At 35.6% G+C, this 144,179-nt stretch overlaps 10 protein-coding genes and 1 non-coding gene across 13 annotated transcripts; 4 read left to right on the top strand and 7 right to left on the bottom strand.

The window, feature by feature from the left end:
* Positions 1-14,503: 14,503 nt before the first annotated feature.
* Positions 14,504-14,610, top strand: LOC113743123 (small nucleolar RNA R71). Its single transcript, XR_003461008.1, has one exon. It is a non-coding gene; the product is annotated as a small nucleolar RNA R71 (small nucleolar RNA).
* An 8,308-nt stretch (positions 14,611-22,918) lies between these two features.
* On the bottom strand, positions 22,919-25,893 carry LOC113740783 (putative disease resistance RPP13-like protein 3). The gene has a single exon (XM_027268308.2). The coding sequence runs from the start codon at positions 25,640-25,642 to the stop codon at positions 23,078-23,080; it is 2,565 nt and encodes an 854-aa protein (XP_027124109.1). The 5' UTR covers positions 25,643-25,893; the 3' UTR covers positions 22,919-23,077.
* A 7,819-nt stretch (positions 25,894-33,712) lies between these two features.
* LOC140005466 (disease resistance protein RPP8-like) lies at positions 33,713-34,675 on the bottom strand. Its single transcript, XM_072046464.1, has one exon. It carries the CDS (start codon positions 34,673-34,675, stop codon positions 33,713-33,715), a length of 963 nt encoding a protein of 320 aa, XP_071902565.1.
* Positions 34,676-34,788: 113 nt separating this feature from the next.
* On the bottom strand, positions 34,789-36,616 carry LOC113742982 (putative disease resistance RPP13-like protein 3). Its single transcript, XM_027271027.2, has one exon. It carries the CDS (start codon positions 36,404-36,406, stop codon positions 34,910-34,912), a length of 1,497 nt encoding a protein of 498 aa, XP_027126828.1. The 5' UTR covers positions 36,407-36,616; the 3' UTR covers positions 34,789-34,909.
* Positions 36,617-43,298: 6,682 nt separating this feature from the next.
* On the bottom strand, positions 43,299-46,604 carry LOC113740782 (putative disease resistance RPP13-like protein 3). Of its 2 annotated transcripts, XM_072047666.1 has the most exons (2): positions 46,333-46,604; positions 43,299-45,922 (listed from the first exon to the last, which is right to left on the bottom strand). In XM_072047666.1, the coding sequence occupies exon 2, from the start codon at positions 45,876-45,878 to the stop codon at positions 43,362-43,364; it is 2,517 nt and encodes an 838-aa protein (XP_071903767.1). In that variant the 5' UTR covers positions 45,879-45,922; positions 46,333-46,604; the 3' UTR covers positions 43,299-43,361. The 2 variants fall into 2 exon arrangements, with proteins under 2 accessions (XP_071903767.1, XP_027124107.1); XM_027268306.2 differs by lacking the exon at positions 46,333-46,604 and having other exon boundaries at positions 43,299-46,307.
* A 2,177-nt stretch (positions 46,605-48,781) lies between these two features.
* On the top strand, positions 48,782-51,883 carry LOC113740781 (monodehydroascorbate reductase 4, peroxisomal-like). The gene is made up of 3 exons (XM_027268305.1): positions 48,782-49,344; positions 51,583-51,653; positions 51,735-51,883. Exons 1-3 carry the CDS (start codon positions 48,782-48,784, stop codon positions 51,881-51,883), a joined length of 783 nt encoding a protein of 260 aa, XP_027124106.1.
* A 1,050-nt stretch (positions 51,884-52,933) lies between these two features.
* On the bottom strand, positions 52,934-69,251 carry LOC113740780 (probable disease resistance RPP8-like protein 2). Its single transcript, XM_027268304.2, has 2 exons — positions 68,668-69,251; positions 52,934-54,842 (listed from the first exon to the last, which is right to left on the bottom strand). Exons 1-2 carry the CDS (start codon positions 69,249-69,251, stop codon positions 52,934-52,936), a joined length of 2,493 nt encoding a protein of 830 aa, XP_027124105.2.
* Positions 69,252-75,792: 6,541 nt separating this feature from the next.
* On the top strand, positions 75,793-82,800 carry LOC113742831 (RAF-like serine/threonine-protein kinase PRAF). Of its 2 annotated transcripts, none has more exons than XM_027270828.2 (10): positions 75,793-76,115; positions 76,240-79,559; positions 79,653-79,849; positions 79,961-80,032; positions 80,144-80,296; positions 80,380-80,543; positions 80,888-81,035; positions 81,772-81,894; positions 82,107-82,194; positions 82,291-82,800. In XM_027270828.2, the coding sequence occupies exons 2-10, from the start codon at positions 76,391-76,393 to the stop codon at positions 82,503-82,505; spliced, it is 4,329 nt and encodes a 1,442-aa protein (XP_027126629.1). In that variant the 5' UTR covers positions 75,793-76,115; positions 76,240-76,390; the 3' UTR covers positions 82,506-82,800. The 2 variants fall into 2 exon arrangements, with proteins under 2 accessions (XP_027126629.1, XP_027126630.1); XM_027270829.2 differs by having other exon boundaries at positions 75,796-76,115; positions 81,772-81,882.
* A 6,518-nt stretch (positions 82,801-89,318) lies between these two features.
* On the bottom strand, positions 89,319-92,481 carry LOC113740779 (putative disease resistance protein At1g50180). Its single transcript, XM_027268303.2, has one exon. It carries the CDS (start codon positions 92,265-92,267, stop codon positions 89,508-89,510), a length of 2,760 nt encoding a protein of 919 aa, XP_027124104.1. The 5' UTR covers positions 92,268-92,481; the 3' UTR covers positions 89,319-89,507.
* Positions 92,482-98,664: 6,183 nt separating this feature from the next.
* On the bottom strand, positions 98,665-127,659 carry LOC113740778 (putative disease resistance protein At1g50180). The gene is made up of 4 exons (XM_027268302.2): positions 124,943-127,659; positions 104,456-104,769; positions 103,722-104,335; positions 98,665-98,778 (listed from the first exon to the last, which is right to left on the bottom strand). Exons 1-4 carry the CDS (start codon positions 127,657-127,659, stop codon positions 98,665-98,667), a joined length of 3,759 nt encoding a protein of 1,252 aa, XP_027124103.2.
* Positions 127,660-139,340: 11,681 nt separating this feature from the next.
* LOC140005465 (uncharacterized) lies at positions 139,341-140,197 on the top strand. The gene is made up of 2 exons (XM_072046463.1): positions 139,341-139,819; positions 139,918-140,197. The coding sequence occupies exons 1-2, from the start codon at positions 139,341-139,343 to the stop codon at positions 140,195-140,197; spliced, it is 759 nt and encodes a 252-aa protein (XP_071902564.1).
* The last annotated feature ends 3,982 nt before the right edge of the window (positions 140,198-144,179 follow it).

Raw genomic sequence — 144,179 nt, 5'->3', positions numbered from 1 at the left:
TTGAGATTTTTGATAATTTCACTCGGCTCCCCTCGGTTTATAAAATTACACTTATCTCCCTTGATATGGTAAAATACCTATAATGCCCTCCACTTGGTAAATAATTTTAAATTTAAGGCAATAAATTTACAAAACCCAAAAAGAAATCTATTTTTTTGTCTCTTGCCTTTTTCGTTTCTCTCTTTTCTAGTTAATATAACATCTTTTTATTATTTTCAGTTTTGTGGATATTAACAAATTGAAATTACAAAATCAACAGAGGAAACAAATTATGTATCAAACTAGAAGGAAATGAAGAGGCTCGCAGTGGTAGAAAAATAAATAATAAAATTGATGATTGAAATAGGAAGAAGAACTACAGATGTGGAATTTGTCATATTTTGTTTATGGTCAAGAAATTTTTTTATAAAATGTCAATAATTACATAAGAATTTATTTCAATAGAATAGAAATTTTTATTATGCTTTTATTGTGGATGCAAAATTTATTCTCTACTTTTGAGATATTAATATTTTTAGGGCCACAGAAGGATTGTAATGGTGGTTTAAGTCGAATTAGCTTGTTTTAAAAAAAGTATTTTAGCATTAATATCTAATTTTGGGATATAAAATTAGGTGTCAATGGGGTTTATGTCTGTGTTTTTTTTTTTGTATGACAAATATTGATACTGTATATGCTATTTGGGATCTATTGAACGATTTCTTGGTTTTAGAGCTTACGCATAGATAGTTCTTAGGGATTAAGCTTGTTGATTTGTGCAAAGTGTGGATGAAAATAATTGAGTATACTACATTTTACTTTCTTAGTTTTGTACAAAAGGGTAATTTAGAAATTTTGTGAGAAAATCTATCTCATTGGATCTATATTATAATTAAACAGTAAAAGTAGGTGAGGTATGTGTAATTTTAAAACCTAAGGGGTGCTCTATGTAATTGTTGAAAATCTTGGGGAAGGTTTGTGAAATTATCCCTAATAAAATTCAATATATTGCCAGTGCAACATTAATTTGCAGAGTGGCAGTTGGGCATGATTCGAGAGCTGGGTAGTTGTTGAGTTAGTAATAGGGGTAGGTAGCAATTGAATGATGATTTATGAAACGGTAACATTTCACATAGTGATAATTGGGTGGCCACTGGCCATTTGGTCCAGTGGTCATCACCATTAAAGATGATGCTGGAGGTCAGGGGTTCAATCCCTGCCTCCTGACAAATTTGTGGCGGTCTTAATTGACCTTCATCGATGGAGTCTGTACTTACATCGAAGACAAAAAAAAAAAAAAAAGAAGATAATTGGGCATAATTCGAGAAATCCGTCTCCTCTAATTTGTTTAGTCTCTCATGCCAAATCTTATATTAAGATTAACATGGTAGAAAATTCAAGATAAGACAATACAAAAGAGTTTTGTAGGTAATCAACTTGCTCAGGTGTAAGTTTTTTGTAATCAATTGTTGTGTTCTAGCTTTCTGCTGACTTGTAAACACGTTTGCTTCAGTGAACAAAGATTTGTAGAACTGAATTGCAACTTGTTTTACCTTATAATCATCCACCCTCCTGCCATTTGCATCTAGTAAGGGAGTGATTCTATTTCTTGCCTGATGCACTCTCACTTTCCTGTGAAAGAATCTAATATTTCTATCTCCAGCCTGATGCCACATACATCTAGCTTTATCTTTATAAAATGCCTCCTTAACCAACAATAATTCTGAGTATTTGTTCATTGTATTTCTTGCCTGTTGACTAATGTTAATTGATTTTATATCAAAAAAAGTGATTAGTGCTTGTTTTGCATGTTTTTACGTAGTTATTTATGTGTATTTTCATTTAAGTTCGAGTCAAATAACTAGGTTTTTAGTTGGATTTTGCATTTTGTAGTTAAAGTGAGAAAAATTGAATTTTTATAGAACTATGTAGTGAAAACTTCATATTTTATTGGTTTTAATAATTTAATCATCAATTAGAGTGAAGCGAGTAGATGTTTGAATGGTACTTGATGATTTGAAGTGCATTCCAAATTATCGTAACGAATGTAATTGAATAAATCTAATGCACGCAAGGAAAGAAGTACAAAGAACTAAGGGTCTGTTTGGAATTTGAGTTTTTACTCAAGTTTGTCTTATACTAGTTTTTTACCAACTTTAACTACAGTAACCTAGAAGTTTTTACCTACACACTTCAAAATATTCAAAACAAAAAAAAAAAAAATTCCCTTCCCCTTTTCTTCTTCTTCCTCCCCCATCCCAATCCAATAAAAACTTATCAAAGTTTTTAACCTACACACTTCAAAATATCTAATGCACAAAAAACTTCCTCTTTTCTTCTTCTTTCTCCCCGACCCCGACCCCGACCCCGATCCACTACACCTGCATCGCCGGCCACCACCTCCGCCGCTGCTTCCGATGCCGCCCTTCCCCCTCTCTTACCCTCTCCTCCCCCCTTCGACCGATCTGTTGGTGCTCCCCTCTCTTTTCTTTTTCCCTTTTTTTTCTCTCCCTCCCCCTCTCCCCTCTCCTCCCCCTCCCCTCCCCCACTACCCTCCCCCTTCCCCTAGCTGCGATCTGGTCGCGCTACAAGATCGCAATGCGATCTAGTCACGCGACCAGACTGGGCAAAGGGAGAGGGGGAAGGGGAGGAGAGTAGGAAACGGGAGGAGAGGTGGAGAGGGAGATGAGGAAGAGGGAAAGAGAAAAAGTAAAAAAAAATAAAAAAGAAAAAAAGAAAAAACCATGGCTGCAAGTTCTCTGGCATTGGGAGGTAAAAGGGGAGGGTGAAGGGGAGTAGAGGGGGAGAGGGGAGCAGAGAGGGAGAGGGAGAAGAGGGGAAGAGAAAAAGCAAAAAAAAAAAATTTGGACAATGGCAGCTGGTTCTTCAACGTCGAAGGTAGAGGGAAGGGGGAGGGGGAAGGAAGAAGAAGAAGAAGAAGAGAAGAGGAAAGAAAAGAAAAAGGAAAGAAAGAAAAAGAAAAAAAAGTTTTTTAACTTAAAAATTTTTTCCAAAAACTTCTACAGTGCATTAAAGTAAAATTTTAGACAAACTTTCAAAAAATTCAGGTGTCCAACGGGACCTAAGTTAGGCTTAGTTTAACCATCCGTGGATGGATTCAAGAGTGCAAAACTAGATTCAAGCATGGATTGATGGCAGAGAGCAAAAGAATAGCAATGAGCAAGGCAAAACAAGTGATCCGCGGGTTGGACCCGCAACTTCAGTTCGGCGATTGCCTCGTGGGTTTTGAATCTTCTGTCTCCAAATTAGTCTCTATCCCCTCTGTCCCTTCTTTGTACAGCTGTCACGTGTCTCTAACTTTTTGATAACCCAAATTCAAATAAATCGATAATAATTTATTAACAAATTTACTCAAAACCAATTAAAACAGATAACTCAAAACTTTTTTTATTTTTATTTTAACAAAAAAGAGTCTTGTTGGTCATAAAATTAGAAATTAACTAAAAATCTTCTTTATTTTTTACCCCGAATCATCTTTTTAAACTTTTTTAATTTTTATTTTAACAAAAAAGAGTCTTGTTGGTCATAAACGTAGAAATCAACTAAAAATCTTCTTTATTTTTTACCCCAAATCATCTTTTTCTTAAACCCTAACAAGTACTTTAATTGGTTTTAATTACTTTAATTGATTCGAAGCCAAATCTGTCGTGCAGAACCAGCTCACATGTGAATTACTGTGTGAAAAAAGGTAATGAATAGATAAAGCTAATGTACCAGTTATTAACATTTCAGTAGACAAATATTTTAGAAATTCATTCGCCAAAGTTAAAACCATAGAGATATTAAAGGAGTCAATCTTCACCTATAACAATCAAATCAATTTGTAAGATACCGCTTGCAGACTAAGAATCGATTCAGAATACAACCATCTCATTGAGTAACAAACTCAAAAACAGGGCTGCCTGTTTATGATTTCCAGCATTAGCAGCGCCTGAATAAACTAAAGCTATACATGTCGAAAAACTATAAAAATGGTGCCGCTCGAAATTAGACTGAAAATAATAATAACAATAATAATCTGTAGAAAACAATGTTGTTATTTCGAGCCATAAGTTGGCCTATATTGGCTCAAAAAGTCAGCATTCAAGATATTTCCAATACTGCTGTACAGAGTTGGATCTTCAGTCAACTTCGATTTTCTAGTATTGATAGGAAGCATAAATTTTCTAGTGTCAAATGCCGTTAATAACAGTCAATTTTGATTTCTCTACGCCAATTTATTATCAAATTATCCAAGGTTGAGCAAAGCTAACTCTTAGCTCGGATTTGGTCAAATTCCAAAGTTTTCTTGGCATTAATACTTTGAAATCCATTCAATTTCTTGTGTATGTCCATTGACTAAATCTTCAATACTAATATATCGAAGAAAGTGCTAGACCTAAACTGAAGGTCAATTTCACTTTGCACCCTTTAATTGTACCTAAATTCTCGTTTTGATTCTTGAACATTTTAGTACATAAACTATAAAATCTATTCCACTTTAAGTAAAACTTGTCCTATTTTAGTCTCTAAAGCATAAACTCTTGAATTGAATGTTTTGAAAACCAAATCCAACCTAGGCAATTCGACTAGAAAACCAGTTGCTCGAGCCCTTTTCTAGTCAAGAGCTAAAAAACCCTTTTACCTAAAAATCTCTTTCTCTAGTGAGCCCAAAAAAATCAGGCTGTCAGCTTATGGACCCTTGGGCCCAGAATGGGTTTCCAATAGTACTAAAAGGATTTTTTATTTGGTCTACCACACGAATTAGGCCTTTTACCTGTTTACCCGTTTGATTTCTTCGCTTAGCAAGTGCAGTGGAAAATTTTTTTTTTTTTTTTAAATGGTTTTGTTATCCTTGCATTTATGATTTGTCTTCAGTTTCGTACTTGCCCTTCAATTCTTCTATGTTTTACACATTAAGAAAAATAAAGTTATAATCTTGAACAGTGCAATAAATATTATAAATTTATAAACATCTTTAATCGATTTTTATTTTGTTACCTAAATCATTCTAGTGTATATCTCTAATAAGAAGTCACCACTTCACAAATCTCGTCTTCTTAAAGACTAAATTTTGGAAGTCTTCTTGAATAAGTTCCTCATTATAATTAACTTAATTATTTTTGTGAAATTTTTTATTAATGAAAATTTATAGCATAACAAGTCTATCACAGTTAGTTCAACGGTTAGACTAGTAATCCTTGATGTAGTCAATTTTTGATTCAATGAATAGTCTGAATTTTAAAACCTCGCTTGAAAGAGACGAGGATTCTTATTTCTCATATTTTACTCCATTCCCAAGTTACTTCTTGAGATGGAAGATTAGAAGATCAAACTCTCACATATGGCATAACTCATCAATGGAGAATTTGACTTCTGTGATTTGTAATTTCATGAGAAATATCCTCATGTGCCAAATTCTCCTATGGTTGCATGGTTCATATTCTAATAGGACAAAAAATCTCGACACTCTTTAAACTATTGTTCATGTCGACTTTTGATCATCAAATAATTTTTAGTTATGAATTGACCACTAAACTAATTAATCAGTACAATTGTGGCCATTCGTAGATCCTGACTCTTACTCTACAAAATAATCAAAATGCTTAGGTGTATTTTTGTCCATCACTAGGTGTTAATTATATTGGATGAATTCTGGAGTTGGTGAAAATACCACACACGCTGATTTTGAAGAACTACAAAAAATAGGATCTAATGTATTTGGTACTAGAGTTTCGAGTTAATGGTGGATAAAAATACCCTTGGATATTCTGATTATTTTGTAGATTAAGAGCCAAAATCCACAAAATGGCCATGATTGTGATGATTAGTTAGTTTAGTAGCCAATTTATGACAAAAAATTGTTTGATAGTCAAAAGTCGATACGAGTAATAGTTTAATGGGGGGTGAAAGTTTTTGCCCTATTCTAATATGTGGGGGAGGGTCGGGCGCATACCTCCTTAACAAAGACGTATAAAATGGATTAATCTTTCCTACACTGTCAGTGCATATAAAATTTACTCATAATATATTATATACTCTTGACAATTTTGGAGGGAAGGCCAGTAGATATGTCAAATCTTTAACTCGTTTTAAGATTTCTAAAGCCGTGTAACATAGATTTAACTTCCGTTTCTTTCCAAATCTAAGTACTATTTTCATGGGAGACACTTGAAGATGCACAAATTCACCTTGTTGAAACTCAACTTTTTTCTACTTTTTTATAAAATATTTTGAGTTAGCCTAGGTAAGAAAATACTACTATTATCAAGAAAAAGTAAATATTTTGGGTGTTTTATTGAAACTTCTAGGTCCGATATTTTGTTTAATAATATGTAGGTTTTAACTTTGGTTCGATATTGAATCTTTGTTGCAATTATTGTGCTAAATTCATACGAAAATTTTTGGGTTCTACTCTAATTTATTCTTGTGAAGATTTCAAGTGAAATTTTGCTGACTATATGCAGTTATGGCATTATAATGTATTGAAGAAAATTATGAGATTTTAAAAATTGCAACAGTAGTCGCTCAATTGGCTGCAAATTTCACTACTTCACACTTCATACCATTTCATCAAAGATGTTCTTTTCGATCCTATAAATATTGTATTACCTAGATGTATATAAAACTTAGAATTATGAGCTCACTTTAGCAGGCCATTTATCAATTACGGATCATTATGTATGCACAATCGGCCACACATTGTAACCCTTAACTAGTTTTTTCCTTGACTTTTATTAAAGTACCATCACTTACTTGACTTTAATTCGTTTAAGTAAGGAGTGTTGTGCAATCAGGACAGCTGTCACTGCTCCATTTGCCTACCAAACAACTTCTACCTCCAACCTCTCTTCATCTCCCAAGATATCCTTTTGCTTACTCAATAAGAAGACATACTGGAATTGACCTTACTACATGATGCCTCAGCTACTTAATCAGCATTTCCAGGATAGTGCACAATGGTCAAATTACTGCCTTTAAATAATTCTAACTATCTGCATTCTTTCATATATATTTAAGTCTTTTTTTTCTGTAACAAATATCTAAAAACTTTTGTGATTGATAAAAACTTTACATTGTTTCCGATATAATTATCTCCAAATCTTCAATGCGAATACCATGGCTGCCGGTTCCAAGTCACGTGTTAACTTAGTAAACTACTAAAAGATTCCCTAATCACAAAAACTAAGACAAGCTACAACATTTTGCCTTTTTCTAAAATTCATTATTGTTTTTGAAAATAAGGTAGGAGTTCATAAAATTAAAGAGGTGAATTTGGAACAGTATAAACAAAATGAAGTTGATAAATAGGGAAAGAACCAAATAAAAATTTTGAGCATTTTCTCTTAGGATTTCCTAGTTAGATATTTTTTCTCCCATAGAGTTTTTCTATTGAATTTTTTTCTCCTAGAGTTTCTAGCAAGAATTTTCTTTTAGTTTATTTTTTTCGTCAAATCTTAGCTTTTTTAAATCTATTCGTCAAATTTGAAATTTTTAAAACGCATTTTATCAAATGTCACCTTAACAAATGAATTTGAAGTAGTTAAATAGCAAATCTGACAGGCGAAGACATGCATATATATTCCTTGGGCTTAAAGGAATTGATATCATTTGAATAGGTTGGAGATTCATAATATGATATTGTTAATTGAACTCTCAGACTTGTATATATGTAAATTCTTCAAATTTGTTATCTCTATGATATATTTGGTGTATCGTTCATTTGTGTAGATCTTATGAATGAAATTGTGGATCTTCTCCCAAAAAAAAAAGAACAAATCACCACGTAATTACCATAAGGATCATGATTCATGATTTTTAATGTATTGATTTTAAAACTCTCGTTGAGTATAAGTCAAGAAATTAAATCTCTTGACCTTTTTTGAGGCTTTTCCCCTAGTGTAGAGTAGGAGAAAATGTAAAATAAAAATTATCACGTCGACAAAAAAAAAAGGCAAACTTTCCTTATTTTACTAGAATTAGCTTAAGGTGAATAATGCTTATTTTTTTTCTTTTCCTTGTTTGAGTTTTACCCAAAAAGAAGAAAGATGTAGAGTTTTAACTTTTGAAGGGGTATAAGTTCATTTTCCTTCATTTTTTGTTTTCCCTTTTATAAAAAAAAAAAAAAACTTTTTTCAATTTTCTTTTTCTGCATATCTTTCCTTTTTGCTTTTTTTCTCACCAACTCTCCATTTTCATCTCAATTTCCAAAAGTTTCCATTTCCTTAAGTTTCCATTTCCTTTTTCCTAATGACTTTATTTGATATTCTTACTGTTAGATTGTACTAGTGTTGTATTCTTATATAGCTTGAATATTTTTCCTATGGTATATATGGTGCCTGATTTGTAATTTTTTTTATGTTTATTAAAAGTTAAAGAGCAGGAAAAACTATATATATATTTTAATTGTTGCATAAGGGTGGGGAATGCAAGGGTGTGAAGCTGAAAGAGAATTAATTTGGGATTGGGATGGGTTTAATGTGGTTATGTATAGTTATTGTAATTTTTTTTCAGAAGTTGGTGTATGTGTAGAAACCTGGTTTATTTGTATAATAAAATGATGCACTTGAATAAAATTTAAGTGTACAACAAAGGTACATCAAATTAATGTATCGTATACAAGTGCATGAAATCTCAACCAACCGTACCTCACCCTAGATAACTAATAGACAAAATATATATATATATATATATATATATATATATATAATTTTTTTATCTGGGAATGTATGCTCGAATGCATCTAACTAAGCCAAATTTGGGATCTCTTTTTTTATTTGGGAATGTATGCTCGAATGCATCTAACTAAGCCAAATTTGGGATCTCTTTTACATATATATATATATATGTATATATATATAATTTTTTTATATTTTCAGTTTCAGGTGCCTTTTTAGATCTAGAAATTATTTCCTAGGATTTTGTATTCTTTCCTTTGTACTCTCTTTCTATTATAGTAAATCTACTATCTATTTACCCATGAACGTAGGTGAATTTGTGACAGGTGCCGAACCTGTGCAATAATAATTACAAAAAAGTCCTAATTACCACCACAAATAATTATAGAATAAATCCAAGTACTGGAGCAGGGACCCTAGATGTGCAATGGATTACTTGATTCACCCTGTTCCCGAAGAGTTTGCTTGATCCGATATACCAGATTAGTCTATAAGAATATTACTTTTGTGTACAATGGCAAGTAGGGTCGATTCCACAGGGAGCGGGTAGGAAATTATTTCTTTCCAAATTAGTAGAACGGAATTGGGGGATTTTCAATAGGAGGCAAACAAATAAAATAAAAATAAAGCGAACTAAATTCAAAACCAACTCACAAAGCACAATTCACTAAAGATAGCAATTAATAAGATTCCACCCAAAGGATCAACTGCTCAGGCACGGTCCAATTAAATGATCATCGATGCAAAGATATTTCACCCATTCATCACTAGGTTGGTTATAGTTATCAATAAACTCTGACAACCAATTCTTCCTTACCTTTTCGACAGTCAAGGTACGACCATTGACTGCTTCCCTAACCAGATAACAACCCTAGGTACGACCGTAGGAATTTAATTACCCAATTGCATTAAAGCTAGAAGAACCCAACCCTAACCAATAAACACGCTAAGAGGGTTTATTTAAGCTAGATCTTGCGTTTCCCCATCATAAAACCAATTATGGTGGTTGCCACGAGGTGTTAACTAAATGAACAATTACGGATTCTATTTAATTAACGTGGCAGTAGACTATTAAATTAAATCAAATACCCGGCCGTTGATATTCAATTAATAAAATACCCATGAACAATTAATTCAGGAAACGCACGAATAGCAATAAATTGGAAGAAATAATGAAGATTCGATTAGATCTCACAGATATTATGGACCGCGCCCTCGCGTCAACCTTTGGGTAGAGGAGAAAATTAGCCGCTCCTCATCGTGTCAATCCCGCGTGATTTAATTGAAGTCATTCAATTATTCGCCGAAGAATTGGGGAATGGGAATTATTTGCAGTAATAACAGAGAAGGCCTTGCCTTCGTCTTTGTTTCGGAGCCGCAAGTGTACGAACAAAAGCTAACGTAAATTGTGCAGAGTCAAAACAAAAGCTAAGGAGTCAAGGTGTCACAACCGAAAAGTTACAAAAGCCTGCAATTGCCTGACCCTCTCGAAAGGAAAAGCAAAGCTAATCTATATTCGTCTCTGTAATTCCTGCTGAAGAAGAAGACAAAAAGCTAAAAAGGGAAAAGAAAAGCGTCTGGCAAATAGGGCCAAAGAAAAACTAAAGCTAAGGTCTTCCTTTTTATTCTTTATATAGCCGCCGTCAGGAGCTTCTCAAACGTGACCCAATTGATTGAAAACAAAAGCAAAGCTAGCCTTTTTGGAGTTTTTATCCCATGCTTCTCGCGGTTCACGTGGACCGGAGTCCGGCTTTCGGTAATGTCTACCTTTTAAGGCGTGGCCACGCCCTGAAACAAGAAGTCTTCTGGAAATTCACCTCAAGATATCATTTTTAATGCTAACCACCTACAATTCATACAAATATCAAATATGAGTGAAATTCCCTTTCTTAGCACCATGAATAGCCAAAATTAGAACAAGATGACAATGCAAAATGTGCCAAATAACTGCTCTATCAAATCCCCCCACACCTAGACAATGCTTGCCCTCAAGCATTTCGGAGCTCAGAAGTGCAACCGAAAGAGCAAAGGTCATACAATAAGCTATACTAACACAAGCACCTTTGATCCCTGACAGTGTCGCCATAATGAGAACACACCGGACAGGTTGTAATTCAAAGAAAATATATGAATACTAGGAACGCTCAAATCAACATCACAGAATGGCATTACCATAGGCTTGCACATTTATCATATCTCCACCACTCAAAAGTGAACTAAATACACAAATCAAAGGGACTTCATAAGGTTGTAATGGGGTTTAGGTAAAAGCCGGGATAAGAAGGTAAAAATAGGGTGTAGTGTGTCAAGAGAATGTCCGATACTCACCAATAACCACAGTGCTTTACCGGAGGGGTTTCACAAACAAGGCAGTTTTCATTTGCTGTACCCATTGTGCAAGTGCCCATAATTTTTTTCTCTTTCTCTCTTTTTTTTTTTTTTTTTCGAATACTGCTCGCAAGGCTTGGGCACGCCTTGTAGCCCATAGTCCTCTGGTCACGAGGTCTCTTCAGGATTTTTTTTTTTTTCAGGAGAAAGTCCTGTAAGGCGTGGGCACGCCCTGTAAGCCAAAGTCCTCTGGTCAGTGGCCTTTTTCCAATTTCCCCTCCTTTACACAAGGATAGCATCATATAGCTCCTAATCTAACAGCACTTGCAACCCTATTTCTGTTTGCTTTGCACAAATGATGGAATTCAGGCATCCCTTGACAACACAGGGGTAAACAAGAAAGTTTAAAGAGGTCTTGGGTTAACAAACACGGATATCAACCAGAAACGAATGACAAAAGCTCAAATTGGTTCACTATTGGGAGATAAGATGAGGGCTTGATTTTTTAGATAGCTGAAGAGGGTTAAATTCTAAATGCCCTTATCATTTCAAATGCATCCAATTCAACAAAAATGTGGCCTCGACATGTATAAACTAGTAAGTTCTAGAATGCCAATACCATGTGTGATACCCACTCAATCAAACAAAAAAAAAATAGAGCAAACAAGAATAATGTGCTCATATAAGGCTCAAAAGCTCCCAAAAGTTTCAAAAATGGGTCAATTCCAACATATTCAACATTCAACGACATTGCCAAGGCAAAATGAAATGCATAGCTAGTATATCTAACCACATACCCATGCACCTTGATTGAGTTATTCGTCATAGCATACCCATGCACCTTGATTGAGTTATTCGTCATAGCAAAGAACTCAACTAACTACACTTTTTTCCTTTCTTTTTTTTTTTTCTTCATTTTCCTCCTCTTTTTTTTCAATTTTTTTTTTGTGTTTCTCTTTTTTTTTTTGGTTTTAAAAACAAAGCAAAAGGAGATAATAATGGAAATCATCCCCCCACACCTAATACCTACATTGTCCTCAATGTAGAAAAGATGAATGAAGTATAAGGAGAAAAGGAGAGAAACTTCCCTGACCACCGAGAGGGTGCAGTGAGACACTAAGGCGGAGGAGGGTGAGGTGGCTGGAATCCAATGTGAGCAAAGAAAGCTGTCTGATGAGAGAGATAGTGACGGTGGGGAAGGCAGCGACGTGCGATGGATGGCGCGAGGAGGAGAGAGAGAGTTTCTCGCGGCGATGGACAAGGGGGAAATCTTGGACTAAGACAAAACAAAGAAAATTGAAAAAGGGGAAGCTGAAACAATGAAAATTAACAGGACCATACAAGACAAGAAAAGAGAAAGTAGAAAGTGAGATTAGAGAGGGTCCTGGTCAATATTTGACTTTCGTTGGCGCAAAAGCTAGAAGGCATGGGCACGCCTTGGAAGCTATAGTCTTCTGACCATCAATTCTAAAGCTTCATTCCTTAGGCATGACCAACTAGAGTGGACATGTCTAGCTACCAGTTCCCTGCTACAAAAGCAACAAATCACTAAATGACACTAACACTTAACAAAAACTTCAAAAATATAAGAAAATTAAAACAAAAGAAGCCTTGGGTTGCCTCCCAAGCAGCGCCTTCCTTTAATGTCTTTGGCTAGACATAGCACCACTCTTTAGTCTGGATGTAATTGAATTTTCCTTGTAATTGGTGGCCCTCCTCCAGGATCTACATGGCCATTGAGTGCAACTTTTTTCCTAAATTTTCTCTCCATTTTTACCTCATGAATTGCTTTTATCCTATAGGACTTGTTCGCAGCAACCTTGGATTTACCCCTATAAGCAAACTTAGAAAATTCTTGCACAGAGGGATTAGTGGTATACATAGCAAACACAGAATAAGAGTTAACAGGATGTTTCATTGTATCAAAAATATTAAAGTGGACTATTTCTCCATCAAATTCCATTGTGAGAGTACCCTTACTAACATCAATTTTAGTCTGGGCAGTACTCAAAAATGGTCTTCCTAATATAATGGGTGATGGATTTGGGGCACTTCTATCATCCATGTAAAGCACATAAAAATCAGTAGGAAAAATTAATCCATCTACTTGTACTAAAACATCCTCAACTATCCCATCCGGATAAGCACATGTACAATCAGCCAATTGAATTATTATCCCCGTTTCTTTTAAAGGTCCTAAATTTAGGGAATCATAGATTGACTTAGGCATCACATTAATAGAAGCCCCTAAATCTATCATGGCATTTTTGATACTAGAATGACCAATCTTACAGGGGATAGCAAACATACTTGGATCTCCGCATTTGGGTGGGAGTTTCCTTTGAAGTACAACTGATACATTCTCTCCTACCATCACTCTTTCATCACCCCTTAACTTTCTTTTGTTAACGCACAAGTCTTTCAAGAATTTTGCGTACTTGGGTACCTGCTTGATCGCGTCCAATAGGGGGATGTTTACTTGAATTTTGCGGAAGACATCCAGGATTTCTTTTTCCTTTTCTGCCCTCTTTGTCTTTTCCAACCTGCAAGGAAAAGGAGCTATATTAGATTTAATAGGGATCGAAGGAATAGATGTTACCTTAGGCTCTTCGCGAATGTGTCCTTCTTCCTCTATCTTCTTCTCGATCTCGTCTTCACTTTTGCTCTTCAAGTTCGTGACCTTTGACCCCTCTACTTCCTTGCCACTCCTTAATGTCATGGCGCTTACATTTCTGGGGTTTGCCTCAGGTTGCGATGGCAATTTCCCATAGACGTGGGACTCCAGGCGATTAATGGCAGTTGCCATTTGACTCATGCGAGTTTCCATGTCCTTCATGCCCGCCTTGGTATCATGTTGGAACTGAGTAGTGCTCGCGACCAAGGTTCTAGTCTCCTGCTGGAGCTGAGTGGTGGTCGTGACGAGCTGAGTGGTAGTCGTGGCCAAACTCTTGACAATTTCCTCCAAAGAGCTTCCTGAATTGGAGGACGAGGGTTGAGACTTTTGTTGCCACGGTTGCTGGAATCCTGGTGGACGATCAGAAAATGAATTATGTGGCTTATTACCATAACTGAAATTGGGGTGGTCTCGCCAACCCGGATTGTATGTGTTGGAGTATGGATCGTACTGTCTACGAGGCGCGGGCACGCCTCCAGCCATGTTCACTTGTTCAGCCCCATTCTCTTGCAACAGAGGACATGAGTTAGTAGGGTGGCCCATATTTGTGCAGATTCCACAGGCCTTTACTTGGGGCACATTTCCCATAGCTAATTGTCGAACAACGGATGTTAGCTCCGACAACTGTTGCTGAATAGATGTCGTCTCCACCTCATTAACTCTACGGGTAGGGTTACTCTCACGGAAGCCAAACTGTTGAGAATTTTCTGCCATCGACTCAATGAGTAACCATGCTTCCCTTGGTGTTTTGTTTGCTAATGCTCCCCCACTTGCTGCATCAATGATACTCCTGTCGGACGTCTGTAGTCCCTCATAAAAGTATTGGATCAATAGTTATTCACTAATTTGATGCTGTGGGCATCTAGTGCACAACTTATTGAACCTTTCCCAATAATCATATAGGGACTCCCCGGGATACTATTTAATACTACATATTTCTTTTCTTAGACTTGCAGCCCGGGAGGCAGGGAAGAATTTTTCCAAAAATTTCTTCTTAAGTTGGGCCCATGTTATGATACTACCTGCGGGTAGGTAGTATAACCAATCCTTCGCTGCATCCTTGAGGGAAAAAGGGAAGGCTCTCAGTCTAATTTGCTCTTCAGTGACCCAGGAGGTTTCATACTAGAGCAAACCACCTCGAACTCATTGACGTGTTTGTGGGGTTCTTCACCAGAGAGACCATGGAAAGAAGGTAAGAGGTGAATCAACCCCGACTTCAGTTCGAAAGCCGTATTCTCAGCCAAAGTGGGGAATGTGATGCACAAGGGCTGGTGAGTCAGTTCCGGGGCAGCCAGCTCCCTTAATGTTTGGGTGTTGGCCATGCTTATTTCGTTTTCTACTGACTCGTTTGCAATAAATAAGTGCCCTTCTTTTCTTCTCTTGGTCTCTTGCTTCCGCTTACGCGCTGCCTTCTCAACCTCCGCGTCGTATATCAATTCACCTGTGCGAGAAGAACGGGGCATAAACTAGCAAAAATACCAAGAAGAATAGAATAAAATAAAAACTGAATTTGAAAAGAAACAAATAATCCAAACGCCAGCTCCCCGGCAACGGCGCCAAAAATTGACAGGTGCCGAACCTGTGCAATAATAATTACTAAAAAGTCCTAATTACCACCACAAATAATTATAGAATAAATCCAAGTACTGGAGCAGGGACCCTAGGTGTGCAATGGGTTACTTGATTCACCCTGTTCCCGAAGAGTTTGCTTGATCCGATATACCAGATTAGTCTATAAGAATATTACTTTTGTGTACAATGGCAAGTAGGGTCGATTCCACAGGGAGCGGGTAGGAAATTATTTCTTTCCAAATTAGTAGAATGGAATTGGGGGATTTTCAATAGGAGGCAAACAAATAAAATAAAAATAAAGCGAACTAAATTCAAAACCAACTCACAAAGCACAATTCACTAAAGATAGCAATTAATAAGATTCCACCCAAAGGATCAACTGCTCAGGCACGGTCCAATTAAATGATCATCGATGCAAAGATATTTCACCCATTCATCACTAGGTTGGTTATAGTTATCAATAAACTCTGACAACCAATTCTTCCTTACCTTTTCGACAGTCAAGGTACGACCATTGACTGCTTCCCTAACCAGATAACAACCCTAGGTACGACCGTAGGAATTTAATTACCCAATTGCATTAAAGCTAGAAGAACCCAACCCTAACCAATAAACACGCTAAGAGGGTTTATTTAAGCTAGATCTTGCGTTTCCCCATCATAAAACCAATTATGGTGGTTGCCACGAGGTGTTAACTAAATGAACAATTACGGATTCTATTTAATTAACGTGGCAGTAGACTATTAAATTAAATCAAATACCCGGCCGTTGATATTCAATTAATAAAATACCCATGAACAATTAATTCAGGAAACGCACGAATAGCAATAAATTGGAAGAAATAATGAAGATTCGATTAGATCTCACAGATATTATGGACCGCGCCCTCGCGTCAACCTTTGGGTAGAGGAGAAAATTAGCCGCTCCTCATCATGTCAATCCCGCGTGATTTAATTGAAGTCATTCAATTATTCGCCGAAGAATTGGGGAATGGGAATTATTTGCAGTAATAACAGAGAAGGCCTTGCCTTCGTCTTTGTTTCGGAGCCGCAAGTGTACGAACAAAAGCTAACGTAAATTGTGCAGAGTCAAAACAAAAGCTAAGGAGTCAAGGTGTCACAACCGAAAAGTTACAAAAGCCTGCAATTGCCTGACCCTCTCGAAAGGAAAAGCAAAGCTAATCTATATTCGTCTCTATAATTCCTGCCGAAGAAGAAGACAAAAAGCTAAAAAGGGAAAAGAAAAGCGTCTGGCAAATAGGGCCAAAGAAAAACTAAAGCTAAGGTCTTCCTTTTTATTCTTTATATAGCCGCCGTCAGGAGCTTCTCAAACGTGACCCAATTGATTGAAAACAAAAGCAAAGCTAGCCTTTTTGGAGTTTTTATCCCATGCTTCTCGCGGTTCACGTGGACCGGAGTCCGGCTTTCGGTAATGTCTACCTTTTAAGGCGTGGCCACGCCCTGAAACGAGAAGTCTTTTGGAAATTCACCTCAAGATATCATTTTTAATGCTAACCACCTACAATTCATACAAATATCAAATATGAGTGAAATTCCCTTTCTTAGCACCATGAATAGCCAAAATTAGAACAAGATGACAATGCAAAATGTGCTAAATAACTGCTCTATCAATTTGACTGAACTACATAAAATTCTAGGTTTTGTTGTTTGGTTTATTTGATTTGTTATTGTCTTTATTGGGTTGTCAAGAACCATATTACTATCGCTGGTCAATTTTCTGAGACCAGACCTAACACTTTCGCTTACTCAATTAGAATACATATTGAATTGACCTTACTACATGATGCATCAGCTACTTTATTAGCATTACCAAGATAGTACAATTATTGTCTTTAAATAATTCAACTATCAATATTCTTTCATATATATTGAACTCTTTGTTTTGCAACAAATATCTAAAAAATTTTGAGATTGATAAAAACTTCATATTGTTTCCCATATAATTATATCTCCAAATATTCAATGTGAATACCATGACTGCCAATTCCAATCATGTCTTAACTTATAAACTACTAAAAGATTCCCTAATCACAAAAACTAAGACAAGTTAAAATTCATTATTGTTTTTGAAAATAAGGTAGGAGTTCATAAACTTAAAGAGGTGAATTTGGAGCAATATAAATTAAATGAAGTTGATATATAGGGTAAGAACCAAATAAAAATTTTGAGCATTTTCTCTTAGGATTTCCTAGTGAGACATGTTTTCTCCCCTAGAGTTTTTTTATTGAGAGTTTTTTTTCTCCTAGAGTTTCTAGTGAGAATTTTCTTTTAGTTTATATTTTTTATGTCAAATCTTATCTTTTTAAAATCTGTTTGTCAAATTTGAAAATTTTAAGATCTATTTTATCAAATGTCACTTTAACAAATGAGTTTGAAGCAGTTAAATAGCAAATATAAGAGGCGGAGACATGCACATATATTCCTTGGGCTTAAAGGAATTGATATCATTTGAATAGGTTGGAGATTCATAATATGATATTGTTATTTGAACTCTCAGACTTGTATATATGTAAATTCTTCAAATTTGTTATCTCTATGATATATTTGGTGTATCGTTCATTTGTGTAGATCTTATGAATGAAATTGTGGATCTTCTCCCAAAAAAAAAAAAAAGAACAAATCAACTATGACTACCATAAGGATCATGATTCATGATTTTTAATATATTGATTTTAAAACTCTCATTGAGTATAAGTCAAGAAATTAAATCTCTTGACCTTTTTTGAGGCTTTTCCCCTAGTGTAGAGTAGGAGAAAATGTAAAATAAAAATTATCGCGTCCACAAAAAAAAAAGGCAAACTTTCCTTATTTTACTAGAATTAGCTTAAGGTGAATAATGCTTATTTTTTTTCTTTTCCTTGTTCGGGTTTTACCCAAAAAGAAGAAAGATGTAGAGTTTTAACTTTTGAAGGGATATAAGTTCATTTTCCTTCATTTTTTGTTTTCCCCTTTTATAAAAAAAACACTTTTTTCAATTTTCTTTTTCTGCATACCTTTCCTTTTTGCTTTTTCTCTCACCAACTCTCCATTTTCATCTCAATTTCCAAAAGTTTCCATTTCCTTTTTCCTAATGACTTTATTTGATATTCTTACTGTTAGATTGGTGTATGCTTATATAGCTTGAATATTTTTCCTATGGTATATATGGTGCCTGATTTGTAATTTTTTTTTATGTTTATTAAAACTTAAAGAGCAGGAAAAACTATATATATATTTTAATTGTTGCATAAGGGTGGGGAATGCAAGGGTGTGAAGCTGAAACAGAATTAATTTGGGATTGGGATGGGTTTAATGTGGTTATGTATAGTTATTGTAATTTTTTTTTTCAGAAGTTGGTGTATGTGTAGAAACCAAGTTTATTTGTATAATAAAATGATGCACTTGAATGAAATTTAAGTGTACACCAAAGGTACATCAAATTAATGTATCGTATACAAGTGCATGAAATCTCAACCAACCGTACCTCACCCTAGATAACTAATAGACAATATATATATATAATTTTTTATTTGGGAATGTATGCTCGAATGCATCTAATTAAGCTAAATATGGGATCTCTTTATATACACATATATATATATATATATATATATATATATATATATATATATATATATATAAATTTTTAATCTCTTTTATATTTTCAATTTCAGGTGCCTTTTTAGATCTAGAAATTATTTCCTAGGATTTTGTATTCTTTCTTTTGTACTCTCTTTCTATTATAGTAAATCTACTATCCATTTGCCCATGAACGTAGGTGAATTTGACTGAACCACATAAAATTCTAGGTTTTGTTGTTTGGTTTATTTGATTTGTTTTTGTCTTTATTGGGTGGTCAAGAACCATATTACTCTCGCTTGTCAATTTTCTGAGACCAGACCTAACACTTTCGCTTACTCAATTAGAATACATATTGGAATTGACCTTACTACATGATGCATCAGCTACTTTATTAGCATTACCAAGATAGTACAATTATTGTCTTTAAATAATTCAACTATCAACATTCTTTCATATATATTGAACTCTTTGTTTTGCAACAAATATCTAAAAAATTTTGAGATTGATAAAACTTCATATTGTTTCCCATATAATTATATCTCCAAATATTCAATGTGAATACCATGACTGCCAATTCCAATCATGTCTTAACTTATAAACTACTAAAAGATTCCCTAATCACAAAAACTAAGACAAGTTAAAATTCATTATTGTTTTTGAAAATAAGGTAGGAGTTCATAAACTTAAAGAGGTGAATTTGGAACAGTATAAATTAAATGAAGTTGATATATAGGGTAAGAACCAAATAAAAATTTTGAGCATTTTCTCTTAGGATTTCCTAGTGAGACATGTTTTCTCCCCTAGAGTTTTTTTTCTCCTAGAGTTTCTAGTGAGAATTTTCTTTTAGTTTATATTTTTTATGTCAAATCTTAGCTCTTTAAAATCTGTTTGTCAAATTTAAAAATTTTAAGATCTATTTTATCAAATGTCACTTTAACAAATGAGTTTGAAGCAGTTAAATAGCAAATATAAGAGGCGGAGACATGCACATATATATTCTTTGGGCTTAAAGGAATTGATATCATTTGAATAGGTTGGAGATTCATAATATGACACATGCACATATATTCTTTGGGCTTAAAGGAATTGATATCATTTGAATAGGTTGGAGATTCATAATATGATATTGTTATTTGAATTCTCAGATCTTGTATATATGTAAATTCTTCAAATTTGTTATCTCTATGATATATTTGGTGTATCGTTCATTTGTGTAGATCTTATGAACGAAATTGTGAATTTTCTCAAAAAAAAAAAAAAAGAACAAATCAACCATGATTACCATAAGGATCATGATTCATGATTTTTGATGTATTGTATTCACTCAATAAGTCAATTTAAGTTAGTTTCTTGAGACTAACTGCTATTTGTTTCCACCAAGGCTTACTAATAAGGATGCCCTAATCGCGAAAAATAATACTAGTTAAATGGTTTTTCATTCGTCCCTTATTGTTTTCGAAACAAGGTAGAAGTTCATATAATTGTAGAGGGGAATTCGAAATAGAGATTCGAACCCTCTCTCTACGTGTCTATTGTATCCTTAAAACATTAAGAGGTTACTTTTGTTAAGAATAGAAAAATCCTTTTACATGTTTCTATTGTATACTCTAGGATTTTTTTAGTATAATTTTTCTATTTTAATTAAATAAACTTGGGCCCTATTATTCCAAAAGTTAAATTCACATGTTTGTTTGATTTAAAGTTTACAAATTATCATTCTTTCAAGCAGACTTTTCTTGAAACCAATGAACTCTAGAGTAATTAGCCACTGAAAAAAGAGTTAAATCTCTCCTTGAGTATAGGTCAATGGACCAAATCTCTTGGTTTCTTCCCCAAAATTTTTTGAAAAATTCACTAGCGAGTGTAAAGGCTTTCCCCTTAGTATAGAGTAGGAGTAGATGTAGAATAGAAATTATTGTATTAACCAAAACAATAAAAAAGGCAAACATTCCTTACTTTACTGGAATTAGCATAAGGAGAAAATGCTTCTGTTTTTCTTTTTTCTGTTTGGGTTTTACCCAAAAAGAAGAAAGATGTAGAGTTTTTAATTTTCTTTTTATGCATATCTTTCCCTTTTGCTTTTTCTCTCACCGACTCTCCATTTTCACCTCAATTTCCAAAAGTTCTAATTCGTTTTCCTGGAGACTTAATTTCACTCTCGCAATTATGATATATTGATATTTCTACTGTTAAATTGTACTTGTGTTGTATGCTTATATAGCTTGAATATTTTTTCCTATGGTATATACGGTGCATGAGTTGTAATTTTTTTTATGTTTATTAAAACTCAAAGAACAGGAAAAACTATATGTGTTAATTGTTGCATAAGGGCAGGGTATAATATGGGATTGGGATGGGTTTAATGTGGTTATGTTTTGTTATTGTAATTTTTTTCAGAATTTGGTGTACGTGTAGAAACCATCATGTTTATTTGTATAATAAAATGATGTACTTGAATAAAATTTAAGTGTACAACAAAGGTACATCAAATTATGTAACGTATACAAGTGCATGAAATCTCAACCAACGAAGCAAAATAGACAAAAAAAAAAAAATTATACGGTAATGTATGCTCGAATGCACCTAACGAAGCAAAATTTGGACCCGCAAATACGTCCAACAATAAATTCTTGGATACATCTTTCCTACAATATCAGGAACCAAATTGGTTTTACATATGTAATGGATGATATCTGTAAATTCGACCAATTAAATGGAGTTTAGAAAAGTAACATAACTGACTCTTTTGTGTCGATATAGAACTGCAGACACAGAAAGACCTCTATCAGCCATCATGCCAAAGGTAATCCTTCTTGGATACATCCAAAGGTTGTAGCTGCGCAGAAGATGTAAAGAATGCAAAATAAATTGTATAAAAAATTTATTCGGGCCATCATAGAGATGGAGTACGTTACATCAAGAAAGAAGGACGTTGTTGTTACCTGTTTTAAGTTCAAAGTCAGACAGAAAATGTAAAGACAATATGTGGCTTATAAGAGTTGTTGGCCATGATTAATTCATAATTCGTTTTTTGCTTGTAAGAGTTGTTGGCCATGCCTTTTTTACACCAAGATGCAGCCGCAATAATGACCACCATAAATGGCATGCGTAGAATTGCGACTGATTTTTCTGATATTGTATTTCTCATTCATTCCCTCGTCTACAAAAATAGACCTTTTATATTGTATTTTAGGAGTTTGACTATATTAAAATGAATGTATTTTATATTATTGTTTTTAGAGCTGGGCTAACGGTTACTCGTGTGTTAGTCTTTTCTGGCAGTAGTGAAATATTAATTTGAAAAATCATTTAAAAATGAAATATGTATAAGTGTGTCAGTGGATACTATTACAAAAATCCTTGTTCTTAAGGTGATAGATTAATTCTGTTTGCGTACTTTCATGTCGGCCTTTGGTTATATAGTCAATTTCATTGCCAAATGCCAAACTATCAGGATATTCGAGGCCTATTCAAGACATGAACTTTTTTTTTTTAAATTACTACTTGTATTAATATGATATATGCAATGTATTCCCTCCGTCCCATTTTGATAGTCCTGTTTCTTTTTTCACACAGTTTAAGAAAAAGTAGTTAATTTTGTTGAAAAACTAAATTTAGATTGTTATTTTTTTAAAATACCCTCACATTAAATAGAGTACAATTTTATGGGAACTTGAATTGATGGTAAAAAAAGAATCAACTCTCATTAAATGGGGTAAGTTTATAGTAACAACAACCTATATTAAATAAGGGTATTTTAGAAAAATTAAAATATAATTACATTCTTCAATTGGAAAGTGGACTACAATTTGGGACAGACGAAAAAGGAAAACAGGACTATCAAAGTGGGACGGAGGGAGTAAATTGATAGAGAGACAAATCCTATAAGGTGTAGGTATAGGCACTGTTAATTACCCAAAACATCATTAATAACAAAAGAGTCATTCCTTATTTAATGGTGGGACAATTAAAAAAAGCAAGCATTGAAGTGTGAAAAAATGGACTTAAAAAGCTTGTTGGTTGATCTGAATTATATGACGAAAATAAAGAGTGAAATAATGACAAAGCAAGTCATGTTGAATTGGGGAAAACAAAAGTCATGTTGAATTGGAAACATTCTTTTTGTTTATATATTTTGATACAAACTTAAAATAATTTTAGTAATCACTACACTAATATCTTCCATTGTAAAATCGTTCCTTCGGGCACTGGGTACTGTGTCCGCATCAAGCCCACTGATGAAATCTTCTGGCACGTCCACAAGCTCAAGCTTTGTCCACAAGCTCAGGGTCAAGCTCTTCCGGCAACTTCTCTAATGAGAGGCACTTCCTGATTCTCAGGCACCGGAGCCGTGGCAATGCACCTTTCTCCACATTTATTTCATCCAAATCATATAGGCGGCTGAGCTCAAGGAATTTCAATTGGTGAAAGCCATGCCTAGAGATGAATAGCTGTTTTCCCTCGTACGCACATTCCATTTTGAGGAACGACAGCTGTCCCAACTTCTCTAGTGTTGGCATTGGGTCATCCTTGAGACGTGTGAATTTCAAAGACAAGCGAGAGAGATTTGGAGGGAAATCAGGAGGCAGCGTTCTCAAACTCACCCCGGATAGCTTGAGCTCTGTTAAATGATGGAGCTTAGAAAGTCCAGCTAGAGATTGTGGCCACCCTCTTCCTGGATTACGATAAAGGCCTAGCGCCTTTAGGCTTCCAACCTCAGATAAATGCATGCAGAGTTTGTCTATTTCTGACCTGTCATCCACCCAAATCCCCAGTTTCTGAAGACTCATCAAAGTTATCATGTTATTGTGCATAATGTCATCAAAGTGTATGCCTGACAGAGTTCGGAGATTTCTCAATCCTTCAATCTTAAGAGGCACATTACTTCTTACATCACGCGCATATAGATGCCGTAAACTTTCAAGCTTCCAAATGAAATTTGAAACTATCACTGGGAAATATACAGAGTTTGTCCGTATGTCAAGAGTTTGTAGGTATCGCAAGCAACCGACGGAATGAGGGAGTCTTGTAATCCATGTGCGCCGTAAACCGAGGTACCTTAGAAGCCTGATTTCACCAATTTCTTTTGGCAAATAAGCCATCATAACTTTCTCAAGATCTAGTATCCTAAGCTTTCTGAAACTTTTGAAGCTAAGACTAATGTTTTCCCTGTAACCGTGGATATTGAAAAAAAGCAGAGACCGGACAGGAGGGATCGAACACCCAACATAATTTTTATCCCAAGGGAGAATATGAACAGCAAGGTACCTGGATTTGGCTGATATTTCATCATCTCTGATTTCATCGGTGTGAAAAATTTTTTCATCATTTGCCTTTCTGATTGCAAGCTCTCGCAATAAATCATGGACTCTGCAACTTTTGATCCTTTCATCAGTAGTCATTTCCACCACCTGGACCATATTTCTGCTAAAAAGTTGTTCCACATCATATGCTGCAGTTTCCTCCAAATTTTCTGCATCTCTTTTCTGCATTATTCCCTCTGCAACCCACATATGGATCAACTTGCGCACAGAAATCTCGGAGTCTTCTGGAAACAAACCCAAATACAAAAAGCAAAGTTTCAGATTGGGAGGGAGGTCTGCATAACTTAATTCCAGAGTTGCTGATACTCCCCTCTGGCTCCTTGATAGGTATGTGCTGAAGTTGTTGAGAACTTTCTCCCATTCACTCTTCAACTTTTTCTTTGTCAGTAGCAGGCCACCCATAACCGTGATGGCCAATGGTAGACCATCACATCTTTTTGCAATCTCTCTGCCTACTTCTTCCATATCCGAAGGGCACCCAGCATCATCCCCATGGCCTAAGGCCTTTCTGAGGAACAACTGCCAGCTATCTTCCTGCCCCAAAGTTTTCAGAACGTGAGGTTTGCTAAGAGCATCTGCATGTAAGGGAACACCCCGATTGCGACTTGTAAGTAGCAGTCTACTTGATGTATTAACATCAGGAAAGGCCCTAGCAAGACAATCCCACGCTTCTTCCTTCCATACATCATCAAGCACAAGAAGATAACATTTATCTTGTAGATCTTGATAGAGCCTTCGTTCCAAGTCTTGCTCTTCCATCTTTTCCAACATTTCAAGTAGCTTGTTATCCACTGTATTCAATTGCTTTATGATTGATCTCAGCATCTCTTTGTGATCGTAGCTTAAAGAGAGGCAGACCCAAGCACGGCAATTGAATCTTGCCCTGACATCAGCATGGTTATAAACTTTTTTGGCTAGTGTTGTTTTACCAGCACCTCCCATGCCGACAATTGAAACCACACGGCGGTTTTTGTCCTCTTTCAAAAGTTCTGCCACCAGGGATTTTGTCAACTCCTCGAAGCCCACTATATCCTTGTCCTCGCTGAAAGGAGAGGATCGCCGGATCCGTTGCAGCTCTTCGCCATGTGCACTCATTCCTTCTCCAAGATTTTTGATACCATACTTTTCACGGCTAGCAGCTATGTCATTGAGCCTTGTCTGTAAGGACTCAATCTCTTTACCGATCTTGTCGAGGCTCACAATCCGCCGAGGATAACAGGCCAATCTAGTCACAAATCCCTTATCTTTTATGCTTTCAATTTTGCTGGCAAAGATCTCAATGATATCCTCCGCATCGTAGGCCGCAGCTCTGATTTCAGAAACCCAGTTGCGAATCCTCGCATTTTCATCTTGCCTCTGTTCTGCATCTTCCAGGAAACACCGCATCCACTCCAGATCATTTCCAAGTCTTTCAACTTGTCTTCCAACATCTTTCAGGAAAACAGATTTTTTATGCAGCAGATCAACAGTTCTCCCAATGACAAGAGAGATGACAGAGCCAGCCATCTTGGTTAAGCCTAATCTCTGTTGCGTGTTAGGTGCAGCTGTAAAACTCTAATCTTGGTTAAGCCTAATCTCAGAACTCTAATCTCAGAAGGGAGCAATTGCTCCAGTCAAAATGAAAGCTGCTCGATTCAAAGAGTTAATTTAAAAAAAAAAATGCGCAATTGGAGTTAATTAATCTCGATTCACATGGTTGGATTCTCGTGGTTCATTTTCTCTTCCAGTTTTATCCTTAATTCTTCATTGACTTGTACAAGAGCAATTATTCCTGAAAAACAAAGCAGATCGATTCACATGGTAGGCGTGTTTTGGGATGGTGGAACGGAAAGCCGAATTAACTAATTTTTTGTACGCGGACTTGTCTTCAATTAACTAATTTTTGACAGCATATCGACACAACAACCAAATGTGCTGCCAAAACCAAATGAATTCTAGGAATCTTTGGGACAAATTTGTGCTTCCAAAACGACGTAGGAGGAAAATAGAATCACTTTGTCTGATTAATTGGGAATCTAAAAGGTAATAGAATTCGTTAATTAAGAGTTAAAAAAAAACAACCAATTCGAAATTACAATAAATAACCCAAACCACAACACATCAATTGCCTTGCAAAAATTATTCGTTATACATCTTACACTTTAAAAAAGAGAATAATGTGTCTATGCCTTAAAAATCTAAAATTAACTATTGACTAATGCTGTAGCTCATATGCATGTAGCATCTAATAATTGCAAAAGTAACGAAATCAGTCATACAGTAGCTCAGTTTGTTGTGACGTTAGTGCATGATATAGAACAAGATTTCCTAATGAGGCTGATAGACTTAGCACAGAAGGAAATGAGAGCAGTGGTCCCCTTTTTGTAACTAATTCTTATACTATCAAGTGTTAATACTATATATAAAACTGTTAACGTTTGTTGAAAAAAAAAGCTATAGACTACTCTGCGACTAAATACATTAACATTTCTTCCTTAATATGCAAGTGTTCTATATGTGTGAGCAAAGATAATATTATATAAGTATTGATTAATATAAGGTGTATTAAATAATACTTACATGTTATTTAACTACTTTAAAAAATTTGGTAGTCAATTCACAAAGTCTAGCCGATTGCATGCATTATTCATTAAAAGGTATCGTGAAATTGATTGATATTTGGTCACTATGGTGTGCAATGAATTAAGTTTGTAATCAATTAAAAACTTAGATAATTGCTTCGTATTTTATCACTAGATAGCACACGAATTCTATACTTAGCCAAAAAAAAAAAAAAAAAAGAAGTAACCAAGAAAAAGAGAGTTAATTATGTTTGTATCACCAAAATGTGGAAAAAGATTGTATGTTATCTTGTGAAGTTTTCAATCTCTTCACTTTTCATTTTTTTTTCAATGGTTGATGCAATTTCAACAAATTAGTTAAATTATTATTTGGTTGAAAGTATTTAATTGAACCAAAATTTTCAAAATCTATCTTAATCAATACAAATTTAAGAAGCTGTTTCTGCAAAATCTATATATTTGTTAATTAACCGTTTATGTGGTTCCATATTGATATACTTTCATATATTTGCACAAGAATAGAGTTTATTGTTGCTGATAAGAAGTCCACAATTCATCCTACAAGAAAGACTTGGACTTCAAATGTTGAAGAGTTAAAGTTTACATGATAAGGGTGACTTTACATGAAATCTTGTTGAGCCGACATGTAGCAGATGCAATTTTGCTTGGGCTTTCACTGTACTGGAAAAAGGAAAGTTCAGCCCTAGGAAAAATAGAAAGTTCAGCTCTGTGAGTCAGATTTTCAGTAGGTGATCTCTAAATAGCTTGTATTTCATGTTGTTGATAAATTGAGGAAGAAGTAACACTGGCATGCATTACGTTGGTAAATTGAGCCAAGAAGCAATTTTGCCATGCATGTATCAGATGTTTCACTAGAATTATTATTTGTTTTCATATGTTCATTTCTCGTTCAAGAAGGATGGTCTAAGAGGGTAAGGAAACGAAAAAGAAAAAGGAGCTACAGTTTCTCCCAACCTTTATCCACAATCCCAATAAGGAGGTCTAGAAAAGGATTTAAGTTCAATAGCTTTTACTTCCTTGTTTGAAAGCTCCTGAAGAAAGAAGTGCATATATCGATGGCCTCGTTGATGGTGTTGTAAATAGTGTACATGGAGTACTGCTCTTCATAAATTGACACCCCCACGGACCTTTGTTACAGAAATAAGGCCATAATAGCGTAAGGCAGTTTGTTAGCTGTCCAAGGCTAAGGTCTCTTCGATTATTACTGAAGGCAATGGAATTAAACCGAGAATAGGAAGTGGAAGGAATGAGATGCAGTCTTTTTTTTTTTTTAAGTCAGCAATGAAATTGTTATGGCATGACTTTATCATGTGTCTTATGTGTAGAAATGTCGATTAGATACTGAAGAAAGGTTGATAAGGCGGGGCGTGATTGCAGATCAGTGGTGTTTATTGTGGAATGAATTATCATCTCAAAACCAAATCCTGATGCAACCTGGTGAGAAAATTAGCTCTAGGAGCGTGGTCTATCATATCTTGGGATGAGAATAGGCTGAAAACAGGGTTGTAGCAGGATTTTCACTTATGACAAACCAAAGAAAAAGACTAAAAACAGGGTTCTATCTAGAAAGATACTAGAAAGATATAGGGCATAACGTGTTGAGCTTGTCTCAGCCCAATCTGAATCAAGTTTCTAATCGGACTCAATGTGTAGGCTTAAACCATTTTTTCCAACTTGTGAAAAGTTCAGCCCCATGCATTTTTCATTCATAGGGCTGTGGTTTATCATTTCTGGATAAGGGATTTGAATTCGGCTATGGTTGGTCCACTTTTCATAACTTCATTCATCGTTTTGAACAATACTCTTTAGATTTCCACAAAAACAAAAATAAAATTAAATAAACAAATAAATAAAACAATACTCTTTAGATGATTTAACTATGCATACTCTCGGATAAAGTATTTCATTTTAGTATAGAATAGTTCTGTCAAGACTTGGTTCTGCTTCATTTTGTACAATTGTTTAGCCATACTTTTTGTGGTAATCTAGAACGTATAAAAGAATATAATTTTATCTGAGATAGAGCTATTTCAAAAAATTAGAGTATACGTAGCAACTCATTTGTAGTTAAACAAGTGCCCACAACTCTAGCTTTATTTTTAGAATTAATCTTACCTACACTAACAGTATATACTATATACACTATTAACGTTGGATGAATGATAATTATGCAAAATTTGAATTTAAAACTCATCTTGTGATGACAAAGTTTGTCTTTTTTTTTTTTATTATTAATCCTGTGTAGACTCGATGATATTTTCCCTTCAACATATTGTCGTTGTTAAAGATAATGTTCCAATTACGTGGAAAGAAAGCAGTCTGTTGTGGCTGTACTTTGTTGAGTCTTGGACATCCTTGTCGGAAAACCCAGAACACACGTTAAAAGACTTGTAACAGTTTCTTGGGAGAAAAATTAATAAAACGAGTTTGAGACCCAGGGCACGAACTTTATGCTATTAACTGTCGCTATCTTTGTCCTTGCATATGTGCATTAGATGCTGTTATTGTCTCTGTCTACCATTTGATATATATAAATTAAAAAAGTACTTGTAAAATATATTTACGGTAAAAATTTTTCTACGGATAATCACAATCCAAACAAGGTGTCTCACCCACTTTTCCAAAAAAAAAGAAAAAAAAGAAAAGAGTCTTGCCCACTAGTCATCATCCGCATAATGCTCTGAAGTTTAGGCCGAGAAAGTCCAGCATTCACTTTCAGAGAAGACCTAGACTTATTAAACTGGAGACTTGAATTGGTAGAATTATCCCAAATCACCCCAATCTCTCATATATTTTAGAAAATATAAAATTGGTAGAACTAACAGTATTATTTTTCTGGTTTGAATGGGAAGATAATGTGCCTATTTTGTGGAAAGAAACCATTCCATTGTTGAGTTGTTGTAAGTTGCAGGTCTTGGCCGCGTTGGAATTGGAAGCAATTTGAACATGAAAGCATGACATTTTGCCAAAAGATACACTACAATTGACTTGTCAAAATGAAAGCATAAACTTTTGGCCAATTGAACTACCCAAAAACACCAATTGGCTGGACGTGGAAGTTTGGTGGGTCCCCTTAGATTGCTTAGGCCAGTCTTTCCCCTAACTCTCTGAGCGTTTCTAATCTAATTATCTGCCTATCTTTGAAAAAAAAAACTACCCAAAAACAGTCACAAGACTTGTCTCCGTATAAAGACAAAAATTAATTAGTGTGAGATTGCGGTCTTAGTTTGGAGTGTTGATAGGTCTCAAAATCACTTGTTGAAAAATATCAAAGTTATCCTATATTTCGATTTTTATTCTTTTGTTTTAAATTATGAGAAGATTTTAGCAAGTAAATATATAAATAAAGTAAAAATAATAAGGAATGATGGTTAATTTCCTAGCATCAGGTGAACATTTAGGTGAATATAGGACTTCGAATATAGAGTTATATGTGTAGTTTTCTTCTACTCAAGGAAATATCAACCATCCTCAAAGGATAATAGCAATGTAACCATGAGGTTTTAGTTCGACTCTTACACTTTCCTCTATCACTTTACTCCCTGTGGACCGTGAAATCTCCCTTTAACCTTAAAAAAAAAAAAAAAAAAAAGAAAGAAACAGCAAAGAGTAAGATCAGCAGGTATTACTTATGCTTGGAATATTCAATTTTGAGGAAAAATTTGATGAAGTATATATTTGAGACATTCTGCCACTTAATAACTTACAATGTGAAATGAGTTTCAATTAAAATTATATGAAGACTATTTATTGGATTACAATGGTGAAAACATGTTTAAATTAGTTATTATTGCGTATTTAAACAAATTTTATGTGACTGTTCATTTTTTTACTAAATTATATTACTGCTATTTTCTAACACGTACGCTTGATAACGCCTAACTCACACGGAAGATAAGCAACTTGTCCTGCGTCAATTGTCTTAAGAAGTACAACTGTAATATTTTTATTTTTTCAGTTTCGAATAATCTTATGAGGGAATGAAGGAAAGAGGAGGATTTAATGTTAACATGACTAATGTGTTTACTAGTTAAATTGAATTTATGATTCTAAGAGCTTAAAACTCCAATTGTAATGATTCGATGTCTTTTAATCTGTATTGTGTGTGATCGCATATGCATAACAAAATTAGGATCAAAACAAAATGTTTTAGTTACAAAAAAAACAAAAAATTGACAAATTGAAATAATTTATTCAAATACTAGTTATGCATAGTAATATCTATCAACAATTTTTATGGCCTTATAATTAAGATGGGTTACATAATTATCAAACTTTTCAACAGTTATGGCTCTCCTCATCAGAATGAGTTTTAATTAGCTAGAAATCAATGGTAGGTTATGTGGCCATTTCCAGATTCTAATGCGAATCTGGTAAGAAGTTAAACTACAGGGGAATTATTTGTAATTTAACCCATTTATAAAGTGTGGCATATTCCACGAAGCAATTTTTGAAGTATCAAATGGTTTTTTTTTTTATCTATTCTAAATTCATTTCCATGGTACAAGTACACTAGATTTTTGTGTGTGTGGAGAAAAATTTTCCAAGTCTTGGTCCTTCTTTAATGCATGCAGACGAAAAAACCTGCCAAAATATTACGTCATTGAAGCTACACATTTTATCCTCGTAATTTTATAATTTTGATCAACTTCATCTCTAAAATTTTTTGCAAACACATTTCATCCTCATATTTTCATAAAATTGATCAATTCAGGACAATCGAATGATTATTAACCAATTTGAATAGAATATCATCACATGACTAGCATGTCCCTTTAATAATTGTATTGTTAATACCTAATTCGGTTATTTATTAAATTACATAAATAATAATGAGTGTGTTTAGATAAGAGATTTTTTTTTAATTTGTGATATGATGTATGTGAGATAAAAAAATAGATTGGATGATAAGTAGACAATTTGAAAAACATGTATATGATACAACAAAACAAAATTTTCCAAAATAAATAACAATCTAAAAATTTTTTCTTTCACATTAATATTTTTCTCCAATTAGTTGCATTGGGATTGTTTGAAAAATTTTTCCAATTGGCCATAATAGGGCTATTTCTTCTCCATGATGTCGTTTCCTCTCAAACTTTTTATACAATTTGTGATTAAGAAGAGAGTAGCAGTGGCTAAAAATTTCTTATTTTTTAAATAATAAAGTGAATTAAAATTTTTTTTTGAGATTTTTGTTGATCCAACGTTTTTTTGTGCTTTACTAATCGGCATGCTATGGTCAAGTGATGATATTCATTCAAATAACTTGACAATCCATCAATTATTCTTAATTAGTAAAATTTATGAAACTATTAGAATGAAATGTGTATGCATGAAATTATAGGGATGAAATTGGTCAAAATTATAAAATTCTGAGGATGAAATATGTTTTGACTGAAACTTTAGGGATAAAATTGTTCAATACCCTAAACAATGGGGATGAAAAGTGCATTTTGCCCGTAGGTTAAGGGATAAATCCCTTGGCTTCTTCTCAAAATTCCCTGGAAAATTCACTAGCCAGTGTAGAGGCTTTGCCCTTAGTGTAGAGTAGGAGTAGATGTAAAATAGAAATTATTGTATCAATAATAAAAAAAAAAAAGCCCGACTTTCCTTTATTGTAATTAGCTTAAGGTGAATAATGCTTCTTCTTTTTTTTCTTTTTTCTTTTGGTTTTCCCCAAAAAGAAGAAAGATGTAGAGTTTTAACTTTTGAAGGGACATAAGTTCATTTTCCTTCATTTTCTGTTTTCCCATTTTATAAACAACTTTTTTTTAATTTTCCTTTTCTGCATATCTTTCCTTTTTCTTTTTCTCCCACTGACTCCATTTTCATCTCAATTTCCAAAAGTTTCTCTTTCCTTTTCCTGACGACTTAATTCTCTCTAACGAAGCTAAATTTGGACTCGCAAATATGTCCAACAATAAATTCTTGGATACATCTTTCCTACAATATCATCTTTCGCAAATCAGGAACCAAATTGGTTTTAGACACATTCAAAAAAATAACATATGTAATGGATCATACGTGTAAATTCGACCAGTTAAATGGAGTTCGAAAAAGAAAACAATTCATCAAAGTCATTGGAATAACATAACCGACTCTTTTGTGTCGATATAGAATTGCAGACACAGAAACATGGCTGTCAGCCATCATGCCAAAGGTAATCATTCTTGGATACATCCTTATATGCCAAAGGTTGTATCTGCGCAGGAGATCTAAAGAATGCAAAAGAAATTGTATTAAAAATTGTATACATCCTTATAAAATTGTATCCTGATTTTCTGTTATTAAATTTCTCATTCCCTCGTCTACAAAAAATAGACCTTATTTATTATTTTAGGAGTTTGACTATATTAAAATGAATGTATTTTATATTGTTTTTAGAGCTTGGCTAGCGGTTACTCGTGTGTTAGTCTTTTCTGGCAATAGTGAAATATTAATTTGAAAAAAATATGTATAGGTGTGTACATAGATACTGTCACTGGATACCATTACAAAAATCCTTGTTTTTAAGGTGATTGATTAATTCTGTTTGAGTACCTTCACATCGGCCTATGGTTATATAGTCAATTTCATTGCCAAATGCCTCTAGATATTTTTATGGAATTAGACATGAACCTTTTTCTTTTAATTACTACTTGTATTAATATGATATATGCAATGTAAATTGATAGAAAGACAAATCCTATGAGATATAGGTGTAGCCACTGTTAGTTACCCAAAATATCATTAATAACAAAAGAGTCATTCCTTGTTTAATAGTGGGATAATTAAAAAAGCAAGCATTGAAGCGTGAGATTTCAAATAATAAAAAAAAAAAAGCACTTAAAAAGCTTGTCGGTTGGTCTAAATTATGTGACGAAAATAAAAAACTAAAACAATGGTAAAGCAAGTATGTCAAATTGGGGAAACAAAAGTTATGTTGAATCGGAAACATTCTTTTTATTTATATATTTTGATAAAAAAAATTGAAATAATTTTATTAATCACTTCACGACATAGCTTGCATTCTATGCACGAAATACCAATACGGAAATCGTTCCTTCGGCAAGATCCTAGAGTTTAATATTCTGAGGTTAGGGACGCTGGATACCATGTTCGCATCAAGTCTACTGATAAAATTTTCTCGCATGTCCACAAGCTCAAGCGCATCAAGAGTGGGTATGTGACAGTTCTGTAATTTGCGGCAGTTCCCGATTCTCAGGCACCGGAGCTGTGGCAATGCACCTTCCTCCACATTTATTTCATCCAAATCATATAGGGAGTTGAGCTCAAGGAATTTCAATTGGTGAAACCCATGCCTAGAAATGACTAGCTGTGATCCCCCATATGCAACTTTCATTTTGAGGAACGACAGCTGTCCCAACTTCCCTAGTATTGGCATTGGATCATCCTTGAGGAGTGTGTGTTTCAAAGACAAGCGAGAGAGGTTTCGAGGTAAATCAGGAGGCAGCATTCTCAACTCCCCGGATAGCTTAAGCTCTGTTACATGACGGAGCTTAGAAAGTCCAGCTAGAGATAGCCACGGCCTTCTTTCAGTACAATAAAGATGTAACGTCTTCAGACTTCCAACCTTAGATAAATGCATGCAGAGTTTGTCTATCTGTGATCTGTCATCTACTCTAATCCCCAGTTTCTGAAGACTCGTCAAAGTTATCATGTTATTGTGCATAACATCATCAAAGTGCATGCCTGACAGAGTCTGAAGATTCCTCAATCCTTCAATCTTGAGAGGCACATTACTTCCTATGCGATTCGCATATAGATGCCGTAAACTTTCAAGCTTCCAAATGAAATTTGAAACTATCACTTGCTTAATGTTCCGTATGTCAAGAGTTTGTAGGTATCGCAAGCAACCGAAGGAATGAGGGAGCCTTGTAATCGATGTGTCTCTTAAACCGAGGTACCTTAAAAGCCTGACTTCACCAATTTCTTTTGGCAAATTATAACCCATCTCAACATTCTCAAGGTCTAATATCCTAAGCTTTCTAAAACTTTTGAAGCTAAGACTAATTTCTTCCTTGTAACCGTGGATATTGAAAAAAAGTAGAGACCGGAGAGGAGGGGTCGAAGTCCCAAAATAATTTTTATCCCGAGGGAGTATATGAACAGCAAGGTACCTGGATTTGGCTGATATTTTATCATCTCTGGTGTCATGGATCTGAAAAAAATTTTCACCCTCTGCCTTTCAGATTGCCAGCTCTCGCAGTAAATCATGGACTCTGCAACTTTTAATCCTCTCATCAACAGTCATTTCCGCCACTTGGACCATATTTCTGCTAAAAAGTTGTTCCACATCATATGCTGCAGTTTCCTCCAAATTTTCTGCGTATCTTTTCTGCATTATTCCCTCTGCAACCCACATATGGATCAACTTGCGCACAGAAATCACGTAATCTTCGGGAAACAAACCCAAATACAAAAAGCAAAATTTCAGATTGGCAGGAAGATCTGCATAACTTAATTCCAGAATTGCTGATACTCCACTCTGGCTCCTTGATAGGGTTGTGTTGAAGCTGTTGAGAACTTTCTCCCATTCACTCTTCAACCTTTTCTTTGTCAGTAGCAGCCCACCTATAACCGTGATGGCCAGTGGCAGACCACCACATCTCCTTGCAATCTCTCTGCCTACTTCTTCCGAATCTGGAGGACACCCAGCATTATCCCCATGGCCTAAGGCTTTTCTGAGGAACAACTGCCAGCTATCTTCCTGCCCCAAAGTTTTCAGCTCATATGGGATGCTAAGAGCATCTGCGTGTAAGGGAACACCCCTATTGCGACTTGTAAGTAGCAATCTACTTGATGTATTAACATCAGGGAAGGCCCTAGCAAGACAATCCCACGCTTCTTCCTTCCATACATCATCAAGCACCACAAGATAACATTTATCTTGTAGATCTTGATACAGCCTTTGTTCCAAGTCTTGCTCTTCCATCTTTTCCAACACTTCAAGTAGCTCTTTACTTATTGTATTCAATTGCTTTATGATTGATCTCAGCACCTCTTTGTGATCGTAGCTTGAAGAGACGCAGACCCAAGCACGGCAATTGAATCTTGCCCTGACATCAGCATGGTTATAAACTTTTTTGGCTAGAGTTGTCTTACCAGCACCTCCCATGCCAACGATTGAAACCACACGGCGGTTTCTGTCCTCTTTCATAAGCTCTGCCACCAGAAATTTTGTAATCTTCTCGAAGCCCACTATATCCTTGTCCTCGCTGAAAGGAGAGGATCGCCGGATCCGTTGAAGCTCTTCTCCATGTGTAGTGATCCCCTCTCCAAGATTATTGATACCATACTCTTCGCGGCTGTCAGCAATCTCCTTAAGCCTGATCCGCAAGGATTCAATCTCTTTACCTATCCTGTAGAGGTTCACAATTTTCAAGGGATAATACGTCAATTTGGTGATGAGTCCGTTGTCCTTTGTGAAGAACTCAACTTTGCTGGCAAAGATCTCAATGACATCCTCCGCATCGTAGGCAGCAGCTCTGACTAAAGAAACCCAGTTGCGGATCCTGGCATCTTCATCTTGCCTCTGTTCTGCATCCTTCAGGAAACACCGCATCCACTCCAGATCATTTCCAAGTCTTTCAACTTGTCGTTCAACATCTTTCAGGAAAACAGAATTTTTTTTCAGCAGATCAACAATCCTCCCAATGACAAGAGAGATGACAGAGTCAGCCATCTTGGTTAAGCCGGAAGCGAGCTTTGCTTTCAACAAGCTGTTGTTTTAACTGATCTCGGCAGAGAGGTTGGATCCCTGTGGTTCATTTTCTCTTCCAGTTTTATCCTTAATTCATTGACTTGTGCAAGAGCAATTATTTTAGTCAAAAACAAAGCAGTTCCATTCACATGGTGGAATGGAATGGAAGGCCGAGTTGTTTTGGTACGCGGACTTGTGGACAACATATGGATGCACTCCCAATTAACTAATTTTTGAGAACACATGATGGATGCAACAACCAATGTGATGAAAATAGAATCTGTTTTAGTCTGATTAATTAGGAATCTAAAAGATAATAGAATTCGTTAATTAAGACTTAAAAAAAAAAAAAGCAACCAACATGAAATTACAATAAATAACCCAAACCACAACGCATGAATTGCCTTGCAAAAATTATTCATGATGCATATTACACTCTAAAAAAGATAATAATGTGTCCATGCCTTCAAAATCTAAAATTAACTGTTGACTAATACTGTATCTCATATAGCATATAATAATTGCTAAAGTTACTATAGACTACTCTGCGACTAAGGGTCCGTTTGTTTCGGGTGAAAATGTTTTTCAGGAAAATATTTTCCTAATTTTTCGTGTTTGGTTGCATAAAAGTTACTGAAAACATTTTCCTATGTAAAATATTTTCACTCATCTTATGGAAAACAACTTCCCTTCCAAATTTACTGAAGTTGTTTTTCGAAATGTATGCATCCCGCCTATAGTATGTTCCAAATTTACTGAAAATATCTTGTAGTATGTTCTTTTTTTTTTTTTTTTTTTAGTGTAAACAGGAGGACTCGAACCCAAGACCTCTTCCTTACACTCCCCCCTCCCCCCTAGTATATTCAAAATCAAAAAAAAAATCTCATCCTGCTCATCCTATGCTAGTAATTAATTATGTATAATAGGGACATTCTTTTCTAGAGAAACTTTCAGCAGTGAGAGTGCAAGATATATGTCACAATAAGCATTGCAAGTGATTTATATTTGACACTAAATGGCTAGCAATTTGTTTATTGCTTAAGGAGATATTTTTTATTTATATATACATTTTTCCAAGATTTTTTAAAGTTAAACAATGAGATAAATTTTCTTATTTTGCATGGGAAGAAGTATGTAGTTATAATGTGTAGAAAGTAAAGATAGAGATAAAAGTGAAAATATTTCAAAAGTTAAACAAACACCAGAAAAATGAAGTAAGAAAATATTTTCAATAAACTAACCAAACACCTGAAAATGATGAAAGGGAAATGATTTTCATGGAAAATTACTTCCACGAAAAATATTTTCCCAAGGAAAACATTTTACTTCCAACCAAACAGACCCTTGCATTAACTTCTCTTCCTTAATATGCAAGTGTTCCTTAATAAATTAACTACACACTGAAGTCATGACCAACACACTTTTATAGGTCCCACGGTTTTGCATACTACAGTAAAGTCTTGGTAGGCCAAGACAATCTTATATGTGGGAAAAAAACAAAATAGTCCAATGGCTGGAAAACTGACCTCATTAATACCCCACACTAATATTGGCGAAATATATGGCTTTTTTTTTTGAGGATAAAACAGACGAAATATATGGCTTGTAGTGTCTGTAGTGACAATGCCTAGATCTCACAAAAGCCCTTTGCAGTACATTGGCATAAAATATGCCACACAACCACGACACCTTAACATACACAATTAACTATATATTAGCACTGATAATTAATCCCTTACCTTTTGGCAAAAAATACTTTTTATCTCTCACTTTTAAAATGCTGCAAACTAGTTCCTCACATTTTAAAAACGAAGCAAATTAATCCTAGATTGACAATTTAATATAGATTTTAGATATAAAATTGGAACATCGCTATAAAAAGACATTAAGTGACCGTAAAAAGGAAAAAATTAAAAATTATAACATAATACCAAGAAAAAGTTAAAATTTTTTGAGACAATGACATTGGTCAACATAAAAAGGAAGAAAAATTAAAAACAATAATGAAAAAAAACCCCTAAGTTACAAAATTTTATAATTCAAAAATTGTTTAAACTTTTTTGAGTGAATTGTTTTTGATGTTATAACTTTTAAATTTTTCTTCTTTTAGAGAGAATCGTTTTTTTTGATGTTATAATTTTAATTTTTTCTTTTTATGTTAGCTTAATATCACTTTTTGAAAATTTTTTTATTTTTTAAGAGAGAAGGTTTTTTTATGTTGTAATTTTTAATCTTTTTCCTTTTTCTATTGACTTAATATCGTGTCCATATCAGATATAGTTAGATTTGGTTAAAACTAAAGTGATGTTTCAATTTTACCCTCAAAATCTATATCAGGTTATCATTTTGGGATTAATTTGCTTCGTTTTTAAAATGTGAGGGACTAATTTATTTTATTTTAAAAATAAAGAAAAAAAGTTTTCTTTCCTAAAATATAAGAGATGAAACATATCATTTTTCTTTTCTTTTTTTTTGGTGAGAAATCCTTTTACACAGGAGAGGAATACTGCCCTAATCTATATGGTTTACTGACAGTATGTCTTGTAATAACACCACCTCCCTCACCCCACTTCTCTCCAAGGTTAAGGATATTCTCACTGTCCATATCTTTAATTTTAATTCTAAATATTAGATTTGCCTTTGAACGTTTAACAATGCGTTGCGCTGTCAAATAATTAGAAAGACATATTGGGGAAAACCAAAAATATCAACATGTATCAAACATATAAAATATGAAAGGCACAGCCAATTAGATTGATCAATCTATTTCTTTTTTCATTTTCCTTTACTTTTTGTTTCTCTTACACTTTTGCTTTTTCTTCTTCTTTCTTCCTTATCATAAGTGTCCTTGCCAACCATTATCGGACTAGAAACTTAGAACTGAATGCACCCTAAATTTCATTTTCAACTTATATTCTAATTATAACCAACAAGTTCTGTAGAAATCATTTTTTACTGCTTAAAATAAATGCAATATTCAGGGTTTCTTTTTAATTAATCACTAGATTTTCAACTTCATGCCAAAGTCACCAACAGAATTCAACCACAACATCAACTTTACACAAAATTATCTTCATGCCAAAGTCACCCGTACTTTTATTTTATTTATATATGTTGACAAATAAAACAACCCTAAAAGTTTTAGTTGATTATTTAATAGTTTTATCTATAGTTAAATTTTTTAGTAGTTGTGTCATTCAAAAGTTTGTATTTTATTTGATAATTTCTTAACATAATTGTTTATTATTTTACAAGTCTAGTTAGTCATAAATAGCTCATTGGTTAAAATCTTTCTTTGATTTAATTCTACAAAGTAACGCTCGAAGGTGCGTTAATGCCTGCGGGACGCAGCCGCAGGCGGTGACACATGAGATGAAAGGTCAAAGTCTCCATTATTTACACTTTTCGGTATATAAAAAAAACCGAGTAACAAGAGGTAACATGAGATAGGGTGCACAAATTAGTTTCTAAAAGAACGTAATGCCGCTGGTTTAAAATAAGAGGAGGATAGGTGCGTTAGACATCGCCAGTGTTTTGAAGCCATCGGTTCCAGTTTCAAAATTGACGGTTTCGATTCTTTTGAAAGATAGAACATAAATCAGTCCTCAAAAGAGTAGTTATGATTACGTTTCTTGAACCTACGATTTCAGTTACGGTTCCGATTCTTTTTGTTATATTTAAACACTTGTTGGTATAAAATTGATTCCAAAAAAAAATATGATAATGAATTTAAAAAAAAAAAACTTATTATATCATCATGTGCAAGAAAAAGAAAAAATTATGCAAATTTTATGAAAAAATATTTTATTATTGATTAGATTAGATTCATCTTAGATTTAGATTAGTCATGAGGTATAGACTTATTAATGGAATGGGACAATGAGTTGTTGGGTTAGAATTAGAGCTACTAGTATTAGATGTTGACTGTTGATATTAAACCATAAACTAGTTAAATATGTTTAGGTGGCAATTATTTTTTTAGATGGTTTAAATGGGCTGTAAACCACCGATTTCGATTCTGGTTTCGATTCAGAATTTTGATGAATCTGAATCTAAACCTTTAGCCACAATTATGGTTCCAATTTCGATGTCCAAAATTTGGTTTCGATTTCAGTTCAACAAACCGTCGAATCAGTTCTGATCTGATTTCGATTTAAATCTGAATCGTGGCCACTCCTAGGATGGGCTGTAACCTATTTGCCAAAGTTATTTGCCACCTTAACAGCATTCAATATATTGCCAATGCAACGTTAATTTGCAAAGAGTGGTAGTTGGGTATGATTCGATAGAGCTGGGTGGTTGTTTAGTTAGTAATACGGGTGGGTAGCAATTGAATGATGATTTTTGAAACGCAGATGAAACGGTAACACCTACACCAGTGCAAAATTAATTTTCACACAGTGATAGTTGGGTATAATTCGAATAATCTGTCTCCTCTAGTTTGTTTAGTCTCTCGTGCCAAATCCAATTCAAGATAAGACAATACAAAAGTGTAGAGTTGGAAGGAAAATTTAGTATTAGTCTAATGACTATCGTCTTTCCATATGATTACCTCGTTTCCCTTTGCATTGTTTTGTTTACATGAGTATACCATTTCCATAAGATTACCTCATTTCTTCATTACATACATCAATTGTGTTTTGCTATTATTTCTGTATTAGTATTACTGTAATATGTTACTAGTAACCTTGGATTGATTATCATTTTTCCTGATTTCTAGTTTTCCTTCATTTCATTGTTATCATAATAAAGGGATGCACTTCATTTAATTTTAGTAAGTACCATTAAAATTCATTTAATTTTACTTAGTACCTGCCTAAATTTTTTAAAACTTTTTTTTGACTGAGGTTTAACACATGGATTTTGTAATTGGAGGGGTTCAAAGTTCTAAACTATAACTATTTTAAACACGGATGGTAAGGTTTTGTGTCATGAGAATAATCCTAAACCACGTAATGTACCTCTACCCCTAACGCTTAATCGCTCTAGAACTTGTTTCCATTTTTCCTAAACCCTCGTTTGTTTTCTATTTTTTTTTTTTGTATACAAATTCAAGTACAACATTATTACAAACGGTTATTTTTCCTTTGGATACAAATGTTAGAATATTTATGTGGCCTACATGACCACATATAATATTATTAAGATAACTCCCGTTAATTAGAAGGATAAATAACCACATGAATGTATACAAATAACCAATTACAGAACTCTAATGAGAATAGATGACCGGAGGAAGTAGGGAGACCCATATTCATTGTATGTGGACATATTATATGATATTTATTGTGGTACTTTATCTGATAATTACAGTAATTTTAAACTATATCTTATCATTAAGGTTAGCAAATAAAGTACGATAAGAATACTAGAGTTTATCATTATCCTATGATGGGAGGGATTGTGACTCTATAAATGTTCTAGGGCTCCTGGTCCCTCTGACATACGTTATTTTTACCCATTACTAAAATAATATAAAAGAGAGTTAGATGAGGGAAGGTTGGATAGCATAAAGCTATAGTTTACAACCTAGGAGATTGAAATGCTGGGTGATACAGAGTTGTGGAATTCTTCTCCAAAATGTCTTCAATGTCACAAGGTATGTCAATCTAGAATTTATTTCTTAATTATAATTTACAAATTATACTAAAGATCCTGCTCTTTATGCCTAACATGTGGTATCAGAGCTTGGGTTGAAGTTTATGATTTGTAAATTATTAGGTCACACTTAATTGTGATTTATTTTTGTCGACAAAGTTTAAGACAAAATTCTTAGAGTTCAAGAATCTGGTTCATTATTTCTATACCACATATGCATATGGCGGCCTTGATTGTCAAAAAAAAAAAAAAAAAAGGATTTCAAGCAGTGAAGGAACTCAATTTTTGATAAAATTTGCATGACGTATCTGTGCTATTGAATATGTTTTCCGCTAATTGTTATGGTCGGTGATAGTTAGATGTCTTTAATCATATGTATATGCCTGTTATGAATCCTATGATTGATTGTCCCGATGTCAACTAAGCAATTGCTCATATGCATATTACTCCAAGTGGCTAGTTGCATGGACCAAAGGCTTGGTTAATCATATTATCGGACCTTTTGAATGGACATCTGTAAGAACACAACAATGGAATGAACAATCATTTTCGGACCAATTAATTGACTATTCTAGTCAGTTTGGAACATGTGCCAACTTGTATTGCTAGTTGGCTTTGGATGGCGGAATCGACAATGTCTGAATAGAAGTTTTTGCTTCCTTGCAAGTAAATAAAATTTTTTTTTTTTTCAAATCATGGTTCAAGACCAAGTTTAGCAAGGTATTATCCATTTACAAACTCAAAATTGACCAATTTAGTTTTTTATTTTTAACATCTTATATGTATAGCGAGTAGTATTTAGGAAGCGATCCATCCTCACTTTCAGACGGACCAACACTTTTTATATGCGATGAATTCCTTGATTTGTTTGCCAACCTCATTCCTTATTCTCTTCCAATACACGAATAGGGCCTTTTATTTCCTTATTCTCTTTTTCAGTTTGGACAGCACGGGAAAAATTAGAATCAACCAAATACCTCTAGATATTTTTATTGATTTCGACATTTACAGATCCCAGGAGTTTACTATCAGGACTTTTGAGGCCCACTGAAGACTTGAACTGTTTTGTTTTTTTTAATTACTACTTGTCAATTTATGGAGAGACAAATCCTACAAGGTATAGGTGTAGGCACTGTTAGTTGCCCAAAATATCATTAATAACAAAAGAGTCATTCCTTGTTTAATAGTGGGACAATTAAAAAAGCAAGCATTGCAGTGTGAGAGTTCAAACAATTAAAACAAAGGACTTAAAAAGCTTGTGAATTGGGGAAAACAATTAACGGAAACATTCTTTTTATTTACATATTTTGATAAAAACTTGAAATAATTTTATTAATCACTACATGATATGGCACAAGAGTAGTGGAACCAGTGGAACCAGTGGAAGCAGTAGCAGACCCGTAGGATCCCACTCACGAATTACATCAAGAGTACATGTAGGCGGCACTTCTGGCAATTTCCGTAATTCGCGGCACTTCCTGATTCTCAGGCACCGGAGCTGTGGCAATGCACCTTCCTCCCCCTGTATTTCCTTCAAACCAGATAGGCTGTTGAGCTCAAGGAATTTCAATTGGTGAAACCCATGCCCAGAAATGACTAGCTGTGGTCCCTTGTATGCATCTTTCATTTTGAGGAATGACAGCTGTCCCAACTTCTCTAGTACTGGCATTGGGTCATCCGTGAGATCTGTGTGTTTCAAAGACAAGCGAGAGAGATTTGGAGGGAAATCAGGAGGCAGCATTCTCAAAGCCCTCCCGGATAGCTTGAGCTCTGTTACATGATGGAGCTTAGACAGTCCATCTAGAGATGGCCACTCGCTTTCTGTGTTACAATAAAGATGTAACGTCTTCAGACTTCCAACCTCAGATAAATGCATGCAGAGTTTGTCTATTTCTGACCTGTCATCCACCCAAATCCCCAGTTTCTGAAGACTTGTCAGAGTTATCATGTTATTGTGCATAATGTCATCAAAGCGTATGCGGGACAGAGTTTGGAGATTCCTCAATCCTTCAATCTTAAGAGGCACATCACATTCAATATCATACGCATATAGATGCCGTAAACTTTCAAGCTTCCAAATGAAATCAGAAACTATCACTTGCTCTAAGTTCCGTATGTCAAGAGTTTGTAGGTATCGCAAGCAACCGAAGGAATGAGGGAGCCCTCGAATGGATGTGCCTCTTAAACCGAGGTATCTTAGAAGCCTGACTTCACCAATTTCTTTTGGCAAATTAAAGTTCATCCTAACATTCTCGAGGTCTAGCATCCTAAGCTTTCTGAAACTTTTGAAACTAAGACTAATGTCTTCCCTGTAATCGTGGACATTGAAAAAAAGCAGAGACCGGAGAGGAGGGATCGAAGTCCCAAAATAGTTTTTATCCAAAGGGAGACTATGAACAGCAAGGTACCTGGATTTGGCTGATATTTTACCATCTCTGGTGTCATGGATCTGAAAAAAAATTTCATCCTCTGCCTTCCTGATTGCAAGCTCTCGCAGTAAATCATGGACTCTGCACCTTTTAATCCTCGCATCAACAGTCGTTTCCACCACCTGGACCATATTCCTGCCACAAAGTCGTTCCACGTCATCATATGCTGCAGTTTCCTCCAAATTTTCTGCATCTCTTTTCTGCATTATTCCCTCTGCAACCCACATATGGATCAACTTGGGCACAGAAATCACGGAGGCTTCGGGAAACAAACCCAAATACAAAAAGCAAAATTTCAGATTGGGAGGAAGATCTGCATAACTTAATTCCAGAATTGCCGATACTCCACTCTGGCTCCTTGAGAGGTTTCTGTTGAAGCTGTTGAGAACTTTCTCCCATTCACTCTTCAACTCTTTCTTGCCCAGTAGCAGCCCACCTACAACTGTGATGGCCAGTGGCAGACCATCACATCTCCTTACAATCTCTCTGCCTACTTCTTCCAAATCTGGAGGACACCCAGCATTATCCCCGTGGGCTAAGGCCTTTCTGAGAAACAACTGCCAGCTATCCTCCTTCCCCAATGTTTTCAGCTCATGCGGGATGCTAAGAGCATCTGCGTGTATGGCAACATCCCGATTGCGACTTGTAAGTAGCAATTTACTTGATGTGCTACCATCAGGAAAGGCATTCCTGACTAGACAATCCCACGCTTCTTCCTCCCATACATCATCAAGTACCACAAGATAACGTTTATCTTGTAGATCTTGATAGAGCCTTTGTTCCAAGTCCTGCTCCTGCATCTTTTCCAACATGTCAAGTAGCTCATTAGTCATCGGATTTAATTGCTTTATGATTGTCCTCAGCGTCTCTTTGTGATTGTAGCTTGAAGAGACGCATACCCAAGCACGGCAGTTGAATCTAGTCATGAGGTCAGCATGGTTATAAACTTTTTTGGCTAGAGTTGTCTTACCAGCACCTCCCATGCCAATGATTGAAACCACGCGGCGGTTTGTGTCCTCTTTCAAGAGTTCTGTCACCAGGGATTTTGTCATCTCCTCGAAGCCCACAATATCCTTGTCCTCGCTGAGAGGAGAGGACCGCCGGAGCCGTTGAAGCTCTTCTCCATGTGTACTCGTTCCCTCTCCAAGATTTTTGATACCAAACTTTTCGCGGCTAGCGGCTATGTTATCGAGCCTTGTCTGTAAGGACTCAATCTCTTTACCGACCTTGTTAAGGCTCACAATCCGCCAGGGATAATATGCCAATCTAGTCACAAATCCCTTATCTTTTATACTTTCAATTTTGTTGGCAAAGATCTCAATGATATCCTCCGCATCGTAGGCAGCAGCTCTGATTTCAGAAACCCAGTTGCGGATCCTCGCATCTTCATCTTGCCTCTGATCAGCATCTTTCAGGAAACACCGCATCCGGACCAGATCATTTTGAAGTCTCTCAACTTGGCCTCGAACACCTTTCAGGAAAACAATTTTTTGAATCAGCAGATCACCAGTTCTCTCAACAACAAGAGAGATAACAGGGTCAGCCATCTAATCTATGAGAGCTTTGCTTCTCAATAGAAGAGTAAGAAGAACAAGAAAGGGGGGAGAGGCTCTTATATTTCAAGTGCAGTTGCAAAGCCAGATTAATACCTGCATCTGTTTTTCTACACATTTTTATAAAGCAGAAGTGGCTAATGCAAAGACCGTATATCTTGTCTGTAGGTAAGGAATCAATGACTTTACAAGAAATCTATATTCAGTTTGTACGTAAATGATGATTCCAATCGTATGTTCTTTAACTCTGCTTTTCAAGCACTGGGTAGGGGATTTCACGATAACAAGTTACCTTCAGCATATTTTCAACAGAACATAACCAAGTTACCTCTATAGAGGGGGGGAAAAACGATGGTGTAAGATTCCTAGCTCAATCTTCTACTTGATTTTGCATCATCTACCTCTGCCTTTTTCTTGATTGTCAATTTCTTTTTCTTTCTTAAACTTGATTTCCTGCTTTCATTGAGAACGGACCAAAATAAATAAATAAATAAAACCAAATTAAATGAAAGATGTGCATTTTGGTATCACTACTACTAAGATGTTAAGCATGCTACCTACAATATTGTCAATACTTGGCTACTCGTACTAAAAGTTTGCAGATTTTGAAAGAAGTTTGTTTAGCCAATCAACATACCCAATTACAACAATGAAGACCATATTATATGATATAATTTACAGGTGGAAATGGAATTTCTCAAACTAACATGAAACTCTATATCTTGTCGATAGGTAAGGAATCAATAAATTTACAAGATGATTCGAAGCTTACTGAATCGAATATTTGCCAATGGTTCATTGTCGTTTTAACTGATCTTAGAAGAGACCCGCGATTCCACAGTCCCATTTTTCCTTCCAGCTTTGTCCTTCAGCTTCTTAAACAAGAGCAACTACTCCAGTCAAAAGAAAGCAGGTTTTGATTTAAATGGATTTACATTAATCAGGTTGTGAGATGTGGGAAATTCTCAAAAAAATAGAAAAAAGAAGGGCAGATTGCTTGTTTTAGGAGAGTGCCATATAGAAAATTATTAGGTACGCAAAAGGCTACAATCAAACAGCCCAGAATTCAATTCTCCTTTCTGTTAGACTCTCAACTTTCTCCTTAACAGTTTATGAAGATAAGAATCTTCAACAGAACATGAGCAAAGAATTCCTTCCTCAACATTTAAGTCAAGTTTTCATCATTTACCTCTGCTTTTCCTTTTGTGGGTCAGAGTGGTAGCCTGGCCTCATCAACACTCCACATTATTGGTGATGAAATCCATTGCATTGTCACTAATCACAATGCCTGGAAAGATTTCATAGAATTCCTTTGCAGTACGTTGACGTAAGGGTTGCAAGATAATTAAATCTTAACGTACCTGTTAGCCTTGATAGTTAGATCTGTCGTGCAGAACCAGCTCACATGTGAATTACTGTGTGAAAAAGGGTAATGAATAGATAAAGCTAATGTACCAGTTATTACATTTCAGTAGACAAATATTTTAGAAATTCATTCGCCAAAGTTAAAACCATAGAGACATTAAAGGATTCACTTGGCCCTTCTTTAATCTTAAATTATGACAATCAAATCAATTTGTAAGATACCGCTTGCAGACTAGGAATCGATCAGAATGTAACCATCTCATTGAGTAACAAACTCAAAAAGGGCTGCCTGTTTATGATTTCCAGCATTAGCAGCGCCTGAATAAACTAAAGCTATACATGTCGAAAAACTATAAAAATGGTGCCATAAGTTCGAAATTAGACTGAAAATAATAATAACAATAATAATCTGTAGAAGACAATGTTGTTATTTCGAACCATAAGTTGGCCTATATTGGCTCAAAAAGTCAGCATTCAAGATATTCCCAATACCGCTGTACAGAGTTGGATCTTCAGTCAACTTCGATTTTCTAGTATTGATAGGAAGCATAAATTTTCTAGTGAAAAATGCTGTTAATAACACTCAATTTTGATTTCTCTACGCCAATCTATTATCAAACAAATTATCCAAGGTTGCGCAATGCTAACTGTTAGCTCGGATTTGGTTGAAATTCAAAGTTTTCTTGGCGTTAATACTTTGAAATCCATTCAATTTCTTGTGTATGTCCTTGACTAAATCTGCAACACTAATATATTGAAGAAAGTGCAATACTTAAACTAAAGGTGAATTTCACTTTGCACCCTTTAATTATACCTAAATTCTCGTTTTGATTCCTGAACATTTTAGTGCCTAAAGTATAAAATCTATTCCACTTCAAATAAAACTCGTCCTATTTTAGTCCCTAAAGCATAAACTTTTCTATACTTCTTCTATATTTTGATCCTTAAAGTGAAATAGATTTTATACTTAATTGGGCAAGACTTTATATTTCAAAGACTAAAGTGAGATGAATTTAATCAAGTGATTAAAGAGTTCCACTTTAAAATTTAGGAACCAAAGTGTAAATCCAGTTATAAGGGTGCAATCTCATAGAGAACAAAATAGATAGTGAATGATTTGCATTTTGATCACCTATTGTTTAAATGATTTTAAACAATACCCCAACAAATAAGTAGTTATACTTTTAACTAGGGGTGAGCAATTACGGTAAATACCGATTTACCGACCGAAATCGATTTCAATTTGGTAAATCGAATTTGGTAATTCGGTAATTCGGTCGGTAAATCGGGGATATAGTACTAGTTAAAATCGAATTAGGTTCGAAAACGGTTTTATAGTTTTTGAATTCGGATATACCGAATTCGAATTAATTTCGGAATTCGAGAAAGGTGGGATTAAGGTGAATGGGAAGATGCAATCGAGCAACACTTCAGTCTATGCAGTTGGGGATGTTGCCGCTTTTCCAGTAAAAATGTTTGCTGAAACACGCAGACTTGAGCATGTAGATTCTGCGAGGAAGTCAGCAAGGCATGCTGTTGCTGCTATCATGGAGCCAGAAAAGACGGGTGAATTCGACTACCTGCCATTCTTCTACTCCCGCGTCTTCACATTGTCTTGGCAGTTTTATGGAGACAACGCAGGGGAAGTAATTCATTTTGGGGATTTCTCGGGAAAGACTTTTGGGGCTTATTGGATTAATAAGGGTCATCTTGTTGGTTCTTTTCTGGAGGGTGGAACCAAAGAGCAGTACGAAGCTATAGCCAAGGCCACGAGGCTTAAACCGGCAATTGAAGACCTGGGTGAGCTTGAGAGGCAGGGACTGGGATTTGCTTTGACAGCAAGCCAGAAACCATCATCATCATCACCTCCTCTTGTTGCTGGCAGTTCTAATCTCGTCATCGAGAAACCATTACACGCTTGGTACGCAACTGCGGGTGTGATTGTGGCTGCATCAGTAGCAACCTTTGCATACTGGTATGGCAGGAGGCGACGAAGCAAAACAGGCTGCGATTGCTTCAGGAATTCGGACAATTCGGTCAATTTGTGTTTACCGAATTCAATCCGAATTGAATTCGAATTCGAAATTTGGTAATTCGAATACGAATTAGGTCGAAATATCTCAACACCATTTACCGAAAATTACCGATTTCAACCTACCGAATTACCGAATTCGAATTCGATGCTCACCCCTACTTTTAACCACAGAACTTTATAAACTTGGGGTTTGAGTGTAGCTTGAGGTACCTAACTCTTGAAACCAATGTTTGAAAGAGAGCTCAGCCCCAGCAATTGGACTAGAAAACCCGCAGCTGGAGCCCTTTTTTGGTAAGGAACAAAAAACCATTAAGCCTGAAAAACCTCTTTCTTTAGTGGAGCCCAAAAAAATCAGGTTGTCAGCTTATTAACGCTTTGGCGCAGAATGGGTTTCCACTACATTCATTCTAATTACCTCTAAAGTCAATAGCAGAGGCTCGATGTATCTTCTCATGTCTAAAATTCGGATTAGAGAGGTTTGAACCTCGTCTCCATGTGTCTGTTGTATCCTTGAAACATTGCACCAGGTTACGTTTGCTAAGAATAGAAATGTCAAGAGGTAGGGACACATGTCACGATCACATGTCAAGGAAAGAGACATGTGGCTAGACACGTGTCAACAAAGGAAGAGCATTGGGTTGATTTGGTTATTTGCAGATTGGTACTCCATGTTTGAGTAAATTATGTTCAGTCCACAAGTAGTTCAGGTTGTTAGCATTTAGAAGTTATTTTTGTGTAATATCTTAATATCATTTAACTAAATATCCATTTACTTAAGATATTACACGTAAATAAGGAGGTATTCCACATTTGGATTCAATAAAAATAGTTTTAAAGTCAAATTCTTGATGGATAAAAAGTCAAATTTCCTCCCAAAGAACAAATTCTGAGCTTCCAGTCAAAGGTTTGATTTTAAGAGATTTAGTTAGTAGGGTTATATGTTTAAAAAAATTCTAGAAAAATAGGTTTGGAAAAATGACCTGTTTCATCCCTCACATTTCACAAAAATATTCTTTTCGTCCCTTACTTTTAAAATGAAGCAAATTCATCCCTGACATTTAAAAATTAAAGCTATTATATCCCTGAACCTAATTTTCAATCTGAATCAAACCATCCAATAACCCAGTAATAAATTTCGAAAATTGAATTGATAGATCATTCGGTCAACTTTATCATATTCACATGACATTTATTAAACCAAAAAAATAAAAATTATAACTTAAAAGGCCATTCTTTGTCTTGGAATAATAGAGTTTTTTTTTTTGATAAATCTTTTCATGCACCGTTAGTATATTCGCTTGCGAATCTAGATGTATATCATAAATATAAAATTTGATTTTTAAATTTAAATTAAAATGATATGGCGGTACATAAAACCGTCAGCGTATATAATGATAATGTAGAAAAGATTAATCTTTCTTTTTTATGTTATAATTTTTTATTTTTTCTTTTTAGGTTCATTAAATTTCACATGAATACCAAGTTGAGTTAACCAAGTGATCCATCAATTACACTCCCAAAATTTGTAATCAGGTTGATTGGTGGTTTGATTCAGATTGAAATTTGGGTTCAGGGATGTAACAATTTCAGTTTTTAAATGTCAAGGACGAAATTGCTTCATTTTAAAAGTGAGGGATGAAAAGAATATTTTTGTGAAATGTGAAGGATGAAACACATCATTTTCCCAATAGGTTTTAGCATAATTTAATCAGATGGAATAATTACTAAAATTTTTTTCTTATTGTCTAAATATTTTAACATTTTGTGGTACTTAGTCTCTACTTAAAGATTTAGGACTTGCTGACTTTATTCATAATGACTGCTAGAAATGGCCCTAGGGAAGGAAACTTAATGTCGTGTTCGAGAATTCAAGGATGCAATCCCTTTATCCTTGTTGCAAAATCTGCACAGAGAGGACCATGTGAAGTGGGTTGACTCATGAACTGGTCTATTCTCTGTTAAATCTGCAATGAGGAAGTTATTCTCTCTAGGGAACCCTGTGAGCTGGTATAAGATAGTTTGGGGAAAGGGACATATCCCTAAATTTGCTTTCACTCTTTGGCTGACAACACAAGGAAAACTCATGACTAAAGATAGGGTTGCAAAATGTTGATCCTACTTCGTGTATTATGTGCTTAATCATTTGTTCTTTGAATGTACTTTTGCTAAATCAATCAGGCAAAAAGTACAAAGGATATGCCTTCTGTGTTGGGGTGATATAAGTAGGCAGATGGAGGTGCAATGGTGCAGTACTCACTTGAAAGATGATTCTTTTGCCACCAAACCCAAAAGATTAGTTCTAGAATGCTAATAATTGGCATCTGTGGCAGGAAAGAAACTACAGAATTTTCAAGCAAGCCAACAGTTCAAATCTTCAACTCGTTGCAGCAATTGTAATGATTACGGTCGCATCCTGCGGAAGAGCACCAAGAACAATGAAGAATTTGGAGCTGATTCTAGAATGGGGTTTGGACCGTAGATGTTTGATGAGCTAGACATACACTATATAGATTTAAAGCAAGTCCTGAGTATATACTGTATAGAAATATGTAGGAGGTTGAGTAGATAGGAGTCCTGATATGTGGGGAACATATTGTACATTTCTTCTGCAATCAATAAAAAGCTCCTTTTTTGAGAAAAAAAAAGTGATAACGCTGTACTTTAACATAACAATCAAGTATATTAGCAATTGAAATTTAACATAAAAATCAAGTTTAGACACGATGGATGGTGGGTTTTTGTTCGTTCTATTTCTGTTGAATTAATCATTTCCAAATGCTAACAATTTAGTATCAGGACTTTTAAGCTTTGAAGACACAAACGTTCATGAATTATTAATATACTAGTATCAACATGATATATTGAATGTTAATGGATATGGATATAGGAATAGACGTTGTTAATTTTCCAAAAAATATTAACCATGCAACTGTCATTCCTTGTTTAATAGTAGGAAGATTGAAAAAAGCAAGCCTTGAAGTGTGACATTTCTCCCCAAAAAAAAAAAAAAAAAAACAAAAAGGATAGACTTAAGTAGGGTCCGAATTACATAAAATGGACGAAATAAAGATTAAAATAATGGCAAAGTGAGTATATTTAGTGGGAGAATTTTTAATTATTTATTTATTTTGATAAAAGAGGGAAATGATTTTATTGATTTACTGCATTCAAAATCAGCCAGCAGTACAATATAAGGAGCCCTCTCAGCAGAGAGGACAAAAGCGAGAATAAAGGTAGAAATACACAATCAAGATATAGTCTATTGGACCAGGGACCTTACGTACAGACTCAGAGTCACCCAATTTTGGATGTAATCCAAACATCTCTAGCTGATGCAATTATGCAAACCGCACCAAATCAGAAGGAATAGAGAGAATTTGGTGCATGCAGTCGAGATAGTAAACTTAATCTTGCTTTCAAATGTTACAATCATGATGCTTCACCAGCCGCTTTAAAATGAACAGCAGCCCTGATGCTTCTTCTTCCTTTCTTCCCTTCGTAATTTTTCAAGCAACCTGTGTTGTCTCAATCAACCCCTCTGTGGGAAACTATAGTCAAATATTCTGAGGTAAGGGGCACTGGATCCCTTGTGCGGGTCTCGCACATCAAGCCTACTAATAAAACTTTCGGGCATGTTCACAAGCTCAATCTTATCAAGAGTAGAAATGTGCATCAGCTCCTCCGGCAACATGCCTAATGAGCTGCAGTTCCTGATTCTCAGGCACAGGAGCTGTGGCAATGCAGCTTTCTCCACCTTTATTTCATCCAAATGATGTAGGGCTCTGAGCTCAAGGAATTTCAATTGGTGAAAGCCATGCCTAGAAATGATCAGTTGTCGGCCGTGATATGCATCTTTCATTTTGAGGAATGACAGCTGCCCCAACTTCTCTAGTATTGGCATTGGGTCATCCATAAGATATGTGAATGTCAAAGACAAGCGAGAGAGATTTGGAGGAAAATCAGGAGGTAGCATTTTCCACTCCCCGGATAGCTTGAGCTCTGTTACATGATGGAGCTTAGAAAGTCCAGCTAGAGTTGGCCACTCTCTTCCTCCAGTACGATAAAGATGTAACGTCTTTAGGCTTCCAACCACAGATAAATGCATGCAGAGTTTATCTATCTCTGAGTTGACATCTAATAAAATCCCCAGTTTTCGAAGACTTGTCAAAGTTATCATGTTATTGTGCATAATGTCATCAAAGTGTATGCCTGACAAAGTCTGAAGATTGCTCAATCCTTCAATCTTAAGTGACACATTACATCTTATGTTATATGCATATAGATGCCGTAAACTTTCAAGCTTCCAAATGAAATTTGAAACTTTCACTTTCCAATTTATGCTGCATATGTCAAGAGTTTGTAGGTTTCGCAAGCAACCGAAGGAATGAGGGAGCTTTCCAATCCGTGTCTCTCTTAAACCGAGATACCTCAGAAGCCTGACATCACCAATTTCTTTTGGCAAGCGATATATGCGAACTTTCTCAAGGTCTAGTACCCTAAGCTTTCTGAAACTTTTGAAGCTAAGACTAACATTTCCCCTGTAAGCGTGGACATTGAAAAAAAGTAGAGATCGGAGAGGAGGGGTCGAAGACCCAAAATACTTTTTATACCAAGGGAGAATATGAACAGCAAGGTACCTGGATTTGGCTGATATTTCATCATCTTTGGTGTCATGGATCTGAAAAAAATTTTCATCCACTGCCTTTTTGATTGCAAGTTCTCTCAATAAATCATGGACTCTACAGCTTTTAATCCTCTCATCAACAGTCATTTCTGCCACCTGAACCATATTTCTGCTGAAAAGTTGTTCCACATCATATGCTACAGTTTCCTCCAAATTTTCTGCATCCCTTTTCTGCATTATTCCCTCCGCAATCCACATATGGATCAACTTGCGCACAGAAATCACAGAGTCTTCTGGAAACAAGCCCAAATACAAAAAGCAAAATTTCAGATTGGGAGGAAGATCTGCATAACTTAATGCCAGAATTTCTGATACTCCACTCTGGCTCCTTGATAGGTATGTGCTAATGTTGTTGAGAACTTTCTCCCATTCACTCTTCAACTTTTTCTTGCCCAGTAGCAACCCGCCAATAACTGTGATGGCCAGTGGTAGGCCAGCACATCGCCTTGCAATATCTCTGCCTACTTCTTCCAAATACGGAGGACACCCACCATCAGCCCCAGGGCCTAATGCCTTTCGGAGAAATAACTGCCAGCTATCTTCCTGCCCCAAAGTTTTCAGCTTATATGGCATGCTAAGAGCATCTGCGTGTAGGGCAACATCTAAATTGCGACTTGTAAGTAGCAATCTACTTGATGTATTCACATCAGGGAAGGCCCTAGCAAGACAATCCCACGCTGCTTCCTTCCATACATCATCAAGCACCACAAGGTAACATTTATCCTGTAGCTCTAGATAGAGCCTTTGCTCCAGAGAAATTTCTATCTTTATGATGATTTTTAAAAAAATTCTACAAAGGGGGTATTTTGTGTAGTGGTTTCTGTTTTTGGGGTCTTCGCATTCCTCAAATGCGAGCTCCTTGAGCTCGCATTTGAGAAATGCGAAGTGTCCTTAAATTTTCTGGATCCAAGATAAAAAAAAAAATGGAAAAAAAAAACTGACCTCGTATTTCTGAAATGCGAGGTACATGACCTCGCATTTTTGAAATGCGAGTTATATGTACCTCGCACTTAAGAAATGCGAGGTATATCTACCTCGCATTTCTGAAATGCGAGGTCATATACCTCCAATTAAACCACAAAACTCCGCTGTCTAGTGTGCGCTGCAAGGTGCAATTTTACACTTATGATCAAGTAGTGACTATGTACCTATGTTGTTTGCTTTCCAATAACAGGATTCTAGATTTTGCCTAAAAATATTTCTTGTTGCTTCTGTTGTAATGCCATGTTCTCTTGCTTTATGATTTACAATTTGCAATGCAAATTTCTACAAATTTGACTACTTAAGGCTCTAAATTCATCACAACTGCTTAAAAAAAGATCCCATAATATTGACATCAATAGTTAATAATAAGTTCGGGAAATAAATGTTAACCAATGTAGCAAGCTTTTTGGTTGGACTTTAGCTTGCATTCGATAAATACAAATTCCTAGAAAATTGCATAAAAAAATTGTAATAATTGTTAAATTACTTATAAAATTAGTTTATTTGTTAAATTCATTCTTAAGAGTTTACCATAAACTCTTTGTTGTTAAAAAATATATGTAGCATATGTTGTACAGTGTATTAATCTAGTACGTCAACATTTTTTGCAAAGTGTATTAATGTAGTAATTCAATAATTTAAGTATCTATAAACTGATTGAGAAATCGTAGTTACTCAACTACTTATATTAAAAGTAACATATTATATACCACATAAAAAAGAAAAGTTAGCAATTATTATTTATAGTTAAATAAAAAATAAGAATGAACAAGAATAGTAATTAATTTTTTTGGTATTGGTACTACTAATAATTGATTAATCAATTTCTCTAATTTGCTATTATTGATACTACTTAGATTTGCTTATTTGTTTATTGTAATTTATTATGATTAATATGCATACATATATACATTTACTTATCTTTTTTGGAAAAAATTGAACAGAGTCTCCCCTTAAAAGTGGCCTAAACTCCCTGCCAGCAAATGCAGACACAAAACATTTAATCTAAACAATAAGTCGTACATTGAAATAACGGCCCTGCCAGCAAATCCAGACACAAAACACCAAATCTGAACAATAAGTCATACATTGAAATAACAATATATTGACATGTCAACTGTGTTAGACTTGTAACATATGCCTAGCACATTAGGTACAAAAGATTAATCTAAAAACAAAGATTACAGCCTGTGACTAATTTCCGTGTTCATTTCGCTCGACTCGGCTTGTGTTTTGACCACCACTCAATGCCTCCAATCTGTCTTCGATCGCAGACAATCGCTCCTCGACCGCATGTACTCTCCCATCCAACCGATCAACCACTTCACGCATTGCACGCATCTCAGTGATCACAGCTCCAATCATGTCTTGAATCGATCGCCCATTCGTAGCCTGAGAAGACCCTGCATCAGTTGTGGCCTGCCTGTTTTCGCCCTCTTCTTGTTGTTCTTCGTCACCCAATTCCGTTTCATCGCGATAGGCAATTCGGTCCATTGTGGCTTGGCTCACCATTGCTGATGCAGTGTTGTACGATTCGCCTGTCAAATTTACACCGAAGTGCTCAAAGATACGCGTTAGTGTCCTAGCATAGGGTAGTGCTTTCTTAGCCCCCTTAAACCCTGCAGTTCTTGACATGGCACCGAGTATGATTGTGGATATCGGAATCCCTGATACATTGCCTAAACCAGCCTCTAATTTGTCTAGGAAATACACATCCATTACCCGGACTTCATTCTTGCTGCTTGAAGCCGGCAGAATGTTGTGGTTCAACAAATATACCAATAAACTGTGCCGGAGCGTAAGACTCTTAGTGGGAATAGGTGCTGATTCCATTCTTGAGTCCCCCGTGACAGGATCCACTATGGTTTTAAAAGAACCAAAGTTATTGGTATACTTAGGGAGAGTGACCTCGAATTCCCATGTTGGATCCCCTCGGACTATGTACTTTCCATGTTCAAAGGTGGGACCCTCGTCATCACCTCTTATAATGTCGGCCAGAGTCTCTCTCGTTAGAGTTATATGTACCCCTTTCACATAACTCTGTAGTTCTACAGAACTGACATTCCCTTTATTCGAGATGTTAGCATAGAATTCCCGCACCAAATTCGGGTAATACCGTCGAGGTAGATTCAACATACAGTCCCACCCCATTGTTGCAAACTGTTCTCGAAAGTGAAATTTCCCATCAAAGACAGGATCAAGGTCCACTTCAACTAGAACTGTATTATTAGCACGAACGAGATACCAATGTTGATTTTCAATTGAAGTGAACCTACTAACATCGAAGTTGGGGCCTGCACTGGTGCTAGCACCGCTGTTTTGGTCCCGACTCCTCTTTCGTGTGCCTCTTTTTGTATTCCTAGGTGGCATTGTCAACTGACTCAAGTTTGCTACGTTGCTTCGTTGACCAAAACTGATTAAATCAAACAACACCTAATTATTCTCCTCAAAAGGTTTTCTATTGTGACCCACGGACAAAAGTCCTTCGATGTAATGGAAGTAAAAGGGCTTTCACAAACAGGAGGTCACGGAATGATTTAGTAGCAAGATGCTAGCAAGGGACTTATATTATTTAATAAGTGGACTAGCATCCCAGCGTCTGTCAAATACACTAATGGTGGATTGTCTGGCTCACATGATTTGAAGAATTTAAACCAAAAGTACAGAAACCGGATTTGTATACACATCATGCTGTTATAGACAGAAGCAGAAAAAGCTTTGGCCAAATTAAGAAAAGAACCTTGCTGTACAGAAAATCAAATTGTGTTTCATCCAGCTATCTTTGTCGACTATGCACTTTGGTACATAAAGTTTTCTAATTATAGGATTAAATGTTGACCTATAATAGATAAAGATTGAAAGACTGGCAAGTACGATAAATGGTAGTATTAGATTATTATTGAGAGAGTCATGGTTATTATATCTAAGATTAGGGCTGTTATATTAAGCATGTTCAAGACCATATATAAGATTTGTTCAACAACTGAGATGCAAATTTTGCTCAGCTTCTGTCAAATTCTCACTTCACTTCACCAAGTAATGAAACGTGCCAAAAATTCATCCCAATTCGCCAAATGGAAGTACTTGAATAACAGTTAAACTGGCCACATCTTCAATATCAAATTATAATACAACTCCACAATGACGTGGTTATGAATTACTGTTATTAAGTGAGACAAGGGAGCATATGATAGGCTGTCCAACTTAAAGTCCGACGACTTTTTTTTCCCTTTTTTTAATCCAGATTTCAGATGATACCAAAATAAAAACACCGGCACCGAGGCCTAACAGTGGAAAAAAACGCCGGTGATTTGACCGGAAATTTAACAGTTTAGTACCAACAGTGGACTGCCTGACCACCAATTATGTGACAATTTTCATTGTCAGCCAAAAACATTAACACAAATGCCTCCCAATTAAGTTCCACATTCAGCAACGGCGCAACTCAACAACAGGCCAACCAAATTATCTACTTTAGTCCAAACAAAATGTAAACACCTACAACATCTGAAGGGAGACCTTGTTTTTCTAATTTTATTTAGGCTAATCAGCTTATGTATTTTAGGACAAACCAAAAAAAACATGGAAACGTGCTCATAGGGATGTAATAAGGATCATGGCTGAGACAAGTTAATTGTCATCATAATTTGATAAAAATTACAGCAGTACATAAACATTGACTACGAGGGCCGAGGGGACGGTAGGGTAACCAAAACCCAGTAATTTGTGAAGGAAATGAAAAAAAAAAGGGAATTGGGAAAAACAAACCTGGTAAAACCGCAGATGGGTAGTGGCTGAGAAATGCAGCGGCGGCTGTGGGGACGGAAGAGGGCCGAGGGGACGGAAGGCTTTGAAGCGGCGAAGGCTACAAACCCAGCAACCAAACAATCCAGTTGTCGAAGTTGAAAGGAATAAAAGGGGAAAAGGGGATAACCAAAACCCAGCTGAGCTAAATTGATGAACCAGCTGAGAAATGAGAATCAAAGCAGATGAATTGAGCGGAAGCGGGGAAGAATTAAGCGGCCAAGCGAAGAGTGTCGTGAAGGCTGCCTGACCCAAGAGTGAAGAAGTGAAAATTAGGTTTTCACAATTGCGGTCAAAATAGAAAATTTGGTTAAAAGTCAATGTTCCAGCTTTTTAAAACCTAACGGCGTTCCAGTGAAACACCGGCGCATCTTAGCATGCGGAAAACCGGCGCCGGTGTTTTTTAAATGTGTAAGGTAATCCGTGGTCTCTCCAGGGAAACACCGGCGCATATATACATGAGTAAGACCGGCGCCGGTGTTTTTTGATAAGGTAATGTTTTCGTCCCCGGGAAACACCGGCGCATGCAGAGATGAGTATAACCGGCGCCGGTGTTATAAAACTGTATGTTGACCTTGGTCTCTCCAATGGAACACCGGCGCTGTCTGATGCGAAAACACCGGCGCCGGTCTTTTTCTGGGCGTGGGAACTGCCTTGTGGTTCCAGGGAAACTCCGGTGCAACTCTTTGTGTGTACAACCGGCGCCGGTGTTTTACTGGGAATCAGAATTGCCTTTTGCTAACCAGGTTAACACCAGCTCAATATAAACAATAAGACCGGCGCCGGGGTTTAGTTGGAAATTGGGAATTCTTAATATAAATGATTGAGTAACTCGCATTCCATGGGCATTCTTAATCTCGCATTCTCCTAATTAATACAGTTTTGTAATTTACCTAATTAATAAGTTTTTATAATTGAGGATTTTTATTGTTTAAATATTGATATAGTAATATGTGTTTGTAAAAAAATTATAAATATTTTTAAATAATTATATTTAATATAATTATATAAAAATACAAAAATATATTATATTGACTTGGACTACATAATATAAATATAATATAAATGTAATGATTGTATAGATTATAAATGAATATTATATTAATGTATAAATTATTATATGATAAATATATGTATATACATTTTATGTATATATGTATTAATTCATTTTCAGTTCTGCCTTCGCTTATTGTAATTTATTATAATTAATGTACACATATATGTACATTTACTTTTAAATTTGAAAAAATTTTGACATAATCTCCCCTTAAAAGTGGACTAAACTCCCTGCCAGCAATTCCAAAATAGACCACTCCATTTCATCTAAACAATACTTCCAACAACTTGTCCACATTGGTATCATAAAACTACTACAACATAGGTATCACATTTTCCTCCCCTACACTTAGAATAATATTGAATAACACAATCACACAAGTAGAGTTTTGAATATCAGTGATGTCCAAGTTTTCCATGAGTGCCACATCCTCGAGGTTTGTGTACTCTTTGTGTTCGACGTGGCTGGGCTGGCATCACTATATCGACTTGAGTAATTTGTGACTCAAGTCTAGCATCCAGTGCTTGGGTACCTTGGCCTGCATCTATACCTCCCACACGTTCACCAGTGCCGTGATGTAAGTCTGTATTGGCCGTGAACTTCGCCATAGACACTGGGGACCTAGAATGAGCAATACGTCCCGTAGAGGTGCATGCATGCTCAGTAGCCTGTGAGCTAGTAGCAAATCCAGTTTGGACGGTGGGTTCTGGTGATCGGAATCTATGACGCCGTCCACCACCATGCTGGCCTCCGTGAACATTCCTAGGAGCTCTTTCAACGCGACGCGGGTCTAGAGGCTGTGGAATTTGCTGTGGCACTCGTGGAGGGCGAAATGCAAGTCGGGAAGACTCCCCTACACTTTCCAATGTCATGGATGCAAAGTCCTTCATTGCATTAAAATAATTAGCGTGCTGTTCGTCACTCTGTGTTACAGAGGTCTCTGCCATGTAATACACCTGAGTCATAGCATCCATCTGGTGTGCAAATATAGGGATGCATATGGGTTAATACAGTTAAATCTATAGCGACCTGGATGGGAATCTATTTCATAAATTGTACGAAAAACTTACCTGATATGTTGCTCTGGCGCTATCACCTTGAAAGCCCTCCGGGAAAGTGAGCTGCCTAGTAGGATTTGAAACATACAGCACTGTCCGCTCGCGATACCACTGACGATACTCATCGGACGGATATCTAGGATCTTCAGCTACAACACCGTCTTCCACATGAGAATGACGATCAGTCCACACATCAATGTATGCTCCATGTGTAGTTATCCAGTTCTGATTCCCCTTGCCACGACGATCCAAAGAATGTAGTGCTGCTTGATTTTCGATCAATCTCATATCAGGCACGGACTAATGATATCCAAACTGTCTCATGACGCGATACGGAAGATGTGGCTCGACAACTCCCCAACATATTAGATATGTGACAGATCTCCAAATAGCGCGTCCTGCTGTACAATATGCAGGCAGAGAAGCAAGCACATCCTCCGAATATGGCCGCCATATGAACTGCAAGACAATAATTATTCCAACTTCCAAATTATTTACTATGGTATAATATAGCCAAATTAGATACAGGAAAATACAGTGCTTTTAATATCTAAAAATACTACCTGAAACTCACGTAGGCCTGTCAACTGATCTCGAAATATGGACACAACATGTCTCGCTACTCTGTGTAGATCTAATTGAACATTCCACCTGCATTGAATAAATCATGACTCTTTGTAGGTATAAAATGTCTCGACTGTCTTGAAGATTTTAGGTGCATATATATATATCTGATATACATACCGAGCTCCATATGGACCAGGATAGTGCTCTAACGGTTGAACTCGATCAGGACGCATTGTAGGTATCCGTTCCCACGCCCATAGCTGGAAAAAAAGTTAGATTTGAGTTCGACTGCCTTTGATGTTGGAGTCAATTAACAGGTACATAAAGCCAAGATACCAATTACGTCACTGTACCTGTAGCAAAACTAATGGTCCGGCAATAGAAGATCTTAAGGGAGATGTTGCGGCACACAATGAACGATACAGAGTCGCTAAAACCGCACTGCCCCAACTATATTGTCCAACAGTTTCCAAGTCTCGTAATAATGGCATATACAATAGCGGGACTTTATTGCCGGATTTATCGGACAATAAATGGCCCCCTAACAGCAGAAGTAGGTATATGCGGGCCCGCTGTCGACATTGGACATCCGGGGCATCCGGTGGCAGCTCTACATCTAATACTCTAGATAAACACCCCAATTTAAGCCGTTGTCCATCAAAATCGGACATCATTGGAGGGAAACCAAGCAACTCCTCACATAAATTTCTCCACTCCTCAATGGTATGAGATGTATCTATCCCTGTAACCGGAGGTCCATCTATGGGTAGGCCCCACAGGACCTCTATATCCTGTAAGGTAATCGTCGTCTCCCCAACGGGGAGATGAAATGTATGAGTCTCGGGGCGCCACCGCTCCACTAAACTAGTGATCAAGGCATGATCAATCATCATATATCCACACTCTAATACCCCCTCCAAAACCCGCCAATCGAATATAAGACAGAACAGTCTCGGGGATAGGTGTATGCTCCCAAAAACCCCTATCACATCTCCTAACATCCAGCTGATCACCCACAATATGCCCGTGAAATATAGAATGTGCCCGGTGAACTGAGCCTGGTGGTATAACATCATACACAAATGGACCCGGATGTGGGTCTGCCTGTATAGGGATGTCTGCCATACTAAAAATAGGTATCCTGCTCTACAATATGCATACGTGAGAAATACGACCACACACATTAGAAAAGTAGAATAGGAGATCTAGATGCGAATTCATATTATATTGACTTTAAATATGCGAAAACGCTCAAAATACATGAGAATAACACAAGTCATGAAAATGTCTCATTGAAGTAGGTATCACATATAATATACTATTTCGAAAATCCCACCCACGTACGACTAGTACAATGGATGTATTGGCTAAAACACAAAATCAAGCTCTAAGATTAGGGCAATTTCTTCTGTTGTGGCCCGACTGGTGACAATTTGTACACCTTCTCGGTTCCTCCGGGTCTCTCTCATCCATCTCATTCCGAATTCTTCTAGCTCGTACCCTTCCCGCCCGACGGGCAACATATTTACTTCTATCTGCCTGCAGTTCCCAATCTGGTTGGAGCCAAGTATCCCGATGTGGCATAGGGGTAAACTTTCCTGAATACTGCACTACCCATCGCATTTTTGTGAACTGAGGGTCAACAAGCGATCCTGGATTATCCCTTCGGTGCCTGCACACAGCCATCACGTGCGAACATGGCTGTCTGTAGCACTGCCACTTTCCACAAGAGCAAGTTTTTTCAAAGTATTTGACCGTTTGTGTATTACCCCCTTTGCCATCCACACGTCGGCCAGTCACAACTTTATATACCCCGGAAGAGAAATCAAACTCAACAACCCTGTGACTTCCCGCCTTCTGGTCCGAATTCTTAAACTTCCGCCATACCTTTGGAGGAAATGGATTACGGCAATGTCTGGCCTCCTCTGTTCTTTTTTTAAATAACTCAACTGTCCGATGAAAAGTCAAATCAATACAAGCCCGGATAGGCAAATGACGTGCTCCTCTAAGTACATTATTCCAACTTTCGGATATGTTGGTTGTCAGAATACCCCACCGATGATCACCGTTATGCGTTAGACACCACTTTTCGATTTCAATGTTGGACAGATAAGTCCATGCGTCTGGAAACGTGCTCTTCAATTCTCGTTTAAATGCCCGCCACTTGCGCAATTGTCTGGCTCTTCCCATTGCCCAACACAACCTTCTTAGGTGCAAACCTTTGAAATGAGTCATTAGGTTACTCCTAACGTGTCGTAGGCAAAACCTATGAAAGGCCAAAGGTTCTTGCCAATAGTCAAAATGTGTCATCGAATGAATGATACCATGATGCCGATCTGAAATGACACAAATAGGACACCGATCACGGGCTACGTTGTATCTAAATTGCTCCATGAACCAAGACCAACTAGAAATAGTCTCTTCGTCGACTATGGCATAAGCTATTGGAATAATCCGGTTGTTGGCATCTTGCGTGACAGCAACAAGTAGTTTGCCTTTATATTCGCCTCGCAAATGAGTGCCATCAACACATATAACCGGTCGACACATGTGAAATGCATCAATAGCTGGTCCAAAGGCCCAGAACACATACTTAAATGTCTTCACGTGATCCGTACTATCAGAATGGTGCAACCACCTGATCACAGTACCGTGATTTGACTTCATAAGTGCATCAACATATCTTGGTAGGTCGGCAAAATTGGCATCGCAAGAACCAAATACAAATTCAATAGCTTTGCATCTGCCGTACCAAGCCTTTTTATAAGAAACATCCACCTTCAACACTTCTTTAACATCACTTACTATGCTCTTTACTTTGTACCCAGGATCGTCTTCAATGCTATGAACAATATGTCTAGCAATAACCGACGATGTGAGGCTAGCATTGCTATTACTGATCAAATTACCTAGACAATTGTGATCCTTCACCCACTTAGTTATTTGCCACAATCCATGTGTCTTTTTTTTCACTGCTCGGACACACCAATCGCATGGAGGTTCCGATGAGTCGGCCGCGGTGGTCAAACTCCTTTCGAATGCAGATTTACATTTGGCAACCCAAGTGTTCCTCTTGCTCTCAACAACCCTAAACTCCCTATTATTATTGATAGACCACAATCTAATAGCCCTGCTCAGCTGTTGTTTGCTTTCAAATCTCATATGCATCCTTATATTATTATTCTTCTCACTGAATGTCACAATGCGCTCCAACTCACTTTCATCAGTGACATGCTCGTCATCATCTATGTTTCCAAGATTAGAGAAGAATTTCAATCCTCGTGAAGGATATGACAGGTTGCCAGATGCATCAAAGGGCTGATGGTTCTCGAGATTATGGTGGACTCCACGTTGTTCATTTTCACCATCCGAGTCACTGCCTGACACATCAACCGACTCAGATTCCTCTACATCTTCCACATCATGCTCCGAGGATTGAAATAGGGGGCTGTTACAATGACTTGGACTGGCAGTGAAATCCAAGCCATAACTACCATCATGTTCCGGTGATTCTCGATCTCTAAAACTTTGAATCGAATCTAGGCCTTGAACATATTCAACATCCGTCCTTAGGCCTGATGGAAGACGTGGCTCTAACGAATCCCTAACACAATCCCCTTGGGCCATTTGTGATACCGATGTTGTCTCAAGTACTGTTGTACTAAAGTTTGGTCGAAACCTTGTTGGATCCATGCATGCATGGACAAGCGACATCATCGGACCACAATTGGTATTTGGTGAAATAAATGTCCCGGTGACTCGAGGATTTTGGCGGATTTCCTCCTTCTCGATATAGAGTTCTGCGATGTATGGGACAATTTCGTTCCATACATCATACATTATCTCCAGAGTTTCATCATCCACCACTGGGGAGACATTATAAGAGCTCCGGCCACAAGGTTGGCGGAGAAATATATTAAACTTGAACAACCCCCTATCCACCCCCATATATTGATAAATTCTATCCACCAACTCATCATATCCAATTCTGGATCGTAATGAGAATGTACGGTTGCACGTACGAGGCAAGTAACAAATTGACCCATCCTCGTAGTGTATACTACCTCCCCAATAAACAGACACTCGCAGAGGTCTTTCTATAGACATACGTGTGAAAAGACTCCCTATTTTGGAATAACATAAGTTAGCTCATGTGGTACAAGAATATATAACACATAACAATAGGTACTTTTTTATGTGGTCCAAATTTACCACTGAATTACCCAGCAAAAAATGCAACAAAATAGCACAACCCACATGATTTTTTCATCCAAATTTCACACCAAATCTAAACTTTGCATCACATTCAAGAGTGTAGGTATAGTTTTATTATCCTCTTGTTTTTTCCATACATAATGGTTAGAATGATGAGGATAATTTAAACAGAGGTTAACGTAAGAAGACTAAAAATCGAGGAAAGGGGTGTTTAGGGAATTAATAATAACTAGAATTGTCAAATCATAAATAGTTCAGAAAATCCCACTGTTTTTTGCAAAAGGTATAGGTTCCAAATAGCGATACTAAATATAGGATTGGTATAAAAGACAAAAGTAGTGCAGCGGGAATATTAAGCATTTTCACTTCAAACCTTGCATTTACCTCCATAAATGTTAGCTTTAGTAAGGGGTGTTTAATATAAAGTTCGTACACAGGGTTTAAAAATTTGTAAGGATATAAGGGAGCTGTTATTCAAGTATAATTGTTTGAGCGAGTTCTTGTCATTAATAACAAGTTGGCATGAAATTACCCCCTTTGTAGAATATCTTTTTTTTCATCACAATTTAAGAATTTTCTCATATTTTAGTAGTACAAGCATATGTGATACATGCTTGTCTTGTATACATATTTTTAGTTCTATACCTAAGTTAATATTCCCTCTAACCGCCTATACATTATTACGAATCATGCCAAAATGTTAGTCAACAATTCCTAATTAAATTGAGCATAAGTTTATTAAATGCGGCCAGATATCTTGTTTTATTTAACGTTTCCAAGCATTCTACCTTTTCAGTCCATATTGTCGCCAATTCGTCTTATTATACTCTTAAGGCAATCACTAATCAAAAACACCCAAAAATATTTTAAAAATTTTTTGACAGAGTTTCCCCTGTAACTGGGCTAAAACTCCCTGCCAACCAACATAGGCACATCGATTTTCAAACAATTGAGAAATATGACATAATTTAGACCACTTCAAATACGGTACAATAATTTCATATACAATAATTTCTTAAAGAACACAAGAAACTGTGATATTTGACAAACCTACAATAACAATATAATGTATATAGTAGAGTGTGAAACAACAGTAATTTCTTATACTCCCCTGTCAACCGACATAACATGCAATTAAAAAATATACTACAGTAGAGGGTCTCACTATACATTCATGAATTCACCATAAAACGAATCCAAGCAAAGTTCAAAAAATTAGAACGTTAATATGACTACAATTAAATCTACTTGTAAACTACATGACTTACCCAATGATTTGCCTCAGATTCTGACGATGCACTCGTGCGGACAACTTCCTAGTGGTACCAATCAAAGCCTCTTCAAGTCTCCTGGCTTGTGTCGAAAACTTTGTATGCACCTACATGAATATGATGGAGATCACAGAAAACCAAGATAAGGTACTGGAGCAGAGGATCTGGGGTGCAATGAGGGATTTGTTCAGATGAACCACCTCGTTCCCGTAGATCTTGCTTGTTCCGATATACCTTTTTGGATCTATTCCCCCAATTTCAAAGAAAATATACGTTGGTAAACTAAATAACATAGGTATAGAAAACATACTTATAGAAAATAAAAAAAAGGTCCTACAAATGACATGGAAGGAAATAATTCGGGGTCCTGCAAATGATGGCAAGGAAAATATCTAAATACATAGGAAACAAATGAAAACACAGTACATTATGATATAATTTCAAAACATCTACAACCCTAGATAAGTGGTAGCTAGAATACGACAATGGCAACAAGATTGGAATGTTTTCTCAAAGTATATCCTTTTGACGCTTCATAGCTAGAAAACTTCCACAAGACAACAAATAGCTAGAAAATCTTCCAAAATAGACATAAAACTACTACAGCAATATAATCACTAAATCAGTAGCAAAATTATGAAGAAAAAGTTAATTATATACCTTTCAAGTAAAAAGGGCACAGTTTTGGCACCCCTCTATTTGCTATCATTCATTGTTCTAGTTAAATGATTTTGAATGGTGATGCACATTAGCTAATTTTTTTTCTAGATTTGGACCATAGAAACAGATATTCCACAAGTGGCTTGGATTCTTTTCCTATTTTTTCCCCCTTACATGTAATCTATTCCACATGCATTATAAATTGCCAACCCTAACAACAACAATATCCAATAATTTGCCAAATCATAAAAGCCACTTCAATTCGTACAAACAAATAATCCCAGAAATAAATTAAAACTCAAAAAACAAAAATCTTACTTACCTCTTATGCTGTTTCTGGTGAAAGGAATGTTCAAATGGAGAAGAAAAGAGATGTCGGACTTAAATGGAGCTAGCTACCACAGATGGGTTCCCAAAGGGGAACCTCTGCAATGGCAGAGAGCTTCCGATGACAGCTTCGGAAGGGAAGAAGTTCGCCTGAGGAGATACGCTGCACCTCTACAAAATTCCAGAGCTTCCGAGGAGAAGTCCGACGGCTTCCGACGACAATGCTGTGGCTCTGATTTCCGATGACAAAGCTCAGACCAACATTTAATCTGAGAGTGAGGGACTGAAGACTGGACTGAAGACTCTCGACTGAAGAGTAAAGGGAGTCTGGACTGAAGAGTAAAGGGCCTGAACACAAATGCGATACTGGGAAGACTACCTCGCATTCATGCAATGCGAGGTAATAAATCTCGCATTCTCCTAATGCGAGATCAGAAGCCTCGCATTAGAAGAATGCGATTTATTTTTCTTTTTTCGTGAAATTACTGACCTCGCATTTGTGAAATGCGAGGTACTTGAACTCGCATTTCACAAATGCGAAGATCACAAGTCTAGAATCAACTCCACAAATTACCCCCTTTGTAGAATACATTTTTTTTTCTATCACAATTTAAGAATTTTTTCCTTTGCTCCAAGTCTTGCTCTTCCATCTTTTCCAAAGTTTCAAGTAGCTCTTTACTCATTGTATTCAATTGCTTTATGATCGATCTCAGCATCTCTTTGTGATCATAGCTTGACGAGACACAGAGCCAAACACGGCAGTTGAATCTTTCCCTGACATCAACATGGTTATAAACCTTTTTGGCTAGAGTTGTCTTCCCAACACCACCCATGCCAATGATTGAAATCACGCGACGGTTTTTGTCCTCTTTCAAAAGTTCTGCCACCAGGGATTTCGTTATCTCCTCAAAGCCCACTATGTCCTTGTCCTCGCTAAAAGGAGAGGATCGCCGAAGCCGTCGAAGCTCTTCTCCATGCGAACTCATTCCCTCCCCAAGATTTTTGATACCATACTTTTCACGGCTATCAACAATGCCATTGAGCCTCATCTGTAAAGATTCGATCTCTTTACCAATCTTGCAGAGGTTCACAATTTTCAAGGGATAATATGTCAATTTGGTGACGAGTCCCTTGTCCGTTATGAACTCAACTTTGCTGGCAAAGATCTCAATGACATCCTCAGCATCGTAGGCAGCAGCTCTGATGCCTTTGATCTGCATCTTTCAGGAAACATCGCATCCAGTTCAGATCATTTCGTAGTCTTTCTACTTGTAGTCCAACATCTTTCAGGAAAGCAGATTTTTTAATCGGCAGATCAACAACTCTCTCAATAACAAGGGAGATAATGGTGTCAGCCATCTAATCTAAGAGACCTTCCTTTTCTATAAAAGATTAAGAACCAGAAATGGAGGAGAGGCTCTTATCTTTCAAGAACAGTGTGCAAAGCCAGATTAGTATCTGCATCATACATTTTTATGAAGCAGAAGAAGCTAAAGTAAAGGCCCTGTATCTGGTTTGTAGGTAAGGAATCAGTGATTTACAATATATCTATATTCAGTTTGTAAATTGTAAGTAAAGGATGATTGCAAGTCCCCGACCTTGCTCTAGCATGAGGAAATCCACAATTGTCTCTGAACTAATTTTGAAGACAGCTTCGATTCCATAGTCCCATTTCCCCTCCAGTAATATCTTCAGCTTCTTAAACAAGAGCAACTAACCTAGTCAAAAGAAAGAAGCTTTTGATTCAAAAAATGATTTTACAATCAGGAAGCGAGATGTGAGAAATTTCAAAAACAGAAAAAAAAATAAAGGAAGTGCTGATTGCTTGATTTACGCTTCAGAATAGTGGCAAACCAAATTAGTTAGTACACAAAGGCCAAGCCATTGCTTGAAAAGCAGAGTTAAGAATCTATGCCTTAAACAGATTTACTCACCTGATTAGTCCAAATTTTGTTTTCCCATCTCTATACCTACCTATATTACCCCCTCCTCCCCGGGGCTGCATGTCTTACAACTCTAGTGCCAGATTAATTACCCTTCTCTTTTAAGAATCGAAAAGCAGCCCAAAATCCAATTCTCTTAACCATCTGTACAATTCGTTTCATCGTCTTTCAAAAATATCCTTCTGTTAAACTATCAACTTTCTCCTAACAGTTTATTGTAAGTGTATGAAGATAAGAATCTTCAACAGAACATGACCAAGTTACCCTACCTCAGCGTTAGCAAAGGGAAAGGGAAAGAATCCCTACATCAACGTTTAGGTCAAGTTTTCATCATTTACCTCCATGGTTCAAAGACTCGGCCGAGTCGTCACCGTCTCGGGCCCTCCCGATACAATATCGGGACGATACGATTTCGAAATACTTGACTCACCGAAACGTCACCGTGAAAGGTTGAAACGGCCGAATCACTCCGAGTCATCCCGAGTCAATTTGAATTTTTATTATTTTTACTAATTTTTTAATTATCTTTGTTTATCATACTTTTTACAATTTTTAAAATATTAAATATTTCAAAAATTTGCGTCTCGTCGAGACCGCGACCGATATGCCGAGACCAATGTGAAACGGTCCGGGCTGCTACCGCAACCGCGACCCGTGACTTTGAACCATGATGCCAATGCTAGAGAATTTGGGACTGCTGTCGTTCCATAAAATGAAATTGAAAATGGGAGGCAGCATCTAACAATTTCTGGGAATCACTTTCACCAGTCGAAGTTCCCTGAAATCAGAGGGCGTGGATACCATGATCCTTTATATGCATTAAAGGTGGAGAATGTGCATTACCACAACTGCGGTGCCTAAGAATCAGGAGCTGCAACTAGTTAAAAGTGTTGCCAGAAGAGCTGAAGCACACATCCACTCCTGATAAGCTTGACCTTATTACAAAAAGTTTTGTCAGTAGGCTTCATGGGCAAGATGATGACAAGGTATCCAACGTCTCTAACCTCAGAATATTTGACTATCCAATCTTGCAGATGGGACTAGGTTTCAAGAGTAAAATGGTACATGATGAGCCAGACTTTAGTCAGCTTTACTCTCCCAAGAGAGTGGTGGTGGTCAAGCAGAAGAATAGTGAACTTAGAATCTCAAATTTGTAGAATATATTCTTCATGGCACTTCAGATGAAATGCCTTGACAATAAACTTTTGGTTGCATTCTCAAAAAAGTGCCATGAAAATGGCAATTTTTCTGAATTTAGTTGTGCCATAGAAAGTGCCATGAACTTTTTAATCGCATTTTTTTCCCAGTGCAATGAGTTCATGCAACACAGAATTACAATCGCTTTTTATCCTAGTGCGATAAAATTGCGTTAATGAAATTTTTCTTGCTTTGTATGGCACTTTTTTTTGTGCCAAATATCTAAGCTATTTTTCTTTTCATGAGCTTCATTTTGGGGGATTCAATCCACAGAACATAGATTCGTTGAAGGCTTACTTCCGCATATGAGAGAAAGGAGAATTGAAAATTTAATTACAGGTTATGTATCAAGCATTAAGATCTGGTAGTAAGTGAATCATTAAGCAATTAGACCTAGTAGTGAAATAAGTCTTTTAAGCGTTTGCTAGGTGTTAATTCTAATTCAGGGGGGAAAAAACAGCCAAACCGAAAAGTATGGATGAGGCAAATGGTATTGCCGATTTTAATGGTAATGGCAACCAAAATTGCCTTCCATATTAATGGTTCTATAATTATTGAAAGTAAGTTGAGAAGGCATTGATTTAGTGGTTAGAATTATAATTTTAGAAATTAGAGGTTTTGGGTTTAAATCTCCTTATCTTCTTCTCGATTCTTGAGTCTCACCCTTCTCTGCTGGGAAAATAAAATTTTTTTTTTTAAAAGTGCTTTGGCAATGAAATTGGCTGTATAATCCAAGGCCAATCATCACTGTAGGTACTCAAACAAAAATAATCATCTTAATAACAAGGAATTTTTTAAAAGTGTCTAGTGACAGTGCGCACTCCTTACTAATAGATATATGTATATATTTTATTTATACATGGGTGTGAATAGAGTTTGGTATGAATTTGGTTTTAGGTTTAGATAATAAAAAATTAGATTCTACCAAAATCCATGAATCCCTTACAGGGTTTGGATTTGACAAATTAAATTCAAACTCTATTCAAATATATTGAGTTTTGGTTAGATTTGGATAAGACCAACCCGTTGATATGCCTGGTTATAGATAAAGATTAAGGAAAGTTGAAGTGACTCTTTTATATATCCACGGCTTTAACTTTTACGAATGAATTTATAAAATATTTATGTACTGAAATGTTAATTTATTTTGTTGTATTAAATTAGATTGAGCACGTGTAATTCCTGATGTCATGCCTTTTCAGATTATTGACATGCATGTTTTTTTTTTCTTTTTTCCTTTTTTTGATAATGACATGCATATCTGAAATAGCTACACAACATATGATAAATGTTTGATCCCTTGCAGTGCCCTCTCTATATTTGTTGAGGAATCTCGATGAATATCATTGAAATCAAGGAGAAAAAGAAAAAGGAAGACAAAAAAAGATGAAAACGGGCACGTTACCTTTACCCTCTACTGCACTCATCCTATTAATTTTACGGTGTAATAATACTTCTTTTTTTTTTGGGTAAATTATATTTTACCCCCCTGTGATTTACCCTTGTTTTACATAATCCCCTTATGGTTTCAAAAGCTATACATAACCCCCTCATGGTTTGGATTAAAGCGTCAAAGTAACGGAAATAGTCACTCGTAACGGAACTTCTAAAAATGTCGAAATTACCCTTATAAATACATGACACATTAACCCCGTATGATTTTTATATTTTACCATATAACTCCCTTATGGTTTAATATTTTACCATATAACCCCCTTATGATTTTCAAAATATACACATAACCCCCCTTGGTTAATACATAAATTTCAACTTTACATAAGGGTAATTTTGATATTTTAGATGACGCCGTTATGAATGATCATTCCCGTCACTTTGACACTTTAATCCAAACCATAAGGGGGTTATGTATAGATTTTAAAACCATAGGGGGGTTATGTAAAAAAAGCTAAATCACAGGGGGGTAAAGTGGAATTTGCCCTTTTTTTTTTCCCAACCAGGTCTGCATTTTAAGTTTCACCTAGTGGCCAACTCACCTAACTCACCTTCATAATACTTGTTTATCTATTCATTACCAACTTTCACACGGTAATTCACATGTAAGCTGCTACGGGACAGATTAAATATCATGACTAATATAGTTAACTGGCATGTTGAGATTCGGTATGATTGAAATTGAACTAATAAAATCTGATGAGAATTATCTTGCAGATTTTTTGACTAGAGATGACAGTTTATAATGAATAAGCAAACAATCCTTTTGAATAAAATCTCGGACTTATCTGAGCAAATTTCTGCTATCATTTGTTATCTTGCAATTCTTATGTCAATGTATTGCAAAGGAATTTCATGGAATCTTTCAAGACATTGTGATTAGTGACACTGCTATACATTTCGCCAATTATGTGGAATGTTGCTGATGCCAGGATTCCACTCTGACCCACAAAGGAAAAGCAGAGGTAAACAAGGTTCGAAGACTCGGCCGAGACCGAGACGTCTCGGCCTAGCTTGAGACGAGACGGCGACGAAACGTTTTCGAGATACATGACAGGTCGAGACGTCACCGTGAAAGGTTGAAACGGCCGAGTCACTCCGAATCATCTCAAGTCAACTTGAATTTTTATTACTTTTACTAATTTTTAATTATTTTTAATTATAATATTTTTTAAAATTTTTAAAATATTAAATATTTCAAAAATTCACGTCTCGCCGAGACCGCGACCGATATGCCAAGACCAATGTGGAACTGTTCAAGCCGTGACCGCGACCGCGACTTTGAGCCATGGCTCGTACGGGATGTTAAGAGCATTCGCATGCTTGTAAGTAAAAATGTACTTGATCTACGGACATCAGGGAAGGCCCTAGCAACACAATCTCACGTTTCTTCCTTCCATATATCATCAAGTACCACAAGGTAACATTTAGCTTGTAGATTTTTTTTCCAAGTCCTGCTCTTGCATCTTTTCCAAAATTTCAAGTAGCTCATTAGTTAATCGTATTCAACTGCTTTATGCTCTCAGCATCTCTTTGTGATTGTGGCTTGAAGAAACACAGACCCAAGCACGGCAGTCAAATCTTGACCTCAAATTAGCTTGATTATAAACCTTTTTGGCTTGAGTTGTCTTACCAACACATCCGTTGCCAATGATTGAAACCGAATGGCGGTTTAATATTCCATAAGTTTTTACAACTGACAGTGGAATGGTATTGTCGGCGAGCTAGACTCTAAACATAAGAGAATATGCTATGGGTTCAACGAAAAAAATTATAGTATTTTATGTGGAAAGATTTAGTTTTGTAAACAGATATTGCATTAGCATATGACTCTACAAATTAATTTCATAAGTAGTTTTTTTTCCCCTTATAGGCATAGGCTCCATCTGGATGGAATGCACAAATTCCATAAAGAAATACTTTTCTCAATCTAAGCCCATCAACAAATATACTCAAAGAAAAAATGAATGTACAATCCAAGTACACAATATTTCGCAAAATCTTACTAATTTCCCCCAATTCGTATTAGATAGAAGCGTCTGATAAGAAAGTTTATAACTCGCAGCTATTTGCTTATGTGTGAGGACTTGGATTTAAATCGTTTTTTCTCCAAATTTGTGAGTTTATATGCAGTGATTTTGAGTTGTAATTTCAATAATTTGTGAATTAGTTCCTCATTGATTGTATTTCTTTTTCTCAAAATTTTCTCTTTACTCATACAAAAAAATAACTACTTATGTTACTTCATTAATTGATACTCCCTTCCTCTCATTTTGATAGTGTTATTTTCTTTTTCATCCTTCCTAAATTATATTATATAATATAGTTGAATTTCAATATTTATAAAATACATTTATTTAATGAACTTTGTTATCTAACCTATCTTAGTTAATAAAGTTAACTTTTCTAAAATTTATTGACATATCAAAAGCCAAACTTTGATTCATGTCTTGAATGGTACACTTTTCATTAGTATTATCACTTTTATCAAAAAATATATATTATCACTCTAATTAATGTAAAGTTATAATAATTACTCATACTCCTAATGTTCTAAGACAATTACAGTGGTAATTGTTGTAATGAATATAAAAACATCTTAGAAAATAATAGACTAGATTTATTCTAACAACAAAGTTAAACAATTTTTCTTAAATTATGTAAAAAAAAATTCCAAACTATCAATATTGAACGTAGAGAGTATGAAAGTAGTTATTTATCATAACTTGAGACGTAAATAGTATAAGATTAGTTACTTATAATAGGGCAGAATTTGCAGAAATCCATTTAGAAAATATATTTTCTTCCCATATAAGCATTTGCATTTGCAATATTACATAAAGGCATTTCCCTCGTATTAATTGAACCAAATCTTCCTCAAAAGGAAAATGGAACTTTTATTGCTATCACTACTTTAGTCATGCTTACTAATTTTGACAATTCACAAAGTCCACAAGTCCCTCTCCCATTATAAGAATATTCCTCTCCCTCTCATGGTTTTTCTATTCCCTCAAAATTGTCTCGTCCCATGTTTGCGTTTGTTTGACTCCCTAGCTCCAGCTCTGCATGCGCCTCTCCACGTGCCCTTTCCCCTCTCCCCGCTACACGCACTCACACACTAAACAGTACTGCCTCGCCGCTACTTAATACCTAAGAAACACTTTTCTGTAACAAATCAAGAATAACAGTAAGAAATTTACTGCTGTCTCTATCCATTCAATCCCAGCCCACATTTTTCCTTTGAATTTCTCCAAAATCTTCTTGCCCAAAAATTCCCAAATTCATATTTTTCCTGAAATATATATATATACAAAGAAAGAAAAATTAGGAAGAGGGGAGGGGGAGGGGTGAAAGGGATAGATAGAAGAAGAGTTTAGCAGCAGAGCACCTCACCGACTCAGCAGCAATTTGCCAGTTTGTACGCTCTCTCTTTCTTCTGTCGTCTCTCCCCCCTCTCTCTCTCTCTTGGGCCACCGCTAATTCCTTCTCCTGGTACAAGTGTTTTCTCTCTTTTCTTTTCTTTTCTTTTTTTTTTTTACTGTTCTATTAGAATTTGTTAAATTTGAAAACTCTTTGTTTTTCTCGGATTGTAATTGCTTTTGTTGGGGTTTATCAGGGGTTCAATGCTTGAGGGAAGTAATTGAGTGCAGTAAAAGAAATAAAAGCCCTAGAAAAATTTTGGATCAAGATTGTGAGTTTTCATTCTGGATTTGAACTAGAACCCGGAAATTTATTAGCTTTTGTGTATATAAGAGTGTAGATTTTAGATGGCTTTTGATCAGAATTCAATACCAAAAGATTTGCGCCCGTTGAATGTAGTTAGAACAGTGCCCGAGGACCACCGCATTGCCACAGTGACCTCGTCGGCGAGGCCTGTTGAGGGGTTTTACGGGAACCCTCCTCGCGACGGTAGCCCTAGTTCTGCTCAGGCTGTTTATTACCCTTCTACCGTGTCAGAGTCTGGGTTTGTTGGTCTGGGATTTGCTGGAAATGGTGCTGTTCCCGTTCCTGTTCCTGGGGCAGTCCAGGTTCCTGTTCCTGGGGTTCCTGGGTGGGTCCCGCGCGTGGTGCCTCTGCCCCCATCAGGGGTATTGGCTGCCGGTGGGGTGGATTTAGGAGGTTCGTCTTTTCATAGTCGAGGAAGGAGTGAGGGCACGGTTTCTGATCAAGCTAGTGATGGGTGTGGTGATGATTCTGTTTCAGGGAAGAAGGTCAAGTTTTTGTGTAGTTTTGGGGGGAATATATTGCCAAGGCCAAGTGATTCTGCATTGAGATATGTTGGTGGGCAGACTAGGATTATTAGTGTAAGGAGGGATATCAGTTTTCCTGATTTGTATCGGAAAATGGTCGATATATATGGACAGAATGTGGTCATTAAGTATCAGTTGCCTGATGAGGATCTTGATGCTCTTGTATCGGTTTCTTGTCCTGATGATCTTGAGAATATGATGGATGAGTATGAGAAGTTGCTTGAGAGGTCTCTGGATGGGTCTGCTAAGTTGAGGGTATTTTTGTTTTCTGCGTCTGAGGTTGACTCAGTGGGTATGGTCCACATTGGTGATTGGCATGATAGTGGACAGAAGTACGTCGAGGCAGTGAATGGTTATGTGGATGTTACTGGCAGACCTGCAATCACGAGGAAGGAGAGTACTGCTAGTGCAACTTCCACTCACAGTTCGGATGTGAACGGGTCCGAGGCTGTTGACAGCACAGCCCGTGGATCAGGGGAGATTACTGGTCCACCATCTACTTGTGTGTTGTCTCCAAGGGAGTTGAATTCAACTGCTTCTCAAGAAGCTTTGACAAGAACGTCAGGTTTTGATCCAAGTCCTGCAGTTTCTGCTGAAGCTTCTGCTGTTCCACCTAGTATGCTAGTGAGTAACTCTGGTCATTCACCTTCGTCTGCTAATGTGGAGAATGAGTTGGCTAAAATTGTGACTGCTAATGGGCAGCAAAAAATGGGGTATGAAATGCAGCAAGTGGAGGCAACTATTCCAGCGCCTTCTCCTTACTTGCATCCTTACATGGATCCCCAGCAAGAAACTGGTATCCGTTCGGATTATGTTCAGAATCCTGCTCAGATGGGTTTCCCTACACAGCTTTTGGGGACTGTGGCACCTGTGTTTGCCCAACAGCATATCAGTCCTACAGGTACCACCCATCAGCAGTTTTTTCCTGCAGTTCACATGACTATGGTTCCTTCCTCTCATGTCAGCATGAATCCAAATCTGGTTCAACCACAGCAAATCCTGTTGGAGCCTTATCCTACGGAAAGCCAATTAGGTCAGAGAATTGTCCATGCTCCTGCTGACCCAGGTTATAATGCATTTCATCCTCCAGTTCCTCATACATTGCTGGGTGGAGCTTATGGCTGGCATCAGATCCCCCAAACAGAACATGTGGCCTACTCTGAAAGTTATGTGCCACATCAGCAGGCATTAGCTCCTGACAATTTCCCACGATTTGAGGACTGTTACATGTGTCAAAAAGCATTACCTCATGCCCATTCAGACACATTAGCACGAGATCAGAAGGAGAGCCCTGCAAGCTCTGATTCAAGATCAATATATCATAGTCTCTGTTTAGATGATAGAGGGCAGCCAGTTAGTAGGGCCTTTGCAGCTGGAGGTTTTGGGGAATCTGTGGTTGAACAACAGGGAATTGGGTCTCCACCAAAACTAGTGACTAATCTAAATCATGAAGTTGGAAACCCTCCGTCAGAGGGCAATAGATTAGCACAGAATGTAGAGGGTTACTATGCCAAGGATAGGATTATTCACCAAAGGCCAGAAAATATCGAGCAGCCTAGGATTCCAGTTTCACAAGGTTCGGTAGGAGTGACTGGAGGTATTCAATCTCCTTATGGGGTCCTTGTGGGTACCATTCCACAAACATCCCCTGATATTGCAGTCCAGCCAGTCCTTGCTTCAAGTCAATACCAAGTTACACAGGAATCTATGATGAGAAAACCGACTAATGTTGACGTTCCTGCAACTGGAGGCTTGCCTTTGCAGACATCTGATTATGTGCTGCATGAATCTCCAAAAGATATTTCTGGTAATTTTCCTGTCTCAGCTCCTTTTGAAGATAACACCAAGCCTGTTCATGACCATCTGAAACAGATTGATGGGAGGATTGAGAATCTCCGGATAAGCCCTGCTGACGTGTTACCCATCAGTGAGCAGAGTAAATCGCCAACTGATAATCCCATAAAAGAAGAGATCTTGGACAATAGATCCCAGCAGGTTGTTGGGAGGGAGGCATATTTAGATGCCGCCTTTAGCAAACCAAAAGCTGTTCTTGATGCGAACAACTCAAGGTTAAATGACATCTTGCCTATTTCTTCAACTGAGGTTCCTAATGTGCAGAAATTGCAGCAGTCAGAACGTTATGAGGTAGCACAGCCTCCTCTGGCAGGTGATCTTGGGATGTATGGTCATTCAAAACTTGGCGTAAATTTGGTTCCAGATGAGATATTGTGCAATAGTGCTTTCTCTGGTGTTGATTCAGCTCAATTATCTGAAAGAAATGCTACTGTGGGTGAATGGAAGGAAAATGCTCCACGATACCACCCGAATATTGTCTCTGGTGGTATTGAAGCTGTTCAATCAGATGGAAGTACCCTGTCATCTGTATCTCCATCTTATAGGATAGGAGATTTTCCAGACAGCTCAAACTCACTGTTTAGCAACCAGGACCCTTGGAATTTGCGGCATGAGACGCATTTCCCTCCACCTAGGCCTATTAAAATTCAAATAAAGAAGGAATCTTTTGGTCCTAGGGATGCTTCTGGCGAGAATCGTTTTGACAATGGTGAATTGTTGATGGGCAGTAGCACGGGCGTGGTCACAGATTCGAGGGCAGAGGATAGAGTTGCCCATCCCTCAGGCAATCTGATCATAGATGTAAATTCAGAGCATTCACGGCCCAGTAAAGGTAAGGAACTTGTTCTATTCTCTTTATTTTATACTGCATTTGCTAGTTCCATTTATGTTTCCAAGTGGTTTTACTCTTTTCTCCATGTTAAAGGTTCAGCTGAGGAACTGATCAAGCAAGAACTTCAGGCTGTTGCTGAGGGTGTAGCAGCTTCTGTCCTTCAATCTTCTCTGCCTTCAAATCCTGATTTATCAGGACACGGGAGGAGTGAATCACCTTCTACAAGCGTTGAAACCGACGAAGTTAACAATATTGATAAAGGAGGAGTGCTGAATGTAGATAAAATTGAGGTATGTGACTCTTCTTTGTACCATTTCTGACAGTCCTTTCAGACTGTTGCACCATTTTCTTATTATTACAACCTGCTTATGCACTTCATTGCTCCTGATATACTTATTTAGGAAATCAAGGCCAAATTGCCGGAGAAGATAAATTTTGGGTTCCCTATTTCAGATGGCCTTGGCCGCTTACAGGTTTGAGTTTGGGTTTTTTGTTCATTTCTTATTGATCTATGAGTCTGTCCGTTGATCTAAGCTTTTATTTTCCTTATCTCATCCTATTTCTGCTCTTGCGGCTGTCTGCAGATTATTAAGAATAGCGATCTTGAAGAGCTAAGAGAATTGGGTTCTGGTACTTTTGGTACCGTTTATCATGGGAAGTGGAGGGGTACAGATGTTGCAATTAAAAGAATCAATGATAGATGCTTTGCGGGGAAGGCATCAGAAGAAGAACGCATGGTCTATTCTATTATCCTGTGGTTCATATGTTAATTCTTCTGCATATTTGTTACTTACCTGTTTCATAATGTCTGATTGATTAGAGAGATGATTTCTGGAATGAGGCAATCAACCTTGCTGATTTGCACCACCCAAATGTGGTTGCATTTTATGGTGTTGTGCTTGATGGTCCTGGAGGCTCTGTTGCTACTGTTACGGAATACATGGTTAATGGGTCACTGAGGAATGCTTTGCAGAAAGGTGACAGGTAATTTTTCCATCTCATAATGTCCATATTGTCTTCAAATTTGGAGTTATTTTGTTTCTGCTCACTTCTTCCCCTGGAATAAAGGGATTTCTTTTTTGGGGAGTTGGGAGTTGAAGGGCTGCTTTAGAGTCCTAAAGTAGATAGTATACTTAGATGAAAGTTCAACATCTTGATCCTAAAGAAACGGTTATGATGCATAAGATTGCTACGTCTATCCTATTAGCAAGCATCATTAGATAATCAAGGCACTATATGTGTACTATTTCTCCATTGTTGTTTTACTTAACTAGAAATATGCCACTACTAAGGTGTAGACGCTGATGCATCGTTACTTTTGTTACCAGGAATCTTGATAAGCGCAAGCGTCTTTTGATTGCTATGGATGTTGCATTTGGGATGGAATACTTGCATGGGAAGAAAATTGTACATTTTGACTTGAAAAGTGATAATCTATTGGTAAATCTCCGTGACCCACACCGCCCAATATGCAAGGTTAGTGGCTTCTTGAGAATTGTCATAAATTTTATTGTAGCTTTTGTTCTCATCTTCAGTACAAATGTATAAATCCATCCTTACATTGGCAAATAGTTTCCTCAAGCATGGTGACTTCTGGGAATGGATGCAAAATGATGCTTACTTGGCGTGGGCATTATATATTTATTGGGAGTTGTTTGCAAAAGAGTTGCTACATTTTTGTTTTTTTCTGTGTGAAAGAACTGATGCGAAATGATATATTATACCCTTTACATTATGCAGTTTAGTTGCATAAAACTTATAATTACGCTAGATATTTGTAGTGACAGAGAAAAAATAAATAGAGCAAATCATTATTTCTCTTTTGAAAATCCAATTTGAAGTATGTGTGTCTTTGATTTGTGTACCTATTAAACACGTGCCATTTATGAACTTGGGCTTTGGCAAGCAAAAGAGGCAAATTTGTGAAATAACCACATATTGGTTTTACTTTTCAAGGAAATATAAAAGTGAAATGAACTGTGATGAACAGTAAGGCTGGAACAATTAAATCTGGTCTTCATTTGTTTATCAACGTTCTTCCGTACCGGAAGTCTTTAATACTTGATCTTTTCGACTTTGTGGCCCCCTGTTGATTGACATTAGTGTTAACATATTCTTGTATTTTCCTTCTTCCCTAATATGATTCAGAGATGCCTTATACTATCAATTGCAATAATTAGACTCTAATTGGTACATTTTCTTTTCTTTTCAGGTTGGTGATTTGGGGTTGTCAAAGGTAAAATGTCAGACACTAATCTCAGGTGGTGTGCGTGGCACCCTCCCTTGGATGGCACCAGAGCTTCTTAATGGGAGCAGTAATCTGGTCTCTGAAAAGGTTTTTGATACTTCAAAGTTTGTTGCATTGGCTAATTAACTCATTCCCCCTGTTATTCCTCATCCCCCCCCCCTTCTCTCTCTCTCTTCATCCCTCCCTCTGGGGGATGAATGGGGAGTTGGTGGCGAAGCTTATGAAGTTTCAAAATTGTGGAATATGGTTATGATATGCCCTTCCTTGACTTGAAGCCATGCTTTGACATTTTTGGCTAGGTTGATGTATATTCCTTTGGAATAGTGATGTGGGAACTAGTTACTGGTGAAGAACCATATGCAGACTTGCATTACGGCGCTATTATTGGTAATCTTGCACATATATTTGACAGTATCTGCAGTATTATTTTCATATGCAGGGAGACTTGGGTGCTTATTACACTGTCCTTGTACTCAATGGCAGGTGGTATTGTGAGCAACACGCTGCGCCCGCCTGTGCCAGAGTCTTGTGACCCAGATTGGAAGTCACTCATGGAAAGGTGCTGGTCAGCAGAGCCATCAGAAAGACCAAGTTTCACTGAGATTGCAAATGAATTGCGGTTGATGGCTTCCAAACTTCCCCCGAAAGGACAAAACCAGCAGCCGGTTTCCTCCAAGCAACCTCAAGTTAAAAGCTGAATTTCCTGGGAACTCTCTTATTTTATTGAAAAGTTGTACACAAGTTTCAGATTTAGGCTAAACTCATATACATTTTAGTTGGAATATTCGACCAGTTTTAGCTCTTTTGGTTTCGCAACTAGTGTCTCTGGTTGAAAAGAGTGAATGCATTGGGGAACGTTCACTTTTCTCGGCTTGTTACACATTTCTGGACTTGTTAACAGTATTGGCTCTTCTACTACTCAAAAGCCATGTGAAGAGTCCAGGATTTTGCTGCCACAATACTTGTGAGATAAATCATCTTATAATTGTTGCTTATGGGCTCCCATATACTTTTTTTTTTCTCCGGAAACGATAGGTGGCCCCATATATTTCAGTTTGGTCAATTTTTATGTTGCAATCCTTACCGTTCTTTGGGAAGTGAGAGGGATTGTGCTAGGAAATTAGAACAAAAAAAAATCAAACAATTTTGTAGAATACGAGAAAGATGAAAAAAAAACCCCCGCTTAAGTATCATTATAACCAAATTGAAATTCCAATCAGAAAATATTTTGGCACTGCCACTAAACACAGCTCACGAGAAAGATGTCAATGCCTGATGACTCAAAGCATGGCTACGTTAACATGGTTGAAAGCAAGAAAATGTCAAATCAGAACTACTTCAAGCTGAAAATGTATTCCAAGTCCCAAAGGTCCAATTTGACTGCTTGGAGCACAAGATAAGCTTGAGATTGCTGAGTTTATCCTATTAGCAAGCGTCATTAGATAATCAAGGCACTATGTGTTGTACTATTTCTCCATTTTTGTTTTACTTGCCTAGAATTCTGCCGCTTGTAAGTTGCAAGCCCTGCTACTTTTGGTTTTTTCTGTGTGACAGAAGTGATGCAAAGTACTTTATTTATATGCTGTACATTTATGCAGTCTAGTGGCATCAATTTCATGATATCACCCTAGATATTTGTAGTGACAAGAGTTTTAGAAAGAAGATAGAGCAAAATTGATATATTATGGTATATATATATATATACTAGTAATAACTCACGTGCTTTGCACGTGAATATATTTTTTCAAGATGTAAAATCTTTAATATATTAAATTTTTGTGCAAAAGTTTGATTATTGGCATAATATAAACTAAGAAACTATATAATGAACAAAATTAACAATTGGTATTTGTACAAAATGTTTATTATATACAAAGCAATTAAAAGTTATTGTGCATTCTATAGTTATAAAAACTATGAAGATGGAAGATTATCATATTTAAACCAAGTTGTTGCATATTTTACTTAGAATGTAAAAGTAAGAAGAGGATTTTATATATTATGTCAAACCAGTGTATACAACAAAACCTAAGCAAAATGCATACTAAAACATTATGATTTGGATACAACAAATTTTATCAATTTTAGTAGTTGTATACCTTTTCTGTTATATTTTTATAATTATCAATAATTTTTTGAAGTTTTTTTTGGTCAATATGACACACTATAGTGAATTTAATCATGAATTTAACCTTTCGTTTTCTCATTAACTGTTTATAACCTTTTGTCTTCTTATTAATTGTGATTTTCTTCTAAACCAATGTGTATATAAAATATAGTTAGCTTTAATTATCACGCATAATAATATAATAATTGGATATAATTTTAACACATACAACAATTGGAGATGAAGAAAATAATTAGTGAATATAGTTGTAAGTGAGCAGTTTTTAATTTTAATTACCAGCATTTTTTTAGATGTAATTTATTAAAACTTTTCATTTTTCATATTAATGTCATGATTGAAATGCAATAATTCTAATTAAAAGACATAAGGGTAATTTAAGCATAACAAAAACTAAGATCAAAATATACTTACACTTGTACTCCCTATTGCCAAGACTCATTATACTGTTTATATAGTAATGATAATGATATATATATTGTTTATGAACTTGGACTTCGCAAGCAACGGAGGCAAGATTCTGAAATAACCATATCTTGGTTTTACTTTTCAAGGAAATTTCAATGGACTGATGATGAAGAGTAAGGCAAGAAAATTGGGCATCATTTGTCTATCAATTTCTACTATTACCTGCGAGTCTTTAAATTACTTCATCTTATCATCAACTATGTGATCCCGTATTGATTAACATTAGCTTTAACATTTTCTTGCATTTTTTCCCCTTCACTGACATGATTCAGGTTTCGTGTCTGCTCCGCTAATTATCTTGATATCTTTTAGCAGCCATTGTGATAATTAGACTGTAACATTTTCCTTTTCTTTTTGAGGTTGGTGATTTGGGATTGTCAAAGGTTTAGATCCTTTGCAGGGGGGAAGGAGGCCCACAGTAAGACTGATTTGATGATTTTAGCAGGAAAACTTGAGGTATAATTTTTTGAAAAATAAATCTGATTCTTGTGATATTTTAAAGAGTTTTAAAATTTAATTAATCAAACAAATAGAGATTATGTAATAGTAATCAAACAAACAGAGATTGTGTATCTACATATGCGTTGATTTTTAATTGGGAAAAAATAAAATAAAATGTGGAGTTAACTTGGAATAGGAAATTTTGAATCCAGGCGGGTGAAGAATACAAAACACGTAATTGAGCTCTAAAGAAATGAAATTCAATTTTAGTTCATTTGAAAAGTGGAGCTATAAAGTCCCCAAACCTGCTTCAATTAACAGCTCCCCGAATCTTCAAGCTATAAGCAACATTTGAGGTCCAAGAATGCCGGTCAGGATAATGTTTGAGACATGACTGACCTTGTACGAATCTATTCCTTGAATCCTAATGAAGGATTCTTTTGGCATGTCTACTACCTTTAGCTTTTCAAGAGCTTTCATCAACTTCCAACTCTTCAGGAAGCATTTCCAAAGACTAGCACTTGCTGATCCCCAAGAGCCTGACTTGCGGCATTGCACCTTTTCTGATTTTGATCTCTATCAAATTAGGCAGCTCGTCAAGCTGAAGGAATGTGAGGTTGTGACACTGGTTTTCTGAAATTACTAGTTCTTTTCCTGCATTGGCATTTTTCAGTTTCAGAGTGGACTGGTGTTCCAAACTTCTCCAGTGCCATCGTTCCTTTTTTCAAGTTTTGGTTTCACCAGATGGTCAAATTTTCTTGGATTTAAATCTGGGGAATACCTGATCTCAGGCCTCTTTTATCCCCTATCTTAATTATCAGTAGAATACTATCTATAGTATTAATCTTATTTTGGTGATAGGCTACGGAGAGTGGGATAAGGAAGTTATGTGTCTAAACAACCACAAATCAAGAATAAATTTCCTACATTTTGTTTTCAGACAACCAACACACAAACTCGGAAAAATAAAGAGAAAGATATCGAGGAATCTGGGAACCAAGAAAGGAATGAGGGAGAAGGGGAGCAACAAGGGAGAAGTGCAGCATCCTCTTCCTCACAACCGGATCAAGGAATAAATATCCATGGTGAGTATTTAAAATTTTGATAAGAAAAATCTGCATGAAATGATCTTAGTTCTCATCTTGCTTCTTTTCTTCTGATGAAGTGCATCAAGCATTAGATGAATAATGCTTCTGATGTAGTGCATCTTACTTCTTGCATTATCCTCAGGGTAATAAGCTTGTTGCAAGTAAACTGGTCTCTGAAATGAATAATGGCCTAGTCATTGGCATCAGGAAATCAATGCAACAATTATTCCCTATTCCCCTTTCTCAGGCTGTTTATCACTCCTCTACAGCACATAAGATGCCTATTTCCCTTTTGTCCAAATAATTTTGTCTCACAATTTTGTTTGTCAGAGTAACATCTTGTCAACCCACAAAGATGGTGATTTCTGGCTCTGTTTGAACCGAGAGGGTGTCCAGAAACCATCATGAGCAAGGTCTTTCTGATGCAGTACAGAAACTGCTTTCTGTGTCTCCTTTAACTGCTAAAGCCAACAGGCTGGCAGAATTTTAATCTTGCCTATCTGAGAAGCTGAACCTGAGAGGCCAGTGGAGGCCATGAAATAAGATACTTTTCTACCATTTGCTTCTTGTGCTGCTGGTTTCTTGTTTCTTTGTTTGTGTCAAGCTTTCCTCGGTTGCTGTGTCAAAAGGGTTTCTTTGATGGGAAAGCGACGTGCATGGAGGAATCATGCGATGTATTTGAAAACTATAAAAGCAAAGCAAAGATATGGTAGTAGTAGCAGTTATTCATGTATGTACCGCTCTCTCTCTCTCTCTCTCTCTCTCTACCTTCTTCTGTTGGCCTTTGAGGGAGGAGGAAAGACAAAGGGTAGGCGGGCACCGGCTGTGGGTGTGGGTAGGACCAAATTCAAAAGTACAGTAAGCTCCTATGGATATACTTATATATGAAGACGTAAGCTCCTGACAAAGCATGACTTCAACACCAATACACACCACCATCCATAATGATATACTTATATATGAACCAGAAAAATGAAAAAAAAAAATTTTAAAAAAAGAGAAAAAAGGTCCCCATTCATGATCTTATTTCTAAGTCATTTCATGGTAGCAACATTACATTTTTTATTTTAAAAAAAAATCAATTTTATGGAATCAGTTGGAGTCAGAACACTGTGATTAATGGTCGCGGTACTAACTGTAATTGTACGTGTTTTTTGATGATAGTTACTAACAGTTTGTGTACAATCTTCTGCTGCTGCTGCTGCTGCAAATTCAGGTAGAGATCAGATGCAGAGGCCAACAAGTTCTTCCTTTCTTAACGTTGCAGCATGTAAGAGACAGCATATCATGGAGTCCAAGCGACGTCGTTACTCTGGGGGTCTTCTGCAAGTTCTGTGGCAAGCAGCGTCGAATGATAAGAGTCTTGGGGGGAAATTATGAGCGCCAGGTCAGTCAGTCAACCTGCCAGACAACTTTAAACGTTTGACATAATTGAGGAGATGGGAATGGCCAATGAAAGATGGAAACCCCTCTTCTTCATCCATCAATAATACCAGGGGAGACAATTAGGTTCTCAAGCTTAGTTAGCAATTGAACTAAAAAGTTCATCAATTCTTGAGCTTCCGGGCACCCAATTTCCTAATGCTAATTGGCAGCGCTAGTTTGTTATCAATCAGAGTATTTAAATGCACATTACACAGAGTTTGGAGATTCTTCAGAGTATCAAACTTCACTGGTAAACGTTTATTATTTGATGCGCGGATATATAAATGCCGACAATTTCAGGGAGACAAGGTTTTCAAGCATAGCAATAGAACTGAAAAGTTTTTTCATATCTTGAGCTTCCATGCATACTCGCCCCCAGTTTCGTTAAGCTGATTAAGATCATTAGGTTTTTATCAATCAGAGCATCTAGGTACAAAGGGACACACCTTATGGGTATGGAACTTAAGGTAAAAAAATTAAGTTGTGCTTTGCTTTTTTTTTTTTTTTTCAAAGCAATGCAAGTTATTAGCAGTTTTATTTTTTTGTTGCAAAAAGAAAAAAAGTTACGATTTTTTTGTCATGGCTTGGACACCGTGAAAAATTATAACCCTTCGCCACTCTTGTTCCAAGGTCCTGTTCATGATTTACCCCCCCCCCCCCCCCCCCCCCCCAAAACCAAAAAAAAAAAGCTTCAACTTTTTGTAAGAAATTATAATTACTCACAAAAAAACTGATTTTTTTTACTTTCGCCATTGATCCAATGTGGCGAGATAATGTAGGAAAATTGTGTAAAAGTTTTCAAAGAACACAAAAAATGCGTATGATCTATCATTGAGCAAAATTACATGTAATCCTGTAACTTAGATAATTTATTCTACAACTACCAAAAAAGCAATATGAAGCAAAAAAAAAAAAAAAGATTGACTTTTTATGTACCAACAGTGTAGTGATTTTTTTGCACTAACAGGCATGGATATTTATCACATATACATGATTTGAATTCATATTATGTGCCATAATTTAAACTTACTATTATAAAAAAAAATATACACTGATAGTGTATAAAATACTCACTCAAAAATAAATTGCCATATGACACATATAAAAATGTTTGCTATTTGTACCAGGAGCTTTTTCATTCATAACCATACTTAAATTAACCTAAGTGTTTTTTTCTAGCAAATCGACCTGAGTTGAAACGTCTACTTAAAAAAATAAAAAAAGATAAAACATGATTGTAACATAGGAGCAAGAATAAGCCAATCATTTGACTGATTCCTATTAATAGAAAATGGACCATTTCTCAAAACTTGTGATCCTCAAAATCAAGAATTATGAAGACGTTATATGTTGATATAAGTAAAAATAATGGAATACGTCACGCAGATTAGTTCGGAAGAGTAATTTAAACCTTTTATTTCTACACTTAGTACCAGTAAACAACACCAACTAAACAATTCTTACATTGAAAAGCATAAGGGTAGGAGCAAAGCCACATTCATCACTTGTAAATATACGAAGATTCCTAAATCAAGAATTTCCAATTACAAAAATTGGTAAAGCTTCATAGAGTAACACATCATTTCACATGGAACTGTACTATGAGAGAGTATACCACACCAAACCTTAATTGAAGGCCTTTGTTTGGATGTCCACACACAAAAGCTTTTTAATTCATGATTTGGTATAAAATGATGATTCAATGAAATTGACCAAAGTCTTTCCCTGTTGGCTCCCCAAGAAATTCATCATTACTCTATTACTATGATTATCATCGTCAACTTGAGATATCAAAAATCCCAAGATTTCTTTCTTTTCCAACCCAATTAAAAACCAAAAGGTACCAAGTCTCATATTTAAGAAGCCAACCGCATTATCTTCATCATCATTATCATTGTCAGCTAATTAATATTTATAGCCAAGAACTTGACTAATTTAACTAATTGAACAAAAAAAACAAAAACTAACGAATAAAAAGTACTACTAACTCCTTTATCACCATAGCATCGTTAGCTTAGAAGCAATAAATAACAATAACAAGTTACAAAAGCAGTAGTAGAAATAATCAGAGAAATAGAAAGTACATATCTACATATGCATTGATTTTTTATTTAAACGCGAAGTTCACTTGGAATTGGAAATTTTGACTCCAGCTATGAAGTTCTCTTGCCCCTCGTTACGAACGCGTCTGCGAACCTTCGAATCCCGAGCTTCGTTCCCAACATTTTAGGGTCAAGAGTGCCGGTCACGATAATGTTTGGGACATGACTGACCTTGTATGAATCCATTCCATGAAGCCTAGTGATGAATTCTTTTGGCATGTCCACTACCTCCACCTTTTCAAGAGCTTTCATGAACCTCAGCTCTTCAGGAAGCATTTCTAGAGAGTAGCAGTTGCTGATTCGCAAGCACCTGAGCTGTGGCATTGCACCTCTTCCGATTTTGATCGCAACCAAATTAGGCAGCTTCTCAAGCTGAAGGACTGTGAGATTGGGAAACTGTTTCTCTGAAATAACTAGTTCTTTTCCCATGTAGGCATTTTTCAGTTTCAGAATGGAAAGGTGTTCTAACTTCTCCAGTGTTGGCATGGGATCTTCTGCAAGTCTTATGGCACGCAACGACAAATCAGAGAGTTCTGGGGGAAAATTATGAGGGCTTGGTAGCTCAGTCAACCTGCCAGATATCTTTAGCCGTTTGACATAATTGAGGCGGGAAAGGCCAATCAAAGATGGAAACCCCTCTACTCCACCACGTAACAATACCAGGTGGACAAGGTTCTCAAGCTCAGCAATTGAACTAAAAAGTTCATCAATTCTCGAGCTTCTTTCTATCCACACCCCCAATTTCCTCATGCTGGTTAACAGCATCATTTTGTTACCAATCAGAGTATCTAGATATACATCACACAGAGTTTGGAGATTCTTCAAAGTATCAAACTTCAGTGGTACATGTTTAATTGTTTCACGAATATATAAATGCCGGAGATTTTTAAGCTTCCATAACACATTGGGGACCTCCACGACTGAGCCAACAATATATATGTCAAGCGTTTGCAGATTTTGCAAGCAACCTAGAGAGAGTGGAAGCCTTTTGATCCTCGTGCGTCTTAAACAAAGATACATTAGAAGACAAAGTTCACCAATTTCTTCAGGTAAATACGAGGTATTCATATTTTGCAGGTCAAGCACTCTAAGTAGTTTGAACCTTGCAAAACTCAAATTAAATTCATGTTTAACTTCAGCAACATTGAAGAAGATCAAGGAGCGGAGAGGAGGGGTTGAGTGCTCAAATTCTCCAGGATAGTTTAGTCTTTCAGAGCAAGAATTAACAAGAAGATGCCGGCATTTAGATGAGGGAAAACTACTACTACTTTCTCCAAGGATTTTAAGAAACATTACCTCCTCTGCTTTTGCAACAGCTAAATCACGCAATAGATCATGGACTCGACAACTTTTGACCTTCCCATTAGCAGTCCATGCCACCACCTGGACCAAGTTCCTGTACACCAACTCATCCAAACGATCTGCTGCTACATCCTCCAATACTTCTACTCCTTTTTGATGAATTAAGCCCTCAGCGATCCACATATGGAACAACTTACGTGTTGGGATGACAAAGTCTTCTGGAAAGATAGCAAAGGACAAAAAACAAGTCTTGAGATAAGATGGAAGGTCATTGTAGCTTGATGCCAAAACAGCTGAAACTCCTTTCCGGCCCCTTGACCACTGGTCGGTGAGAGTGTCCAGAACGCTTTTCCATTCACTCTTTCCTTGTAATAGGCGTCCTATGACGGTAATCGCCAGAGGAAGACCATCACATCTTTCAACGATTTTTCTTCCGATGGCTTCTAGGTCTGGGGGCAACTTGGATTCTGATGTCAAACCATAAGCAAGTGCCTTCTTGAGAAACAATTGCCAGCCATCTTTCTCTCCCAAGGTTTCCAACTTATAAGGTTTGCTTAGAGCATCCGCATACCGAGGAACCTTCTCATAGCGACTAGTCATTAGAAGTCTGCTGCCATTATTTACATTAGGAAATGCTGCTGCCAGAGAATCCCAAGCTTCTTCTTCCCAGATATCGTCAAGAACTACAAGGTAACATTTGTCTTGAAGTTTCTCCCGAACCATCCTCTCCAGATCTGCCTCTTGCATTCCTTCCAACAAGTCAAGTGATTCCTTGGTTTGTTTTTCGACTTGCTTTATGATTCCCACCAGTACTTCCTGGGCACTGCACTTTTGAGAAACATAAACCCAGGCACGGCAATTAAAATATCGAATCACGTCAACATGATTGTAAACTTTTCTGGCAAGAGTTGTTTTGCCAACTCCTGCCATTCCAACAATTGATATTACTCGGCGGCTGCTGTCCTGCACCAGAAGTTGTGCAACCAGCGAATTTGTTTTTTCCTCCAGGCCCACCAAATCCTTGTCCTCGGTGAAAGGTGAGGATCTCAGCAATTTCCGCAGCTCCTCTCCTCTTGTGCTCGTCCCTTCTCCAAGAACTTGATCAATACCAAAAGTCAGGCGACTTTTCTCAATATCGAGCATCTTTTTCTGGATGGATTCAATGTTCTTCCCCACCTTGTAGAGATATAATAACCGTTTGGGAAAGCAAGACAAATTTTCCAAGATGCCCTTCTTCTTTAAGGCCTGCATCTTAACAATAAACGTCTCAATGACATCTTCAGATTCATACGCTGCATCTCTAAGTTTAGACACCCAGTTGCGGATCATTGGGTTGTCATCTTGTTGTTCATCTGCAAACTTCAAGAAGCACTGAATGTCGATCAGCAATGTTTTCAGGCTTTGAATTTGTTCAGGAACATTTTTGAGGAATACGATCTGCTGAACGGTTTGCTGAATCAAGAGATTGCCCAGCTTGTCAATCACCAGAGAAACAGCGGCTTCTGCCATATCCAATGTCTTCTACGCTAGTCTTGATATCAGTGTAAAAACTAGGAAGCCTTTTTGTACTTGATCAGACAACAATATATGAAGGACTTTTTTGAACCAAGAGTACAGGCAGGTGATGCAATTGACTAACAAAGATGGAACAGAAAACTGTAGGAAGCAGAATTTGTGGAAGACTCAATAATCAAAGTAGTAATAGTAATGAAACAAGAAAGCCTGCTGTGGCTGTCTTCTTTGAGTAAATATAGATTTATACATAGAGGTATTGATAACAAACAATGAATTTACAATGTCAACATGCATTTATTTAATTTTCTTTTTATCAGTGTCCATACGTTTAAAGTTTACAATACCTAAATCTATTCGATATAAATATGCTTTGCTGTGCTAAGATAAGCATGCGAGCTTCACGCGCACACAAACACATATAAATGAGTTCAAACTTGTCAAGTTATTCGACTTGCTTGAGCTTAGTTAAAGCCGGCTCGAATTCAAACAATGATTGAATCTTTCGCCTTGAAATGCTGAACACATTAAGCAAAGTACTTAAGCAACTTCCTCCATCACGTACATTATGGGGTGGGAGGTTAAGGATTCAAACCTTACCTCCCATCAACGTGTCACTATGTATGTGGCTTTTTTTAAATCTACACGAGTGCATGGTGTACCTGTCTGATCCGATGGTGGTTCAGTCCCCGTTAATTCTCTCGGGTCAATTGGGCAAACCCCCAGTAGGCTAGAGTAGGAATATGAGTAGTTTAGACTAGATTAGATTTATCGTTACACAAAAAAAATTAAGCAAAGTACTTTGATAAATGAAGCAGTAAAATATGATAATGTTAGCAGATGAAACTCATTTTACTGCAGTGGCGGAGCCAGAAAAAATTTTCAGTGGAGACAAAAGTAACTCAAAAATTTTTTACCTACTCTTTTTCTAGTTTTTTTAAGGAAAAAAAATTCACAAACAAGTACAAATGATGCATATATTCCATGAAAAACATAAAAAGACAAACTCAAAATTATTAATGTGATAATAATTTTATTTCAAAAAGCAAACTAAACCATTTACAATTGCTCATGACGAGTTTTCATATTTTGATAACGGTTTACAATTTTTTCATTTTGAATTTCACGAAATATATTTTTCTCTATATAAGTAACTAAACAATCATTCATCCAAGTGTCTTCCATTCTATTTCGTAACGAATTCTTCGTTATGTTCATAATTGAAAAATCTTTTCTATCGTAGCTGTAATAACAGGTAAAATCAAAGATAACTTTAAGAGCATATAAATCAATAGATACACAAAACTTCGGGAGGCACATTTGAAATTATATCAATTTTTTTGTAGAAATTTAAGAGCAATGTAGCCGTGCCCCCAGCGGCCCAGCGTAAATCCGCCCTACCAAACCATATCCGTGGCAAGAGATAAAGCCGTCCCCAGGCAGCCTGGATAATGGCACTAATAAGAGCCTCAACCTTATTTTATTTCCTTGGAGGTAGCAGTCCTTGTCGCCTGCAGATTGTGGAGAGTTAATATGTCAAACCAGGAAGTTTTTACTTTTTATTAGGAAGAGAAAATTATACTGTCTCTGCGTTTGATTACTGAAGCAGTAAATTACAGTAATAATAATTTTATTACTCCCCAAAAAATAAATAAATTAATAACAATTCCATCAGTGCAGGCAAGAGATAAAGCCGTCCCCAGGCAGCTTGGATAGTGGCACTAATAAACGCCTGAAACATATTTTTACCTTTCTTCGATGGAGAAACGTGTCAAGTGTCAAACAAGGAATTTTTAAGCAACTAGTAGGAAATTAATTTTCTAGGATGCTGCTACAATGGAAATTTCTTGCTTTTTTATTTAATCAATATTATTTTAAGTGTTAGGTAGAACTTGATTTTCATCTTCTTGGTCTGTGAAAATAAATTATAGCGCAGGACAAGCATTTTGTACTATTCTTTTATCTCTGCTTTGGACGGCTTGGTCACGTCACAGTAGCATTGAAAGAAAAAACCTATATCGACGGGCATATCAAAGTATAGGCTAATGCTCAATTGCTTGAACCTAAAACATATGTTCCTTCAAAATTAAAATCATGAAGTATCAAAATGCTTGCCCCGGGTCTCAGCCAAAAATGCCTTTGAAAACACCTTGAGAGTGCTCAAATTCTTTCAATTTTATTGGTTGCAACTCAAAGTATCAATAACTCGAAGCAAGCACTCAAGTTATCAATAACTTTTCATAATTTCTTATTGTAATATGAGAATTCAAGTTTAGAATTAAAAAGACTTAAAATAAAACAAAATAAGAAGTCAAGAAGAAAGGCCCCACGTCGCGCACTTTGCTAAGCTTATAAAGATGATGCAGTCCCCGACAATAGGGCAGCAAGCTAGCTTCAAGGGCTCCGCAAAATAAAAATCGCCAAACTTGACTGATCTACAGTTATAGGAAATTGATTTAATTTCTTTTAAATAGATTTTTTATTTTACGTGGAAGTAACTAGTTTTTTAATTGATTTTAGTTACCTGAAGTAGTAGTTAAGAAATTTTCTATTTTATTTAGAATTAGAAGTTATTTCATATTTTGTACAATTTTAGGAATGAGAATTGGTTTTCTATTGTTATTTGGTATTTTGATCAAATAATATTCTCTATAAATAGGTGGGTTGATATACTACAAAAAGACATAAAAGAGCACACAAGAAGCAACATTTAGTCTTATACATGGGGTGAGAGAGGGTTCTTGGGAAATGAGAGATAGTATACAAAGGTTGGGTTTGGGTTCAAATTGTATTTTTGTATAGAATTTTACTCTCATAATAAAAAACGAGTTTCTCTCTGTGAACGTAACTCAATGGTGGGGCCGAACCACATTAAATGTTGTGTGTCGTCCATCTTTCATGCTTTTGGCTTGTTTGCCATTAGGTCTTGTATCATTACTTACATATTAACCACTCTTTCTACATCTCTCGGACCAATGTGGGATGTAATCTTTTTTACTCATGAACCTAACACAGAAAGTTTGAATAAGGAACTTTTAGATACAATAAGAAAAATTGGGGATGAGATTTAGGTAGATTTAAATTTTAAGAAAAACAAACAACAATAGACTCATATTTTAAGAAAATATTATATATATTTTTGAGTAAATTATTTATTTATGATACGTATGGAACCAAAGGATTATGTAAGTTTTTCAAAATAAAATTATTATCTTATTCTTTATCAAAAATATTAATTTAACTTGTTAGTTCAAGTTGGGATCAAAGAAATTATTATTTAATAAAATTTATTAATTTATCGAGTATTAATTTATAGAGATTTCACTGTACTCTAATAACGAACCAAAATAATAGAGTTACTATTTCTTCTTTGTCTCCTTAGTTTAATTTAATCGAGTAGGTAATCCTTCTCATTCTTGAACAACTATGATCCACTACTTTGCTGCATTTATTTTTTTTATTTTTATTTCCATCAAAACGCTAAATCCTTGATCAGCCGAAAGGAAAGTTTAATTTAATCGAGTAGGTAATCCGTCTCATTTTTGGATAGCTATGATCCACTACTTGGCTGCGTTTTTTTTTTATTTTTTTTTATTTTTAATGTAAGAACATTTTAGAAAAATATTAGGCTAGATTTAATTTTTGAGTAAAGTTAACAAAATTTTCTTAACGTGTGTGAGAAAAAGTCAAGACTATCAACGTAACACGGAAAGAGCAATTAACTTCCTATCTGTCCCCAACAACTAATCGCGAAGAGCACCAAATAATTAATAATTAATCTAACACACCACACATTTTTTTTCATGCAGATCAAGGATCCAGCTTTTTGAGGATACAAAAAGTAATAATAAACATTCTAGCTGTCCGAGATGAGCCAGAGATCACCAACTCGATTAAATTAAACTAAAGAGAAAGAAAGCAAATAGCGACTTGAATACCTTTTTTTTTTTTTTTTTTAAATAATTTTGTATCGATATAAGAGTACAGAGGAAAACTATACTCGACTCAATTCTGAACTAATCCATTAGCCATTTAAAAAACGTAAATAATATTCTACGATCCACTAGTCATTTAAAAAAACAAATGAAGTTCTCGTACTCTTGGACAGCTATGATCCACTACTACCTGTGTGTTATTATTATTATTATTTTTTTTTTTACTTTTATTTCCATCAAAATGCTAAATCCTTACCAGTGGTCATATTTTAAACGTAAATAAACATGAAATTTATTCTGTGGTCCTGACTTTTCCTTTTTTTTTTTTTGGTAATAAAAGGGACTATATATTAAAACAAACTTAAGTTATAGGTACAAAACGAGGGAAACAAATTCCCTTAAGATCTGCATCTACTAGACTTCTCAAAGCATAAGGAATACTTTCATAGCATACAAAATTAACGTCTTGTTGAGCACCCAGTTTTACCAATCTGTCAGCACACTGGTTTGCTTCTCGATAAGCATGTCTAAGTATGACTTTCGGCAGGGCAGAGATCAGGAACCTGCAATCAGAGATAATTGAAGCATACTCATGAGTTGAGGTATCTGCCGATTTAAGCAAGTCTAGAGCAGTTTTAGCATCAACTTCTAATTCAACATTTTGCAAGTTTAGAGAGGAAGCTAAGGATAGTCCATCCCTTATCCCCCACAACTCAGCAAGAATATTGGTAGCATGTCCCAATTTTCTGCTAAACCCAGCTATCCAGTGTCCTAGGTGATTTCTGATCAAGCCACCTGATCCAGCTGGACCCGAATTCCCTATGGAAGATCCATCAGTGTTGATTTTGAAACAGGAAGGTTCAGGGGGAATCCAGTTAATGAGCACTTCTGTTCTAGGATGTACTATGTTCTGAATAGGTCCTAAAAAGGAGTATTCAGCCACCATTGCTAGAGTATTGTGCAGAATGGAGAAGAGGTTAGATGGTTCAAAAATAGCCTTGTTTCTGGCAATCCAAAGATTCCAGCAGGCAAAAGAGATAACAGTACCCCAGGGGATTCCATAAAATGGAGAAATATGCTTGGACAGACAACCATTTTTAAGCCAAACTGTAAAATCCAGATCAAAGGAAGTGGGAATGTTGAGGCTTTGCCAAAAGGAGGAAGCATGTGGGCAATATCTAAGAACATGAGCTGAGTCTTCACAGGAATGGTTGCAGCGAGGGCAAAAAGAGTCAGAAATGATATTTCTCTTAAGGAGAAGTGCCTTAGAAGGCAGTCTATTTTGGCAAGCTAGCCAAAGGAAATGTTTAACCTTGGACTTTGTTTTGACCTTCCAAACCCAAGACCATAGTTCAAAATCCCCTTGAGGGGGCTTTTTCTTTAGATCCTGCTCCAAAATTAGAAGGGCAGATTTGGCAGAGAAAGATCCATTTGGGTTGGTTTTCCATCTTAGAGTATCAGATTGATTACTCATTAACTGCCTTGGGATGCTTTGAATGAATCTGCAAATATTGTCCGGGAGTTCAAAAGAGAGAGAAGAAAAATCCCAAGCATCAAATTCTCCAAAAATTTGCTTGATTTTCATTTTGGTTTCTGCTTGGGTGAGTGGCCCAGAGATCATTGATCTAAGGGGGCCTCTACCGGTCCAGTCATCCCACCACAGAAGAATTTCCTCCCCATTTCTGACATTCCACATGATGCCTTGGTTAAACAACTCTAATCCCTTCTGCAAGGATTTTTTCCTTTCATTGATATATCTGAAGATGACTTGCAGATGAGATGCTTCTCATACTGTCTCAAGGGCCGTGCAAAATCCTGACTCTTGAATTTACCACAAGGTACATTGAGAACTTGGAAAGATGTGTATAACATCTTTATGACCAAGTATTGCTCGGCACAAAAGACAATTGACTTGAGGAATAAGATCCGTTCATTTTCTCATATGGAGGGGAAGCCAATTCACAAAGCATGGGAAAGATTTAAGCTGCTTTTGAGTCAATGCCCTCATCACTAGTGCTCTTTGGCGTTGCAAATCCAGTTTTTCTATGACGGGTTGACCATCCTTTACAACCCAGACATGGTCAACTTTGATGCTGGAGGGTATTTCAGGGATAAAACTCCGGAGGAAATGGTTGCTATTTATGAGATGCTATCCAGCAACTTGCAACAAAAAGCAAGTCGGGGTAAAAGAGCAAGTGTGCATGAAGTGTCAACTAATAAAGATATGGGCGCTCAATTGGCTGAGTTAACTCGACAAATGCAACAAATGCAGTCAATGTTAAAGGGTGAATCTTAGTCTCCTAAGCCATGCTCGTATTGCAACATGTATGGACACGCTGCCGCTGGTTGTTACAATAGAAACACCCCATCTATGGTGGAGGATGTGAATTTTACGGTGGTCAAAGGATTTAGCAACGGAATGATTCCTTCTCTAACACTTATAATCCAGGGTGGTATAATCACCCTAATTTATCATGGAGGTTGATGGAGGGAGCAACCTGTGTAATCACCGGAATTTCAAGGCTAGCAGCAAAAATCGCAATATCCTCCTCAACCAGTCCAAGAGAAGAGACCTAATATGGAAGAGATGATGTTTCAATACATGCAAAAAATGGATCAAATGGTCTTTTACCCGGTGTGCTTGCAGCAACTCGCAACTTCGCAAATGATAAATTATTACCACGATTGATCCTGTGCGCGTCAATCAATTGTAATCAAACAACCTATTTATTTCACAATTGATGTGAGATAAATCTAACAAGTATGCCAGCAAATTCTATGGCCTATGTGCTAAGCAAGACAAAAGGGAAAGCTATGCTAAGCCATATTCACAAAAAAGAAAGCTAAATGAGCCCTCTATGTTAATTAGCTAACTAGAAACTTCTTTTGTTTTTTTCCATACTCTTATATCGGTACAAAATAATTTTAAAAAAAGGGTATTGAAGTCGCTATTTCCTTTCCTTCTCTTTAGTTTAATTTAATGGAGTTGGTGATCTCTGTCCCATTCTTGGACAGCTGGATCCTTGATCAGCATTTAAAAAATGTGTGGAGTGTTAGATTAATTATTAATTATTATTTATTTGGTGCCCTTTGCGATTAGTCGTTGGACCAGGAGGGTCAACACCACGCGTTGCGGTGAGATTATAGGAGATTGGCGTGCCCCGCCGAATGAGATTATTCTGATACAAAATAAAAGGAGGAAAACACTAAGAGAAAGCTAAATAATATAACTATTAAAGTAAGTTGCAAATACATGCCAACTTCAATTTCAATAACAATGTTATGTTAGCTTATTACATTTGCCTTGATTGTTCACATATTAGGAAAATTTTTATAAGTGATATAATTTACAACATTTTGGAATTAGATAAGATTGAAGAAGACAAATTCTTAAACTGGAGATACAATTCAAAATCCAAGAAGAATTGGTGCTAGAATGTGAATTTAAGGTTGTAATCTATCTTTTTTTTTTTTCCATAATCTGCCATCTAGTAAATTTAACTAATTGAAATTGCAATAAAAAATGTCATCAGAATGAAAGAATGTGGTAAATTCTAGCTTCAAGCATTCTTCTGTCATTCTTTCCTATCAAGAGATAGTAGCGCTCAAGGAAGGCAAGACCTCTAATAGCAAGGGACTATTAACGATGGAGTCGGAACTTCCTCTTCAATGTTGTATGCAACTATCACAATTGGAGACTTCCTAGTATCGTTTCAAAATATCCTTGAACTATGCGATGTTTTAGGCAACCAAAAGCAATTGCGAATACAGAGGTTTCCTATCTTAAATACCACATACCATCAGATACAAATATGAAATCCAAAACTCCAATCATGTCAAGGAGAAAAAATATCCACGATCAAATTCCATCCCCTCTACAGTGCGCAGGCTATTTTCACTATAGATCCATTTTTCACTTCTTATTAATTTACTTCCTACTTTTCAAAAGAGTCAGAAGCACCGTTTCCTATTGCAAAATCATTTCTTGCACTAACAATAGCAACATTTGCAAAGTCATGACCAGCAAACCTACAATCATCAGAAATTTAAAACTTAAAATGATTTTTCTACTTGCAATAGTACAAAGATGGCATATTGCCTTTCTGACGCCAATATCAGTTCTGAAACAAGCGTTTTGGTAGTTTTCTCAAATCCCATGTGTTAAGTTTATGAGTAAAAGGTTATATCCCACATTGGTCCGAGAGATGGAGACAGAGCTGTTAATATGTAACTAAGGGTCCAAAACCTAATAGGTTAAGTTTTTGGGTCAGAGTTGGGTTCCTGACTTACATATTGAACTCTTTGATAGACTCTTTCGAGGTGTTTTTCTCTATCACCATGTGAGAGTTGAATAGGTTTCATCCTGAAAAAAAATCCAATGAAAAGTGAAAATGGAACATTTTAAATTGCTTTGACATAATAATGGCAATTTTCAAAGCAATTGATAGCGATAGCAAAGTCACCTTTAACTTTGATAAATTGAATTAAAGAGATTAATGTAGACAATAGTAAAAAATAGGTCAAATTAGAGATCGAACAAAACCGTTGCACTGTCCTGCATCACTAATTTAACTCCCACATACTCCAAAGCGTCCTCCATTCTATTTGTTCTGCGTAAGTAAATTACATGGAGTGCAAATAATAACAAAAATAGGAATAAGATAATATTCCTATAACCATTTTGCTTTCCTTTGAGATGATAGATTGCAAATTTGCAAGCACTCTTAAGTCTCAAAAAACTACACCACATACGAAAATATGAATTTTGTTGCATTAGTATGCCAAAAAAATACACTCTAATGTAGAATGACAGAAAGTACAAATACAGATGTTGGACTTTAGGCTCAAATCTTCTTTAAAAAGTTCCAAATTATTTATCAAAATCAATTATGATACCTAGAGCATTTTTTATCCCTTATTCCCCCTTCTCTTAATCATTATTTGATGGCTTTCCAAATGTAGTATACTTAATGATAATAAATAAATCTAAAAGATTCAGAAGAAAACAACAAGCAAATTGCACCTTCTTCCATTAAAAGTATGAGAATAACTGACAGCCAAATATAAGAAGAAGAAAATTTTTAAGACATCATGTTGTGGGATCTACCATAAGGTCACCTCAAAGTGAAATAAGTAGATTGTTGAACCGATGCAAACTCTATGATTGTTTCTTAGTAAAAAAGCAACAAACTTGCTAGCAATTTCAGCACTAATATTGCTTGTACATAGCAGACACATTGATATACCATGTAAGACTTGTTACTTCTTTAAAACACTTTCAATATCATTAACAATCTTGGGATGCAATTTAATCTGCAACACCAAAATTTTTCCTTTTCGAAGTTACTCCAACTACTTTTGCTACGAAGTCTACACATGGCTACACAATTAACAAGAAAACTTTACTAATCATTCACCACTTAAAAATATTATACAAGAAATAAGTAATAGATGTAAACCAGAAGCTTCTCCAATGCTGAACCATTATGGTTAAAATAGAATTCTTTAGCTATAGCTATCGTGTTTAGCATAGAACTTAGAGTTTCAATTAAAGCTACAATATGGTTCATACATGTACATTGATGGCTAGGGATAAACAGAACGCCTATGTTTTTTGTTTTGCTTTGTCAACACGAAACTTTGTTAAAACAAAAAAAAAATCATCTAGTTATGTATATGATCAATCCTCGTCAACAACCCTTTTAGAATCAGGGTACAGGTTTTAAGATGACCTTAGAGGAGGCACTTTTTAAAAAATGAGACAGTGAGATAAAAATATCTTGCACGAAGCCGTTTTTTTTTTTTTTTTCATTTTCCATTGGGGTGCTGTATGAACAAGTGTATATAAGCATTCATAAGATTATTAGTTGAAAGTTAACAATAATTATACCCATAATTGTGTTCCATATAACATGAATATGCTTGTTACTACCAACTTTTGGAAAACGTAAATCAAGTACGAAAAGCCACAATCAGTTTGAAATATATAACTTGTTTTTGTTCATAGCAGAAAAATGAAAAATGAAATGCAAAGCAGACATAGCAACCTCCTTGGGAACAGAAATAGCTATTTTGTCACATGCAATATTGTCTCCGGCTGTAAGGATAGCAAGCAAAGAAGCTTTGCATGGCACAGAGTGCAAATTAAATCAGAATTTGATTTCTTTTCTTTTTGTTTTCTTTGCCGAGTCAAGTACACAATGGGGGAGAAAAGTGGATTTCATTTGGAAAATATACAATCACCATAAAATAATAATCTGTCCACAAAAGGTCAAGAATGACATAAATCTTCCATGAAAACATAAGTGAATGAGATGGTAGTGCTTTCATAGTACAGAGAGAAAAATGTTGCTAAAGACCAGAATATAGCAATAAAATTTCTCTCAAAGGATATGACCAATCCTCTTAAATATCCCAAATAACAGTAACATCATCTTCAAAATAACCTTCTTAACTTTCCATTTTTTGCAGGGGCTCATGCAATTCAACATCACTGTAAAAACATCTTTTTTGAAGAATATTTTAGATTGTGATCTTGCAACAAAATTATCACTGACAATCTCTTTTCCAGCTAAAGCAAGGCCAAACATTTCTTTGAAGATGAATAGAGGCATAAAATTTTGACAAGCTACCTTCCTTGAAAAAAATCAATAGTCATTCCCAAAACTTTGTCTTTTGTGCAAGCAACCATACAATTTCAATATATTTTCATTACCAGAAAAGTTTTACACCAATATGGAATAAAGCCAATTAAAACAAGAAAAAGTGAATAACTCCGAAGACCCCAAGACCAGCGATGTTTACATTGACTGATTGGAAAGGTCCAATGTCTCAAGCTATTTGGTGATCGGTAAATGAAAGATAATAAACAAATTATACCTTAACATCAACTTCCAAAGAAAACCCGCCAAGCAGTGACGGAGCCAGGATTTTTTTTTTGGGGGGGCCAAAATTTTTTCCTAATAAAATTATCTTAATTATTATGTTCAAAATAATTTTCTTCTATTTAAATATATAACATCTAAAACTATCAAATATTAAATTTAATTATAAAGGCATGTCTATTCATAAATATACCGTACAGTCATAACAAAAATTAACAAAAAAGATACCCTTTGATTAAATATCTTATAACATCACAAACCATCCAATTTGCACATTATGAGAAGATGCTCTCCAATATGTCACCTATGCAATATATATATATATATATATATATATATATATATATATATATATATATATATATATATATATAACCTTGTAATATAAATGTAACTATTTTCAATTAAAAAAAGATAAAAGTTATGTTAGCATACTTTGAAATTTCAACATCTTTTCTTAGAAGTAAATTGAGCTCTAAACTCTTTCATAAAACTAAATTCATCTATGATTGAATCACTACTAAATTTTTCAGCAACCTTCTTTCTATATACACAGTTAGACAATCATTCAAGAAATTATCTTCCATCTTGTTTTGGAGCTTTGTCTTGATTATTTTCATAATTGAAAATGCCCGCTCTGAAGTTGCAGTTGATACAGGAAGAGTAAGAACAAGTCGAATCAATCTATCAATAACAGGATATATCACTGATTTTTTTGTCTTCACCAAGCCTTGACATAACTCATTAATACCAGATAATTCTTGCAATTCATGATGATTTGGAATGTCCAGCTCAAAATGTTGAAGTTCTATTCTTAGACGTACTAGTTCTTGCTCCATAAAATCATTTGGATAGAACTTCTCTGCAAGTTTACAAATATCATCAATCTTGAACAGCATAAATCCATTTCTAGGATCTAAAGCAGTGCTCAAAATAAGCAATTCCACGGTATGATCATTAAACCTGCTATGTAACTCTTGCAATTGATAATCAATTGTTGCAAGAAATATATCCACTCGATAATAATGCCCCACACTAATCTCATCATGATGACTTCGAGATCTACCACGTCTTGCAATATATTGAGCATTCATACATGGGATATCAATTTGATGTTGCTCACAAAATAATTTAACTTTCACCAAGAAATCATCCCATCCCGAATCTCGAAAAGTCTTCAGTAGCTTTGTTGTGCTTGAGACAAGATGCATTGCATTCAAAATATCTTGAGATTTATGTTGTAATGCTATATAAAGAAGATGAGTAATTTCCATAATGTCTTTCATAAGATGCAAAGTGAAAACAAACTTAAAGGATAACAACTGATTCAAAGCAAAATTTGCATCTCCACGTTAAGAGTATGAACCTCCATCTACTGCAATGTTACTTAAAACCACACAAGTAGCATTGAACATTTTCAGTAAACTAGAAATAGAATCCAAATGAGAACCCCAACGAGTATCTCCAGTTCGTTTTAAAGTGCCAATTTGATTAAGCTCCCTTCCAGTTTCAAGTTCACCATTAGCAATCTTAGTAGCAACTTCAATTGCTTGAGCCTCCTTTAATTCATCATTACGTTTGTTAGATGCAGTAACAATGTTGATAATGAAAACTAAATTGGAGAAGAATTGGTGAACAGAAGCTATTTCTCTAGAAACTGCAACTAAAGCAAGTTGAAGCCTATGAGCCAAACAATGAATGTAATAGGCATATGGACATTCATGGCAAATTAAAGCTTGCAGGCCATTCCATTCAAAGATGACTAATTCATATATATATATATATATATATATATATATATATATATATATATATATATATCAACTCTCATAATATAAACTAAAATTGAAAAAATTTAGGGGGGGCTAATTTTATTTTACACACATATTTACATATTATGAATTAAAATTCTCAAAACTTAGGGGGGGCCATGGCCCCCCTCTGCCCCCCCTTGGCTCCGTCATTGCCGCCAAGCATAAGTTATATGATACATGCTAGAAAACTAACTATTATTAATTGTTTAGTAAGGAAATAAAGGAGTATAAATTCCAAATTTCTAGTACTAACTTTTACATATCAGTTATGAAGGTTAATAACACGTGGATTCCTTGTATACATTTGATCAAACAACTACATGACAATTCGGGGTAGAATTGCTAACATGCACAACTTAAAGTCATATCCGTTTTCTTTCCTGTGAGAAAAATTGCCTCACTCATAAGTGCTTTAGCAGCCATCATGAGGGAAGAATGATCAAAAAGGTTGAAAAAAAAATGGATCACGCAATAACTTAACAAGTGAAAGCCAGATCAAGTGTTAGGATCCAAGTGCATAATAAACAACTATTAAGATATTAAGTATACAACAATTTAATGGCAAACAAGCCACAAGCATGAAAGATAAATGATACACAATATTTAACGCAGTTCGACTCCACCATTGAGCCTACGTCCACAGAGAGAAATCCGTTCTTTATTATGAGAGGAAAATCTTATACAAGAATACAATTTGAACCCAAATCCAACCCTTGTATACCATCTCTTAACTCCCAAGAACCTTCTCTCACACCCCATGTATAAGGCTACATGTAAGGGCAGCAATCGGGTCCAAATCGGATTGGCGGGTCGGGTTGAAACCCGAGTATAACAGAAAGGCAACCCGAAACGGGTCAGAATACTTGACACGAATCCGAAAATTTCGGGTTGGCGGGTCGACTCGAAATGACCCAAAACTTAATTTTAATTTATTAATTTACCACTGTAATTTCTAATAAAATCAATTTCGCACAAAACTAATTACATAATCAAGTAATAAAATTTTAAATAAATAATCCCAAACCAAATCTAAAATAAATTAAAACAGTATAAAAGTAAAAAATAATATAATACATTATTTGTCCAAATATAATAATTTCAACTTCACACAAGTTAAATAAATTCATTTAGAATTAAGTGATTAATGCCTTTGGAAAAAAAGAGTAACTTAGTTTAGTTAGATAAAATAATTTTTATGTTTATTAAATTATTTTAATTCGTAAACGGGTCATATCAGGTTACCCACGAGTTGACATGAATTCGACCCATTTTCTTTTCGGGTTCATCAGGTTTGACCTGATTCTGACCCAAACTTGTGAAACCCTAACCCAAACCCATTAATTTCATGTTAGGTTCGTGTCGTGCCGGAATTGCCACCCCTAGCTACATGTTGCCCTTGTGTGCCCTTATATGTACCTTGTGTAGTATGTCATCCAACTTATTTATAGGGAATATTATTTGGCCAAAACCCAAATAACAATAAGAAACCAATTCTAATTTCTAAACTTGCACAGAATAGGAAATAACTTCTAATCCAAAACTAAATAGATTATTCTTTGACTACTACTAGTAACTAAAATCAATTAGGAAACTAGTTATTTCCAAACAAAACAAGAAATCTACCTAAAAGAAATTAAGCCAATTTTCTAACATCAAGAACCAAGAGCGTTGATTATTTTAGAACTAACTAAAACGTAAAAGGAACAAAATAGGAGCTCAAGCAACTAAACGAGAGTTGAACATATTCAGTATTCACTGTCAAAAAATGAAACATAAGATACAAAAATAAAAATAAAAAAGAAATTGGAAACATGAATTAAACAAATAAAAAAATGCAAAGGTAGATGAGAAAAAGAATTGAGAGTCTCAGAGATGGGAAAAATCATGGAAAACACTCACTCTGATCCGGAGTCATCTTTGAGGAACATCAAAGAAACACACAACCTTCCACCTACAACACCCTAAAAAGTACAATCAAGTAATTAAAAAAAACCTCGCCGATGATGATGATGCCAAGAATTTTTGGGAAGGGGAGTGCTAGCAGTTTAAAAGGAGAAGCAATCTTCATTTTTGTTTCTTTTATGATAGTGGGTAACCCAATTTATCCAAGATTCAGACGACGAGACTGATAGGGCGGGAGAGGTAGAAGGACTCAGGGAGATAGAAGCGTAGAAGATGGTTGGAGAGAGAGAGAATAGGAGAAAAATTTTTGACGTTTGTCACAAAAATCTTAAGCCCATTCCCATTGCTACTGTCACTGAAAAAGTCGGGAACAAGTGACAGGTGTCGAGCCTGTGCAATAATAAAAACCTAACTACCACCAAAATCAGTCAACAATCAATCCCAGGTACTAGAGCAGGGACTCTAGATGTGCAATGGGTTACTTGATTCACCTTAGCTCCGAAGAGTTTGCTTAATCCGATATACCAGAATTGACTCGTTGACAGAAAATTATTAACTCATAGACAGTGGCAGGTAGGGTCGAATCTACAGGGATTGGGGATAATTCGTTTCTTCTAGAGTTCAGAATAAGGGGGATTTTTAGAAAATATAAAATAACTAATTAACTAACTCTTTTTTTTTAGTGCAAGTAAGATGACTCGAACCCGAGACCTCACGCTTACACTCCCTCCCCCCGTACCACCCAACCCATCCTTCCCCCAACTAATTAACCAACTAATAAAACGACTAATAGAAATAAATAGGAGTTAATCAATAACCAATACGACTTTAGTCAAAGGTGCAACTTTTCAGACACAGTCCATTCAACTAATCATCGATGCAAAGATAATTCAATTACTCATTAATAGATTAGTTATAGTTGTCATACACGCGATAAACAACCAACCTTTCCATACTTTTTCGATAGTCAAGGTACGACCATTAACTATTTTCCTAACCAAGAAATAACCCTAAGTATGACCATAAGATTTAATTTCTTGATTGCAATAAGAATTAGAAAAGCCCAATTCTAACCAACAAACATGCTACGAGGGTTCATTTAAGTTAGATTATACGTTTCCCTAACATGAAACCAATCACGCTAGTCGCCACTGGTATTAACCAATTGAACAATTATGGATTCAATCAATTAATCTGACAGTAGATTATTAGGTTAATTCGAATATCGAGCCCTTGACATTCAAATAACATAACAATCATAATAAGTTAAATCAGAAAATGTACAAATACCAATGAATAAAAGAAATAAGTAAAATAATTCGATCTCACAGATGTTTGGAACTGACTCCTCAAATTGACCTTCGACTAGAAAAGGAACTTAGTTACGTGACGGGTATTTTACATACATACAAGTTAAAAAAAACCGAATTATACCCGTTCACTGCAAGTATACAGGTCAACTAGTAGTTTAGGGTATATATCGGGTCGATCCCACAGGGAAGAGTGAACAATTACCGGTATTACTAAAACTTCTTTATTATTTAGACTATCAATGAATTATAACAAATTTAACCTACTGAAATTATACAAAATAACAAATAAAAGCTCCTTAGGTTGTGGTATCCCTAACTACTCATGCAAGTGCTATATTTGGATCATTGAGTACTACATCTAGGCTAGTTATGGTGTAATTTCCTTATGCATTTGAATCCTACTTTCGTAGTGAATCAATTATACTTATAACTAATCCATACCTATTCTCATGGTTATGAAATTAGCTACAAGTTCATTTCTTCAGTGAAATTACATGAAATGAATCACTAAAAACCACATAGATGCACCTCTACTTTCGTGAGTGTACTCCCTATGTTTAGCACTTCTTGAACTAGTGTTAAATCTCAATTTTCACTGCAGAAACAACACCTTAGATAATCACAATCAATCGTACCAGATTAATCATGATTTAGAGAGCCAAAGTGCTAAATAACTTGCTCAAATCATAGCAATCAAATAACTAAATAATAAACACTAACAATTATAGAAAGTTCAACCAAACCCAAGGTATAAACTTTAGAGATGCATAATAAACACAAAATTCAGAACTTGTATATTAACTAAATTTGGAATCAAGTACAAAAGATAAAGAGTTTGGAAGAAATACAACCCTTGTCACATGAGCTTTCTTCCTTGCCTTCTTCATCCTCCATCTTCATCCTAATCTAGATAATAAACAAGAATGGACAAACTATATTACTCTATACTAAGCTAAACTAACACTAGGGAGATGAAAGAGCTACATTTCTGCAACTTCAAGCTTCTCCCGTATCTCTCTCTATTCTATTGTTGGATCTCCAATCCCCTTGTCTTGCAATGAATTTGGCTATTTAATGATGAACATTGGTCAAGAAATGAAACTTTACACTTTCTCCTTACAGCTGGTAATGTTTCTCACATGTCTAGCATCGCATGTGAGTTGGTGGGAGTGAAATTGAGTTTTACGCGTACAGAGCAGCCTTTTCTGACCGCAATCCGGCCAGAAATCCGGCTCTAAATCCGGCCAAGTTCCGGCCGGATTGCTATAGTAAATCTGGGCTACTACAGTGATCCGAGCTGCTACGGTACCTCGGATCCGTATGGATCCAAACTCGGTTCCACTTACCCAGAAACAGCCGAGGGTTCGGATGAATAGTGGATCCGAGTGCGGATCACTTGCTCTGTTTTTGGCCCAACTTCAACCGATCTTTTCTTGATGTTAGAGGCTGAACCAGCTCATGTATAAAACACAAAAGTTGTAGCCTTTTGAGTTATCTTTCCAATGCATCAAGAATCACCTCATTTGGATCTGTGTAGGCTGAGATATGACCGAAATACCCTTGCCTGCTCATTGCCCTGTTTCAGCTTCGACCAAATGAAATTGGCTACTGTACTTCGGATTTTTGACTTGGAAAACCTTCAAACTGGATTCAGATGTCTTCACCAAAGTTGTAGATCTATCTCTTATCTTCAAATTGGTTTAAGAATCATCTCAATCCGATCATTGTAGCTCAAGTTATAGCCAAAATACGAAGATGTGTCAAAACTGTCAAAATGCGCAAAATTCCACTAAAAAGTGATAAAAGCCTCATTTAATCACTTAAAAGCATTTTTCACCAATTATAGCCAAAATGATTCATTTTCTTCCAATAATATAAATAAAGTGACTAAAAATAATATGAAATATCATACAATTATTACGTAAATTAGTCACTTATCATTACGCATAGCCAATTGAAGCAATTCACACCATTTTTCCAAAGCTAGCCGCATTAGTCTTTGATAAGAGAAAAACTGGAGAGAACAAAAGATTGGACCAAAATGGCTCTGCCGTTCTCCACTTTGAGGCCGACCCCGCAAAGATAACACACGGGATCCTTAATGCCATTTTTCCAGTTGCAATTCAGTGTCATTTCTATATTTATACCAAGTGTCCTGTTTATTTAATTTGTCATGTGCTATTTATTTAAATTTCTTCTACCATCACGTGATAAGTGGGATTGGTACCGAATTTGACACCGAGTAGTGGAATAGAGGATCCCAATTGCAAAGATAATAAGAATCCCCGAAAACGTTGTTGGCTCCCTCCTAATCACACAGAAATCTGGCTTTCTTTTTCTACTTAGTTTCCTAATTGAAATCTACTACCAAATAAAACTAGTCTCCTAAATAGAAATAAACCTCAAAAGAAAGTATTTCAAGTTTCCTAATTCAACCATGAAACTAAAAATTAGATTTCAAGTCTTCCAAACTTTCCCTCCAAACTAATATTTGAAACAAATTTCTTAAGGAAAGAAGACATCAATTTGTTTGTTTGGATGATTTATTTGAGATAATTACTGTAGCATTTTTTGTGATGTGATGTATGTGAGATAAAAAGGTGAGATACGGTTGATCCAGTTGACATCCTCAAGATCGTAGTAACTGTAGCCAGAGCTCTTGCTGTATATGCAACCCTTGCCCTAAAAGAGATGATTACAAATTGCATGTCACAGGAGCCTTCCTGGAAGGTAGTAAGATTGGACGCATCCCTTGATAAATAGTTTCTCCATGAGATAAATAAAGAAAAGAGCTGAAAAGTTAAATAATATTTATTGCTTGCAAATTTTTTCCTTTTTTGATGATGGTTGTCTACCTGTGTCAAACTGGTAGTCATCATAATTTTTTTTTAAAAATATTGCAGCTGGGTATGATTAAAAAAAAAAAAAAAGGCTTGCCTATAGAGCATAATCAGCCCGGCAGGCATAGTTCTATACTTCGATCATGTTAGACCATTTTCTTGCAATTTTTTCTTTTTTGGCAATAAACAAAGGAATTAGCCTAGCTTTGATCAGAGGGAAGAAATTTGTGGTGCTAGCGTTGGAATAATTATTGGGTAAAAAACAAAAAAGCCCCCTATGGTTTCAAAATATACAATACGACACCTCATGCTTTGAACTAAATTGTAAAGGTGACGGAATCCGTTAAACTTAACGGAAATGATTTATTGGAACCTAAAAAAAAATTTCATACCTAATTTTTATCAAATTACCTATTCTACCCCTTAGCCCTTAATTCTCTCTATTTAGAGAATAAAACAAATGGTTTTTTTGAGCAGTCTTTTGCTTAATTATATCAGGGCATTTTGGTCATTTCGTCCATTTCCGTTAAGTTTAACGGATTCCGTCACCTTTACAATTTAGTTCAAAGCATGAGGAGTCGTATTGTATATTTTGAAACCATTGGGGACTTTTTTGTATATTAGATTTACCACAGGGGGCTTTTTTATTTTTTATCCATAATTATTTAAGTTTCCCTATGTACATTAAAAATTGTATCATGCGTACATTGGATGAAGTGTAAATTAGTTTTTTTGACCTTTTGAAGGTACCCTGTCTCGTACTTGGAGTATTGGACAGCCTTGATCAGCGAGAACAAGTTGTGGGTACCTAGTACAGCCCTACAAATATGCAATTTAACACTTAAATTTAATGTATTCAAATTTTAATATGTTCAAATGCATTTGATAATCAAAAATAAAATATTTCAATTAATTAAATAATATTAAATTTTCAAGATAAAATTTATTTTAAAAATAAGTGATAAACAATTCACTTATTTTACGTTTTCGGTAAACACATCATTTATCTCCCTCCTTATCTCACATATAACATCTTTCTACAAAATTTCAGAAAACTACATCATTAACAATAGCCTGACATGTGAGAACTGGTGGATGGCATTTAACCTATAAGGATAACTTTTGGCCTATCTTATATCCTTTAGTTATGTGGATAAAAAAAAAGGGGGGAATGTTATTAACACTCCGTTTTCGGTGAACCACAGTCCAATTACCTATTTTGTCTCACCAAAGAAACTAATCTATCATCGTCTAACCTTCTTCTATGCCCAGTTTTCTAGGACCATATTAGAATTAGGCAGGATAAAGAATGTCCAGTAGGGACACAATGATCTCTTGGTGAGAAAAAATGGAAAGTAGAAGCATTTTGTTAACAAAAGTGGGAGTGCTCATAATATTTCTCAAAAAAAAAAAAAAACCCACAGCCAGAATATTGCAATTATCCTGTACAGTCCACGTCAGATCACCAAACTAATTACAAGCTATAAACTATCTTCAATTACTGCACATATCACAATTATAAATTCAACTCGATTGCTATTGCTATCATAACTGAGCACAAACTTCCCCAAACTAATATCCAAGTTTGTACTTGATTAAACTATTGTCTTATCATTACAAACTAGTAAACTACAAATCATCTTGCCTTTGGATTTTAACTACAAATTCATCAAGTCATTACTTTACTTGCTTGATTCATCGGAAGTCTCCAGTGTGATGGCGTGCATGTTAGTGTTTGATGCAGAAGATTTGTTATCCCAAATGTTATAGCATGTCTTTGTTTGATTAGTTGTTAATCTCACAATGCTCCTATTACTATTTTATGATTCTATGGTCCATTTATAAGTTTGATTTTGATCCTAATAGGATCCTATAAGTTGTAAAATTACATTAAATTATTAGAATTTTTTTAGTTTAATTGCATATATATACTAACTAAGAGGTGTCTTAATAATTTTGAAAACAAAGTTTTATATTCAATAATTTTAGATCAATGATATCAATTTTCTTTTAATTTCTAGCAAAAATAATAAATAAATTTCATAGTCATTTAAATTTTTATCTATTAGCACATACTGCTAGTTTTGTACATTTTCATTTTCACTTTTTTTTTTTTTTTTTTTTTGCCTAGAACGGGATCACAATATACCAATCAACTACTTTAGCGTTAAGCCGATTTATTCTATTTTCATCCTTTCCTTGTTTTGACGCTCTTAATTTATTTTTGGGTAAATTACACTTTAGCCCCTATAGTTTAGTGCATTTTTACATAATTTCCCCCGTAGTTTCAAGAGCTATACATAACCTCTCATGATTTTAATTAAAGTGTTAAAGTGGCAAAATTTGCATTCCATAATGGAATCAACTAAAATGTCAAAAGTATCCTTATGTAAATTTGGAATTTCTTTATTAATCACGGGAGGGTTATGTATCTATTTTGAAAATTACATGGAGGTTTATGTGGTAAAACACTAAATTATAAGAGGATTATATGGTAAAATATAAAATTATAAGGGGTTAAAGTGTCATGCATATTATGTTTATATATTTTGGTTACTTCAGTCATTTTAGTTTTTAAACAAAGGTAATCTCAACATCTCAATGGATTCCATTACAGAGGATTATTTTTGCCACTTTGATACTTTAGTTCAAACGACAAACAAGTTATGTATAGATTTTGAAATCATAAGAAGATTATATGAAAAAATATCTAAACTATAGGGAGTAAAATGCATTTGACACTTTATTTTTTCTATTGTCCTTCCTCATGCTACTAGCTACTTCCTTCCTTTTTTGTGTTGTTGTTTGTCTACTTCGAATGAATTTCTTTAATTTCTTAACTGATTGTTTTGTATTTGTTAGCATAGAGGATTATGATTGATATAAAAAAGGTTTACCTTCAAGTACATGACTCAATCACAAAATCTATATGCGCTAATACAGTCATATTACATGCTTTCTATTCAAGAACAGACAAAAGAAACTGAGGGAATTAAGATAACATAGACATCCTTCATTCACCATGACCGCTGAATCATGACGTGCCAAACTCTAGCTGCCCTATTACTTTTCTTGGTGCAGTGCATGTCGTTCATGATCGGGACCATTTTCAGCATTGTTTTGCAATCCTAAAGGCTTCCAGAAGACTGTCTTGCTCCATAGTTGTTGGTAGATGTTGATGCAATCTGTCAATCAAAGCCTTGAAGCCCTAGGCGTGGAGCACAAGCATCAACAATGTCCTGAGGATATTCACCAATTTTCATTTCAAAAGCAGCCAAAAAAAAAAAATCCCCTGTGCAGTCCCCCCAGTGGATGCTTTTTCCCGGTAGGATGAGATAACCTGGCCACAGTTAATACAAGTCATTTTGAGAATGCAGCCGGTACAAGGTTGAAAGGATTATTTGAGGGGAAGTACTCTTGATGACTTCGTCAGAATACTTTATACCAAATTTTTGTTGCTACTTTGACAAAAGCATGAGAATGACTACTTGATCCTTTCTTTCGGACTACTCTTCTCAAAATATTGAATCATGACCTGTTTGAGTTCCAGCCAGGGAGTTCCAATACTGCCCCTTGGTGATCGCATAAGGGGAATATTTTTAGGAATGTACCCCAAGAGATCAAGCGCACCTCTGAAGTAGAGCGTTAAAAGCATACGCCTCACAAATTATTTAAAAAAAAAAAAAGATTAACTTCATCAATTAAGTTTTTTAACTTTTTAGTATTCAGTTTTATTACTAATTTACTATCTATTATATCGAGACATTGAGTGAATTTGATATGAATTTATTTGAAATATAAGCTATGGTTAGCCAAGAAAGATGAAGGAAAAGAGATTGTTACCTATAGATTGGATATTATAATGTGACGGAAATTTCAGAACCACCACTATTGGAAGAAAATTACCAAGTGTATATACACTAAATGAAGATGATGACATGGATGATATTGACATTGATGAGTAGTATCATTTTATTTGTCAGTTTGTTTCTAATTATTGGTATTATTTCTTGTTATGTATTATAAGCAATATGGTTGCTAACTTGGTATTTTATTTTTTATACTAGTTAAGTGTGTTTATTGAAACAATTAAACTTTGAAGTTTGTGTTTACTTGAATTTATGTGTTGTGCTTGATAATGTGGTGACTGTTAAGTTGTGACTAGTTTGTTTCTAAGATTGACATTTTTGTAATGTTATTTATTCTTTTTTTTTGTGCAGCTAATATTAATATGTATGTTTCTTAAATTATTAGTCAGAGTTATACAATAACAATTCTTTATCCGTATAAATTTCCTTAATTTTATTATGTTTATTTATATCTTCAAATGAATTTTTATAGTATATATCATATATATATATTTAAAACAAAAATTCACAAAGCTTATGTCTCATGCCTTGGGGCTTTCACCCCATTGGGACGGATATTAAACGTCCCGCCAACGCTTTCATCTTTTAAAACATTGGTTCCAACTAGCCATCAGCTTTGTCAGAAAACCACAACATCATTACACATTAATTCTGAAAGATATATAACTCAAACACAAGGAGAATGTGAGCAAACAATGTTGATGAATGTTGCACATTAAAATGCAAAAATTTACGCAACGAAATATCACTAAAGAAAAAGGGTGCGATGATCTTGAGGCTTGTTGATTACACTATCCTTACAAGCAGTAGTTTACTTCTGGATTATGGCAATACAGCTCTAGGATATGACAAGACTAGAGAATGTTTGACAGCAAAATCAAAGTATATTCTCACTAAAAAAAAATGATCAAATGACAAAGTTAGTTTAATTTGTTAGGCAGTTATTTGTTTATTTATAGGAATACAACTGTAGACGATTATTTGGGATAATTTTTTTACTGTAGATTTATTTATTGTTTGGCAGTTAGTTTAATTTGGGATTATTTATTGTTTGGCAGTTAGTTTAATTTGGGATTATTGTAGTCATAATTGATTAGACATGACTTCAATGAAGAAACAACTTTTGGCTGCAAAATAACCACATTTGAAGTGAGAAAAGATGCTCTCCTGTGGGACCTCAAAGGATACTGACTTTTGGGGTTCTCTGGGATTTAAGTTTGTAAAAATTGACGTAAGTTCTTTGAGCTTCGAAAAAAAAAAAAAAGTGAGAAAAGATGCCAAAAGAGTTTTGCCAAAAATCTACGTGTTAGCAAAGATCGGGCCCTGGAATCAAGAGATGCGACAAGAGTGTGAAGTGTGAAAAGATTACAAAAGAGTTTTCTAACTGCCAGCAAAGATCGGGCCCTGGATTCATGACTGCACAAATCCAGATTTAGGACTGGATTTGATTTCAGAACATGATCCAGTTCGTATTGGGCTTGAATCAAAACCCGGATCCGATGCTTAATCAAATCAGAAATTCAACCAGAATTTTCAAAACATGATCCGGCTGGGATCTAGCATCAAATCAAACCAAAATTTTAGGCATTGTTTGGATTGCATTTTTCTGAATTTTTTGTAGAAAAATTGCTATAGTGATTTGATATATGTGAGATAAAAAAATGATTGAAAAATGTGTTCACGGAAAACGAAACAATTTTTCACTCTGCAAACAAGGCCTTAGTTATTAGTTATCAAGCCTCACCTATGTATAAGCCAAGTCTTATTATATATTGCATGTATTATTTGTATATTTGTACATTTCATTTAACAAACTAATCCAACAAACAAATATGTATCAATTTATCTATAGGCTACCGATCTAATCGAAAATCAAAACTAAAAGGGACAAAGACTATAAAGATTAAAGCTACTAGAATGAAGGATTTATCTTCTCGTAGAGAAGTTCTTCTTGCAAATCTGCTTATTTTGCTTCGCACAGCAGTCAAGTGAAGGAACAAAGTTTCTTTCCTTATTAGTTGAATGAACAAAGTTCCCCAAGCTCAACCATGACATCATCGGCATAAATCTTGTGGTCTTTTTTTTTCTTCGTATGAACCCCAGACACACACACACACCCCCTCCCAAAAAAATCTCCCGGGCCCAAAAGGAACATTCATTATCTTTTTTAGAAAGAAAAAGAGACAATAGCAGCGAAATCGGTAAAACAGACAGTGAAAATGGACCCGTTATCAATGCCAAGAAGGACATTAGTTATACTCACAAAAATACAAAAAAAAAAATCTCAAAAAGAAAGAATTTAATATACGAGAGTTAAAAAAAGAGGGGATTTGTGGTGTTTGTGTTGGGTTTGTGGGGGGGTTAAAGAAAACCCGGCTTCTCTGAGGACGCCATGGGGAAATTTACGACGTGGGGAAGCTAAGCTATAGTTGTAGAGCCCGTTATGGTCCCTGTAGCTAAACTCGCAAATAGCAAACACCGAGTTGAAGCTGAGTCTGTGTAGAATCGTTGCGATGAAAAGCAAAGGAATAAAAATGGGTGACCGATTGCGAAGATTGGAGGGATCCATCGTCCCTGTTCCAACAATTTGCATGTCCAACTTATCCCGCAATTGGTTTGAGGGTCGGGCAGCTTCAGCTTCTACTTGGCTACTACCATCCTCTTATCAATCATTGCAAAGTATCAATCGGCCACGGAATTGGAGGATTTGGGTGAAGAAGTGGATTACATGGTCCTGTTTCGCATCAAATGTTTCCCCCAATGTCGGTGTCTTGCTTCCCGTAGAAATCCTATTGTGTATTTTCAAAGAAACCCCTACCTCGCCGTTGATTTGTGTGCAGAAACATGTGTTTTCGGTGGCGACACCGTTTAAACGCTCAATTGGCACAAGAATTTTAGTTAATGACCATAATTCATGCAATAAAATATTAAGAGACCAAATCGGCTTTAGTGAAATAGTTTGAGAACTAAATTGGCAATTTTTCCAAATCTTTAACAATTCATTACTCTTTTCAGTTGCAGATAAAGTTCGGATCTCTTCCTACGCAAGTCAAGAAGAAAAACATAATCACTGGAACTATAATGGAACAGGTTTAATGAAAGCCTACAACAATAAAATTTTAAATTGATAGGTTAGTAGCATGACAGAGTTTGGCATAGAGAATGAGATTAGAACTAAGCATTTGTTCAAGGACGAAAATGCAAGCACAAGAAACAAGTTGATACATGTATTTATCAAGGGTAATTAGCACATCCTTCAAAACTCAGTTGCATATTACACCGTCCACATATGAATCTACAGCTTCAAAATATGGCACAAAATGACACTTGAAAAAAAGGAATTGTTAACTCCACTCCTGTGGACAGAATTGATAAAGTGCATGAATGTTGCCAATACAACAGGGCAACCGACTTGCAATCTATAAAGCTGGTTGACCAAACTCCAGAATAACTTGTTCATTATAGTAAGTAATTAATATTGTATAAATTTAGGAAAAAATGTAGTTTTAGTCCTTAATGTTTAGCCTGTGTACCAAACTGGTCTCTAATATTTCAGCCGAAATAAATTTAGTCCTCAAAGTTTTTTACGTCAGGCATATTTAGGATAATTGACCAAAATTCAACATTGACCAATAGTAACAAAAAAGAGAGACTTTGCATTTTTGGTCTCCAATATTTGGAATTTGAATCATTATAGTGGATTAGTCTCATACGATTTAGATAGTGGTATTGATATTTATCGAATGAAACGAGATGCGAATTAGAATAAGTTTATATAAAATGGGTAATAGGAATTTCAATTAAACTTCTTTTTGTTCTTTCTTTATTTTTTATTGCATTTATTTATGCCACTAATTTCTCATATGCTTATTCTCTTTTGCATAGTTAGTATCAATTTGGTCTAATAGAAGTAATTATTATTTTATACTATTAAATAATTAGTTGGTAATGAGTTTAGTCATTTTGATCCATTTATAAAATTGATGTTGATCCTAATAGGATCCTAAAAGTTGTAAAATTATATTAAATTAATAGAATTTTTTTAGTTTAATTACATATATATACTAACTAAGAGGTGTTTTAATAATTTCGAAATCAAAGTTTTATATTCAACAATTTTAGATCAATGATATGTATTTTCTTTTAATTTCTAGCAAAAAATGATGAATAAATTTAATAGTCACTGAAACTTTTATCCATTAGCATATTCACTTTTTTTTTTTTTTTTGCTAAAATGGGATCTCAATATACCAATAAAGTATTTTAGCATTAAGGCTATTTATTTTATCCTTGTTTTAAGGGTAAAATACCAGAAAACTTCCTGTCTTTTGCCAAATGTTCAATTTAATTCCCTTTTGTTTGAAAATCTACACTATAACTCCCTATGGTTTCGATTAATTAAATTGAAAATTGGACAGAAAGCATCCAATCTAATGGAAAGAAGATAGAGCAAAATTGATATATTATGATTAATATATATATATGTATGTATGTATGTATGTACACATATTTGTTTATAGTTATATATATTTATATTTTGTGAAAATCCAAGTTGAAGTTTGCGTGTCTAAGTTGTGTACCTATGGAACACTAGTAAGGCCCAGCTGTGCTACGCACAGCCAACGCCCGCCCTAAAGTGTTTAAGGGTAATAAAATTTGAAGGATTGTTTATAAGTTGAGCGTTATGTGTAAATATATTATAAAGAGCATAGATAGGAAAAGTGTATATTATGTTTGGTGGCAATTCTAGTTGGTTTATATAGGTTTAATTGGTGCTAAATATTTTAAGATAATTTTTTAAAATGTTGTTAAATATTAATGTATTAATGAATAAAAGTGAAAGAGAAAAATGTACAGTGCATTTGGCAGCAATAATAATCTTTGTCTTTGTAATAAGTCGGATTCAATTTTAAATATTTTTTTCTGTTTTTGAAATTACATCCATTTATTTATATGCAATAATATAAAGTTGAGATAATTTAATAGACTTTTCAATTTGTAGATTTTGGAGGGATATAATTCAATTGGAATACCATTTACATGATTATTTCAAGTTATATTTGACAAATTAACTTAAGTTTTAATCGGATTATAATGTTGTTGTTGTTGTTGTTGTTGTTATTATTATTATTATTATTATTATTATTTGAATTTATATTTATTTCAACAGTTTCAACGTTCATTGCCAGAGTTTTCAATCATAAGTTACACAGTGTAAATAATTCAATACTAAGCAGGTAGTAATAGTGTACTCATGAAACTTTTGAATATCAATGAAACTTAACCACCATTTTATCAAACATTAAGCATGCTAATTATAAGTGAAGTTACTAACTTGGAGTAAAGTGAAAGGAAAAACAAAAATTTGAGTACTGAAAGTAATGCTGCAAAAGGAAAACACAAAACATGTAAAAGAAAATATATGTTACTATAGCAAGAAATAAATTCATATATTTGCTAAAGTAAAAAGTAATAAAAATTGTATTACCAAACCTGAGAAAACAAGAAAGTGAAGGAAACTCTCTCTGCTATCTGAGAACGAGAAGGAAATAAAACAAGAAGGAAATGAAGCACAATAAAAGTTGATAGCATACTGTACTATTCAAGTTAGTTTGTTGATAATAATTTCATCTAAAAAGATAATCTATATATGAAAGCTAAACTATGCTATTACTTTGTCTTTCAATCTAATGGTTATAAACAGATGAAATACAATTGATAATTCATCAAAAGGTTGACTTTTGTGTGAAAGACAACCTAATTTTGAAGAAAAATGCAAATATCTGATCTGATTAGGCAATTAAGAAAAAGTTGAATAATTGAAGAATGATTACATTATTTGACTTATGACTTATTACAAGCAAAATAGAGGAAAAATATGAGAGTCAAGCAATCTGTAAGCTGACTTGTTGAATAATCTAATAATGCAATCAGTTTGGAAAAACGTTTTTCTCCCAAATTGATTGTTCAGATTACTTCTCTAAGTGGTCTTGTCGAAATCTCTTAGATCCTTTGTAGGGAGGGGAGGAGGCCCACATTAAGACTGATTTGAAGATTTTAGCAGGAAAACTTTAGGTTTTTTTTTTTTTGAAAAATAAATCTGATTCTTGTGATATTTTTAAGTGTTTTAAAATTGAAGTAATCAAACAAATAGAGATTATGTAATAGTAATCAAACAAACAAAGATTATGTATCTACATATGCGTTGATTTTTAATTGGGAAAATAAATTAACTAATAGTAGAACTTGAACAAATTAACTAGTAGCAGAAATAATAAAAAACAAACAGAGATTATGTATCTACATATGCGTTGAATTTTAATTGAAAAAAAAATGTGAAGTTAACTTGGAATTAGAAATTTTGAATCCAGGCCGCTGAAGAATACAAAAAACGCAATTGAGCTCTAAAGAAATGAAATTCAGTTGTAGTTCGTTTGAAAAGTGCAGCTATAAAGTTCCCAAACCTGCTTCAATTTACATCCCGCCGAATCTTCAAGCTATAAGCAACATTTGAGGTTCAAGAATGCCGGTCAGGATAATGTTTGAGACATGACTGACCTTGTACGAATCTATTCCTTGAATCCTAATGAAGGATTCTTTTGGCATGTCAACAACCTCTAGCTTTTCAAGAGCTTTCATGAACTTCCAACTCTTCAGGAAGCATTTCCAAAGACTAGCACTTGCTGATCCGCAAGAGCCCGACCTGCGGCATTGCTCCTTTTCTGATTTTGATCTCTATCAAATTAGGCAGGCAGCTCGTCAAGCTGAAGGAATGTGAGGTTGTGACACTGGTTTTCTGAAATTACTAGTTCTTTTCCTGCATTGGCATTATTTTAGTTTCAGAGTGGAAAGGTGTTCCTAACTTCTCCAGTGTTGGCATGGGGTTTTCTGCAAGTTCTGTGGCAAGCAGCGTCGAATGATAAGAGTCTTGGGGGGAAATTATGAGCGCCAGGTCAGTCAGTCAACCTGCCAGACAACTTTAAACGTTTGACATAATTGAGGAGATGGGAATGGCCAATGAAAGATGGAAACCCCTCTTCTTCATCCATCAATAATACCAGGGGAGACAATTAGGTTCTCAAGCTTAGTTAGCAATTGAACTAAAAAGTTCCATCAATTCTTGACCTTCCGTGCACCCAATTTCCTAATGCTAGCTAATTGGCGGCGCTAGTTTGTTATCAATCAGAGTATTTAAATGCACATTACACAGAGTTTGGAGATTCTTCGGAGCATCAAACTTCAGTGGTAAACTTTTATAATTTGATGCACGAATAAATAAATGCCGAGATTTTTAACGTTCCATAGCATATTGGGGACCTCCACTAAGTCGAAAATGTACATGTCAAGCATTTGTAGATTTTGGAAGCAACCTAGATAGAGAGAGTGGATGCCTTTTGATCTTAAACAAAGATACCTTAGAAGACTAAGTTCACCAATTTCTTCTGGTAAATACAATATATTCATATTTTCCAGGTCAAGCACTCTTAAGTAGTTTGATTCTTGCAAAACTCAAATTAAATTCATGTTCAGCTTCCGCAAGATTAAAGAAGATCTAAGATTCTCTCCAGCAAACGACAAAACTAGCCAAATCTTTCAGGATAGTTAAATCTTTCAGAGCAAGAATGAACAACGAGATGCTGGCATTTAGGATGTTCCATGTTAATTTGTTTGGATAGTGTATTATTTGAAATAATTACTGTAGCACTTTTTGTGATATGATGTATGTGAGATAAAAAGATGTTTGGAAATATAAAAAAGTAGGTTGGGAAATATGTTTGTGATGCAAACGAAATATTATTTGGAATAATTTTGGTATCCAAACGTCGACAATTTCAGGGAGAACATTAGGCTTTCAAGCATGGCAATATAACTGAAAAGTTCTTCATATCTTGAGCATCTAGGTACAAAGGGACACACCTTATGGGTATGCAACTTACGGTAAAAAAATTAAGTTGTTCATCTTTTTTTTTCAAAGCAATGCAAGTTATTAGCAGTTTTATTTTTTTGTTGCAAAAAAAAAAAGTTGTGATTTTTTTGCTTTTTTTGTAAACCACAGAAAAGGTTATTGGAAGTTAAAATAAGAAAGTTATTAGAAGTTACTGAATTTTAGCAGTTAACTTTAGTAAATCTTTACTTTTATAAAGGTAAAATTGAAAGAAAAAAAAAAAGATGACAAAAGATTTTAACACTAAACCCATGCCACATGTGTTATATATGGAAAGATTTCGGACATTGGATAAAGAACAAAGAATTTTGTACTTAATACACTCAAATACTCAAGAATTTCACGACATGAAAATTTCACATGCAACTCATGCTTAGTTTTTTATAAGATTCTACATAACTTCAAATCCAGTTACACACCTTTTCTTTTGTAAACTTGTTTACACAAACATTTAATTGTTTCGCAATATGAAAATTAAGTATTTGCCTTCTCCACACATTACCAATATGCTTTTGTGAATCGTGAGAACTTCAATATTCTTTCTCGCACAATATTTGCTGTTGTCATGGCTTGGACACTCTGAAAAATTATAACCCTTCGCCAAAAAAAAAGACTTCAACTTTTTGTAAGAAATTATAATTACTCACAAAAAAAAAACTGATTTTTTACTTTCGCCATTGATCCAATGTAGTGAGATAATGTAGGAAAATTGTGTAAAAATTCCGAAGAACACAAAAAATGCGTATGATCTATCATTGAGCAAAATTACATGTAATCCTGTAACTTAGATCATTTATTCTCCAACTACTAGAAAAGTGATATGAAGCGAAAAAAAAAATAAAGGATTAACTTTTTATGTATCGACAGTATAGTGATTTTTTTGCACTAACAGACATGGATATTTACCATATATGCATAATTTGAATTTTAAATTTGAATTCATATTATGTAGTATAATCTAAACCTACTATTATAAAAAAAAATATACACTGATAGTATATAAAATATACTCACTCAAAAATAAATTGCCATACGACACATAAAAATGTTTGCTACTTGTACCAGGAGCTTTTTCATTCATAACCATACTTAAATTAACCTAAGTGTTTTTTTCTAGCAAATCGACCTGAGTTGAAACTTCTACTTAAAAAAGAAAAAAAAAATGATTGAAACATAGGAGCAAGAATAAGCCAATCATTTGACTGATTCCTATTAATAGAAAATGGACCATTTCTCAAAACTTGTGATTCTCAAAATCAAGAATTATGAAGACGTTATATGTTGATAAAAGTAAAAATAATGGAATACGTAGGGAAGAATTATTTCGGAAAAATAATTTAAACCTTTTATTTCTACACTTAGTACCAGTAAACGACACCAACTAAAAAAATCTTACATTGAAAAGCATAATGGTAGGAGCAAAGCCACATTCATCACTTGTAAATATACGAAGATTCCTAAATCAAGAATTTCCAATTAGAAAAATTGGTAAAGCTTCATAGAGTAACACATCATTTCACATGGAACTGTACTATGAGAAAGTTTACCACACCAAACCTTAATTGAAGGCCTTTGTTTGGATGTCCACACACAAAAGCTTTTTAATTCATGATTTGGTATAAAATGATGATTCAATGGACTTACCAGCCCAAAGAAATTGACCAGAGTCTTTCCTTTGCCCCAACAACTTCAATATTACTATTACTATGATTATCATGGTCAACTTGAGATATCAAAAATCCCAAGATTTCTTTCTTTTCCAACCCAATAAAAGAACAATTAAAAACCAAAAGGTATCAAGTCTCATATTTAAGAAGCCAACCGCATTATCTCCATCATCATATTCATTGTCAGCTAATTAATATTTATAATCCAACGAGAAGCCAAGAACTTGACTAATTTAACTAATTGAACTCAAAAAACGAAAACTAAGGAACAAAAAGTACTACTAACTCCTCCTTTATCACCATAACATCGCTAGCTTAGAAGCAATAAATAACAATAACTAGTTACAAAAGTAGCAGTAGAAATATTCAGAGAAATACAGAGTATATATCTACATATGCATTGATTTTTATTGAACAAAAAAAAAATAAACGCGAAGTTCACTTGGAAATTTTGACACAGCTATCAAGTTCTCTTGCCTCTTCTTTTTAACACGTCTGCGAACCTTCGAGCCTTGAGCTTCCCTCCCAACATTGTAGGGTCAAGAGTGCCGGTCACGATAATGTTTGGGACATGACTGACCTTGTATGAATCCATTCCATGAAGCCTAGTGATGAATCTTTTTGGCATGTCCTCTACCTCCACCTTTTCAAGAGCTTCCATGAACCGCAGCTCTTCAGGAAGCATTTCTACAAAGTAGCAGTTGCTGATTCGCAAGCACCTGAGCTGTGGCATTGCCCCTCTTCCGATTTTGATCTCAATCAAATTAGGCAGGTGCTCAAGCTGAAGGACTGTGAGATTGGGAAACTGGTTATCTGAAATAACTAGTTCTTTTCCCGCGTAGGCATTTTTCAGTTTCAGAATGGAAAGGTGTTCTAACTTCTCCAGTGTTGGCATGGGGTCTTCTGCAAGTTTTGTGCCAAGCAAAGACAAATGAGAGAGTCTTGGGGGAAAATTATGAGGGCTAGGTAGCTCAGTCAACCAGCCAGATAACCTTAGCCGATTGACATAATTGAGGTGGGAAAGACCAATCAAAGATGGAAACCCCTCTTCGCCATACCTGACCAATTCCAGGTGGACAAGGTTCTCAAGCTCAGCAATTGAACTAAAAAGTTCATCAATTCTCGAGCTTCTTTCTATCCACACCCCCAATTTCCTCATGCTGGTTAACAGCATCATTTTGTTACCAATCAGAGTATCTAGATATACATCACACAGAGTTTGGAGATTCTTCAAAGTATCAAACTTCAGTGGTACATGTTTAATTGTTTCACGAATATATAAATGCCGGAGATTTTTAAGCTTCCATAACACATTGGGGACCTCCACGACTGAGCCAACAATATATATGTCAAGCGTTTGCAGATTTTGCAAGCAACCTAGAGAGAGTGGAAGCCTTTTGATCCTCGTGCGTCTTAAACAAAGATACATTAGAAGACAAAGTTCACCAATTTCTTCAGGTAAATACGAGGTATTCATATTTTGCAGGTCAAGCACTCTAAGTAGTTTGAACCTTGCAAAACTCAAATTAAATTCATGTTTAACTTCAGCAACATTGAAGAAGATCAAGGAGCGGAGAGGAGGGGTTGAGTGCTCAAATTCTCCAGGATAGTTTAGCATTTCAGAGCAAGAATTAACAAGAAGATGCCGGCATTTAGATGGGGGAAAACTACTACTACTTTCTCCAAAGATTTTAAGAAACATTACCTCCTCTGCTTTTGCAACAGCTAAATCACGCAATAGATCATGGACTCGACAACTTTTGACCTTCCCATTAGCAGTCAATGCCACCACCTGGACCAAGTTCCTGTACACCAACTCATCCAAACGATCTGCTGCTACATCCTCCAATACTTCTACTCCTTTTTGATGAATTAAGCCCTCAGCGATCCACATATGGAACAACTTACGTGTTGGGATGACAAAGTCTTCTGGAAAGATAGCAAAGGACAAAAAACAAGTCTTGAGATAAGATGGAAGGTCGTTGTAGCTTGATGCCAAAACAGCTGAAACTCCTTTCCGGCCCCTTGACCACTGGTCGGTGAGAGTGTCCAGCACGCTTTTCCATTCACTCTTTCCTTGTAATAGGCGTCCTATGACGGTAATCGCCAGAGGAAGACCATCACATCTTTCAACGATTTTTCTTCCGATGGCTTCTAGGTCTGGGGGCAACTTGGATTCTGATGTCAAACCATGAGCAAGTGCCTTCTTGAGAAACAATTGCCAGCCATCTTCCTCTCCCAAGGTTTCCAACTTATAAGGTTTGCTTAGAGCATCCGCATACGGAGGAACCTTCTCATAGCGACTAGTCATTAGAAGTCTGCTGCCATTATTTACATTAGGAAATGCTGCTGCCAGAGAATCCCAAGCTTCTTCTTCCCAGATATCGTCAAGAACTACAAGGTAACATTTGTCTTGAAGTTTCTCCCGAACCATCCTCTCCAGATCTGCCTCTTGCATTCCTTCCAACAAGTCAAGTGACTCCTTGGTTTGTTTTTCGACTTGCTTTATGATTCCCACCAGTACTTCCTGGGCACTGCACTTTTGAGAAACATAAACCCAGGCACGGCAATTAAAATATCCAATCACGTCAACATGATTGTAAACTTTTCTGGCAAGAGTTGTTTTGCCAACTCCTGCCATTCCAACAATTGATATTACTCGGCCGCTGCTGTCCTGCACCAGAAGTTGTGCAACCAGCGAATTTGTTTTTTCCTCCAGGCCCACCAAATCCTTGTCCTCGGTGAAAGGTGAGGATCTCAGCAATTTCCGCAGCTCCTCTCCTCTTGTGCTCGTCCCTTCTCCAAGAACTTGATCAATACCAAAAGTCAGGCGACTTTTCTCAATATCGAGCATCTTTTTCTGGATGGATTCAATGTTCTTCCCCACCTTGTAGAGACATAATAACCGTTTGGGAAAGCAAGACAAATTTTCCCAGAAGCCCTTCTTCTTTAAGGCCTGCATCTTAACAATAAACGTCTCAATGACATCTTCAGATTCATACGCTGCATCTCTAAGTTTAGACACCCAGTTGCGGATCATTAGGTTGTCATCTTGTTGTTCATCTGCAAACTTCAAGAAGCACTGAATGTCGATCAGCAATGTTTTCAGGCTTTGAATTTGTTCAGGAACATTTTTGAGGAATACGATCTGCTGAACGGTTTGCTGAATCAAGAGATTGCCCAGCTTGTCAATCACCAGAGAAACAGCGGCTTCTGCCATATCCAATGTCTTCTACGCTAGTCTTGATATCAGTGTAAAAACTAGGAAGCCTTTTTGTACTTGATCAGACAACAATATATGAAGGACTTTTTTGAACCAAGAGTACAGGCAGGTGATGCAATTGACTAACAAAGATGGAACAGAAAACTGTAGGAAGCAGATGAAAATTTGTGGAAGACTCAATAATCAAAGTAGTAATAGTAATGAAACAAGAAAGCCTGCTGTGGCTGTCTTCTTTGAGTAAATATAGATTTATACATAGAAGTATTGATAACAAACAATGAATTTACAATGTCAACATGCATTTATTTAATTTTCTTTTTATCAGTGTCCATACGTTTAAAGTTTACAATACCTAAATCTATTCGATATAAATATGCTTTGCTGTGCTAAGATAAGCATGCGAGCTTCACGCGCACACGAACACATATAAATGAGTTCAAATTGGTCAAGTTATTCGACTTGCTTGAGCTTAGTTAAAGCCGGCTCGAATTCAAACAATGATTGAATCTTTCGCCTTGAAATGCTGAACACATTAAGCAAAGTACTTAACCAACTTCCTCCATCACATAAATTATGGGGTGGGAGGTCAAGGATTCAAACCTTACCTCCCATCAATGTGTCACTATGTATGTGATTTTTTTTAAATCTATACGAGTGTGTGGTGTACATGTCTGGTCCGATAGTGGTTCAATCCCCGTTGGTTCTCTCGGGTCAATTGGGCAAACTCCCAGTAGGCTAGAGTAGGAATATGAGTAGTTTAGACTAGATTAGATTTATCGTTACACAAAAAAAAATTAAGCAAAGTACTTTGATAAATGAAGCAGTAAAATATGATAATGTTAGCATATGAAACTCATTTTACTTTAGTGGCGGAGCCAGAAAAAATTTTCATTGGAGACAAAAGTAACTCAAAAATTTTTTACCTACTCTTTTTCTAGTTTTTTTAAGGAAAAAAAATTCACAAACAAGTACAAATGATGCATATATTCCATGAAAAACATAAAAAGACAAACTCAAAATTATTAATGTGATAATAATTTTATTTCAAAAAGCAAACTAAACCATTTACAATTGCTCATGACGAGTTTTCATATTTTGATAACGGTTTACAATTTTTTCATTTTGAATTTCACGAAATATATTTTTCTCTATATAAGTAACTAAACAATCATTCATCCAAGTGTCTTCCATTCTATTTCGTAACGAATTCTTCGTTATGTTCATAATTGAAAAATCTTTTCTATCGTAGCTGTAATAACAGGTAAAATCAAAGATAACTTTAAGAGCATATAAATCAATAGATACACAAAACTTCGGGAGGCACATTTGAAATTATATCAATTTTTTTATAGAAATTTAAGAGCAATGTAGCCGTGCCCCCAGCGGCCCAGCGTAAATCCGCCCTACCAAACCATATCCGTGGCAAGAGATAAAGCCGTCCCCAGGCAGCCTGGATAATGGCACTAATAAGAGCCTCAACCTTATTTTATTTCCTTGGAGGTAGCAGTCCTTGTCGCCTGCAGATTGTGGAGAGTTAATATGTCAAACCAGGAAGTTTTTACTTTTTATTAGGAAGAGAAAATTATACTGTCTCTGCGTTTGATTACTGAAGCAGTAAATTACAGTAATAATAATTTTATTACTCCCCAAAAAATAAATAAATTAATAACAATTCCATCAGTGCAGGCAAGAGATAAAGCCGTCCCCAGGCAGCTTGGATAGTGGCACTAATAAACGCCTGAAACATATTTTTACCTTTCTTCGATGGAGAAACGTGTCAAGTGTCAAACAAGGAATTTTTAAGCAACTAGTAGGAAATTAATTTTCTAGGATGCTGCTACAACTGAAATTTCTTGCTTTTTTATTTAATCAATATTATTTTAAGTGTTAGGTAGAACTTGATTTTCATCTTCTTGGTCTGTGAAAATAAATTATAGCGCAGGACAAGCATTTTGTACTATTCTTTTATCTCTGCTTTGGACGGCTTGGTCACGTCACAGTAGCATTGAAAGAAAAAACCTATATCGACGGGCATATCAAAGTATAGGCTAATGCTCAATTGCTTGAACCTAAAACATATGTTCCTTCAAAATTAAAATCATGAAGTATCAAAAAGCCGAAAACGCCTTTGAAACACTGCTTGAGAGTGCTCAAATTCTCACAGTTTTATTGGCTGCTTTCGCGTAACGGTGATAGGTAGAGCCCTGGCGATAGGCAGGAGCACTCTGCCAGACAAAAAGAGAAAACTAATGGAGCACTCTATGCTGAGCGAGAAAAATGAGGGATGAGATTTAGGTAGATTTAAATTTTAAGAAAAAACAAACAACAGTGGACTCATATTTTAGGAAAATATGATATATAATTTTCGTAAATTATTTATTTATGTTACGTATGGGACCAAAGAGTTATGTAAGTTTTTCAAAAGAAAATTACTATCTGATTCTTTATCGAAATTATTAATTTAACTCGTTTGCCTAAGCCAGGATCAGAACATTTATTATTTGATAAAGATTATTAATTTATCAAGTATTACTTTATAGAGATTTTACTATACTCTAATAATGAACCAAAAAATAAAAAGAAAATAATCAAGTCACTATTTCTTCTTCGTCTCCTTAGTTTAATTTAATCGAGTAGGTAATCCGTCTCATTCTTCGACAACTATGATCCACTACCTGATCGCGTTTATTTTTTAAAATTTTTATTTCCATCAAAATGCTAAATCCTTGATCAATGGAAAGAAAAATTTAGTTTAATCGAGTAGATAATCTGTCTCATTCTTGGACAGCTATAATCCATTATTCGGCTGCGTTTATTTTTTTTATTTTTAATGTAAGGATATTTTAGAAAAATATTGGTCTAAATTTAATTTTTTAATAAAGTTAACAAAATTTACTTTAAGTGTGTAAGAAAAAAAAGCATGACTATCAAGGTGAATCGGAAGGAGCAATGAACGAGAGGCGTTACCTACTCGGTTCACAATCACGAAGGGCACCAAATAATTAATAATTAATCTAACACACCACACATTTTTTTTTTCATGCTCATCAAGGACCCAGCATTTGGAGGATAAAAAAGTAATAATAAACATCCTAGCTGTTCGAGATGAGACGGAGATCACCAGCTCGATTAAATTAAACTAAAGAGAAGGAAAGGAAATAGCCGACTTCAATACCCTTTTTTTTAATAATTTTGTATTGATATAAGAGTACAGAAAAAAAAAACAAAAGAAGTTTCTATTTAGCTAATTAGCATAGAGGGCTCATTTAGCTTTCCTTTTGTGAACATGGCCTAGCATAGCTTTCCCTTTTGTCTTGCTTAGCATAGGCCATAGAGTTTTCTAGCATATTTGTTAGATTTATCTCACATTAATTGTAAAAAATGATCCGATGTTCGATTACAATGTAAGAAAAAGATCTCACTCCTTTTGAGTTAGTTTTGAGGTGGAAAGAACCAAGCGTTCTTTCCATTATCAATATGTAACTTTTTATAAGACAGAACCTACAAGTAGAGTTGGCAAAAAAGCCCAAAACCCAACAACCCGTCCAATCCGCTCATTAATTTTAAAGGATGGGTTGGGTCAATTGAATTATGGGTTTTGTTAGATTGGGTAAGAACAATCCAACTTATTCATTGGGCGGATTGGATTTTTTATTTGGGTACCCAATACCCAATTTGTTTAAAAATAATTGAAAATAATAAATACAATATTCAATACACATATGCCCAACTATTTGTAGTTGGACATGTGTTAATAATTCATTGATTAATTTGTATTCAAAATTCTCATATATATATATATATATATATATATATATATATTTCAATCAATTTTTTTAATTTTTATTTAAAAGAAAAAAGAAATTTTAAATAAAAACTCATGCTTATTTTATTTTTATAACAGTAGTTAAACTTGTTCAGCTTCTATAATAATTTATTATGCCAAATATAAATTGAGGAGCGAAGATTTCAATCGGATGATTGACGGTATTATTAAGCAGCGGCAGAAATTTCTTATGGAACAGAAATTAGCTAAAAATGAAGAGCGAAGAAAGACGTTAGGAAAAGTTACAGATGTGCAAGTGTGAGTTGAGAAGTTTTAACTGATCTATTTTCACGAGCAGTAGAAAAGATGTTGGATGAAAAATATGGTCTGAGTTTATTTTCCTTATGAATATTCTAGTGACCATGGTTTCGGATGTACAGAGACAGTAGTATAGGTATAGCAGCTTGTTGTTACTTCTCTGTTTCTCTATAATTAGCAAGCATCTTTTATTGCACCAATAATGAGTATCTTTCTCCTTTCTTTTTAATTTATGCGAGACTTGTTCTTATTTTTATAGGTATGCTTTTATTTCCAAGTAAAAATAATTTATTACTTTTGAGTGTAATAATTGTAATTGTGATTATTCACATGTTAAATTCCCTATATAACATGTCTTATATATTAAGAGTAGATGCACGGCACAAATCAAAGTTTTTTAAGGGACACAAAAATTGATAGTGGATCAATTGGGGGGGCGCTATGCTCTTCGTTAAATGTACAATTTATTATCTAAAATTCACAATACAAGCAATATAAAATATTATTCTATTTATGATATGTTTCCAAAGAACTTAAGAAGTGAGTGTGTGTTTGTGTGTGTGAAAATACATTTATGCATGTGAAAATGTGTTTATATGTGTGAAAAAAATCTTTTTTGTGTGTTAGAATGTATGTGAAAAAGTTTATGTATTCAAATGTATTAATTAATATGTTGGGTCATATTTGGGTAATGGGTTTGAGATAACCCAATATGACCCAACCCAAAATTAACCCAATTTAAAGTTGGACGGGTTGGGTATAATCCATTTAAGTGAAAACCCAATATTAACCGGCCCAAAATTCGTCCAACCCGCCCCATTGCCAGCTATACCTACAAAAGTAGAATCTTAAATTTGAGATGCATGCAAAGTATTTCGTAAAGGCTAATATTACCTTAATTGGAGGAGCTAAAACGTAAATGAATTTTATCTTACACTTTGTAAACCCTTAAAAAAAATTTTTTTTTTTGGGTGTAATCCTATGACGTAACCAATCCATCCAATGTGAGGATATACTTCTTGATATTACTTAATTATTCACTTAATTGTTCACCACGTAAGTGCAAACTTGAAGGACCCACCGTCCAAATTTCTTTCCACTGATCAAGGATTTAGCATTTTTATGCAAATAAAAAAAATAAACGCAGCAGCCGATTAGTGGATGATAGCTGTCCAAAAATAAAACGGATTATCTACTCGATTAAATTAAAATTTTCTTTCCACTGATCAAGGATTTAGCATTTTGATGTAAATAACAATTAAAAGAAAATAAATGCAGCCGAGTAGTGGATCATGGTTGTCGAAGAATGAGACTGATTACCTACTCGATTATATTAAACTAAGGAGACGAAGAAGAAATAGTGACTAAATTATTTTTTTTTTATTTTTTGGTTCGTTATTAGAGTATAGAAAGATTTCTATAAATTAATATTTGATAAATTAATAATCTTTATTAAATAATAATTTTTTTATCGTGACTTAGGCTAATGAGTTAAATTAATAATTTCGATAAAGAGTAAGATAATAATTTTCTTTTGAAAAGCTTACATAACTCTTTGGTCCCATACGTATCATAAATAAATAATTTACTGAAATTATATATCATATTTTGTTAAAATATGAGTCTATTGTTGTTTGTTTTTTTCTTAAAATTTAAATCTACCTAAATCTCATCCTCAATTTTTCTTGCTCAGCATACAGTGCTTCATTAGTTTTCTCTTTTTGTCTGGTAGAGTGCTCCTACCTATCGTCAGGGCTCTACCTGTCACCGTTATGCAGAAGCAGCCAATAAAACTGAGAGAATTTGAGCACTCTCAAGCTGTGTTTTCAAAGGCGTTTTTGGCTTTTTGACACTTCATGATTTTAATTTTGAAGGAACATATGTTTTAGGTTCAAGCAATTGAGCATTAGCCTTATACTTTGATATACCCGTCGATATAGGTTTCTGGTTTTAAAACTACTGTGACGTGACCAAGCCGTCCAAAGCAGAGATAAAGAATAGTACAAAATGCTTGTCCAGCGCTATAATTTATTTTCACAGACCAAGAAGATGAAAATCAAGTTCTACCTAACACTTAAAAATAATATTTGATTAAATAAAAAAGCGAGAAATTTCCATTGTAGCAACATCCTAGAAAATTAATTTCCTACTAGTCGTTAAAAAATTCCTTGCTTGACACTTGACACTAGTTCTCACATCTTAGGCTATTCTTTATACATTTTTGGAAGTTTTGTAGAAAAATGCTATATGTGAGATAATAAGGTAAATAAGAAATGTGTTCACGGAAAATATAAAAAAAAAATTTGACAGAAAATTGCAATAAAAACACCACCTAAGTTTTTCAAAAGAAAATTATTACTTTATGCTTTATTGAAATTATTAATTTAATTCGTTATTCTAAGTCAAGATAAAAAAAATTATTATTTAATAAAGATTATTAATTTATCAAATATTAATTTATAAAGATTTTACTATACTCTAATAATGAACCATAAAATAAATAGGAAATAATTTAAGTCACTATTTCTTCTTTGTCCCCTTAGTTTAATTTAATCGAATAAATAATAGGACTGCAAACGAGCTAAGTCGAGTCGAGTTTTAGTCTAATCGAATCTAGTTTTAATTTAATTTTATCAATCTCGAGCTCTCAAATGTATAGGTCGAGTTTAAAAACATAAAAAATAATTATTTTATTTTTTAAAAATGAATAAAATTAATCGAGTATGTAATCCGTCTCATTCTTGGATAGCTATGATCCACTATTCGGCTGCTGCATTTTTTTTTATTTGCATCAAAATGCTAAAATCCTTGATCAGCGGAAAGAAATTTGGACGGTGGGTCCTTCATGTTTGCACTTAAGTGGTAAACAATTGAGTGAATAATTAACTAACATCAAGAAGTGTATCCTCAGTCCTCACATTGGATGGATTGGTTATGTCATAGGATCAAAAAAAAAATTTTTGAAGGGTTTACAATGTGTAAGATAAAATTCATTTATGTTTTATTTACTCCTCCAATTCAGTTAATATAATATTAGCCATTAAGGTTGGTCAATTAATTTCGGGGTAGAATGAGTTTCTAAATTACCGAGAAATTACACTCTTTTACTACCTGTAGTGTTTTCCCTTAAATCATATAGTGTAGTGTTTGCCTTAAATCATGGTATAATTAAATATGAGATCTCCACAAATACTTTACATGCATCTCAAATTTGACATTCTACTTTTGTAAATTCTTTTGGTACAATAGCTTATAACAAGTTACATATTGATAACAAAAAGAGCACTTGGATCTTTCCACCTTACTAGGAGGCATAAACCGTGCTACGCACGGTGGGAAAAAGGATGGAGATGCCCAATGTAATAAAATAATTTGTACTACTTCAAAATGGATCATTAATGAAATTTATTTTTCTTGATGAAATTAGTTACAAATAAACCAAAAAAATATTAAACCAAAATTAGAATAAACTTTCATTTAAGTATGTAATCATGTAAAAAATAGTAAGTGTCATTCTCATTAAAGAACCAAAATATTATAAGACTCCGTCTAAGTTGTCATCTGCCCTTGCTATTTTAAGGTTAGGTGGCATTATGATTTAATTACAAGTTCAATTAATTTCCTAATGATGTAGCTACTTAAAACTTATAAGCATCATTAGGGGTTATATTTTACTATCTTTCCATGCTCTCAGATCATTCTCAAAATTAGAAAAAAAAAAGGAAAAGAAAAGTGGTGGAGGAGAGTTAATAGGGCTGTAAGCAGGAAAATGCAAAATAGTAAGGGCCAAAGTGAGTAAGAAAAAAATGAAATCGACTTTATATTATTGGTAGAAACAAAATACTTCATCCCATTTGTGACCTTAAACAAAGGTATACCAACCGTATAATCAATGTTTCAATTCATATCAACCTACAATAAGTTTCCTCACTTATCAGCCTACAAATTGCATACAACAAATCTTAAATCCGAATAACATCCACCATACTCATGGTTAACTAAGTACTATGGCTGATATCAAAGCACGTACATAAATAAGATAATATCACATTTGTGAAACACTATAGCTGGGCCTTGCTTAAAAGAAGTAATAACAACCAAGAGTTGCCGAGAATCCAGCCAAGCAAACTTATTGAAATGTTTGACAGCAATGTAAGAGCCGTCATCTTCAAGCTGCCCTTTGTAGACAACATTGGGAGCTTTATCTCCATGTTCTGATATAATGTATTCAACTGAGAATCCTGCAGTCGCCACCTTCAGCTCATTTAAACTGCATTCTTTAAATGATGGCAGTTTCATCCTCTCAGTTTCTCCACATTGCTCTAAAACCCCAAGAAAAAAATCAGAAAAGGGAAACAAATATTACATTTGTATACATTTAACAGAGTTTTAAGAATTACCAAAATCAGAGGAATAAGCGATGTTGGATTTGAGGTTAGAAGGCCACCAGCAAAAGCCTAATTTAGAGTAACGAGCTCCCATTGGAATGAAGATAAATAATACTGAAAAACGAATCTGGCAATCAAGTCAAAAAAACAGACATAAAGAAATATCACAAATGGATAGAACTAAATCAAAGGGACATAAAATGTAACACAAAAATTTTCACCAAGCAAGTCAATTCAAGAGCGATTGCAGCAAAAAAACTTGTGAAAAAAATGTGCAAAGAAGTCACATACGATCGAAACACAAGGACAAAACACGAGAAGCAAAGGACAAAGGTAAATCCAAAAAAAAAGGAAACAAATATTATGCTTCTGCAGAAATCTTGCAGAGGCTTCTTCAGAACTTCAAGAAACAAGCAAGGAAAGAGCAGAAAATCATTACCTGTTCCATTCCGCTAGATTGTGTGCCAATATGTCTTTCACATTCACAAGTAAGTTGAGCAAGTTCTTTCTGTTGAGTAGAAATAAGGTAAATAAATTACACGGACAATCCGTTCCACAATCAAAATAGGCAAACTTCAGCTAAATGCTCATTCATAGCCACACAACCTTTGAAATCCTTATTGAATTGTATGTGCATAAATTACAAGTAAATCATGACGAAATCATGCTTGAAATCATGAATCATCACCATAGAACGTAAAAATAATAATGAAACAAAAACCTGAGAATAAAAACATATTTGAAGGAAAGCATGGGAAAAATATATTTCAGAGAAAATACTAATTCGGCAACTTCTAAGGTAGAGATGATGCTGGAAAGAGGCATGTCACATCAGGAAAGGCACATTTTACACGGCCACAGATGTAGCTTCTCCAACCCAATAAGCCGTAACAATCATAAACCTGATTCCAGTTACTCTAATGAAATCAGGAGCACGTTTAACATAACACAACAATTCCTTTCCGTGAAGAGCCTCAGCAACTCGGAGGTTTAGGCTAACACCCTACAACACTGACAAAGCATAGCCCAAATGTGTAACAGGATTGAAAAGTTGATAACGCAACAGTAAGCATCCAAATTTGGTTTTAAAAAAAAAATTATGCTGGCAACAGATAAGGCAATTAGGTGCGGTGGCTTAACTACAAAAGGCAATTAATATATAATTTTTAGAGTCAAAACAAAAAAATAATACATAAACCCACACCTATCCGAAGAAGCAGAGCTCTAACTGAAACGGTATGTATAAATAGCAACATAGCAACTCTAGACTAAAAAGCACAGAGCAAAACAGAAACACAGCAAGGCAGACACCATAGGGTTTTTTTAAGAACCATAGAAGCAAAGTAAGCTTAAAGAGATGCTTAACGCATAATAAGTTCAAAAAGTTACAACTTACTATGCAGTAAGGCAATATTTACCTCAGTTCTATATCTCAAGCCCTCCATAGCATTCTTAGTGAGCAACGGAAATGGAGCTATAAAATTGGAGTCCATGTTATCACTTTCACCGATGATGGATTTAATATCATCAAACATGTCATTCTCCTCAGGGGACACCTACTCAAGATCAAGTAAGAGGGAGATAAGAAACATATAAGAAAATGATCACAATAATTTTAAATTCATTACCATAATCACTTTAATCATATTAGGGGAGACATTATTCATGTTCTAACATATATTAGGAATTCTGATATAAAAAATAACAGCAAAAACTAGGGGCAAAGCCTATAGCACAATCCAATATTTGATATAAAAAACAAAAGGCTTATTTCAGTATGCAATAAACACAAAGAAAAAACTGAAAACCAAAACCATGATTGCGAAGGATGACAGAACTTCTACAACATGGATATATATGAGCCAATGATTTACCGAAGATTCTAATCAATATTCAAGCAATCCTACTGTTCATCAGTTCTGCTTGCAAAAAAATAAAGATCAACCAAATTCAATCTGGAAGTCAGGGTATAAATTCAGTTACAAAAGTAATTCCAATTTAGCCTTTAGAAAATTACCAGAGAGACAAATGCACCAGTGTCATACACTCTTCCAGTACGTCCAATTCGATGTACATATCCCGCAGCACTTTGAGGCATCTCAAAATTTATGACCTGCAAGAAAGAAAAGAATCAATACAAGTCGATTATCAAACTGACAACCTCATCAGCCACAGACAAGTAGATGATACGCAAAGCAATTCCTGTATGGAAGAAAGCTCAAGGATAAGATAAACAACATACATGGAAAAGCTCAAAATTTTCACTCAATATAGTAACATACTAATTATTAATCGTGCAACCATCCACTTTCACTCATATGCTGTCTGAGTATCTCCAAATATATAATAGCCTATGCATAATGATACCTGCGCTTATCGAAAAAATCACACAGCAAAAGTAAAGATATGGTAACAAAGAATAAGATACTGCAAGATGACGCCTAGAATGTGGTGTAAAAATTTTTAAAAAAATCAAGTGTCAAGAAAAATGTATTTTAGAAAAGCAGCCTACCGTCTGAACATTTTTGAAATCTATCCCTTTCACAACACCAAACTCTGCATCAAAGGCTAAGCCCTAAAACAGTACAAATGCAGCCTAAGCGTTACAGACGCGCAAGAGTCCAGAGCATCAAACAGCAGATGCGAACAAGAGAGACAAAGACATAGAAAAGCCTTTAAAAGATAATAAGAGTCCCATTTTTTTGGAGGCCGAAGCCATAGAGTTTTCCAATAACACAGGCGAAATAGCAGACCTTTCTAGTCCAGATACCGGAACCACAAGACCACAGGGGAAAGACACGGTTCCCAAACACAGCGCAAGCAGAACAGAAGAAATCTAAACGGACAGCTCACCGAAACTAAGATTGTGCCTCTCCGGTGAGCAAAGATTGCACCTCACCGGACAAAGAGCAAAACTATTAGAGATAATGTATATCTTTGTAACTGAGTTAGTTATCAGTTTGAATTGGTTAATATATATCTAACTAATATTTGTTAGTTAGGCTTTATCCTTAGCTAATATTTGTTTGTTAGTTAGGCTTTATCCTTAGCTGTAGTTGTATTCAAATTTAGGAAGATCAGTAGCTATATTTGATATTTGTGTTGTATATATATATCCTTGACGGATGCTTAATGAGAACAATTTCTTCCTTTCAAACCTTTTCATGGTATCAGAGCTTCAAACCTCTGTCAACTTTAAAAAAAAAATGGAAGGAGATGGAAAGAAAATAGTATCGCCCTACACCTTGTATGCCAATGATAATCCTGGAAATATAATTACCCAGGTACAATTAAAAGAGGATAATTATGATGAATGGGCTAGAGCAATCCGAACTGCTCTCAGAGCCAAGAAGAAATTCGGATTCATTGATGGAACCATAGCACAGTCAGATGAAGATTCCGATGAATTAGAAGACTGGTGGACAGTGAATTCCATGCTCATATCATGGATGATGAACACGATTGAGCCAACGGTGCGATCTACTTTGACACACAGGGAGATTGCAAAGGATTTATGGGAAGACATTAAAGAATGTTTATCAGTGACTGATGGTGCACGAGTGCAGCAACTGAAGACAGAATTAGCAAATTGCAAACATCAAGGACTCTCACTTATGAGTTACTATGCTAAATTGAAGCGATTGTGGGAAGAACTGGCGAATTATGATGCGATCTCTACGTGCAAGTATGGGGTTGTACGTGTAATGTAGCAACCGAAATAACAAAGAAACGAGAAGAAGAAAAACTTCATCAATTTCTGATGGGGTTAGACGATGCATATAGAACAGTGAGATCAAACATTTTGAGCACAACTCCATTGCCTAGTGTGAGCAAGGCGTATTCCTTGATGTGCCAAGAAGAAAGGGTTCGAAATATTTCCAAGGAAACAGAGATCAACAACGAAGCTGCTAACTTTATGGTTCAAGCCAAAACAGGAATCAAGGATAGAAGTGCCATTTGTAAACACTGCAATCGCGAAGGGCATGATGCTGAGGGATGTTTTCAGCTGATTGGATATCTCGATTGGTGGGGTGATCGCCCTAAAATGTCTGGTTCGGATTGATGTAGACAGACTGGAGGAAGAGGCCGTGGCAAGATGTCAGGAAGAGGACGGAATGGAGCACGAGTTAATGCAGCTCAAGTAATTGAAGAATCCACTCTGAAACAAAGGATTTTACTACTCCTAAAGGACTGACAAATGAACAATGGGCAGCAGTTATGAGTCTGTTGAACACTTGCAACTCAGAATCAGGGAGTAATGAGAAGTTGACTGGTAAGGAAAACTTTATCTAGATAATTGATTCCGGCGCTACACAGCATATGACAGGAAATTCGAGCTGTTTATCTAGCTTGAACCAGATATTAGGCTGTCCAATTGGCTTGCCTAATGGAGAACAAGTGCTGGCATTGCAAAAAGGATCGGTCTGCATGGGACAAAATATTCGATTAGACAATGTTCTTCATGCTCCAGGATTACATTGCAATTTAATCTCAGTATCACAATTGGTTGATGAATCACAATGTAATGTGTTGTTTACTTATAAGCTTTGTTTGATACAGGACCGCACTTCGAGGATGGTGATTGGAGCGGGTGAACGATGCAAGGGGCTTTATTACTTCAAGAAGGAGACACCAGTCCAAGCACTTCAAACTCGGATATTGGATTCGTGTGATCTTTGGCATCGGAGAATGGGGCACCCGTCTTCAAAGGTCGTAGGTTTAATTTCTGGAATTCAAATTCAATTAGATTCGAATAAAACTTGTGATGCTTGTTTTAAAGCTAAGCAAACGAGAGAAGTATTTTGTTCTAGTGATAGTAGAGCTAGTGAAACATTTGAATTGATTCATTGTGACTTGTGGGGACCATATCGAGTCTCTAGTTCTTGTAATGCATCTCATTTTCTTACGATTGTTGATGACTTTTCGAGATGTGTGTGGATATATTTGATGATAGATAAAACTGAAGTTGGAAATATTTTGCCAAATTTTGTTGCTATGGTTCATCAACAATTTGATAAGAATATTAAGATAGTTAGAAGTGATAATGGTAGTGAGTTTATCAGTTTGAAGGGATATTTTTCTGACAAAAGGATAATACATCAAACTTCATGTGTGGGAATGCCCCAACAGAATGGACGAGTGGAAAGAAAGCATCGACATATACTGAATGTGGGTAGAGCTTTGCGATTTCAGACCAACTTACCAATCAGTTTTTTGGGAGAATGTGTGTTAACTGCTAGATATCTGATTAATCGTACTCCTTCTCAATTACTAGGAGGAAAAAAACCTTATGAAATGATGTATGGTCACTTGCCTGATTATTGTTCAATTCGTACATTTGGTTGCTTGTGTTATGCAAAGAACTTGAATCGTGAGAAGGATAAATTTGCTACTCGAAGCCGTAAATGTATCTTTGTGGGTTATCCATTTGGACAGAAAGGTTGGCGGTTGTATGATATAGAAACAAGAAAGTATTTTGTGTCTCGGGATGTTGTATTTTGTGAAGATCAGTTTCCATTTGGAGCTGATTACGCACCTGATCATGTTCAGACCTGCAAGCATAATTCAATACCATCTCAAATAGATGATTACTTTAAAGAAGCGGTCAATGGTCAGACAAAAGAAAAGGAAAAGGAGCAGCCTGATCATGTTCGTGAAACTCATGAGCATTTAGATTGTGTGCAGAATGAAAATGCCGACGTAAGGGAGGGAAGTACAGCAATTGAACCTCGAATGGAGAACGTAGAGACAGTAGAAGGTGTGACAGAACTTAGACGTGGACTTCGCTCCAAGCAAGTTTCTACAAGGCTGAAGGATTGTGTGACTTATGCAGTTCAAAGTGAAAGCCCCTCTGCAAGTTCAGCCAAACCATCATCATTCTCAGGTATGTCCTATGATTTAACTACATATGTTGATTACACAAAGTTCTCACCATGTCATCAAGCTTTCTTGGCAGCCATCACAACCAATGTTGAGCCAAGATTTTATCATCAAGCAGTTAAAGATGTCTGATGGAGAGAAGCTATGCACAAAGAGATTGATGCCCTTAAAAAAATGGCACATGGACTCTCGTTGACTTACCACCAGGGAAGAAAGCAATAGGAAGCAAATGGGTGTACAAAATTAAGTATAATTCTGATGGGACCATTGAACGATACAAGGCACGTTTGGTAATTCTTGGCAACAACCAAGTTGAAGGGATCGACTACAACGAAACCTTTGCACCAGTAGCAAAAATGGTTACGGTCCGCACATTTCTCTCTGTGGCAGCAGCTAAAGGATAGGGACTTCATCAAATGGATGTCCATAATGATTTTCTCCATGGAGACTTAGCCGAAGAGGTTTACATGAAGATACCTCCTGGATTTCACACTAACTAGCCCGGAAAGGTGTGTCGCTTGAGGAAGTCACTTTATGGTTTACGACAAGCACCACGTTGTTGGTTTGCAAAATTGGCTGAAGCTCTAAAACGGTATGGTTTTCTTCAGTCACAGTCTGATTATTCCTTGTTTACTTTGATGCGAGATGGAATACAGTTGGCTGTATTAGTGTATGTGGATGACCTTATTATAGCTGGAAACAAAACAGATTTGATCAATGAATTCAAATCATATTTGTGCCAATGTTTCCACATGAAAGATTTAGGTCTTTTGAAATATTTTTTGGGTGTTGAAATAGCTAGAAATGCTGAAGGGATTTTCTTGTGTTAGTGAAAATATGCTTTAGATATCATTATTGAAGCAGGATTGTTGGGTGCTAAACCTTCGAAGTTTCCTATGGAGCAAAATCATCATCTCGCTTTAGCCAAAGGTGATTTGCTGCAAGACCTTGACCAATACCGAAGGCTGGTGGGAAGATTGATTTACTTGAGCTTAACTCGGCCTGAGTTGTCCTATGGTGTGCATATTTTAGCACAATTTATGCAACAACCACGAAAAGAGCATTGGGAGGCAGCCTTGCGCATAGTCCGATACTTGAAAGGTAGTCCAGGACAAGGCATTTTACTCAAAGCTGCGTGGAATCTTGAACTGAAAGCTTATTGCGATTCGGATTGGGGAGGTTGTCCATTAACTCGGAGATCACTTACAGGTTATTTCATTTTTCTTGGGAACTCTCCGATTTCATGGAAGACCAAGAAACAACATAAGGTTTCTCGCTCATCGGCTGAAGCAGAATATCGCTCTTTGGCTGCAACGGTTTGTGAATTGAAATGGCTAAAAGGTCTGTTATTGTCTTTGGGAGTGCATCATGATCAATCTGCTGGAGTATTTTGTGATAGCCAAGCCGCAATGCATATAGCTGCAAATCCTGTCTTTCATGAACGCACCAAACACATCGAAGTTGATTGCCATTTTGTTCGTGATGAAATACAGAAAGGTGTGATCAAAACAGTTTATGTTCGAAGCCATGAACAGTTAGCAGACATTCTAACCAAAGCTTTGGGTCGAGATCAGTTTGAGTTTCTTCTTCGCAAATTGGGAGTTCGTGATCCTCACGCTCCAACTTGAGGGAGGGTATTAGAGATAATGTATATCTTTGTAATTGAGTTAGTTATCAGTTTGAATTGGTTAATATATATCTAGCTAATATTTGTTAGTTAGGCTTTATCCTTAGCTAATATTTGTTTGTTAGTTAGGCTTTATCCTTAGCTGTATTTGTATTCAAATTTAGAAAGATCAGTAGCTATATTCGATATTTGTGTTGTATATATATATATCCTTGATGGATGCTTAATGAGAACAACTTCTTTCTCTCAAACCTTTTAAAAAACATATGAACTTTAGCCTAAAACGTGCAGAGAAAACCTACAGCTAAGATCGCATCTCACTGGACAGGAAGAAGAAAACTTACAACGAAGGAGGAGGAGGAGAACCAAACGAACCGCAAAGGATCTGGACCGCTGCAACCTACAGTGAAGATGGCACCTCCTTGGGCGGTAAGAAGACAATGGCTTTGGCCGAACCGGATAGCTCAACAAACTTTTGTACTAGGTTCCAGAGCATGTGGATAAGTGACAGAGCAACATTGTCCTAAAAAAGAAAGAG

The sequence above is a fragment of the Coffea arabica genome, chromosome 4e, assembly GCF_036785885.1.
Source record: "Coffea arabica cultivar ET-39 chromosome 4e, Coffea Arabica ET-39 HiFi, whole genome shotgun sequence".
Taxonomy (NCBI): Eukaryota; Viridiplantae; Streptophyta; class Magnoliopsida; order Gentianales; family Rubiaceae; genus Coffea; species Coffea arabica.
Note: the sequence above shows the minus strand (reverse complement) of the source record. Positions and strands in the feature narration are given on the sequence as shown.

Excerpts from the sequence above, each read along its gene's own strand:
- LOC140005466 (XM_072046464.1), bottom strand. The coding sequence starts at position 34,675 with ATGGGTTATAATTTGCCAAAAGAAATTGGTGAAGTCAGGCTTTTAAGG.
- LOC113742831 (XM_027270828.2), top strand. The coding sequence starts at position 76,391 with ATGGCTTTTGATCAGAATTCAATACCAAAAGATTTGCGCCCGTTGAAT. Across the intron at positions 80,297-80,379 it reads CATCAGAAGAAGAACGCATG|AGAGATGATTTCTGGAATGA; the intron begins GTCTATTCTATT and ends CTGATTGATTAG. Across the intron at positions 80,544-80,887 it reads GCTTTGCAGAAAGGTGACAG|GAATCTTGATAAGCGCAAGC; the intron begins GTAATTTTTCCA and ends TTTTGTTACCAG.
- LOC113740781 (XM_027268305.1), top strand. The coding sequence starts at position 48,782 with ATGCAATCGAGCAACACTTCAGTCTATGCAGTTGGGGATGTTGCCGCT. Across the intron at positions 49,345-51,582 it reads GTAGCAACCTTTGCATACTG|GCAAAAAGTACAAAGGATAT; the intron begins GTATGGCAGGAG and ends TAAATCAATCAG. Across the intron at positions 51,654-51,734 it reads GATGGAGGTGCAATGGTGCA|GAAAGAAACTACAGAATTTT; the intron begins GTACTCACTTGA and ends CATCTGTGGCAG.
- LOC113742982 (XM_027271027.2), bottom strand. The coding sequence starts at position 36,406 with ATGGCTGACTCTGTCATCTCTCTTGTCATTGGGAGGATTGTTGATCTG.
- LOC113740778 (XM_027268302.2), bottom strand. The coding sequence starts at position 127,659 with ATGGCAGAAGCCGCTGTTTCTCTGGTGATTGACAAGCTGGGCAATCTC. Across the intron at positions 104,770-124,942 it reads GGGAAGCTCAAGGCTCGAAG|GCTTCAACTTGCTTTAGTTG; the intron begins GTTCGCAGACGT and ends TTTGGCTCATAG. Across the intron at positions 104,336-104,455 it reads TAACATTGCAGTAGATGGAG|CATTACAACATAAATCTCAA; the intron begins GTTCATACTCTT and ends TTCTTTATATAG.
- LOC113740782 (XM_027268306.2), bottom strand. The coding sequence starts at position 45,998 with ATGGCTGACCCTGTTATCTCTCTTGTTGTTGAGAGAACTGGTGATCTG.
- LOC140005465 (XM_072046463.1), top strand. The coding sequence starts at position 139,341 with ATGGAAGGAGATGGAAAGAAAATAGTATCGCCCTACACCTTGTATGCC. Across the intron at positions 139,820-139,917 it reads GATGCGATCTCTACGTGCAA|AACAGTGAGATCAAACATTT; the intron begins GTATGGGGTTGT and ends CGATGCATATAG.
- LOC113740783 (XM_027268308.2), bottom strand. The coding sequence starts at position 25,642 with ATGGCTGGCTCTGTCATCTCTCTTGTCATTGGGAGAACTGTTGATCTG.
- LOC113740779 (XM_027268303.2), bottom strand. The coding sequence starts at position 92,267 with ATGGCAGAAGCCGCTGTTTCTCTGGTGATTGACAAGCTGGGCAATCTC.
- LOC113740780 (XM_027268304.2), bottom strand. The coding sequence starts at position 69,251 with ATGCAGATCAAAGGCATCAGAGCTGCTGCCTACGATGCTGAGGATGTC. Across the intron at positions 54,843-68,667 it reads GAAAAGATGGAAGAGCAAGA|TCTGGAGCAAAGGCTCTATC; the intron begins CTTGGAGCAAAG and ends GATAGAAATTTC.